The 102,463-nt window shown below is 39.2% G+C and overlaps 7 protein-coding genes across 9 annotated transcripts; 5 read left to right on the forward strand and 2 right to left on the reverse strand.

Annotated features, from left to right (window-relative positions):
* The first annotated feature begins 15 nt into the window (after window positions 1–15).
* Window positions 16–877, forward strand: pmchl (pro-melanin-concentrating hormone, like). The gene has a single exon (XM_044334148.1). The coding sequence runs from the start codon at window positions 206–208 to the stop codon at window positions 722–724; it is 519 nt and encodes a 172-aa protein (XP_044190083.1). The 5' UTR covers window positions 16–205; the 3' UTR covers window positions 725–877.
* Window positions 878–25,076: 24,199 nt separating this feature from the next.
* On the reverse strand, window positions 25,077–29,106 carry ccnb1 (cyclin B1). The gene is made up of 9 exons (XM_044334329.1): window positions 28,996–29,106; window positions 28,606–28,734; window positions 27,907–28,020; window positions 27,622–27,810; window positions 27,358–27,516; window positions 27,009–27,245; window positions 26,754–26,894; window positions 26,240–26,350; window positions 25,077–26,113 (listed from the first exon to the last, which is right to left on the reverse strand). Exons 1-9 carry the CDS (start codon window positions 29,014–29,016, stop codon window positions 26,009–26,011), a joined length of 1,206 nt encoding a protein of 401 aa, XP_044190264.1. The 5' UTR covers window positions 29,017–29,106; the 3' UTR covers window positions 25,077–26,008.
* A 2,564-nt stretch (window positions 29,107–31,670) lies between these two features.
* Window positions 31,671–38,272, forward strand: zfand5b (zinc finger, AN1-type domain 5b). The gene is made up of 6 exons (XM_044333889.1): window positions 31,671–31,906; window positions 35,366–35,550; window positions 35,695–35,839; window positions 35,978–36,081; window positions 36,580–36,708; window positions 37,441–38,272. Exons 2-6 carry the CDS (start codon window positions 35,394–35,396, stop codon window positions 37,587–37,589), a joined length of 684 nt encoding a protein of 227 aa, XP_044189824.1. The 5' UTR covers window positions 31,671–31,906; window positions 35,366–35,393; the 3' UTR covers window positions 37,590–38,272.
* Window positions 38,273–44,781: 6,509 nt separating this feature from the next.
* Window positions 44,782–57,708, forward strand: tmc2a (transmembrane channel-like 2a). The gene is made up of 20 exons (XM_044334577.1): window positions 44,782–44,818; window positions 45,524–45,562; window positions 45,674–46,127; window positions 47,179–47,334; window positions 47,504–47,594; window positions 47,691–47,772; window positions 47,866–47,972; window positions 48,155–48,253; window positions 49,000–49,142; window positions 49,281–49,428; window positions 49,616–49,804; window positions 50,717–50,896; window positions 51,113–51,271; window positions 51,629–51,757; window positions 53,341–53,408; window positions 54,342–54,581; window positions 54,668–54,793; window positions 55,101–55,179; window positions 55,860–55,980; window positions 56,172–57,708. Exons 1-20 carry the CDS (start codon window positions 44,782–44,784, stop codon window positions 56,390–56,392), a joined length of 2,868 nt encoding a protein of 955 aa, XP_044190512.1. The 3' UTR covers window positions 56,393–57,708.
* Window positions 57,709–58,204: 496 nt separating this feature from the next.
* Window positions 58,205–67,044, forward strand: LOC122967915 (annexin A1-like). 2 transcript variants are annotated; one of them, XM_044332716.1, is made up of 12 exons: window positions 58,205–58,647; window positions 58,741–58,852; window positions 59,232–59,337; window positions 60,733–60,827; window positions 61,423–61,536; window positions 62,643–62,733; window positions 63,016–63,152; window positions 63,663–63,756; window positions 64,473–64,568; window positions 65,460–65,518; window positions 66,261–66,383; window positions 66,528–67,044. In XM_044332716.1, exons 2-12 carry the CDS (start codon window positions 58,784–58,786, stop codon window positions 66,582–66,584), a joined length of 1,041 nt encoding a protein of 346 aa, XP_044188651.1. In that variant the 5' UTR covers window positions 58,205–58,647; window positions 58,741–58,783; the 3' UTR covers window positions 66,585–67,044. The 2 variants fall into 2 exon arrangements, with proteins under 2 accessions (XP_044188651.1, XP_044188650.1); XM_044332715.1 differs by having other exon boundaries at window positions 58,209–58,647; window positions 58,774–58,852.
* Window positions 67,045–69,329: 2,285 nt separating this feature from the next.
* On the forward strand, window positions 69,330–79,356 carry slc30a5 (solute carrier family 30 member 5). 2 transcript variants are annotated; one of them, XM_044334304.1, is made up of 17 exons: window positions 69,330–69,620; window positions 69,748–69,871; window positions 70,348–70,470; window positions 70,583–70,649; window positions 70,877–70,962; window positions 71,152–71,239; window positions 72,086–72,173; window positions 72,306–72,382; window positions 72,478–72,648; window positions 73,531–73,819; window positions 75,104–75,312; window positions 76,216–76,373; window positions 76,486–76,615; window positions 77,862–78,126; window positions 78,218–78,444; window positions 78,657–78,785; window positions 79,073–79,356. In XM_044334304.1, the coding sequence occupies exons 2-17, from the start codon at window positions 69,801–69,803 to the stop codon at window positions 79,241–79,243; spliced, it is 2,349 nt and encodes a 782-aa protein (XP_044190239.1). In that variant the 5' UTR covers window positions 69,330–69,620; window positions 69,748–69,800; the 3' UTR covers window positions 79,244–79,356. The 2 variants fall into 2 exon arrangements, with proteins under 2 accessions (XP_044190239.1, XP_044190238.1); XM_044334303.1 differs by having other exon boundaries at window positions 69,330–69,871.
* A 1,348-nt stretch (window positions 79,357–80,704) lies between these two features.
* On the reverse strand, window positions 80,705–96,373 carry LOC122968996 (MAM domain-containing protein 2-like). The gene is made up of 15 exons (XM_044334559.1): window positions 96,147–96,373; window positions 95,899–96,009; window positions 91,261–91,550; window positions 89,579–89,663; window positions 89,214–89,351; window positions 88,265–88,542; window positions 87,406–87,499; window positions 86,621–86,767; window positions 85,409–85,528; window positions 85,146–85,285; window positions 83,929–84,025; window positions 82,955–83,113; window positions 82,223–82,476; window positions 81,160–81,244; window positions 80,705–81,047 (listed from the first exon to the last, which is right to left on the reverse strand). The coding sequence occupies exons 1-15, from the start codon at window positions 96,175–96,177 to the stop codon at window positions 81,001–81,003; spliced, it is 2,076 nt and encodes a 691-aa protein (XP_044190494.1). The 5' UTR covers window positions 96,178–96,373; the 3' UTR covers window positions 80,705–81,000.
* Between the last annotated feature and the right edge of the window lie 6,090 nt (window positions 96,374–102,463).

Consider the following 102,463-nt stretch of genomic DNA (forward strand, 5'->3'; position numbering starts at 1 on the left):
AGAATTCCCACTGTTTCATCGACAAGGGTCTATTTCAGCCACCATGATCAAGATGATTTTAATTAACTTTCTGCCAAAACAACACACTTGAACTCTGCAAGAGTTCTACTCAACCGTCCTCTAATGCTTTTGGCTAATTTCCTGAACACAACAGGAGAAGCTATGATGAAAAACGATCCAACGTGGCCAATCCTGAGCATCCGAAATGGTATATAAGAGTGTGATACGATCTCAAAGTCAGAACAACGAAGCAAGAGCTCTGGAAAGAAATTCATCCACAAAGCCAACGCCTTACATCTCCTGGAAGATCTTCACCATGAGACAGTCACTCATGTCCGTCATCTTTGCTGCAGCACTCTTATTTGAGTGCTATGCACTGTCAGTGGCATTACCCATGGGCAAGACTGAAGACAGCTCCCTGGAGCAAGATACTTTCGCTTCGCTGCTGAGCGACGAGGGGACAGAAAACAGTCTCGCCGACACAGATCTGGCCGCTGCAAGCAAAACCAGAGGGCCGAGGGTAATAGTTGTTGCTGATCCGAGTTTGTGGAGGGACCTGCGGGTGCTGCACAACGGACCGTCCTTCTACAAGCGGAGAGCTGAAGACAACAGCCAGGTCATCGAGCACAAAGACGCCGGCCAGGACCTGAGCATCCCCATCCTGAGGAGGGACACCATGAGGTGCATGGTGGGACGAGTGTACCGGCCATGCTGGGAAGTCTAGGACAGTTTGCTCTGCTTGTCAAGGCGCCAAAACAGAGGTCCACCACCACGTCCTTTCCTGCCTCACGCTGAGCTGTAACATAATCCAAAAATCTGTGTATCTATATTTAAATTATTGCAGATCTGAGAATAAAAACCATGTTATTCTGCCTTATGTCTTGTGCATGTTTGGTATCTCTGCTGGTAGGTTTATTATTGAACTTTGGATAGAGTCAAATATTTATGTTAAGCTAAGCTAATCGCCTCCTGGCTCCAACTCCATACTTAACACACAGACTTCTTTTCATCTATTTCTCAGAGAGAAAGCAAACACACCAATTTCCTAAAAGATTTAACCCCCCAAAACAGACACTAGGATGGAGGATAGAAGCAAGAGGAAGAGTAGATGCAAAATTTCAAGTAAAATGGTGTGATCTGTTTTCTTCTCTTTAACATCATGAATTCATGAAGCTAGAGGGAAAATTTCAAAATACACACAAGCTGTGCTCATTCGAAATGTTTTCTAAGTGTGTTTCCTGCAGTAGCTCTTCACATAGGCGAGCTGTAATAGATGCAGTAATAGGCTGTAGTTTGGCTTCTTCTGGGGGTATCTGATTCAACAAAAACATCTGTGATGGGAGGAGTTGCCTTGATAACCCCTAGGATTGCAGCAGCTCCCCTTTGTTCTAAAATTACAGACAGATTTTCACATTAGAGTTTCGTGACATCAGATCCTGTATACTGGTAAATGACTGCTGATTTACGCGTGATGGTGGCTGCCTGCCTGCAGAACAGAGGCAAGCTCTGGGGAGAGTATTTCTGACCGTACAGAAGCTCATCTTCCATGAGAATTGAACTGTGCACTGTAATAATGCCAGATCATTAGGCAAAGTAATTTCCTAAGCTTTGCAGATGTGTCTTGCACATCTGTGTTCAAATAGAGGCAGGATTTAATAGGAAGTGGCCTTTCAATCAATGAGGATCTGAATCAAGCTTCTTGATGCTCAATAAACATCAATTACAGATGGTTTGTGGAGTTCAGGTCGGCTCATTAGAGCTGCTGTGACTCTTGCTTAGCCAAATTATGCTAATAATGAAGATCCAAAGACTCAAACACAGATCTTTTTCTGTGCATTTTATTTAGACATGAATAAGAAACTGTTCATGTTGTATTGTTAGCTATGCTTGTGGGATGGCTCTAGGAATTGGTAATGACGGTCTGTCGGTCCAGACTGAAACTATTGGATTGATTGCAATGACATTTTGTACTGACATTTGTAGTCCCCAGAGGATGAATCCTAATGATTTTGATAACACCCCAACTTTTCCTCTCTTGCCCACCAGCAGGTTCATATTTTTGGCTTTTTGTGAAATATCTGTTGAATGGATTGCCATGAAGTTTGGTACAGATATGACTGATAATCTAAATTTCCTCTAGCACCACCGTCAGATCAACATTTCAGTTTGTCCAATACTTTGGTTTATGACCAAATACCAGCTAATAACATTCCCATCAGCCTCAGCATGCCTGCATTACCAAGTGATGTGCGTTCAGCCCATGTTGGACACATTTATATTGGACTGTTGGACACTGGTCAAACCTGCGTCATTGCTTTTCACATAAGACACGTGTCCAGCCTGAGTATGCTCACTACATCATTACCATCATCGCTACCCAGCCGAGCATCGCACGTCAGTAACAACGTCAATAAAAAAGGATGTGGTTATTACTCTGAGGAATGAACATGGTGGGTACAGCTGACAATGTGGAGCTGCTCCAGGCAATCATCTATTTATCAGGATTTATTTTCTTTGTTCAACCACTTTATAAACCATTACTGCAACAAGTAATGCTCTACTATCAGCTTCAATTAAAGAAATGATTGATAAGTGTGGCATTTTTGTTGTGAAGGACAGTCAACTGACATGGGTTGACCCATCCAGACCATGGCTGCGTCAGTCTGAATGGGGTATTAGTCTTCTTACCTGTACCAAGAAGATTTGCCGACCTGTTTATTTGTTAGCATGCCATCTCAAAAAAGTGTGTCGTAATTTCAATGAAATTTGGTGATATCTTTTATCTTAACGTGCTTCCATTTGTGGTGTGACACCAAACTGGACCAACCATAGGATTTTGTGACAGAAGATTCATGAAATCAAAAGCTAAACCTCTGTTAAATCAATTTTCTGATCATGTTAAACTGTAAAGAAATTATTTTTTCTCAATACATCAAAAAGCGAAAAGGAGTAAAAACATTATGTCTGTAATACTGCGGTATGGTACAATATGTCTCTTTTCATCCTGTTTCTAGCTTTCTGTCATTATTTATGACATATGAGGTCCAGTTGTGGTCTTGACTAATATTGCTCAATTCGTTATTTCTCTGTGAGGTCTTTGGATACCAGAGATGACTAATTAACCCACAAGTTGCAGTAAGGCACAGTTGGAGCAGAATGATGATCTGGTTGTGTGAGAGTTTGCGTGTTTGCACTGTGAAATAATGTGTGCAGGCATGCATGTATGTGTGGTTCAGTTGTGACTTTTGAATACTTAGCACCTTTCTTGCCAGCAATGACTGGCAATCACTGTTTACAGTAAAAGCAAAAAAAACAAAAAAAATAAAAATAAAAAACATCTGCTATTTATTGTTGTGAGTCTGTCAAAGTGGCTCAGCCAGCAACTGCAGAACATTCTTCATAAAATACAGAGAGCAGTGAGTCAGCAGAAAGGAGGATGCGTTTCTGGGAATGTCTGCACCTTTTGGTATTTTGGAGTAAGCTTCTGGTTGGAAAAACAATTAGATTGAAATCATCGGCAAATATCCAGCATGTGAAAAATGGAATGCCTTCTGAGACAAAATGACTCATGGGCCACAGTTATGAAAACTGTGTTACTTTGGAACTATAATAGACTATTTAATGCCCTCTGTGACAACAAACATTTTTGCAAAGTAAATCCTTTAATTTTGATAAATAGCAAATGACAAATTTGAATGGCTTTCCCTAAAAGAGATGAACAGAATTTAGAAAACTCTTCAACTGTTTTTTTCATCTTGAGGACATTTTTAGCCATGTGAGTGGTGTGGTTCTGGGGATGACAGTGTTGGATGGTCGGTCCATCACTTTGGCCCAGCATATCTCCACAGCTATTTGATGGATGGTCATGAAATTTTGTACATTCATGGTCCCCAGAGGATGAATCTGAATGATTTTGGTGATGCACTGACTTGTCCTCTAGTGCCACCATGAAGTTGATGATTTTGGTTTTCAGTAAAATATCTCAACAACTATTGTATGGACTGCAATGAAATTTGGCTCAGACGTCCATGTTGCACACAGGATGAATTGTAAAAAACTTTGCGAGCCTCAGCTGTGCTCTGTAATTAGTGCTAATTTGCATGTTAGCAAATGTTAATATGCTGAGATACTAAACTAAAAAGAGATGGTGACCATAGTAAATCTTATACCTGATCAGCATGTTAACATTGTCATGAGCATGTAAGCATAGCTCTACCATACCAATCACCATTTATAGATATATTTCACTGTGACTGGATCAAAAACAAAAATTGGAACTTAACCTTAGTTAAGTTTTCTTTAGCGTGAGAACTACAGACTGACAGAGCCGCTAGCGTGGCTGTAGACTCATAGTCTTATTTTATTGTGGACAAATGGTTTTAACATGTGGACTTAACCAACTCTAATTCATCATAAAGGGTAATTAATGAGTCATAATGTCAGGAAGACTTACTTATGTAGTTTTAGTGGAATGCGGCATTATGCAAAATAAATGATTGCCAACAAATAGAAAACCCTACTGCAGTGTGTATTTTCCTGTTTGACATCCATGATTCAGAAATACTTTGCCATAAAATCCTTGACTTTGAATGCAAAAGCCTTGCCCTTTAAAATTATGACAAATTACAAGGAGAGCTATTTGGCATTTACATACCTCATAAGAGTATGCAATTCAGATAAACGTTTTATGGGAAGGTGTTTTGTTTTGCAGATAACTGTGGGGAGCAACATCTGGAAACTGTTAAACAAAAGGCTGTGCAACTTTTTTTAATCATCCGTTGGTTTTATGTGGTTTTTAATTTAACGTACCATGAATGTTATTGGTCTGACGAGTCTCTTAATACTTCCCTGAGATTGTTCTCAAGAGTTTTTTATATGACACAATAGCATACTTTATTCAGAATCAGATCCTGTGTTAATGTTGCGCCCCCCCCCCCCCAAACAATAGATAAGGACCACGTGACTGTACTTGTGCATGTTTCTATGGGTGAGTGAATACAATTCTGTTGTAAATAGCTTTTACAAACATGTATGAGTACCCAATGACAAGTGCAAATACATACACTTGTATTACATAATGGACACATCAGTTAACCATGATGCTAACTTAGCTAACACCATCAACTGGCTATTAGCCATTGAGCTGAAACGTGCAAAATATACAAGCAGGTCAGCTTTTAGCATCATTATCCTGTTTGCCAAAATGTTTTGTTGTTGCCAGCTCCATGTCCACAGTCCAAAACTGGCTCTACTTACTTGTATGCAAAATATTCCATCACAAAATACTTTTGTTATAGCAACTACAATTGCCAAGTCACAGCATTACCCATGCTACATATAGTCAGTGTGACCAGGAAACACTGGGCAGTGTTTTGACATCGGAGACCGTGGTCCATGTCCTGCATTTTGTATGTGGATATGTTTAGGTAACTGAAACAAATTTTTATCATGTTATGGTAGGTAAAGATTGTGGTTTTGGTTAAATAATGAAAAAGTGTCCTGTATCACTTCAAGTCATCATTTTGTGTTTTACGTTTGTAGATACTTTCAGCATTAACATTTTGCAACTTTACAGATTGATTTAAAACATTTCTTCATTATATTGATGAGGAAAAAACATAATTGGGCAGCATTCATTTTTTTCAAAACGTATTTGCTGTTGCAAGTTAGTAGTATACCTAATTTTTCAGTGTCAGTGTTACTTTAATGTAACTTGAAATTAAGCTCCTGCATGAAAACAATTGTTACATCTTTTCTCTTGGCTTCTGGTCTGAAAATGTCTCCTTAATAACAAGTGCAGTTAAACTGATAACAATGTGAGTATCTAAAGTTGACATTAATCCTCTACCTATTACATAACCACAGCAAAAGTCTTTATCAAGGCCATTAATTATTGGTGATTTCCCATTAAGTTTTGTAATACAATTCATAATAAACGCTTGGCCCATAACTGCAACAGTTAATCGAGGGATTAAAAGGCACTTTGTATCCTCTGCAGGGAGGCATCGTAAGGCTTGCTTGCCTTGCCTGCCTTGCCTGTCGTTTCTTCCGGAAGAATAGCACTATTAATAGCTGAGGAACAGCAGGAGAAAGGTTAGCTATCCATTGAAACTGTCTTGGACTTCATTATCAAAGGCTGGAAAGCACAGCCCTGCTGTCTGCTTCATGCTACACTCTACTCACTCTGCTTCCCCCCGGAATAATCACATTTAGTACAATAAGGATCTAAAGAAGCCTCTGGACAGATGAACTCAGTGAATGGGGAATTAATGAACATGATACGTCTTGAGTGAGGATTTGAAAGACAGAATTTGAATTATTGCAATTTTGGTGGACAATAAATGCACAGAAATCAGACTGCAGGGACTGCAGAAATATACTCAGAGTGTAGAATACATTTCTATATATGGCAGCTGTTAGACAAGGTACAGGGAAAGATAAACAGTATCGTGTGGATGTAGACTTTACATGTCATCAATGCATTAGGATTCAAATAATTGATTGTAATATGACATGTTATGAGATGTGAGACAGTTATGATTGAATTCAGGCACAGTTACAGTGAGGTAACATACATTCAGTATCACAAAGGACAAATGAGAGTGTAATCAATGTAAGATGGCACCAAAAACCATTTACACATAGTGTTGACTTGATGGAACCCAGAACATTTTCCACAGACACTGAATGGAGGATGTACATTGTCAACTGTCTCTCTGTCTGGTTTACACTGTTGTTCATCTTGCAAAGACTAGTCCAGATACCTAAACAAAAAACAGTGGTGTCTATAGGAACACAGGGTTGAGTTTGAAGCCAAATGGATCTGTATTATACACAAAATTATGATTACATATTTCCTTGACATATTATTTATTGACCTTTGTATCACTGTGACATCATTTTTCCATTGTCCTTTTGTATTTTTATATTTTGTTTTATTTTAGGTTTGTTTCTACTACAGAGAAAGTATTTTTTATTTATATATTTCAAGTTGTGTTTGCCTCTGTATCACTATTTTTGCACAAAGTCCCACAGAGTTTTATCTTGTGTTCACAAATGATTAGATTCATATCTTGCACTCACAAGTTAATAATACAGAATATATATATATATCATTTTGGATGTCAGCACCATCTTTTGCAGTTTGATCATTTCCTGCTGTGGCTCTCTGAGAGCAGAATTAGCGGTATTGTACCATCACAGAGGAGAGCAGGGATGGTTTTAACATGCTAATGTTTTGGACAGAGTGAAACTACTCAAGCTGTGGCAGCGCAGACCTGCAATTGTCTGGAATGGCTGAAACAGCTGACAAAGTGAAAGGAGGTGAACACATGAAGGCTAATTATAGCAGGAAAGGAGTCATCTGTGTATGGTTTCTCCACATTTTTGTTTGTTCAACAGTGCTCGTTTTGCACAGTTTACAACAAATGGGTTTCACCCTCAATGGGGTACCTTGGAAAAAAATGAACATCTGGAACCCATTTTTGGCAAAGTGATTATTCTGTCTGGGCTGTCAAGATAAAAATCAGAGCATTGTTTTACCAAATGGCAACTACAGCATTTTTTTTATTTTATTCCTGAGATATTATGTCTAGCTCAAATTGAAACTGAATAAAACTGAATGCCACATCTCATACTGGAACATGAAACATTTACTTCAGTTAAATATATAATCTTGATAACATACTGTATGTAAAGATGCATTATGCAAAGGGGAAAATCACACTGTGATATAACAAAAGTTATTGGTTGGATATTTTGGTATTTGCACTTCCAGTAAAAACAGAGAAACATGAGCATCCTGTTGTAATACAGGTGCTTACTTGAGTCGCTGCACCAGCGTCGGTAAAGCCACCAGTGCAAAAGCAGCTTCTCCTTTCCAAAACTGAACACTTCCTGTATGTGTCTCAGGGGGTCATGCCCTTTGAGTGACTTGAAGAACTTTAATGCAAAACATCTGTACTGTGGAGGTGCCCAGAATTGATCAACACAACAGGTAAGCACGGAAGAAATTTTGAGTTTGCTTTCAAAGCAAACAGCAACAGCTGCAAATAAACCCGGGAGCTAATTAGAAAATTGTGAGGCTCATTAAAAAATCATAAAAATATACCAAAACAAGAAAAGTAAGAATGCCTGTCTCTAATTTAAGCCCAGATGGAGGCCTGGCTGTCTCTGCAGTTTAGGTACATAACAGCCAACCTTAGAACAGCCAACTAGAAATTTCACTGTTTTAGCAAAGATATACTTTTACCCTCAAATGTATGGACTAATTAAGTATCCATGACAATGAGACACAACCACCTCTTTGAAATTCATTGTTGTATCAATCAACAAAAATGTTAAAACTTAAGAATTTCTTCAGATTTATGGAAATAACTGCGGACACTATCGTGCTTAAATTTTTTGTGTGATTAGGCAATTGGTGCCTCAAGGGTAAAATCTTGGCCCAACCTCAGTTACCCCTGATATACACAGCAGGTCACAGCGGAAAACTGTGGTCATCAAAGTATTTTCCTCTGCCACACTTTATTGATCCCTGAGGAGGAAGTTTCCACACTTCCTACCTCCATAGAGGGTGAGAGCACAGAGCGCAGGGGTCACTGGAGTGTGGGAGTCAGCCATTAGCCTGACGATTGGTGCACGTCTTCCAATCCGATCGCAGCCTATGGTTCCAGACCCCTGAACTGCTGCCCACATCTCCAATTTTGCAGCTTTTCAAAGAGTTTTGGTGTCACGCTCACTGAATGTTTTGTCCAGTTAGAGAAAGAAAGAAATAATCTAAACTAACTAAAGAAATTAATTAATCTTGCTGCATTTTATTTCCATAAGTTGGGGTATAATTTCCACTGGGGATGGGGGGAACATGCCCCCCCCCCCCCCCCCCCCCCCCCTTCAAAATCCTGTTTGTGTCCCCTCCCTTTCAAAACCTTTTTATTATTATTTTTTAACTGCAAACATCATGCTAAATACACTACTATTTGGCTAGTCATCAGGCTCTGGCTGAGGAAGTGAAATAAGCTGCTGATTGTAAGGCCCTGATATACTCCAAAAAATTAGCATGGATGAGTAGCGGACACGGACAGCCTGTCCACACGGTTCTACCGTACATTTTGGCATCTGTGGAGGCATGTTCCACACATGCGCACTTGAAAAATTGCTTACTGAATAAGAGTGAAACGTCAACAGCAAAAGTTAAATTTAATGTCTTTCTTTGGAGAAGGGATGAAAAGAAAGAAAGGAAATGTGAGTTGGTTGATTAGAAGGCTATTCAGTAATTTTGTCCAATCATATTTTCTAGACCTGTTGATGTTAGGCTAATGTTCACTGAGCCAACATTCTTGCTAGGTAACATTGTTACTATTACTAATGTTGGCTGGTGAGTGAAATAGTCACCATTTCCTGGATTTTGTATTGGTTACTGTAGTGCCTAAATGTATGTAGAAATGCAGGAAATGGGATTCAAACTGCAATTTTTTTCTGGGGGTGGACCCCCAGATCCCCCATTTTATTACCCACCCCCCATAAATACATAAATTCTAAGGTTTTGTATAGAAGAATTTGATTACATATAGTTCTTGTTCTTACTGACGTTAAATGCACATATTGTAGCTTGCTTTGGACAAAAATATACAGTAAGGTGAAAATTCTCTTTATTTAGCATTTATACCATCCCTATGAAAATTGTGAGGTCTTGAACATTCATTTTTATGGTAATTTTATAATAATAAACTTCTTCAGTGAATCCTGCACAAATTAGTACACATAGTAGATTAAGAAATACAAACAATTAACTGTATCTATGTTTCTGTCTTTCCTCATTTATCTCACCATTATGATTTTAACTAACTTTTTATACAGATGACATATATTCATACTATATAGATAATGTAAAAATTTGATTCATACCAAGTTTTATTTGGAATGTTTTATGATTGAAGAGATAATGGGCAGATACTGGCATTAATGCTTCACAAAGTTAGTGCCAGAAATCATTTCAACGGTATATTTGGTCAGATGGTGTCCATTTTATTTTAAAGTGAACATCTGCCCTACCATCTGTCTTAAGCCATAAACATAATGTTTAGTCTAGATTTATTGCATTAAGTGCAGTGACAATGACTGGCTCTATGTGAAAGAAACCTGATATTGAAATCTAATTTGGTCCATCTCAATTCTTTGTTCCCTAATACAATCAGTCTAATAGTTTGGTCAACCGGTTACATGGCATCTGGCGCCAAAGGGCTCTCAGATGTCCAGTGCTAATTGAATTCCTCTCAGTCAGTTTAAATAATCAGTGTAAAAGCTCAACATGTTTGAGACTGACTAGCTGTCACTCACCAGAGACCGAAGGTATCAGATAAAATCATCAAATGCAGCTCTGGTGGTTTAAGAAAATTACAGCTGGAGGAAGATATGTTTGAATGCTCAAATTTTCAGGAAACTATCCAGTTTTAAATGGACTCTACTTACATAGCACTTTTCTACCGAGGCAGGACAAAGTGCTTCACAATGCCTCTCATTCACACACACTAATGGCAGCTCCACCAGACAAGACACTGGTTGGCTTGACAATCAGGAGCAATTTGGGGTTCAGTGTAGAGGTGTTCAGTAGCCTACATATACGAATAAGACACAGAATTTTCCATCTGAACTGAATCACCATTACCACTGAACAAATCGGTAGCCTTTAGCAGTGGAGGGATTGAACATCATAGCTGTATGTCCACAATCTACAGAGCTGAAGAAGTCCAAGATGAACCTAAAATCCTTTTTAAAAAGACCAAAAAGTCTGTTGCTAGTTGCTAGTTTATGACCAAATATCTACAAAGCTAATGACATTCCCATTAGAGTCAGCTGTGCTTTGTATCTGGCGCTAATTAGCTAAACGTTAGCACGTTAACATGCTAAACTAATGGCATGTCTACACACGAGGCGTAGTGGGAGCAACTAGGGCTTATTTGCGTAAAACTGAGAAAAATAGACTTAAAGTGCAAAAATACTCCTCAGGTTGCATTTACCTGCCTATGACATGAGTGAAACGCAAGCCATTACGAGGCCTGTAGACAACTCTACTGATTGAAATAGAAATGCATCTGTTCCATCAGATGCACATGAGATGGATGACTGAAAAACGTGGCTGAAACACTTTCAAATTATGCCTACCAAACATCAGCATTGTCATTGTAGCCATGTTATGCTGACGTTAGCATTTAACTCTAAACATTGCTCTGCCTAAAGACACCCTCACAGAGCTGCTAGCATGGCAGTTCTTCTTTCAAGAAGAGTACCAGTTACTGTATGAAACATGATGAACGTTCTTCCTGATTTCTTGAATTGGAATCAAACAGTTGAGACACTGTAGTATTAGCTCATTCACTATGGCAGCCCAGGGACCCTGTTAGCATTCCTGGTTTATTTCACATTCACATTGTGCTGTGATTTTTTTCATTCTGAATCTAGTGCAGCATTCACATACAAATTTTACATTTGTGCTGGTTCCCAGGGACCGCAGGCCTCATTATTTGATGAAACCCCCCATAGTCAGAGGCCTTTGGGAACCAACCCTTTAATCCATCTGCTGGCAATATCCCACATATATCAGGGCAGTAACACATTAAGCATTAGCTTGTGCCAGTGATTTGAAGACCTCTCCAGGCCTCATGTAGCCCTTTGCCCAGAGGGTGAGAGACTGAATGAGTGACAGAGAGACAGAGAAAGAGAGAGAGAGAGAAAGAGAGATGACTCTTGGCAACTGGATTACTTTCTTCTCTCTTGACTTTGTTGCTGACTGTGTTGATTTTCCACTGTGTTTTAGTGTTTTTGCTACGATACTACTGACCTTCCCAGAAATGAGACAGAAGCAGACCAGCGGGAGAGCGGAAATACCTCACACTACGCTGAAAACACACATGGCTTATTTCACGCGCTTTTAAATTTTGATTAGCGGCAGGGTACTGCCTGCATTTTGACGTTATTGCCCAAGTTAAGTTGTTTCATTTTTTTCTTTCCTCTCTCAAGGGTTCTCTGAGTTCACAATGCCACAAATAAGAACTCAGTGGGAATACGTTTGAAGTCATGTGGTATATATGGAGATTGTTGTAAAGCAGTAACTTAACAGTAACTTCGATCGATACAAGTCATCAGCACAGGACAATAACATGCCTCTGATGACTCTATGTGCTGCTTGTGTACGACAGAGGATTGCTCAGTTGAGTGAATTCAATCAGGCTTTCCTCCATTTAACCATCTCACATCTCACACATTGGCGTTGACACTCAGAAGCCTGTCAGGTGGATAGACACATAAGGAATGGCTGCATTTTACCATGGTTCACTTCAATCTGAATTTCCATTAGATTCCACTGGCAGTCCTTCAGCATCAGCCTGATGAAAACTACCAGTTGTGAGGGGGACAGTGTATAATCTCTGCAGTCTTTGTTGGCAGTCCCTCTATCATCACATTTGTGCTTTTAAATCTTTCATGTAGACCTGAAGTCAGGACATAGTTCCAGCACGTAACTCCCTAAACCCACATTGAACATTGTAAATGCGTGCTGCATTGTAAATTTCTCAAATACCTTTAGGACAAAGTCAAGAGGTTGTGATATGTAGCAAAACAAGCTAGCGTTCCTACACATGCACAGTGGCATCTGCCGTACACGGAACTACGCTCCGTAGATTATAAAAAACATGATCGCTGTTATTAGTCTTTGGAACCGAAACTAACGTGTCCAAGACTTGTGGTGAAGGAACATGTAACCTAGTGCAGCAGTGTGGCTCACTGATGTGTTTTTAATAGTTTTTGGATAACAGCAGAGCCATACGACACAGAGGAATATGATGTGTCAGACTTTGGATACACAGATAATACCTGTAAGATGGATGAGTTCATTGTTGGTTTGCCTCTGCACATGAGATTTGTTGACAATAAGAAAATTATAGAAAATCATCAGTTTTATCCTTTAACATTGTACAGTATGTGTACGGATTGAGCAAACAAAATGCAGTGTTTTAATTAGTGAGCTTTAGATGTGTTAGTAGGTGTAGTTTTGTAATTTGGACAGGTACTGCTGCGTCTCATTATCAGAGTCATCTAATATGCGGGAGATTTCTTCTCTGTGCGATTACTCAATCTGAAATATATGACTACTCCATCTGTGAAAAGCTTGAGAATCAACATCCCTAATTAGTCACCCATCTGTACGTTGATATCCGTTTATGTCTCTCCATTTTTCAGTTTTCAGCAACTTCCATTCCCCCTCTGCAGTCATCAGTCATTATGAATCGTGGTTACATAAGCTGGTATTCACAGACACACACGCACACAGCATTCACAGTGTTCCCTCTTGACCACCAGGGTCTGCTGGTGAATTGACCTGCGGAGGCAGAGCACTCGTCTCCTCAGTCAGAATCTTCCGGCAGAGCTGTGGTCCTCCACAGCTGACTCCATCATTCAGTCCCAGGTGCCCTTGTCTGGCTCCGTGGGGCCGGGTGACATCATCGTCACCCCCCTCTCCCCTCTCCCCTCTTCCTCTGCTGCCTCTAATGGAGGCCCGGAGCTGGTGAAGGGGCCTTGTGAATAATTTAGGAGCTCTGGTGCACTTTATAACCTGGCCTGCAAGGCTAGCCGGGACATTCACCCTAAGTGCATTAGTATAATAGTCCGGGAGGAAACTAGCCTTTATTGACTAATATAATCAATAACTGTGCTTCTGTTCACCGTTGTGTCCCTGGAGGTTCCTGTGTGTGTGGGATGATGTACTAAACTATCAGCAAACACTCATGAGAATGACAAAAAAGTAACCTCACATTAATTACACTTTAAGGAAAATTGGTTTATTTCACATTCTTGATGAAATGATGAGCAGGTGTTTTCTGGAAAGAAACAGCTGTCGAATAATTGGAGTAATTTTATTCAGTCATTCATTTCTTGATGTAGTTCAGTGAAGAGCCATCTGTAACGATCAGAAACATAATTTCCCCACGGCAAGGCAAAGAAACTCCACAGACAACATGCATTATGTGCCTGAGGCTGCCAATTTTAACACGAAAAGAGCACTATAATCAAGTAAATTCGGTTCATTTTAGAGAGTGACGTTGATAAATAGTGTAATTATCTGAGGCTTCTTGAGTAAGATGAGCGTCCTCGAAATATTCATCCAGAGGAGGAGCTCACCTTCATGAGGTGAACGCCAAAGGAAAAAATGACTCCATTTTAATTTACTAAAGTGCTTACTCAGCACTGCACACAGAGAGCACAGTGTTGTTAGCACTGTTAGAAATAAACACAAAAATAATCATGTTTGCACTCACATACTTTTCTGATTTGGTGCCAGCCAGAGCCTGTTTGAAGCACAATCAACTATGCAGCCGCTTATGGTGAATAATATAGTGATACACATGAAATTAATATATTTTCATCCAGCAATTATCCTGAGAGGCAGTTCATTTTCCATATAACGCCATTAATATGTTATATGTTGCATAAGGTTTTAGTATATCCTTTTCTATAGTTCTCTGAATCATATATGTAATAGGCCTAATGATATACAGAATGTCATGTCTTTGCTTTTTGTTGTTTTTGGTTTTTCATTTACGTTTATTATTGTTGCTGTTATTGTTTGTTTCTGTTGTGTTATTTCTGTTAAAAAACTATGTGGCTGGTAAGGGCAGGCACCAATGGGGGTCCAAACAAACTTTTTTTTCATTCTTTATTATTTTTATTTTTCATCATGATGTTTTTAAAATTAGCCCAGTTATCATTACATTTTGACCTCTGAGATGTCCGGAGAGACTCAACTCAAAGTTTCCATCAACCACAATGGTGGTTACCACCAGCATGTAGACTCCAGATGATGTCCTATCTCCTGTCTTCATACTCTTAAAGAAGACGTAAAAAAATATTGTTATACATTTCCAACTGATCTCTCCTTATTTAATCTATAATAAAACATCTTAATTTTGGTTCACCTTATGCAAATTGAACAGGGACTTGTCATTACCAGCTACCATCTTTGTCTGGATGAGGAAAAGCAGTTGCAACTTGGGATATGAGTTAAAATTCTTTTTTATTATGGGGTGGACAGATAGCTGGGGATTTATCTCTCAGAAAAAACATGAGCTCTGTGACATAACTATAATGATAATACATGAGAGGCACAAACTGTACATCATTTAAAGATACCTTCCCTCATTATGTCATAAAGCCAATGACATTTTGTGAGTGATATACCAAATATATAGCAAACACCCCATAACAAAGTTCAGGGAGTGTCATGGTAGATAATTGTTGTGATGTGGGGATGGGTTTTAAAATCCTGAGTAGGTTCCAAAAATTGCTTGGGTCTGCAGCAGATTAAAAACAGCAGATTCAACACCTCTAGGTAAGATTTAATGAAAATATTTTTTTTAAAAAAGTGTGTGTAAGTTGGATAGTTTACAGTGTATATTTTGTCTGAACTGCTGTATTGGAATCACACAGCAAAATAATCCAAGAATGAGTGATTTGTATCATGTGCATATTTCTGAGTGCGCTCAGGCCAGATAGGTTTGCATAAGAAGCAGCAAAGGTGCCAGTGGGTCCAGTGGCGGACGGTCTCTGTCAATCTCCGTGTCAGATGCAGACAACAAAGAGGATGGCCAAGTGACCCCAGAGGTTGATTTACAATGTGTCAGCAGGAGCAGCAGTGTCCCTCCTCCCCTCCTCCCAACCCACTGAGGATTTATCACAGCTCAGAGGCCACATTTGCCAGGCAGCCTGACTCAACATACAGGTCAGATTACAACACACTGTAGATACCAGGAGACATCTCAAAGACCAGTTATGCTGAGTGTTACCTTGAAATTTAAGACAGAAATGGTGACTTTGCAACTTTATGTAGAAAAAATAAACATTTAACGACATTCATAAAAGTCATTTGTTTTGTTTTTGTGAATGCAAGATTATCAGTGTGTCGAACGATTGTGATTTTATGACATAAATGTAAAAGAAAAAGTCTAAAACAATAAAGGAAACCTTAAAAGCTGCAATAATGCATTACATGGCACATAAACCAGACTATAGCACTTGCCATCACATAAGAAATGAATAATGTGCCAACAAAACTCTAATCACAGCACCAAGCACACGATTCATTGGCAGTCTTGCTCTCATTATTACTGATCCCGTAAATCAAAACACAAACACTGGCACAGTTCCCTCCAAGTAAAACAGTGTGATTTTACCTCTGATAGTTACGATGTGTGGCAACATGAACTTAATGGCCCTTTGGTGGTTATCATGTTGCACAATGATGTTAGGTTAAAATACAGATAACAGTTTGACATCAGTACAAACTATTGGTACGTCAAGTGAGTATAATGTCATGTGAACATATAGATGTAATACGTGACTGCTGGTGGGGCAGTTAGTATGCTGCTTTTCTAGAGCCAGATCAGAAGAACTGAAAATCTTTCTTCTCGTTTTTCAAAAACAGGATAAAGACTTTTTTTATTCTTAAATTAGTCATTAAAGGAGATATCATGTAAATCTGTCAGTTTGCTCAGAACATTTGCAATAACATGTTTGTCTGTATTCACATGATGACAAATCTTTGTTTTCCTGCAGATAGTGTTTCTTTGCGGAGCTGCACTGCAGGGATAGTAACACAAAGAGAGAATATTGTGCTAAAAAGACAGTAACTTTGGAAGATATCCACTTCATTTGGCTAACTCAGACTGCTGAAGCCTCATATTAGCTTTGGCTGGACTCAAGAGTGCACCTTGCACATAAAGAGGTGTTACACCATCGCTTTCAGTGCTGTCATACCATGAAGGCAGTTCTTCATGGCCAGTAACTCCTTCATGGTACATGTGGGCATGTGAGTGTTGCTTTAAAACAGACTTGAGAAAATCTGAACCTATCCTCTAAAGAAATTTCTCAATATGAGCTCAATCTTTATATGCCTCTAAAATTAAATTCAGACAAATCTGAAACATTGAATCAACTAGGCCCTGAAGATCAAAGGCAGGTAAGACCTGCAACTAAGCTTGCCAACATTTTTAAAATGTAATAGATACCTTTTAAAAAATTAAATCAAATTTATTTGCTTGCTTGTTTTATTGTTTTTATTCTGTGTGATTTTACTTGCTTGCTTTTATTGTTGCTTTTTATGCTTTTGCCTGTGTACTTGTAAAGCATTTTGGGTTGCCTTTGGGTATGAAATGTGCTATATAAATAAATTTTCCTTGCCTTTCAAAAACTTTATAATTAAATGTATCATCCCACAAAAATAATCAGAAAATCATGATCATCATCATTTCATTTCAACACCATGTTCATGTTAACTGATTTCTGTCTGGGAGGGGGGTATCTTGTTTTGTTTTCGGGTGTGAGTCATTTCCAGTCGACATAACAGCTGTGGTAGCGGTTGCTATGAGCAGTAAATGTTTTTTCACAAAAATCTTGAGAAATATGTTCATTTTACTGGAAATCCACATCAAAAGCAAGATGTGGCTGTTCAATCCACGCTGACTCTATGTTCGCCTGTCACGGTCGTCAAAACCAGCTGTCCTTTCAGCAGCAGCTCCTGGGGAGCTGAGAAGACGGCGGCCGGCCACACTGTCTACACCAGGCTGATTTACTGGACAAAAAGTATGTTCCATGAGGAGTATACAGGAAGAAAACACACTTGTTTTAATTTCCACATTCATTGATTTAATAGTGGCATTGGGGGAACATGTCTATATTAAAATTGGCTAAACTTTTTTGATTGATTGTTCATTACAGATACCATTAACCAAAGATGGTGCACCATTCCTTCCTATGAAAGTTGCTCACTGAGTACACACATTAATATAATTTCCATGGATTTTGTCACACTTACGTATTTTGGGCCCATACAACATGTGCAATAAAGTCCTTCAACAGCTCTGCCGGTTGAAAGCATTCATGTTTGAGATTTATGCTGGCCGAGCTAGCTGACTTCCTGTTTGCTCACCGCACACATCAGTTGGATAAAATAATTTAATCATACATTTCTTCTTCTTCTAAGAAGGTAGAGCCTCCAGCTATCAGGCTCCTCTCCTGTGGAACTATCTTCCAGTTTCGGTGCGAGAGGCAGACTTCCTCTCTGCGTTTAAGAGTAGGCTTAAAACGTTCCTTTTTGATAAAGCTTATAGTTAGGGTTAGGTCAGGCTTGCCTTGGACCAGCACCTAGTTATGCTGCTATAGGCCTAGACTGCTGGGGGACTTCCCATGATGCACTGAGCTCCTCTCTCCTCCTTCCCATCTGATTCTGTACACATTCATGGTGCTATATAAATAAAACTGATTGACTTGACTTGACTTCCAATTTTGTGATTGGACAGAGTGGATTCTGATTATAAAATCAATAGTCATTTTGTGGGGATTGTAATGCTCAGAAAATTATTTAAATTCTATTATTCACTGTTTTACAGATGCTCCTTTTCCAATGATTGTGTATACTAAAAAGTGCTTTTTAGGCCAGTGTGCATCTCGTGATGCTTCCACAAGTTGCAAAAGCCAAAATTGCCTGACAGTCCAGGGCTCTTCCTGGGGGCTTGATGTAGCTAAGTAGCTATGTAAGAGGATGATGCCTCAATTCTTAATCCTGCGTTCAAAGCTCTGATTGATCGATTGTTTCTCCTATTTGAATTGCTGAACAAATCTGAGATGGGTCTGGAACCACGCTACAAAAAATACCTCATCCATCATAAGTGGGTTATTCTAATGCAGTATTTGGTACAGAAATACTCATCAACAAGGTAAAAATGCAACTGTTTGATCCCTGATTGAAATAGAAATTTGACCTCAGTACCTGGCTTGATTCCAACTTTGTGGTTGTTCCTTTTTAAATACCACTCAGAAACAAAATACTCCTGTGCACCTACAAGGCTACTGTTAAAACATTTGGACCAAATCAATAAATCCCCAAAACTTGTTTAATGAAGGCCAGTGGAAAAATCTCAGTTGGGGAAGTGAACAACCGACAGTCCTTGCTTCTCTGCAACCACACTGTACTCTGAACTGATCCAGTGGAGCTGTTCAGTGGCCAAAAATAACCCCTGAGAGCTGAAACAAGATAATAACTTCTTTTGTCTTCCCCAAAACAACATCTCTTGCCAAAGCATGCATGTAATAAAATGTGGGGTTTCTACAGTGGCTTTATTTTGTATGACTTGATTTAGTTTATATCTGCATGTATCTAGACTTTCGTCTGCAGTAAAAACTCTAAATGGTTATTGTACTGTAAAACTTTTTTTTCCTATGTGTTGAAAGTTACAATTTTATCTTGAAATTTTTTTCTTAACCAATATACTTATGCTTGATACATCATCCACACTGTGACAACATCTGCTGTGAAGTGGCATTAAGGTTGTTTTCTGTTTTAAAGGATAATTCTGGTTCAGTACTATCTTTGTACTATTTTCATAACTTTACCCATCCTGTCTATCTGCCCAGTCAAATTTTGTTGTGTCCATTACCATGTTCCCAGAGCTCAGCAATTAATTTGATGAGTACAGTGTAATTGTTACAGATAAAAATTATGCCCCCCCCCAAAAAAACCCCAGGTCCAATTAAACAGACAAGAATGAACAAAATGATCACAGAGGTTTTGTTCAGCACCCTCACAGCTTCAAAATTGATGATTACTTGCCAAAAATGGGTAAAAATAGTTTTAGACACTGAAAGCAGGTAGATTAAATTCAGTTTAATCAAATTTATTTATAATGGGTCATGTACAAATATTAAACATAAATGCTGCCATGAACAGTTCACATTTTTTTCAGTTCTTAAAGCTACAGCAGTTACATTTTTAGTTATATTTTTTCTAGTTGAAATATACTCCAAATCTTAATGTGGAGAGGTGTTGTCAAAGGCTTCTGTGACCTGCCTGGCAGCAGTACAGAGATATTACTGTCTCAGTTTTTTTTAACCAAAATTTAAACCTTCTAACCAATCAGAATAGGCAAAAGTCAGCGGTGGGAGCTCATGGCTGTCAATCAATGCGTGAACACACTTCTGGCGTCCACGAAGCTAGCATTAGCAGCTGGAAGACATCACTATGGCGAACTCACAGGCTAGCAAGCTCCTGAAACCTGCTATCAAAGAGTTCAGTTACTTCCCGTCCCCGGAGAGAAATCAAGGATGCAGATAAAGGGCTGGTTTTCTTTCGAGTCTCATGCACTAGTGCTAGCTTGATATCCAGAACTTTCATATTGGAAACAATAGTGGATAAGACAATCTCACCTCAAGGTCCATTTGCTAGTTGTTCTGGAGCTTTCAGTCATTTCACATAATCTTCACATCAGGAGATGGAGATTGCCCAGTAGTCATGGAATTGTAGGTGTTAAAGTTACTATTTTTTCTAAGAACTTTAAGGGCTTCTCATCCCTGCTGGCTTAAATCTGCTGATGAAGACACTATGATATGATTGAAAGCTCCAGAACAGCTACTAAATATTGAGGAGAGGACACATAAATCAATAAATGTATACTCTACTGTATACATGTAGCTTTCAGGTGCGTTATTTTTTTGAATTCACAATGTTTTACACTGATCTTTGTTCAGTGTGAAATCTGCTTTGACATCAGCTTTGAAACATAAGATTTCTGCTCTCCTTCTGGTACTCTAACAAATGTCTTTGGATAGAAAACACTCACATCCCCCTGTCTGCGACGATTCAACAAACATCTAAGCGTAACCTTGATCATGAGGAGAAGATGACTTCCTGCTCGCCATTCAAACCGTGCACGCAGAAGTTAAGGTGGTCTGGAGAAAATCCAACTCACACCTGGCTCAAACACTCCTCTGTTCAGGCCACAATGGGAGCCTTTCTTTCCTCCGTGTGACATTGAGCGTCAAAGGTCAGTAAAGTTCAGGAAGCACATGATTTTTTATTTGAAAATCTATAAATTGTGAAAATGAATGCCCCTGTGTTTATTTGTGCTTCACTCCACTCTCAAGCCCAGAGGCCTCATTCTGCTTGCCAGCTGCCAACCTATTAGCACCCCACAGAAACCCTAACAGTGCTGCCACGGGCCGGCTGTTTGTTTGACTTTGTCATTATTGAATTGAGACACGCAGACTTGGTGGACGGGAGGTGAGAATGGGCATTGACTCATTTTGAAGGGTGCACTTGTTAAATCTCTGGCCATCTTGGATGATGTTTAGACTGGGAAGGAGTTCCAAACTTTTGACTCTGGTCTTGGACGATCCGCTTGTGGGTGAGATCTGTATTGCTGAAATACTGAAAGGTCTGAAGCCAAGCTTTGCATTCTTTCTGGACCTCAGTGCTGACTCGCAAATTCATTTAATGGAGAGAGCTTGAATAAACATGGAAAAGGACAGAAGCATTTGAGCTTTAAGGACACTGAAATGTGCATGAATACATAAACGTCCTCAAACAATTTCCCCGGAGAGCTTGTAAGGCCATCTAGTCTGTGCAATTGTACATTGTTGTCATTTAAGTGGTCGGTTCACCAAACATATTTTAGCGCTCAATTTTAGTGGTATCTAGCCATGCAGATAGTTTTGGTTTTATTTGCATACATAGGTTTTGAGATATCTCTGATCATGCTGCTAGACCAATAACTCCATTAAAAATCTCTGAAACAATGTCCCAATTACTCTTAATAATCCACAAACCTCATTATTAACATTTTTTTCCTATGAAAACTGAATGAACACTGGAGGCAAATAACATCAGCTTCCTGTAAATGCTTTCATGGACTGGGAATGGAGTCATGAAGTCAGGAGTCAGCAGATGGCTGGAGAAAGATCAACGAGGCCAGGGAGCATCTTTGAGTTTCAGGTCATGACACCTGAGCCAGTTCCATTCACTGTAGAAGACTGTACACTAATGCGTGGACCTAAAATTAGAAAATTATTTTTCTTACACCTATGGACTGGTTCTCAGTGGGTCTGTGGATTTGTCAGGGAAACTGGGACATTGTTTCTGGATTGTTATACTGCTGTTACAAGAATACTATAGCGATGTATGTAGTGATGTAGTATTGCACATCCATAAAGTAGATTGCACTTGCAAAATTATGAAAAGACAAGTTTTTAATGCAGATTTTCTGTTAAAGATTTGAAGTCTCTAAACCCGACGTTGCTTGTCTTTGCAACCACAATAGGTCATTAATTGTTGCATCAAATGTTGCTGTCAACTTTTTAATGTTTTTTAATGTTCAAATTTAAATTTCTTTTATTTTCATATTTAAAAAAAAAAAAAAAAAACTTTTAAAATGTTTCTTCTTCAGTGTTTTGAATAAAATCCATTCACCCTTCAATGTACTGGCGTGGAGGCAGAAATCTCAGAGGCTGTTCTTTAACCTTGCTTCTAAAACCAAAACTATTTGCATGCCTAGATACCACAAGGTTTGAGTGATGAAATATATCTTTTGTAATTTAGGTGAACTGAGGCTTTAAGCATTTTCAGGATATTAGCAAACGTAGTGTTTAAGTGTTCACTTGCTGAATTATCTTGAATTGCATAGCCACTAGGCTTGATTTTCCATCATAATAAATGTCACACAACTGAAACTTTGTCAGAAAGGCCAAATAGTGTTCCAGGCAGCTGCAAGTGTATGGTTTGGAGCCCTGCACAGGAGGAATCTGTCTTGTAAACTGATATGGCTGCCCAGTCATGACCTCAGCCTCCAAGTATGAATTCTCAGTATGATCTGTGAGTTTAAAAGCCCAGCTTTCCAGGATAACCAAGACTAATTATCATGTGTCTCTGTGGAAAACAACAGAGGGTTCAGAGCTGGAGGGATAGATATAAGGGATGTGCTCTCAAGGTGTCAGCATTACTGTCTATATGTCATAATGTCAGGTAACAGATGCACAGCTTAGTCATGAAACAATAACAGATCAATATCGTATGATATAACTTCTGAAACACCCCGAGCATGATTTGGCTGCATCTTTATCTCGCAAGACAATGAAAGCACCTCTGATCTTTTTTTGTCAAATTTACTACTCATTTGTGACTGTATGAACTCTGTGTGTGAATCATAACAAACCCAGACTCCCTATGCGCCAAACAATGTTTTTCCCCTTTCAGTGTCAGATGATTTCTGGTCTCGGCCTATACTACAACAGATGTAGTCAAGCTGTTATCCAGCAGGCCTTTAGGAGTGATGGCCTTATGATCCTGATGATGTTTACAGTGACTAACGTCATGGAGATGGCAGGTGGTCTTGTACAGCAAAGCTCTCTGAGCGTCCCCCTGGGGTGGGAGGATGGATGGGGGTGGGGGGCTGGTTCCCCCAGGGTCTCAGCTGTGAATGGGTTAAAGTGATAATAGCTCCCACTCTGCTGTGTCCATTAGCTTTAAATACTTGTGGCTTGATATAATTGAAGCTGTGAGGAACCTTTGCATCCGGAGCTTACATGAGATTTACATACATCTCATAAGTATTAAAGACTATGATGCTGACAAGAATCAAAACAACCAACAGTGGAAGGGGTGGAGGATGGATTATACCACATCATCTCCTAATGTAGTACATCTTATGAAAATTAAATTGAGAAGAATGAAAAGCTCCTTCAACTCCAGTGTTACCATAAAGTGGTCTTGCTCATAGCTCTTTTTCACAGAAGACGTTTTAATTTGTCACAGTAGGAAAAGCACAAGTTTATAAAATGAAATTAATGATGGCTGAATTCCATTTAGTGGCCTCAGTTTCAGGGCCTTGGTATTGTCCCTGCTGGCTCACGGTCATTGTTTAAGGCACACTAGGATTTCAAATGGTGAAATTTTGCGGCAAATTCATTTAATGCCAATGGAATTGCTGCAATCAGTGGATTTGTTTGCAGGGATGAAGTAAATCTGCATGGAGGCCAATTTTTTAAAGCCATTTTGACAGTGCTGACCTTTGAGGGGGATGAAGAGCTGGAAAGTCCTAAATGGAGGAAGTTATTGTACCTTATTAGCTGCATTGCACCATTCACTTATTTAAAATCCTCAGTTGGAGTTGACAAGACTTTCCCACAAAAGAACAATGTTTTGCGGACAGTTATGAGTCCGGAGTCGATTACAAATAAGTCTTTTGACTGAACTGAAGTTATAGTCCCATTAGCCACCAAGCTAAGGAGCTTGCCAACTGTGCTCGTTAGCAGTTAGCTCACCAAATAACCCTGCAAATAATTACAACGTCACAATTCCGGACCCACCTATTTAATGTGGGCGAGTGAATATGTCACTTTGTGGTGTTGCTTTATGGGGATACCTAAATACAGAGCCATTGTTATTAGTAAATCTCATGTTGCTATGAAAAGGACTTATTGCTTTGCAACATTGCACACAACGCCCTATTACAAATCTTCTGTAACTATGTAATAAAGACCAAACATTTTTGGCATTTATGTACAGCAACTTCTTGGCTGACATACCAGTCTAGTTCTTCTCTACATTCAAAGCACATTACAGAGGTTATCTTCAGAAGGTCAGTATGAACAAGAGGAACATTTACAAGATAAACCCTGTATATTTGTGAGCACCTGAATATTGTTAAGGACACTTAAAAAAAAAAAAAGTGAATCTGTCTGTTTAGTGGAAGATTTAACAAATTCTTAACATTTAGGTTTGCAACACTTAGACAGTAAAATATGTAACGCACTACACTGACCGGTTTGAGAACATTTGGAGCCACCACTTCAGTCAAAACCATTAAAACTTACCTGACCTTGCTCAAGTTCAGACAAGTGACATTTTAAAAGCCTGGCAGTTTGAGCAAGGTTGCCTTTTCCATATGTACAATACAAAGACAAGCTTCATGTGTGAAGGGGGAACCAAAAGTTTTTTTTTTTTTTTTTAAGTCTGTACTGAACATCTATACTGTACCAGCCTGACTGAGCAGTTCAGTGTGATGCATTGTACTAAACATTAAGTATGTGTGATTAAGACTAGACTGTGGGAGTCCTCCCTCTGAAATGACTAACTGCTCACAGCGTCAATGCGTTTGCAGATGCCCAAACTGACACATTGTGCAGAGAACTGGAAGCCCAAGTAAACTTTAGTCTTATAGCAATCTCTAGTGGTGATCAAAAGTATGACAGGGAGCAAGTTTCTGGTCAAGACCATTTAATAAAGGCTTTAAGAATGTAAAAACCATTTAAAAGTATTGCTGTACATTTTACACATTCACTGCCACACACGCACATTAAGAAAACAATCCCATTTAAAAATGGCTAAAAGGCCCCATTGGACCTCACTGGACCCTTTACATGGCTGACCCACTTTTAAAGCATGCTACAAGTTTTAAATTTGCAACAGCTTAGCAGCAGTTAAGCTATTAAACAAATGTGAGACATGTTTGACTTACAATCCATAGCAACTTGTGTAGAATATTCAAATATTGTGTTCAATGATGCTCTAACCCAAAAAAGAAAAAAGTCAAACAATATGTAGTGCATCATATTGCAAACATCCCATGTGAAAAGAGTGCTTTGGGTTGCATTACAGTAGTCATTGGTATCCAAATGAACTTATGCAATAACTTGATAAGACTGAACTGCCATTCACCCCATGATAATGAACAGGCTGTGAGGTCTAAGGGATCAATTTTAGATTTAAAATCATAGGTTAAAGCTGCAATGATCAATCAATAACTAAATGCCAATTTTGATAGATTGAGTCATTTGAGTGTACAAATTCTGAATACCAGCTTCTCAAATGTGAATATTTGCTGGTGTCTTTAGTCTATGATAGTAACTGAATATCTACACAAGACACTTGAAGATGTCATCTTGGGCTCTTGGAAACAGTTATGTTACACCATTTTATAGACCAACTGATTAACATGAATAGTTGCAGCCTGACTATGGATAGCAAGAAATTTAGAAAGATGAACATGTAGCATGCTTTGAAGAGGGCCAGTAAGATACAAGATCTGTAAAAAACAAACCGCTGACTCATCCTCAGGATCAGCGCAATGATCGTCATGTTAAAAGTTAGTTCAACTGTACAAATCAGCACATTGTGCCAAACATGGTCATCTCACTGGGTGAGCTGCTTTGCAAGATCCCTCACCACTGAAGATTTGAGCTGTGAGATGGTGGCAATCCTCATCTGCTTTGAAGTGGAGTATTTGCCTTTGATAGCCTGTAAGAGAAGATATCACAAGTGTCAGTTGTGTGCCCATCTACAGATTCCCCATTTAACCAGTTAATTAGGTTGCTGTCTGGTTGGAGTTCAGAGAAATCACAGAAAGGTTTGTCAACAACTTACCATATGCTTTGTCTGCCCATCATTCACCTTCACAACATTCTTGGCAATGTGTGCCATCACAGGAATCAAACTCTCTGCTGTGTAGTCCATGTAGTGCTGCAATGTCACATCCTGAGGAGACATTTCAGAAACATGTCAAGAGTTTTTCCTACCATGATCTTAGAGCAGCTCAGATTTAGAGTCATCATTTTATTAATAACCCAAATTTAGGACCAACTAAAGGCCAACAGCTTATTGCACATCTACTGTATCGTGTGTGCTAAAGAAAATGCATGATGGAAATACCAGATCTGTTTGGGGCAGTTAGGAAGGGTCTTTTTGGTTAGTCCAAAGAGTGCTGACAAGAAAACCTAATGTGACTTTGTATCTTGTCAGAATTTACTTAATCCTTGACAAGAGGTTTGTTAATGCACTTAAGTGGCCTCAAAAACCCAGTGTCAAGCTATAATTGTTTGGAATAGAAGAAATCTTGGGCACTTTAACAAAAAAAAAAAAAACAAAAACAAAAACACACCCATTCTCCAGCATCCAAGATCTTCAGGGTAAGAGCTAGAGCAGCACTCGCCAACATGGAAGGTGGCAAATGAACCATCTCATAGTCGACCATGGTGAGCTCCAGGAGGTATTTTGCCAGGGTGTGCTGCTCTGCAGTCACCTGAGGGGGAGACAAGTTAGAAGTAGATGTTAGTGGGTGGTAAAAAAAAAAAAAAAAAAAAAAAAAACAAGTCATTGAATCTAGTTTAAACTGGACTTGGATGCTGCTTCAAACCTCGTAAATCTTTGAAGCCCTTCTGAGGAACTGGAGGGGGAGAGGGCGGCCCAGTTTGAACTTGAGCACCCGCAGGATTGTCATCTCCATGTCTCTGATCTGGGCAGTGGTATAGGCCTTGTCCGTCACATAGGCGAAGTCTGAGATCTCTGGTGGATACATCTCCTCGTATTTGGATGCAAGGAACATGGCGGTCACACCGACAAGCTGCAGCTGCTTCTTGGGGACTGGGTGATCCTGTTGGAAGTGCAAGCACATGCAGATTTTAGAAACTAGTGTGCAGCATGTCAAAGAGGGTCACGACTTTGCCATATCAGAAGCTGCAGCCATCCTTAAGCCAATTGCTCACCTGAAGAAAGCGGTCAATTATTCCCACAGTCATGTACATGGTCTCCTGCAGTAGACGGAACTTCAGGTTCACTTGCACTAGCCAGTCAATGAGAATGGCCCGCATGTTACCAGTCACCTCCTGACCCTGCAGATAAGTGGGTCTGACATTCTGCTCAACCTGAGGAGCACAAGAAACTCAGTTACAAGCTAATTTAAAAGAAAAAAAAAAAAAAAAAAAACAGTTTTAGTCAAAGAAATCTCATCTGAAAGTTATTTTGCTCACCTCAAGCTGTCGGAGATACTTGTAGATGTCCTTTACATATTCACTGCAGAGCATAGGGTTGTCATAGTCATCTGCATCCACATCCCTGATAGCTGTGTGAAGAATGACATCTGAAAATGCTTGACATAAGTCGGCAGGCTCGCAACCAGAAGTCTCCATTGGAGTGGGGGATGCTGGTTCAGGTGGAACCTGGAACAGTATAAATCCCAACAAGAGGTCAGACAAACAGCAGCGCCACACCCGGCAGTCATTTATATCTCAAATAGCTGCTGGCATATAACTCACCTGCACCTCTGGCTCAGGTTTAACTGGAACAACATTTTCTGGTTTTGGCTTTTCAACAACCTTTTCAACTTTGGTGGTGACTTTGGGCTTTTTAATAGCCTCTGTCTTGATGTTCTTTATTAAAAAAAAAGAAAAAAAAAAGATTAGTGAAGTCACAAGAGAGTCAAAGTGATCAGACAATAACCTGCAAGATTTCATAGTATAAGTTCAAATGTGGAGGATTTGCTGATTTCCCCCTATGAAAACAGAATAGTGAAATACTGTAAACTTCAACTATAAACAATTTAACATTTGAGACTAAATGGAGAATCAGTGGATGAATATATAACCAGAGTTGTTAGTTGCACCTCTACTTAACTGTGCTTTAGAGCACTTTCATTTTGTTAGTTAGCCATTACATTTAGGCCTTCACTGAGACCAGCTACTAACGTTAGTTATTTGGCAGATAAGACATGAAAATCCAACATACAATGCAAACTCTTTCAGGTCAGTGAACAAACAAGCCTGGGTGGGGTGGGGTGAGGTGAGGGGGACATTTTTAAGATCATGGGTATAGGATTTTGCATGCATATGGTCTTATAACGTTAATGAGTTTGCATTAAGCTTCTACAAACGGAATCGTAGATAACAGGCGTGATTTTTCACTTTCCATCGATGGAGTTTGGTGAGGTCGCGAGAGATTGTTATTAACATTTGTACCTTTTTTTGTGGTTCTTTGTTAATTGCGATGTTTCCGATTTCACCCAGCGCCGCTCGGGGCTTCATTGTAGGCCCAGTCACCGAGCAGGCCTTTCCACCGAGGTCATTCCTGGTAGAAGCCAAGCGGTTCTGCAAAAAAATAGACACAAATAAACAAACAAAAAGAGGCAGTCAAGTTATGTTGCATGTTATGTACACAATAGTTCAATCTGGGTCTTTAGTAGAATCATAGAATAGCTGCACGAGAACAGACCGACAGCGACGCACGAGAGCATATAACATTCAAAGTATTCATAAATAGACGTTTTAAAAGAAAACATTTTCCCTCAAGACGCTTTCTCTGGTTATAAGTAATTAGAGAATAAATAAAATAAAGCTTAAAGCACTTACTCTGGTTACTCGTAGAGCCATTTCGAAATGTGCGTTGCACCAACAAAGATTCAGTGACTAGTAATGGAGAACGATGCGGTGTAGTTTTAAGGTTCAGCGTCTCTGTTTAAATCCTCGCTCGCTACAAGCTGATTCGCTGAGCTCTGAAGTCGCAGAGCACCTGATTGGTCGAGCGCATCTGTTTCAAATGCGTTCTCCGGGCAACCAGTGGTCACATGACGTGAAGTTTTTTTTCTGTCCACTTCCTTTTCCTGTGACGTACTGCGTATTATTATTTATCACATTTTCTATAAAGTCTACTGTTCATGCTTTTTAATCGTTTTTTTTCTTGTAGACGACACGTTTACATGCTCAATGCTCAACATCTTCTGATAAAGCTTAGATTACAAGCAGCGCTGTCAGTAAACAGGGGTAATCTACTACCACTACTATTAATAATAATGCTTTTAATTTGTACCGCACCTTTTATTCACAGTGAAACTTAAAGTACTACAGCATTAAAAACAGAAACACATACATGCGTTCTTATTCTCTGTCTCAACTTTGTTTGAGAAAAATTACAGCAAAAATATGGAAGTCCTATCCCTGATTTGTTCACGCATACTGCACTGATTATTTTCTTGTCGTGTGTTTTAAATTGGCAAGCTCATACCCTCGTGTGAATTATAATGATATATCAACACAAAGCTATTGATAAAATACTGTATACATCATATGATGTGATGTGAGCATTTTTGAAAAACAACTAGAAAGGTCAGAAAAGGGCTTTGCATTCCTATTAATCAACTTCTTTATGCAGTCTGCTGCCTTATAGAATGTATAGCCTTTCCGTATACCCAGTGACTTTCTTTCTTCCCTTTTAGGTTTAGTTTTTTAGATTATGGATTTTTGACAATGGTTTTAATGCAAGTAATCTGCAATAAAAGATTTGATGATAATTAATAAACAATCTGTCAGTGGGAAATTGCTAGGAAATTGCAAGTAAAGGGGGCAAATAGGTAAAAGACACCCTCTCCTAACTACTAGGGTACCACAACAACACAACATAGTATTTTGCAGGTTAACTTAACTCTACAGGTCAGTTGTTGGTTGAAATTATTTGCTGGAGATGAAGAGGCACTGTTCAAATCATTGCCAAACCTTCCTGCCACGGCAGATCCACACTGACACACCTCTCACAGACATCATACAAACTTCTATCGCAAACTATATAAAATATTTCAGGTAATCATCAAAGGACACCTGTGATGCAGGCTATATTTTCCTCAACATATCTTCAAATTGCTCTACTAATTTTATTTTAGCATCAAGTATGCACTTGAAGCTGTATTTTCTGTCCAGGGATCAATACGTGGAACTCCTTACCCACAGAGCTCAAAAGGATCATGAATGGGATTTTAAACTCAGTTTGAAACTGGATCCATCATTTGTGAATGATCTGGTGCTTGGCATTGTTTTATGCTAATTTAGTTTGTGTTTCATGCATTGTTTGTATTTTGTGCTGTTTTCTATGTGTTTTTCTGACTGAGTTTTGTGTCTTATTTATATAAAGGTTCATATAGAGACTGAAATAGCCAAATATAAGCTACAAATGCTTGCTTGATTGATTGATTGAAATTCTTTACTGACAAATATATATATATATATATATATATATATATATATGGCATATATAAATAAATAAATATGAACAGCCTCAACCAGGAGGCATCCTGGTGAAATCATATCTTTGTACAGTATTTGTCAGAGGGATAAAACACAATAAAGCTCGTGAGCTCATTTCCATTGTGGTCCTTTGGGTGTAGGTATATGGCATTGGTCCATGCTACTTGTCCGTATGTAAATAAAACATTAAAAAAATTAGGGAAAAATTATGGAGCCTCCCTAGGGGTCATGTGGTAGGAAAATATTAATGTGTAAATCTGTGCCAATGGAAAGCCAAACTGAGGGAATGGATTGGTAAATCTTGTGCCTGGGCCCTGTGACTTTCCAAGAAGAGATGGTAATAACAGTCACTTCAAACAGCTGTGCCCCCTAACTCTTTGGATCTGTGCCTGGCCTATTCAGTAACCCATCCATGTATGGTCGTCCCATATTTTGAGGACTGCTAATTTCATTGAGCGATAGCATGGGAAGATACAGGTGGTAGAACGAGATTCAAGATTCAAGATTACTTTATTGTTATTTCTCAGTACTCACATACATTGAAATGAAATTCCATTTCTCCCAGACCAGAAACAGTGCACTTGTAGAATAAACGATTTAAAGAAACTTAACTACTAAAAATACAAGATTCCTAAAAATACATTAAGGTGGTAACAAACAAGAACAAACAGCATGGGTAGATGGAGTGAAGTAAGTACCACTCTTGGCTGAATAGTGAAGGTATAGGGATACTGGAGCTTACGAGGAGCACTGAAGGCACCATATCTTCTTCAACTTGCTTTACTGTTTTCACAGACAGCTGATTGCATGTATATTTGTTTTTAACTATGCAATGAAGCTATGGTCTGTGTACCTGGTAGAAGAAAGCAGGTTTAATGTTCTGTAATAATAGCCTGAAATATTTAGTGGCTGCACTCCAACACTTCTGCCTCCCAATCAGAGCATCACGATTTTCCGTGACGTCCGCCGGAAAAAGAGAGGACGCAAACGCATGCGCAAACGCCGCAAGTAAAACAAAACAGATGCCACCACAAATCAGCGACAGTAAGACGTCACCGATATCAGCCAGCAACACTACCAGGCAGAGAGAAGTCTACATCTAGGGAAGAAGACCGAAAAGAAAGGCATAGACGACGACTTACCTAGACGGCCCTAGTTAGTTAGCTCCAAGATAAACATAGATATTCCGTCAGTCCAAAAAAAAAAAAAGTTTCCACAAAGAACCAACGTTTATCTGACACAGACGGTAAGTTAACTTACAGCTAGCATGAGTGGTTGTTTTGGAGGTTTTCTGAAGTGAACACAAACATAAAGTCGTATTTAATCTTAGATAAAGTGATTAGCCTCGACGTAGCTAACTAAATGGAAAATTGGCTTTAATCAGATACCGAGGATTAAAGAAATGTTAACACGTGTCGACCTAAACTTTTTATCGCCTGCGAGTGATGTAACGTTACGTTAAATAAAATTCACAACAGCTTCTCAATCTAACAATGACTTAAATAGGTTTTACTCCATTTTCTTCGCCGTCCTATAACAAAAATAAAAACGTTCTCTCTTTAATTAGGCCGACGTTAATCTACTAGCATCTGAAGACTTGCTCAAGTTATCTTGTGAGCTTTTATTCAGATTTCTCGATGTGTCTTTTTAACCGTCCTGGTTCGTGCAATTATTTCATATGGTAATACTCTCAAAGACATTGTGTTATTATTTTGCTGTGAAGATACACAGTTCGTCTGTGCTGGGAACAAAAACAAAGAACAGTTTCCTTGTTAGCATATGCTAACATTAGCTAGATCACGAGAATCTGCTCACACGGTTTATTGTGGCTAAGTAACGTTAGCACACGAGCAAGTGGACCCAAACTATGTATATTGTATGGCTTTCTTTTAACTTGAAGTTTTATAACTCGATGCACATAGGTTGGTGTCCATGCTGCCCGGTGCCATGTAACCTGAAGTTAGCTCATTTAACAGAGAAGATGTTTAGCAGCAGCCATTAGCTTGCTAGCATGACTCAGTGGATTTGTGGAGAAGCGACACGGCTGTGGCCCGGTGTTTGTCAGGGACTGCAACCGACAATGACTGCTTAAAACAACCCCAACTTAGGATATCTGACTAGAAATTTATGTATGTTATTGAGCCTCGGGGCAATGCTTGACAACAACTTGGGGCCAGAGGCTGATTTTTGGCTTTTTTTTCTCGCTGATAAGCATACTCTGCTCTGTATGCGATCTACAGGTGTTGTGCTGATTTTTGTGCCCATATCAGAATCTGCCCCACTAGTCTAAACTATGTGTGGGGTTGGGCAGCCTCTGTCTTTATCACATGTTCTTCTCTTGGGTAAGAAAGCTGATTGTATCTTTGACAACTGAACAGCTTCTATACAAAATGTGGCATCATACCCACTCAGTTTGAAGGACTCCTTGGGTTTCCTTAGAAGCTAAATTTAACTCTTATTATTTAGTTCTGATGGCATTTGTTGGAAATTATATTGCAATTATATTTTTGTATTGTTCTTTTGGCTGGATTGATGTTTTAATTTAACCACAAGATGGTGTCATAATGTGTAAAGCAAACACAGGTGGCAATGCAGGTGACACAGATGATAGTTTGATTACCAAATGATGTGATTATCCTATAGGACGCCTTGTAATGTTTACAAATGTAAAAAAAAAAAAAAAAGTGGTTTTCAACCCAGTATTCCTGTTCCTCCTGATGAAGGCTTAAGTCAAAATGTTGGGCTTTGATTCAGCACAATGCTGTTTTAAATAAAGCAGAAATTGATGAAATGAACAAGTCTTGTGTGCGTTCTCCTCCTCCAACTAGGACTCTCGAGGTTACCTATAAATAGATGTGTTCCCAGTCTTACTGTATTGAGGTAGCACGCGTGTGTGTGTGAGCCTTTGAGATCACTGTGTCACATTGCACTCCTGTGACAGAGCAAAGCCATCATACACTAGTCCATGTGAGCACTGCAGTCTGCAGGCACACACACACACACACACACACACACGTGAAGGGAACAGATTGCAGTGATGACTGTGTTTATCAGAGTGAACCTCTGATGCATTTTACCGGAAACTTGAATTTTGTTTTTGTGAATACTACCCTCATGTTTCTCAAATGACTAAAACCAGTCTCTGGCCCCTCAAGTGGTATCCTCACAAGTTCCTTCTAAATACAGGTAATTAAGAGGATGATGCAAGTTCATGTCAACTTGAGTAACTTCCTGGAGAAGAGACGAGTCACATGCTGTGTTCTAATTTGGAAAAAGCACTAATTATATCAATACTGGCTAAACATCTTGGTTTGTAAACCTTCCCCTACAGGTCTAAGGTGTAGGGGAAGGTGTGCAGGAGCTTTTATAGTCTAAGATTAGTATAGTATCTTAGTACTCTGTGTAGTATAAGATTTAAAGTCCTCATACTGGTAACATGACATTACAGGTTTTTTTAAAGACCTTACTTTGAGGAATATAACAAAACAAAAGAAGTCAAAGTTTTCAAATGTTGTCTACACAACCATCAGCTGAAAAATTTTAGACTACTTTGCTTAAATAAAGTAATATTGTTGTTTGTTGACTTTGCGCAAATAAGAATACGATGTTCTGTTAATTACATTAAGTAGCTCAGCAGGTGAACAAGCCAAAGTCAGATGTGAGCGTGTGTTGATGCCTGTTAGGTTTAACAACAGCTCATAATCATTAACAATAATTTTGTTGAGTTGCACAAGAGGTGTGCGTGATTTAGTGAAGCAGAAAGACTCAGCAGCAAAGGTAAAATTACACTGTTCTGAACTGTGATTTACAGATTATTTGTTTCAATCTGCAAATACAGATAAAGTTAAACATGTAGAGATAGCAGAGGCTGATTCAGGCGTTAACACATTGATTTAATGTTAATTTTGTGAGTCACTTCATGATATGCTAAAATGAAACTCTGCTGTTGTCAGGTTTCTTTTGCTCTTTGTGAGGGAGGAAAGTCCACTCTGTAACATCCCTTTAGCTGATTGCATCACGTCAATTTCAAGAATTGCATTCTGCCAGACAAAGGGAAATTCTGGTATTTGTCAACCTGGACCCTATTTTCCCATCATTTTGGATCTAAGTGACTAATGGGGATAATAATTTTTGGAATTGGTCCAGTACTGAGCAAGAGCACTTCAGCCGGCAGCCGCAAAATGGATTGCAGTGTCATCCTTGGGGGCAATTGCGCCTGTCTTTGTACCTCCGCTGTTTGTTTTTGCCACTGACAGGCTCAGATTGTTATTAAAAGTGTCTGACAACAAAAGTAAACACAGGAACTAGCCCCCTGTAGCAGCATCATGGCTAACTGCAAAGGGATCTATATCCGGGGAAGCTTGCCGGCTAACTGAACCACCCACATATTCATCTGTGCACGCTGGTCTGTTTATACGTATGAGGCTGGTTTTCACAGAGGTTGGACTGTAAGGAAACTAAAACACTAAGTGCAGTGACGGATTATCCCGTGGACTAAGGAAACTAAAAAGCTGCCCCGGAAATAGATACTTATGCAGTTAGCCATAATGCTGCCACTGGAGGTTTCATTTACATTTTAGTAAGATGGTGAAAAGCTTTTTATTTATTCTGTAGGTCTATTTATCAATTTTTCAGGTCTGTTTTTGTTGTTTGTGTATTGGCCACACAGACCCTCAATGGCGTGTGTCTTTGTTTGTGTCTCCAGGTCAACTCACCAGGCGGCAGACATCGCTATGGCCCAGGAGACCAATCAGAGCCCAGTTCCTATGCTCTGTGCCACCGGCTGTGGTTTCTATGGCAACCCTAGGACTAATGGCATGTGCTCTGTGTGCCACAAGGAGCACCTGTCAAGACAGAACAATGGAGGAGTCAGTTCTCTGAGTGCTGTGGGTAAGACCTGCTGTGTCTGTCACAGGTTTTTTTTTTTTTTTTTGTTTCCACGTACACACAGGAAATAAATCCCAACCTCTGTCTGCAGCTGCACCTTTGTCCCCAGCATCTGACTCTGACATGTGGTGAAATTATCTCCCTCAGGCAGCAGCAGCGGCCCCACAGCTGAGGCTTCTGCCATCCAGAGGTTAGAGGCCACCTTGAACAATGCTGCAGCTGCTGCAGTCGCCGCAGCAGAGGTGGCAGCTGAGGCTGCTTCGGCTGAGGCTGCTGCCGCTGAAGCTCTCAGGTGAGGATCCACTCAGGTCGTGAGTACATTGTTGACAGTCATTAGCAGCTTCCAAGGGGAGCTGACATTTTTTAAAAACATTTTACACTTCTGTAATATTCTGATTCTGTAATATTCTAATTTTCTTCCTGTTTGCAGTGGGGTTTCAACAGCCATTGCCGTAACAAAACAGATGACTGAGATGAGTCTCTCCTGTGAGGAGAAAGGAGCATCAGGGAGCAAAGTAGAGCTCACAGAGCCAGGTGGGTGCTAAAAAACGGACCTGTTATTTATCACAGGATATATACTGAGCCAGTTTATTGGGATACAGTGTAAAACAGTCCACTACATAATAATAATGTGAATCTTGTGATGTTGGGCCTTTGTTTTCACTGTCAGATGTTTACAGTTGGGTGATATCATGCTTTGTACTGTAGGATTATCAAAATTTGGTTTCTACTGTGTTATCTTTTTCTTTAATATCTGGGGTTGTATTTGACCAATCAGGACAAAGTTGTCAATCAGTGAGTAAGACTGTTCATTGTATTAGTCAAAAACATTCCAATCCAGTTACTTCATGTATGAACTCCATAAAGTTTACTGTATCACAACAGATGAAGATAGAAGTTGGAATATAAAATTGCATATTTTCCCTAATTAAATACACAAGGGGGGTTTGTAGATAGAGAAATGGTTTATAAGGTGTTCCAGCACCTACTTTATTGAGATATGTGTTTTTTTTTTTTGGTCTGTGTCTGCAGTGGTGAATCAGCCCACAGTTTCGACCTCCCATCCCTCCACTGCTGGCAGTGAAGACTCCAAAGCCCCAGAGCCCCCCAAACCCAAGAAGAACCGTTGCTTTATGTGCCGCAAAAAGGTTGGCCTTACAGGTAAGAGACAACACGATCACTGATTTAATGTTAGTAGAAACAGGATCAAAGGGTTGTTCCTGTTCAAGCTGAAAACTGAAAGTTGTTTCAGTTAAAACTTGGCAGTATAGTTATTTACAAGGTCGAGTGTTTTTATGTAATCAAGTGTTAGGAGCGCTTTTTGCGCTTTTTGTCACACATCAAAGTCTACAGCAGAATGTGAAGAGTGGAATCCTTGCAATGGTTGATATTTTTAAAAAAAAGTCTGTCATCACACTCTTCTGCAGCAGATGTAAAAATGAAGCATGTTTCAAAGAGCCAAAACGGAGAAAGGCACAAAGATGAGTGTACATGCTGATTCATTCATTATTGATTTCAGGTTTAAAGGTTTTCAGGAAGTTGAGGTTCCTTTTTTTTGTGGGTTTTACAACATTTTCAAGAAAGTTCCTGCCAAAAAACACAGCAGAAAGCATCAGTTAAGTTTATGTCTTTAGTGTTTTACTTTGAAATACAGATATGTTTCTCTATTAGTTAGTCAGGCTATTTTACAGGGAGCAATGATTCACTAGATCTTATATTCTATTATATCCTCCAACATAAAAACTCTTTTTCCTGAAGAATTGTCTTCACACACACGGTGCAGTATTTAAGGGAGTCAACAGTGCATCAGGCCGTCTACACTTAGGAATGTTTTACCGTTGTTAGCACTTGTTATTGATTTGACTCGGTCTGTGCTCTGCTGTGGCATTTCAGGTTTTGACTGCCGCTGTGGAAATCTGTTCTGTGGACTTCACCGTTACTCCGACAAGCACAACTGTCCATACGACTACAAAGCGGAAGCTGCTGCCAAGATTCGCAAAGAGAACCCTGTGGTTGTCGCTGACAAGATCCAGAGAATATGAAGAGAACTCTACAGTTTGACTTTGAATACTGGGAGTGATCGGCTTATAAAAAAAAAAAAAAAAAAGGACTTGAGCCCAACCTTCTTCCTGAAGGACCTGTTTTCTTCTTGTTTGTTACACAGTCCGGACTTTTTTCCCAGTGCATGAAAGTTAACTTATATTTTCAGCTTTCATTCTTGTTTGTGTGAGTTTAACACTTTTGGAAGGTGGTATTGAACAAACAATGTGTGAATGGGAGGTTGGGGAGGGCATGAGTGCAGGGAGGGGGGGGGGGGGTCTATATTATTTGATGTGACGGAGGGAGATTTCTGAAGAAAAAGTCATCGTAGAAAAAGCTGTTGATGGTTACTCAGTCTGTTTTGTGATCACCTGAAGTTGCTTGAACTCTGCTTTGAAAGACCCCGGACTCTCTGGCCTGTTTGAACTCTCAGACTGTTACTGCTGTTGGCTGACGGCGCCATCTCAGCCGTGCTTGCTCTCTGCTGGCTTGAGTAGCAAAGTGGATATCTTGTCTTTTTTCTCTTTTTTTTTGGCCTCCACCTAACTCTGTGAGTTCAGAGTTAAAACCCTCCTGACTTTGCGTCCTAGAAAGTTTTTATCAACCTGAAATGCTTCTCTGTGCCACCGGAATCTCGTCCATTCTGGCCCGCCCACTACACACAGCTCCGACATCTTGCTGAAGAGAGACTTTGAAAAAGAGACTTTGTCGCTAGCCTTTTCTCGCTGGCTCATATTCTTTCCCTCCTGCTGTGTGTGTGTGTGTGTGTTTGTTTGTGTGTGTGTGTGTGTGTGTGTGTGTGTGTGTGTGTGTGTGGCACGAGAAACACAACGTAGTTTGACAGTTTACGTCTTTATCTTGGGCTGAATGCTGTGAGCCGCTCTGTTCTGGGATCTGGATTGCAGGCACGTCAACGTCTTGCTTTTTTAGGTCTTTGAAACCATCCACTGAGGTCACCTGACTGTTTCTCCGATTCTGTTAACATTTGTTTCCTTTTTGTTCATGAAAATCAGTGTGTATGCTGTGTGTTGTTGTATGACAAGTAGCCTAAACTTGTATTACTTTTTGCCTTTGGAAGGGTTTAGCCCCACTAATATTTTCATCTTTTACTTCACTATTGAATGTTTTCTTCTATTTTTAATGTGAGCTGACAAACGTTGGGAGTGTTGGACTGTTGCATACTGTGTATCGAAGACGTGTGTGTGTGTGTGTGTGTGTGTGTGTGTGTTTGTGGGGGTAGATGTGTTGATGGCTGGTGACTGAAAATCGTATGAGGTTAAGTGGTTGTGTGCAGCAGTGACTTAGTGAGACGTGTGGTCGTAGGTTAATTTCCATTTCGTTGATTTTTTTTTTTTTTTTTTTTCGGTCTGGCTGCTTAATCTGTGTGTTTTGTTTTTTTACCCTTTAGTTATGCAAGTTTGTACAAACATCTTTATTTATATACTGCAGTGCGCATAATCTTCCAATTATACAGAATAAATTGTATGATGTAAATAAATTATGTTCACAAATATAACATCAAGAATTCTGGACCCTTCATTTTAATATGCCACCGTCTGCCAGTTCAGACTAAAATGAAGATTAACATCATCCTGAATGTTGACCTCTTTTATAATATATACTACTTCATATACTGTAGTGGTGTTTTACAATATCTACTGTTAACTGGAAGAAGGTGATGAATTGTAAAGTGTGGAACAGCCAACCCTGAGGAAAAACTTAGTCAATCTGCTTTTATCTGGCAGTTTTGGAAGTTGTGGTTTTCCTGAATGTTCTAAAAGAGGAGAAATCTTACCCTGCACACTAAAACTGCAGATTTAAGCCATTAAAGGTAATCTGTGGAGTTTGACCTCCAGTAGCACTATGGAGCTTTTCTTTTTTTTTTTTTTTTTTGGATCCTGGTTTTGTTTGTCTCATGCAGGCACAATACAGGATTTAAAATACTTTTCAAAATTGGCTTTGCAAATGTTTTATGAAGAAGGAAACACTCACCACTTTTGTTAGACCTCAAGGATACACACAATGTGTTGTGGTGACTCATAATGCAAACATAACTTTTGTTTGTTTACGAGAAGAGTCCACTGGAGCGCCTTTAATGTTCAGTCATCAACCACTGTGGTTATACAAATCTACATCAAACAAAATTTACATAGGTGACAAATGATCATATTTTTTTTTTTTAAAAGACACGTCAAGTCAATTTTAAATACATATTTGTTTGATAGTGTGCTTGGATGATTTTTTTTACTTAAATCTTTTTTTATTGAATCTTTCTCCAAGAAGATTCAACAATACACAAAACATATCCCTTTAGTGTCCATATCCACCTCAACTCAATGTCCAATACCTTCTTATAAAACCCACGCTTCCATCTCACTGTCCGAATTCTGCAATATGAATATGTAAAATAGATAAAAATTCAGATAGTCAAATAAGAGGCGGCAGTTGTAGTCATGATATCAAGAAATCCAGGCTTATATAACAAGACTTTCACAACATGCAGTCTAAACCAACACAGTCACAAGCATACAGTATACCATAACGCAAATACACAACACACACTCATATGTCACATCATTAAACCACAGTTTCTAATGATGCATAAACCGAACTGTCGTCCTCCTTCACAGGTTCAGATGTTCAGCACAACATCCAGCTGACATTTCCAGGCTGCTGTCTGTCAGTTTATGTTGCACAGCGCTGTGCTTCCATGTGACTCGTGTCTCTGCTGTGGAAACAAGATCTGCTGCAGAGAGAGAGCGTGGCCTCGGGTCACGTTATGACACCCTGCCTCACCATGATGACTGTATGTTTAGATACACACACACACACGTGCGGAGTGTACTCTTTCACCGGCACGAGAAGCACATGGTGTTCCTCTGTCAGTCAGCCCCCTCCCACGAGAAATAGTAGAAATGCTTCCTCAAATAATCTTCTGACTACTAGCACAGAAGTAAACACCGACCACCCACAGCTTTCATCTTATCAGTGTTTACATGGAAAAAACTATCAACACATGAAGGTATAACACATAATTAATGGAACACACTTATAAAACCGGATGAAATTCAATTAATGAATTACGCAAAAGCAAGTATTTCATATTTGTTCTTCCCATAGTTAGTTAAATAATTTTATTCACCATCAACACTAAATCACTATGCAGATTTTTTTAAAATAATAATGAATAATAATATAAATGAAATCAAGCTGTTAAAAGTTAGTCACACTAAAGAAAAGAAAACTAGTAAACATGGTAGTACAGTTATACTTGAATGAAGTTGATCCTCGTGACAAGTGTCTACTTCAGATGTGTGCTGGTGGTATTTTATGACCCTTAAACTACGAAGTAGCAGCTGCTGCTGTCACTGTAGTGAAAACTGTTAAGTCTCCTACAGTGGAAATTCACCAAAAGTACCAGTGCTGCATTCTACAAAAATAAAGCTATTGAGTAAACTCACTATCCACCTCTTTGCATAATAACTACGACTGCACGCAGATTGTGTGAACCTCCATTTCCCTTTGCATGCAACCTCAGTCCTGTGTATACTGTAGATGTGTGTACAGTAAAACCCTGAAGGGGAACCGAGCAGCACACTTATTAGCAGAAAATGTATACACAAGAAAACAATGTTGATGAAGGCTTTAATTAGGGTTCAGATAAAGGTCAGTAAGATTTTGAGCTTGTGAAAGAATGTCCAGGAAACAGTTACCCTTTGTAAACTCTGCATGAGGAGTTCAAGTTTGTGAATGTGTAGAAACAATCTGTAGCTGAATAAAATTACAGTATTTCTATGCAGAGGCTCTGTGTCCTGAGGGAGAGCAGTTTTTTGGGCTGAATTCTTACTTCAGCATGCTAACATGCTCTGAATGACACAGCTAACATGCTAATGGTTAGCAGGTATACTGTTTATCAAATGTGACATATTACCTTTAGCCTGTTAGCATTCTAGCAACATTTGAATGCAGCTGATGTACAACTGAGGCTGATGGGAATGTCATCAGTGTTTGCTGGTATTTGGTGAAGAACAAATCTGTTTTTTGATGTAATGGTGGCAATAGATGAAAAGTTAAGGGACTACTTAAATGGTAATAATTCATCCAGAGGGCGACATGATTGTCTGCCACAAATTTCATAGCAACGCATCCAATAGTTGTTGAGATATTTCAGTCTGAACCAAAGTGGTGGACTGACTGACTGACTGAGTGTCACTGACATTCACAGAGTCAGAATCAGCCGCAGGGAGGTTACACAAAGAAAGACACAAATGCTCTTGTGAACATCTGACTATAAATGTTAAGTAGAAAACCATGGAATCCCTCCCTTTCACATTTAAAAGCTGTTTTCTACAACCACAAATCTTTTCTACACATTCACAAGTTTTCACAAACTTTCACAAACAATCTTATTAACTCTTATTTGATCCCATATATAATTTTCTGATCATTCAGTTTCACAGCTTTCACCTCTGCACTGCATATGATTGTCAGAAACATAAAGAAGAAATTTTAAATACATTTTAGCACAAATGAATATGACCTCCCAAAATCTGTAGAACAGCTCATTTATTCAGTGATGCACAGTTAGTTGGATGTTTTTGGTGGATCTTTTTTTTTTTTTTTTTTTTTGGTGAATAACCACTAGGTGGCATAACAAACATCCCATTTAACCTGTGTGACAGAACAAAAATCCAAACATGAATTTAAACTAAAACTTATTGTGCAGTTGGTGTAAAATTATTGAACTCTTGAAGAAAAACACAAAAATATAAATTAAGATCATTCAGCCTTAACATTGTAAATTGTTTGGTAACCATAAATAAATTAAACTCTGTATTATTATGCAACCAGCGCTGTTTGTACAATGCAATTATAGTGTAGAAGCAGTCATACATGTAAACAGATAGTATTTACATTATCTTATTAAAGTTTACAGTTTTTAATATTCACAGCTCTGGCTGTCAAAGGCAACACATGCAAAATTTTACCATGAAAAGTTTAAGTTGAATATCTTTTAATATTTCAGTCATTACATTAACACACGCAGGCATGCACACACGCATACCCACTTGTGTCATTCTGTCACAGATGTGCAGTAATATTACAGCAAGACCAGATCCATTAACTTTTAATTGCTCATGCATCTTTCATTGTGACTGTGCATGAAATATTGATTTAGAAAGATCTGACGGTTTTTTAGACATGCAGGTGTTTAGAAATTCGTGTCAAGACCACAAATGTGGTCAATATCGGCTGTTTTTGCAAGCTTTTGTAAACAGAACTGCTTTCTTGCAGCACTGCAAAAATAACACACCACCCATGGGCATTATGAACACAAAACATAGCTGATTAAACACCAAGTGATTTTGTTCATTTAATTATTTTCAGCCCACACAAAATGCTTTGAAATGTTTAGATGAATCATCATCATCACTGTGCAGTAATACTGTTTTGGGGCCTGGTCAGACCAAGTAAGCAGTTTTGGGAAAATTACTGCTTCTAGGCTACATAGTAGATTCATTACTAAGAAAAAATCTAAATGCACAGATCAATTATGGAATAATGGATGGACAGTACCTCTATTTATTTATGCTCATTACTGTTTATCTCTTTCTATTTCTTCATTATACCTTTCTTGTTATAATATATGGTGTGGTTTATGATTCATGACTCAGTACTGTTGTATAGACCTTCCTTTTCATTGATATGTATATAACCATACAAAACTGCCAACACAAACAGTTGGAGCAAAAGGAAAACATCCCACTAACAATCCATCAACATAGATGACCAACACATATATATTAATATATACAATGTGTATGTGAACAGGTTTGCTCATAGTGACGAGGAGTTGGTGGAGAGCAAAACAGAGCTAAAATAAGTGAATATTAGATATAACATTCATCAGACACGGCCAGAAACACGACTCAAAGTGCATAATAATGTTGCTCTGCTGGATGTGTGAATGCTGTGAACTGAAGCCCCCAAGTGGCCAAAAAACAGTCAATGCAGTTTTAAAAGAAAAAAGAAGAAATGAAGAAAGGACAGAAATAACTCCATACCCTCCCCCCACCAACCACTGTTTGTGGTATACATATTTATATACACATACTGTATATAGCCTCATATAAATTTGCTATTAAAGTATGTCATGAAAATTTCTTATGTTATGAAACCTTAAATAATGCCCATTTAAGTATTAGTTTGTTGTGTGTAGTGTCAGTTCATGCTCACCTACAGATTTACAGTAGTGTTGGAGGATCTAACTGTGTTAAAAATGTATTTGGCTCTCAAGCAATATCTGACCAGATGTCTCATCTTCACCATACACACCTGTACAAAGGTGATTCATGTGTCACCTGTGAGAGCTGATGACTGTGTAAAAAAATCATTTTGGAAAATTAGCTCTACTCTATTATTCAATGAAGTGTTTCTCTGCACAGTTTCCAGCTCTGCACACACAGGCAGCTGCTGTCAGTCTGCTGCAGGTCGGCTCATTTGAAACCTGCTGCAATTTGATCAAACGAAACAAAACAAAAAATACTGCAGCTACAAGGTCAGCTCAGGGTATTTAATGCTTGCCTAATGGGCCTTGCATGAAGAAACCTAAACCTTCATTAAATCTTAAAGCTGTCTAGTCTTCTTGTGTTAATGTGTGTATGTGTGTGTGTGTGTGTGTGGTCTCCAATAACAAGAGGAGTGAGAGTGTCTCCATCTCTTTGGATAATGGAGTCCTTTGGCCATTTATTAAAAGCAAAGCAGGACACAGTAGTTAAGTCTAGCTAAATAGAGCCACTCTGAACTTCTAAGAATCAATGTTGGCCTGATGTGAACTGCTGGTGTGACCCACACCTCTATATCAGCACTTCAATATAGTAATAATAATAATAATATAGTAATAATATAATAATAGTAATAAAATATATATGCCCCAGCTCCTGGAGAACAACAAAGCCCACATGCTTAATAAGCCGCAATGTATCATCTTTGGTTTCCAGAAATTACTGCACCCATCTGAGAACCACTCTTGAGAGTGGGTCACATGCAGCAGTCGTCATAGTGACGGCATTGTGAGATACCTGAGTTTGGTGCTGGCAGGGAGCCGAGACAGAGGAGAGCCAACCTGTTGGGGGGGAAGTCTGGGCAAACGCCGCAGAGGACAAAGAGGATAGAAACTTCTTATTTTTCATCATGCCGAGAAAAAGTGATGCAGCTTTAGTGGAAGAAGGTGAGTTGAAGGTTTAGATGACTGGAGGATTCATTTGCTGTGTCGCTGTTATAATGATGTACGTTGAGTAAGTTATACTTATGTATGAGGCAGCCTGGTTCTTTTAGAAGAAGAAAATGTTTTCCCAGATCAAACAAATTTGTAAGAATTATTTGTGTTGTGAAATGTACATTTCATTAACTTTGAATCTAAATCTGATTGTATGTGTGTTTTGTCATACAGCTTTATGACCACTTACGTACAGATGTCATAAAACATTATATGCTTCAATGACAGAGATGTGGACTCAAATCATGTGACTTTTGGTGACTTTTCCCACTATAGGAACTTAACGAAATATAACATAGTGTGTAGCCATTGTCACAGGTTCAGCCTTTGTTTCTACTAGTCTCCACACACGACGGGGACGAGTTCCTTGAACTAAATTTGGGTGCTGCTCAGGTGGTACTACAGTAAATGCAAGTTCCCGGTACTTTCATGGCTGTTCTGTGTCTGGTCAAGTTGAGATATCAGTGTGGACCAAATTGGTGGACTGACCTACTGACAGGCACACCAACATTGCCATCCCTAGAGCGATCCTTGTACTGAATTTGATCATTGTTAATTGTGCAGAATTATAGTGTTTGGCGTTACATGTGCTCAAGGTCTGTTGAGCTGGTTGAATATTTGATTGTTGATGTGTTGTTTTTGTTTGTTCTTCCACAGTTGGGATAGATGTAGATGCGGATATAAGCGACAGTGATGGTGAGAGGATGAAACAGCATTTCATGGAACTGATTAAAACAAAAATAATAGTCTAGAGTTGAATCCAATACTCTGAATCCCAAATGTGTGATTTATTTGCTCTTAATGTAGACGGCGCCACCCAGAGAAGAGGGAACAGGAGGCAGGCAGCTGGGAGAGGAGGTGCAAAGGGAAGAGGCCGTGGTAAAAAACCAGTCAGTGAGGATGAGGATGATGAAGATGAGGAGGAGGAGGAGGCTCCCAGGAAAGGCAGGAGAGCAAACAACAAGAAGCCGACCAAGAAACGTGGTGGTGATGATGATGAGGATGAGAGCGAGGATGAGGCCCCTAAGAGGAAGCGAGGAGGAGCGGCCAATAAGAAGAAGAAAGGAGGCAAAGCCCAGGACAGTGAGGAGGAGGACAGTGATGTGGGGAAAGGAAAGAAGGGAAAGAAGGGAGGAGGAAAGAAAGGAGGGAAAGAGGAGGAGGACAGTAAGGGTAAGAAGGGGGATGCCAAAGGAAAGGACAAGGGGAAAGACAAGGACAATGACAAAGACAAGAAGAAGAAGAAGAAAAAGGATGACAGGTAGAGCAAATGAAACTACACTGTAAGGAATCAGATACCTACCTAACCTACCCTTATTGTAACACTGCTTTTTAAATTAGGATCCAAATTACTTTAATTGACAACTTAATTGCCAATACACAATAATAACAAAATCTCACAAAAGTGTTAATTCTACTATTCTTAAATCCCTACTATTAGAAAAAAAGACATTTGTTTGTCTAAGAATGTGCTCAGTAAATTAAATAGCAATCTGCATATTGAAGTGAGCAAAGATTACATTTTGTTCTGAGAGGAAAACTAATGGAGTGTCCCAAAAGAAAAGGGTTCATTCTCTGTGGAGCATGAAAATGCTCAGTAAATAGCATGCTTATTTGCCCATTAGATTTTGATTTCGTCTTGCTGGATGGATCAGGGTGGTCGACCAAATCATTATGACTCATCCTCTAGAGAATATGAATATCCACCAAAAAATTAATGGAAATCTGGACAGAAGTCTTCAGCAGCTTGTATAAAAAAAATTGACATTTTTGGTCTGAGGATGGGTGCTATCAGAATAAATTTGGTACATGCACTTATGGTGCCCAGATGACGCATCCTCTAGCGCCACTATGAGGTTGATATTTGTGGTTTGAGTGAAATTCCTTAACAACTCAGACATTCATGCTCCCCTCAGTATGAACTGTAATAACTTTGATCTTTTATGATCCCCTGATTTTCCCTCACATTTAGCAAACTTTGCATGCTAACATGTTAAACTAACATGGTGAATGTGGTAAACATTATACTTGCTGAAAAGCAGCATTTTAGGTATTGTGAGTGTGCCTCACAGAGCTGCAAGCATAGTTGTTTGCTTTATCTGAATATTTTTAGAGAACTGAAGTGGTAAAATGACGAAGTAATTTACAAGAAAAAAAGCTTGGATAAATAGTTCTATCCTGTTAATCATCTTGCGGGCCCTCAAATGTAATGCATATTAAATTATATATCCATATCAAACAGATAAATCCCTTCTATTTGCTTCAACAAACTCCCTCCCTCCCTCCTTCTCCGTCTGCCTTTTCTCCTGCAGTTCATCTGATTCCAACTCGAACTCTGACGAGGAAGAGGAGTCCATGTCGGAAGGAGAGATGGCCCGGCTGATGGAGGAGGTGGAGGAGAAGAAGAAACTGATTGCTAATATCAGGAACAAGCCATGGAGGATGAAGCGGAGGCTTGTACACCTGAAGTAATCTCCTGTCATCTGTCTCGTTTTCCAGCTTGAGATGTAAAAAATAAATCATATGCAGTTCATTCAGTTCAGTTCGTAGGTGGAATATTTTGGGATCATTTCATCTACCTTCATCTACCTGTCAGAAGTGTTCAAAAGGTTCACATGTGACCTTGTCTCTTCACAGGGAAGCTCAAGAATTTGTGGATAAGTTTGAAGGAGCTTTGGGCAAAGGAAAAGGCAGAAAGTGGTACGCCTACAAAGTGATGATGACAAAGGTTAGGAACAAAATGCTTCCTTTCTATTTTACCCTCGGCTTCATGCTTGTGGGGGTGTTTTTTCAGTCTTTTTTGTTGTTGTTTTTTAAATCTCAGAAATGGATCAAGTTCCAGAGGGATTTTGAGAATTTCAGAACATCCTGTATCCCATGGGAGAGGAAGATCAAAGAGGTGGAAAGTAAGTTATGTTGACAGCACAGCTGAGTTTACCAGATGAACAGTGACTCCTAGTGGACAGATGCTGAATTTAAAATATTCTCAATGTCCTCAGGTCATTTTGGGTCATCTGTGGCATCTTACTTTATCTTCCTGCGCTGGATGTATGGCATGAACCTTGTCCTTTTTGGATTCACTTTTGGACTGGTGGTCATCCCTGAGGTGAAATGATGCTGGACAACATGCTTAATAATGATAATTAAAATCCATTCATGATGCATTAAAGTATGAAATAGTTACAGTATAAAATAGTTAAAATAAAAATAAACAAAAATCTAGATAAACAATAAATATGTACATGAAGTTTTATTCTTATGTTTTATTTAATTTCTTCTGTTTTGCAGGTTCTGATGGGTCTTCCTTATGGATCCATTCCCAGGAAGACTGTACCTCGAGGAGAACAGGACACTGCTCAGGACTACTCTGTCCTCATGGACTTCAACGTGAGTCTCACTTATACTATAGATGATGTTTTTGAAGCTTTTTTTATTAGTGTGTCATGCATATAAATGTCCCCAACACTGATGAGGCCCACAAGACACTACAATAATATAAACCAGATTCAGAACGCAGCACATACTTTTTCAAATGATACTACAAAGAGACCAAAAATAAAGAATACTAGTTCACATAACATTCACAAGCAGTTTTACACACCTTTATGTCTAAACAGACAAACAAAATTCACAGGTTACTAACAAAGCATATATAATAGTAACCCAATAGAGAAATCAAAGTAAAGACACACCAGAAAGTCATTCTTGCCTTCTTTTTGCTTTTGAGACAAATTAGCAAATGTAATCACATCAAATAAAATAAATAAATACATTTCATATATACAGTGCATCACCTGTATACGAGAATATTTAAGGGCTCCGTTGAGCCATTTCATGCAAAATTGACACTCTTAAATGATCATAGTTTGTACAAAACAGAAGAAAATGAGACTCAATTCTACTTTTTCCAACAACTTTTTCACACAATTCACACATTCTCTTTCCCTTCTGAATATTTTAGAATGCCAGATGTAATACATACCCTTCATTTTACTGTATATTCAACCTTTCCAAAGCATCTTGGCTAAATGACAGCACAGCTGTGTTTCCCAAACCAACACAGACACTAAAGGAAGATGAGTGAGGAAAAGAGCAATGAAAAAACCTAATGATGGCATGTCTTCTTTTCTCAGGGATACTGCAAATATTCAGTCCTGTTTTATGGATATTACAACGACCAGAGGACCATCGGCTTGCTGAAGTTTAGGCTGCCTCTGTCCTACCTTATGGTTGGGATCGGTACATTCGGCTACAGCCTGATGGTCGTGATCCGCACGTGAGTCTGCAGTATAATAGGATGTACAGTTGCCTTTTGGATGTTTACTGTTAAACAAGTTAAATCAAGTACAAAAAAACCTCTCAGCCAGGCTGTTTCAGCTACAGCTGAGCAATGTCAGCGATGTTTTTTCATCAGAATGGCCAAGAACGCTGATGTTGGCGGTGGAGACGGAGAGGAAGGAGAGTTCACCTTCGCCTGGAAGATGTTCACCAGCTGGGATTACCTCATAGGCAACTCAGAGACTGCAGACAACAAGTACGCCTCCATCACCACCAGCTTCAAGGTAACCATGGCAACCGGCCACACAGACTGTCAGATGAAACATTTGTCCAGTCAGTTCATATAGGTTTATATTTTAAAGAATGATATGTTGAAATTCATTTCTTTCTATATGCTATAATAGAATATTGAACGTTACACTTATAGTTATGCTTTTACTGTCAATCCTGTACATGTTTTGACAAGAACAGGAGTCAATTGTGGACGAGCAGGAGAACCAGAAAGATGAGAACATTCACCTGCGGAGGTTCCTCAGAGTCCTGGCTAATTTCATGATCACCTGCAGCCTCGGCGGCAGCGGATACCTCATCTACTTTGTGGTGAAGAGGTCTCAGGAGTTTGCCAACAGGGATGACCTCAGCTGGTACGAGAAGAACGAGGTAATGATGGTCAGATGGCTCCAACGAAATACTTGATTTTGGAAATACTTACAGATACTGTTCTTAATAAAGCTGACATTAGTATAGTTAATATCACTGCAACTCCTACTACTACTACTGCTGATATTACACCCAACAAAAGTAGAAAAGTCAAATAGAAATGAAAAAGTACTCACTTTTACAACAAAACAAGTGAGGTTTCTTACTATAACTACAATTACTAGTAATACTCTTGCTGCTAGTAGTACTGCTACTACTCCTGTTCACGGAACAATCTCAACCCAAGGTTCACTTACTTTCTTCTTCTGGGGCTTTCGAGCTCATCCCACAGTCTTCACAACAATGATGGAAAGTTTAAACATCTATAATTCAGTGGTGAGAGATGCTATATTTTCTTCAATTGTCCTGGCCCCTAATATGGCAAACAACCAGTACAATCATTTCATACAGGAGAAACTGTAAACAAAAAATAAACTGTGAAGGCCTACAAACAATCCTTACATGCAATAATGATAAAAACGATGCTCATGTTGTCACTAAATACTACTTCTAAAACTTTAAAAGAATATTTAAAAAGGTTTAAAAAAAACTATGATGAAACCAAAAAATGCTGTAAAATTGAACTTCCCAAAGATTTCAAAGAAGGCAGCGGGTCTGCACAAGTAGATCAAACAAGACAAATGCATTTGCAGCAACTTTTTACTCATGATGCAATGCTGTAACATTAATTTCTTTTAACAAAACAAACAGTATGGGAAAGAAAAATGCATCTGTATTAATAATATAACAGTGAGAAAGTATATAAAAATACTGAGATAAAAAGACACATATTGACAAATAAAAGTGTGTTGTCAGCTGTAATGAAGTAGCTACATGAGGATGTCAGTGGTGATTCTGACCTGTTTGGTCCAGTTGGAGATCATCATGTCTCTGCTGGGTCTGGTGTGTCCTCCTCTGTTTGAGACCATCGCTGAGCTGGAGGACTACCATCCTCGAATCGCCCTCAAGTGGCAGCTGGGACGCATCTTTGCCCTCTTTTTGGGAAACCTCTACACATTTCTTTTTGCCCTGTTTGATGAGGTCAACACCAAGGTATGGTAGCAGTGTTTGTGTGTGTGTGTCTGGACAGATTTCTGATGGTTCCACATTTGCTACAAATTTGCTCCAAAGGCCTTTTTAATTTCAGTAGAAGCGCTGGGAATGAATTTCCTAATTTCCTGAAAAATAGTGTCTATAATGAGCAGTTTGAAACATGCTGAATGGATTTATGTGTCACTGCTGATTCATCACCTTGTCTGTGCCTCTCAGCTGGAAGAAGAGGAGTCCATTAAAAATGCCTCCATCTGGACCATGAAGGAGTACTACGCCAACTACTCACGCCTTGTCAACGACACCGAGGCCACCCCGCCCCCCATGGACCCCGCTGATGTCATCAGAGGACCCTGCTGGGAGACTGCTGTTGGCATAGTAATGAACCCCCCCCCCCCCCAACTATTTACATCTGGAATATAAGAAACAACATACATTATTTTCTGCTACATCTCATCAGTTAACATCAGTGCTGTTGTTCTCTGCCAAAATTGGAAAATTACACAATTTCCTGCAGTAACTTAAACCATTAAACCAGTAAACCATCTGATTTTAGAATGAATAAAAGATGTTTTGACAGTGAAAACCACCACAGATGCCGAGAAATTCTCCAACTTCCTTTTAAAGAAATATAATAAGTATCAGATATGTGTTAAAATGAATCAATAACTTGACTCCGCAAGCAAGCTCTTCAGATTTTTCTTGACTCCTCACTTTGTGCTGTCTGTATTCCAGGAGTTTGTGAAGCTGACAGTGTCGGACATCCAGGTGACCTACCTGACCATCCTGATTGGTGACTTTGCCAGAGCCGTCATCGTCCGCTTCCTCAACTACTGTTGGTGCTGGGACCTGGAGGCTGGATTTGTAAGTCTGATGGCTGGAGCATTTTTGCTTCATAGTTAAATGAAACTGTTTACTTCAGGTGTAAATACAACGTAGTCCATAGTTCAGCAGATAGTGAAGCGTGCAGAACTCGGTCCATCATCACATCAACCCAATGTGAAAATTCCCATAATGCCACAAAACAGCACATCACCCCACTATTCATATCCCTCCTCTGGCTCCCAGTTGCTGCCTGCATCGAATTCAAAACCTTGATGCTCGCTTACAAAACAGCAACTAAAATGGCTCCCATCTATCTGAACTCCCTCATTCAGGTCTATGGTCCCTCCCACTCACTACGCTCTGCCAATGAAAGGTGCCTGGTACCACCACCACAACAGGGCCTTAAGTCTCTAGCCAGACTCTTCTCTTCTGTAGTTCCCCGGTGGTGGAACAAGCAACCAAACTCCATTCAATCTGCAGAGTCCCTCTCAATCTCTAAGAAAAAGCTAAAGACCCAGCTCTTTCACAAACACCTCCGCGCCTCATGGACTCATAAAATAAAATTAAAAAAAACAAACAAAAAGATGCTATTATCCACTTCTATGCACTCTATGCATTGCCTCTGTACACTGCCTTTTGGCACCTACGTCATATCAGACCTAAACACACTTGCGTGTTCTCTCCTGACTAGATCCTTGCTTGTGTTGTACTAACTCTCATGTGTATGTTGCTCTGGATAAAAGCATCTGCTAAATGGAAATGTAACATTGTAACATTGTACTGTAAGAATATCTCCTGTGAAAAAGGCCTACTGTGCAATTATTGTTTAATTTTTACAGTGTGGGCATGTGAATCACCTGGTTGACAGTATAATATGCAGGTGGAACACACGGTGAACCCAACTGTTTAATTTAGAAATTAGCACTGATTATCACACTAACATGCTTGGTCATTAGCACATTTAAATCACACAAACAACTTTTTCATTGTAACAGATGCAGCTGTGTTCACTCTGCTACAAGATGCCTGTGTAACTCATAGTGATAAATGAATCAGAGTAACACAAAAGACAGTTTTCACTTTTTGACTTGTTATATCAGTAAAACGCAGGTGTAATTAGTAACTTTAACAATGCTTCAGTCCCATCATGGATCCCTGTGAGACATTTCAGTGAGTGATCATCCACAATGTTAATACATTTTAGGTAAATACAATGCAGTTGTTATTAATGTTATTAGTACCACCTGCTGTTCTCCTGCTGCTCCTGCTATTACATGTCAAAATATCTGCTGTGAAAAAAGGGTGAACTTGTAAGATGACAGACCAAACTTTACTTATGAATCTAAGTATTGTTACGCCTTCATATGATTAACAGTTTGTACAGTTTTCTTCTTCATAACTTTTAAAACTACTACCAGCTTAACTGTGGATTAATTTGTTGTTGATGTGATGTCTTTATTATTTTTCTTGCAGATCTAAACCATTAATCAGTGCATCAAATCCAGTTCTCTGCCTACTGAACTGAGGACTTATTTAGCTGTTCTACTGAACAAGTTTACACTTTGGAATTTAATTTTTTTCAGTAAATAGTAAGTAATCATCATCTCTCTATTCACTTCTAGCCATCATATGGAGAGTTTGACATCAGTGGTAATGTTCTGGGATTGGTCTTTAATCAAGGGATGATCTGGTATGAACTTTGTTTTTATACAGACGCTACACACAATCAGTCACCAGTGTTTTCAGTAGTCCTGTGTGTGTGTGTGTGTGTGTGTGTGAGTTTTCATGCATGGATGTGTTGCTGCATATATCCCGTAACATTGAGAGGATAGATAATATCAATGATACTGCCATTATTCTGCATGTGTTATCAACAGCAATTTGAATACATCACTACTAGTTACATGTTGTGGTGGGTTACACCTAATTGTAATCTAAATGTAACATCACATTATTCTATGTCACTTGCATCCCCTTACTGTGTCACATTATGCCACAGTTTTTATTACATTATTATTGATGTATGTCAATGCTGGGCAAGCAATAGAACAGGACAGAAACCTTGAAAAACTGTGGATGAAGTTGTTCCGTGGGGCAAGCACCAGCAGTGTGTAGGCATCTTCTTCTTCTTCTTTTGGAAATGTCTTCTTCTGTCTTCTTCTCTCTACAAAATTCCAACTGACCTCTGGTGGGCGTGGCCTAACACATTTTAGTTGATAACTCAGTTAGTAATTTGAACACTGTCAGTAAAATACCCATGTTAATGTGCAACCTTCATACCAAGTTCTGTACTAGTAAATGTCTGGACAAATAGCAATGATGAAAATCACATGTGGTGGGTTTAGGCTGCAATATTTCAGCTCAAACACAGTTTGTGATTGCTGTGAAACTTAAATGTTTCATCAGAAAAACTATTTACAACATTCCTACTAAGAGTTACATCAAATAATTGATTTTAGGCTAAAATGTGTAGATATTAGACACATTTCCAGAGAAAAATAGTAGAAACTCGGTTCAAACATTTAAATACTTACTTTGTAATGGCATTATAATCAATCAAGCAGCATAAAATTTTACACAACATCTTGTCTCATGACATGATGCATGTTCTGGTGTGTTTCAGGATGGGGGCGTTTTATGCTCCTGGGCTGGTCGGCATCAACGTGCTCCGCCTCCTCAGCTCCATGTACTATCAGTGTTGGGCGGTGATGGCCACCAACGTCCCCCATGAGAGAGTCTTCAAAGCCTCCAAGTCCAACAACTTCTACATGGGTCTGCTCCTACTCATCCTCTTCCTCAGTCTGTTACCTGTCGTCTACACCATCATGACCCTGCCGCCCTCATTTGACTGCGGACCCTTCAGGTAACGACAAATAAACAATGAACGCAAGTGATATGAGTGGAATCAGAAATGAACATGTGACATGTTGATCCTGCTGATGTTTGCAGTGGGAAGGTGAAGATGTTTGATGTGATCATGGAGACGATCGACCTGGACCTGCCGGCCTTCATGGGGACGCTCTTCAGCTATGCAGCCAACCCAGGCCTCATCATACCAGCTGTTCTACTCATGGTGTGAGTGTAGAGGAGACACACTGGATCACACACACACACACACACACACACACACACACACACACACACACACACACACACACACACACACACTTAACTCTTTGAACATAAATGAACTCTTTGATTTAATTTGAATAAATCCTTTTTTTTGCACATTCATATTTACACATCTCTGGACACATGCAAGTGCACGGATACAAAAATGAATTGTTGTTTGTAGTGTGTGTGGAAAAAGGTTGCAATCTTTATATGTTGCTTTTGTGGTCACTGAAACACAACAAATCCACAAGTCATCTCTGCTTTACAGACTGGCCATCTACTACCTGAACTCGGTGTCTGAGGCCTACAAAAACTCCAACATGGAGCTGAAGAAGAAGATGCAGATGGTAAATACAGATAACAGTAATGCACTCCAGTGGTCCCCAACTTTTTTGACTTGTGACCCTCTGAAATGAAGCCATTTCTACTTGTAACCCCAAATCCCAGGTTATGGCTTTATAGAGCAAGCGTGATTGGTAAGCAAAGAGAGATTTTTCCCTCTCATTGAGGCAAAAGTATCCAGTATTTCACAAGAAAAAAAGGTGCACACATCCACCCACAAGAGAAATATGTTTTTCTCTCTTATCCTTTAATCATCTTGTGACTCCTTAGATTCATCTTGTAGATGTGCTACAGTGAGGAAATGACCCCTGCTGTTGTGAAATAATATTCTTTTTTGCCAAAATAAACCTGATAACAAAAAGAGAAGGGCAGATTTCTAATCTTATCATTTAAGTTTGCATCAGAGCCAACATTCACACCAACAGAGACAAAGATACACAACACAGTTTGTACAGTGGAAACTTGCATGTACAGACCTTCAGCAATTTTTCCCCTGAAATTAAACAGTCCAAATACTTCACTAAACTGTACTGTTTTGAGAACCTTACTGGATCTTTGTATAACATTTCTTTGACATTACTTTGTATTACGCCCCCTCCTTTGTCTCTTCTGAGTGTCTGAATGTTTATCTCTTCCCTTGTTCTGTATAAAATTCTGCTATCCTCCTCCATCTCTCTCTGCCCAGGCTCGGGACGAAGAGAAGAACAGGAGGAACAACACGGACAGCACCAACCAGGTCATGAAAGACCTGGAGGACCTGCTGCCGAATCGCTCCCTCATCCCCCCTGCTCCTCCACCGGAGCCTGGTCAGTAAACTCCTGCACAGTCGATCACTCTGTGTGTGTATCTATTTGTGTGTGTACATCCCTATAGCATAATGGAAAATACAATTCCTTCTGTATATTGAACACCGATATGTTATTGGTGTCAGTCAAAACTGACTTGAAACTAGAAATCTGGAGGTTCATCTGATTCATCATTTTGTTTCTCTGAACAGAAAAGGCACCAGAGAAGGATGCAAAGCCAACTAAGACGAAACCCGGGACAGCCGGTAAAGGCGTTAATTTGCAGAAAGATGTGGCTCTAGCATCACCCAACCCCAACGCTCGGGGGCCAGTGAGCCGGCCACCAGGGCCAAGAGGACCTGGACCAATGCCAGGTCCGGGTCCTGGTGCAGGACCGGGCCGAGGCCGTGGGAGAGGGCCTCCTCCAAGATAACAGTGTGAGAAAATCACAATTTTGCAGGCTGTGTTCATCCCTCAGATAATCTCTGTTAATTTCCCAACTGGAGACACAAACAGGCACTTGTGATTGTGGTATTTCAGTCACAAGGACCTTCATTAGGACTTCATATTTACTTACTGACATCAACATCAACTCAGGTTATTTTGGAAAATTATAACTCTATAAACTGTAACCTACTATACAGTTTTAAAACACAGTGCTGTAAAAACCTCAATTTTGTTGAGCTAGTTATCATCACAATTCACAAAGGAAGACAGGAAAACCAGGTTGTTGATGTGTGTTTCTGCCCATGTGGGTCTCTAATGGGACCAAGGTGTCCAACCTTTTGGGCAAATACAGGGCCAAAGTTGAACATCTTTTGGTTAGCACATGGTATATCAAGACACCACAGTCAGTGCTAAATCAGTGCTCAAGGTATTTTTAAACTGTAGGTAGCCATAGCAACAGTACTTCAGATAACATAAGAGACAACTTTATTTATCTCAAAATAAATTTTTGTGCCCCCAGATACTCGGTATATATTGAGCGTGAATTCTTGGAAACAGTAGTCTGACAAAACAACACTACTAAGTACCTGTTTCTGGAGCTTTCAACCACATCTTATGGTCTTTCTCATCACCCACAAACAACTGCTTGTTATCACGTGACCAAAGTTACATACTTAGGTCATGTGATGATTTTTTTGTTTTGGTCAAACTCAGTATACATTGTATATATAATATTTCTAGTAAAATAGAATAAAACAAACATAAAAGTGGAATAAAATAAAAAATAATAAAGGGTGGTGCTGGTACAAATGACAATGCAACACATGAATGAGAGGTTACTTTACTAGGTTACATATGACAGAGAGAGAAAGATAGAAATAGAAAGTCTGAATAGGAAAGTGCATGACCATTCAATGGGAAACTGGAAATGGATCAGCCTGTTACTAAACTGTGGGGGGCCTAACTGGAACATGTGAAAGCGATGAACAGTTTTTGTCACTGAACTTTGAAATCACTGACCAGGAAACATGATGACTTAACTGATTTTAGGTGTCCGGACACACTGTAAAGTAAATGGAAGAGGGTAGCTTGGATATCTTTAATTTAATGTCAGTATGTTAATAATGTAAATTAAGCATATTTTCATACTTTTACAATATGATATCGGTATCACATCCATATACAACTAAATCTGTTCATGTATTGTAGGAAATTACAGTGTGAGATCATGTCTGATGTGTCAGTTATTGATTTTCAACACATCTGTGCCTCTGGCCTTCTTTGTTTTCTCTTACATGTACACTGACTTTGTAATTATGGTATGATTCTGCCTTTGCAATAAAGTTTAAAATCTTTAAATAACATATTTTATTTTATTTAACATTTATTATTTCGTTTATAGCCTGTCATGGGTGTGGGTACAAGGTAGCAAGAAAGTCCAGGGCCATCTGATGGACAGGTGGAGAATGGCAAAACCAAGGGAAGAGAAAATGTGGGGCTGAATGCAGAGGGACAGAGGAAGAATGGGCAAAGGAAACCCAATAAACAGGGCTGCAGCAGGAATCATGACAATATTCTTTTATTCTTATTTTATATATCATATTTTAGTCTAGTTTATTTTATTTCTAGTTTTTTATTTTCTTGAAACCACTGAGGGCAGGGAGTAACTCAGAGGATGACCAAGTGAAAAAAAAATCAAAAAATAACAATTAAGAACCCAATAAGTGAGTTAGTCACATTTCTGCCTTTTCTTGGATTTCTTTTATGTGTCTCTGTGACTTTAACAGTCACAGCTCAAGAGAAAAATGTGGAACATCATGTTCAGTCACATAATTGTACAAAACAAACTGAGGTCAGCATTAATTTTGTTTACTTCAGCAGCTCCCTTAAATTATGAACTACAGCCACTATTATCTTAGTTGTCACTGTTTCCTGCAGGACTGCATGTTTGCATGAATAAAATGCTGTTTGATTAAAGGGTGAAGCACTTACAAATTTACAACACAAGTCTGAACAGAGGAGTCACCCAACCAGTCAGAGGTTGGAGCACCTCTGACTGTCACCTCACAGGTATGTTGTCTGTGAGAGGCGGCAAACAATTGGCTGATCTTCTGCAGGTGAAAAGAAACGTGCCTGAAAAGCATCTGCACAATGAGGGGAGTGGCTGCAGAGTGAGCTAAATACTGTGACTAACACTGCACATCCACAGACGGGGTGTGAAGACTGTCTCCAGTAGCACAGGTGAGGTTTTCAGATGTTAAAATATGAAGAAGAAGAAGAAATATATTAAAATCACCTTAAATTCTGTTTCTTTTTTCCTTCTTCACACTACAGCAATTGTTTTTGTTTCTGGTTTTAACTCTTCAGCCAAGTAAAGATGTCCATCTTCAAGAAATTCTTCAAAAATATCATCCATGACAGAGATCCTGATGATAACACTGCCACAGTGAGTATGAGATCCCTTGTAGGAGCGAACAGTCATGGGGAGATTACACCTGTTGTTGGCTAACTGCATTTTAATTTAATATCTGATGTAACTCCGGTTTCAGGTTTTTTCACCTCTAATGCTTGAAGCAAAATTTTAATGAGAAGCTAATTATCAGACGCTGACACTTTGGTTTTCAGTAAAACTGAAACTAGTAACTGACAGCTGTCTGTAGCTCTGTGAACTCTGGTGGCTCTGCTTGTTGTCACCTCATCCTCCTCTTCTATGTTGTTCCAGTCACCCTGCCCTGTGGTGAAACTGGAGTTAATTAAGAACTGTAGCTGTGAATTCCTGTTGGTTTGTGTTTGTAAAACACTTATATTTCTGCCTGTTCTTCCAGGTGAAGGGTAAGCCGAAACCTAAGTATTATGGAACAGTCACCCCGTACCCGAACTTCAATGCCAGCAGTGATGCTTCGGTTCTTCAGAGCGCCATTGAAAGTAAAGGTTTGTGTGCTCGCTGGTTATCTTGAAAAAAGAAACATACATTGTTAGGTTATTCTACAAATGTTTAACAAACGGTAAAAAACACTTAAGGTGCAGTGTGTAGAATTTACTGACATGTAGTGTAACAGATGTGGCAGAAATGGAATATAATATTCATAAGTATGTTTTAATTACTGTATAATCACCTTGAAAATAAGAATAGTTGTGTTTTTGTTAATTTAGAATGAGTCCTTTATTTCTACATAGGGTCCTCTCCTACGGAGCCTGCCTTGTTGCACCGTCATGTTTCTACAGTAGCCCAGAATGGACAAAAACACTGGCTCTAGAGAGGGCCTTTCACATTTTTTGCAGGTTTCACAGCCGCCATAGGTTCTCCTACATGCTTGGAAGGGGAGGGGTATTCAATTGGTTGCAATCTGCACCTTCACCACTATGCCACTAAATCCTACACACTGGCCCTTTAACATAGATAAAACACGATTTATGTTTACTTTTTGATGAAATGATGAAACGTAATTCAAAGCCATTACTCTACTGATCTCTTATTCTACGCATCTACTCAGTTCACTCAACTGCACAGATTTAGATGTGTTATGCTAGGAGTGACTAATGTAGCCTTAAGCTGTTGGCCTTGCACAGAGATAAGGAGCATGCCTCAGAGGTCACGGCCGGCTCACTTCTTGCGAACCACACTCCCAGATTTTTTTCATTGACTCAAAAGACATCACTAGAGACAATGTTTCCTGCTAAAGGAAGCTGCACAAAAGCTACAAGTAGTAGCATTGAAAAAAGCAGTGAAAAGTGAATGACGTTTGTTTGTGGCAGCAGTTTCTTTGACTTGGGACGCCATATGTTTGTTGACAAGTCCACCAGCTCCACCTAGCTAATTTACATATTGAGATCACAATGCAAGCATATTAGTAGCCAGTGGGTACAGTGCTGTGCAGTGAGTAAACCTCACTCCCCCGACACCTTCAGAGACATGCTGGCGACAGATGCTGGCGCCTGTGGGTTTTAGCCTCCTTGCTAGCACGCCTGCCTCCCATGTCTGAAGTCACTGGTCGAGTCCAGTGCGGGACTGTGCTTGTCTACACAACTCAGGCTACACTGGTACCATGACTCACACTGGGAGAGGGGTTTAGGGGGGTGAGTGGTATCCAGAACACATGTTAATACCAGATGTAAATGGGGCCTATGCAACTCCCTCTAAAAGACTTTTTGCAACGTAAGTACTCCCCAGCCCCTGTAAACATACTTTGTTGTGTAAAATCATTGGAGTTCCCCTTTAATGTATTTGGGATTTTTTTTAAAAAGACAAAATCTCCACAAAACTCAACCTTTCTGACTTAGTGGCTGTGCTCTAGTACTTAAGTAAGTACAACTTGTTCCTTACAGGAGTGGACGAGGATGTGATCATTTCAGTCTTGGTGAAGAGAAACAACGAGCAGAGACAGAAGATAAGAGTAGTTTATGAAGCATCAACTGGGAAGGTGAGTAATTCATTTCTCAAGAATGGTCAAATAATAATAAATCAGCGACAGACCGAACACATCCAAAAAAAAAAAGTTAAAGCTTGGAAAAATATTGAAACATTAAATGTCCAGCAGCCCTCTGACTTCACTATGTAAAGTGTTGTGTGCTTTGACAGTTTGACATGTTACAGAAACAGGTCATTCAATCCTTATCCATTGCATTAGAATAAAAACTGTTATTACAATTCTTACTGTCTCTTAGTAACTCACTGGATTTACTGTGGATAAGTTGTTTACTTGTTTACAAGTTCTTTTACAACATTATTTTGCTCATTTCCACTTACAGTAGACCATGGAACTTTTGAAAGGAGACATAAAAATCCTTTTACAGATTAAAAGATGAATTCATAAATAATAAATCACACCCTTCCTCAGTTCAATACACTCAGGGATTTTGCTACATGGTTTGTTATAACCAGTAGCTTATGATAGTAGGCTAATGTTAGCTAACTTTAAGTAGATAGATTTTCTGCAGGCTTAGTCCTGTTTGAAACGATTACATTGAACAGTAACACCCTCATGCCTTTCTGTGGCTACTCCTTGTGTGTTGCAGAAGCTGGATGAAGATCTGAAGGGAGCTCTCAGGTCAGATTTAGAGGATGTCTCTCTGGCTCTGCTCATGACACCTGCTCAGTTTGATGCCTTCCAGCTCAGGAAAGCCACAAAGGTAAATATCAGTGGTTTATATCCTAAATATCAGAGGAAATTATTTCCAGATGTCACTGTCTATGTTACTTTTCATTTCACTGGTTTGTCCTGCCAGTGGGGAATCCCTCTCTGATTTGGCATATCCTGGGTTTTATAGAGTTTCTTGAGCTTTTGTTTGGAGTTTTTTCCTGCTGTGTCTTTGTATGTATCTTTATTCAAGAACGAAGCTCTTTTTCAGGAGCAAAAAAATCTACTGTACTGTTGCTTCGGAGAATGAGTCCAAGCAAAAAAGTTAACTTCCACACACTGTCAGCACAAAATGTATTAAAGAAACTTTTGTGCTGACATTGTGCAGGAGTTCACCATCTCTTTTACAGCAGCGGTTAAACACATTTATACCCGGAAGCTGCTTTTTATTCCAGCCACAGTTTGATATGGTGACTGAGCAGCTGCACTGCAGCATTTAGTGGTTGAGTGCCTGGCTCAAGGGCACTTTAGTGGTGGTAATACTTTACTTTTCTGCCAAGATTTATCCTTCCACTGGTGGGATTGGAGCAGCTACCTTTCAGTGACAAGCCTGCTTCTCCCTAAAGGATAAGACTGGCTATATTTTATTAATTAGTCTGTGTATCCAAAGCCTGATATATCTTATTCCTCTGTGCCATACAGCTCCAAAGCAATTAAAAACACATCAAATTACACAGCCTTTACATCTTCAGTGGGAACAAATAAGCATGGGAAGTCAGAAAATATTGGGAGACGGACTAATGCATTGTTGGTTTTAGTCTTTTCACAAGATTTCTTGGCAGTAAGAAAAATATGGAATAACACTAGCCTTATCCTGAAGGTCCTTTATTTAGTGTATATACTGAAAGTGAAACTCCATGTAAAACACTTTAAGCCTGTGAAAATATTAATATATAGAAGCTTTGGTGACATACATTGTCAAAAATAACTCATCGGCTCTATTTGTAGCTTTTCAGGGGCATTTTTGTGTACTGTTATTATTTCTGTTGATGTCAGTTTCATTAATTGTATTTGTTTAACTCAATAATTCAGTTTAAAGGGTCTTATAAGGACTACCCTTGAATCACTGTTTTACATTTTGTCACTCTGTGCCAACAGGGACTGGGCACAGATGAAGATGTCCTGGTGGAGATTCTGGCAACAAGATCAAACCAAGAGATCTGTGAGATCAAGAGGGTCTTCAAAAAAGGTCTGTCCTGATTTAGCACAGTTACTGGTCTACGTGCTGGGCTCTGAGTTTTCACATGTTATGTAACATGTTAGGTAGCTGACATTCCTCAGTGTCTCCAGTGCACACAGCAGTAGAGCAACACTGAATTCCTAGACAGTTGCAACATTGTAATCACCCTGTCAAGAGGATTGTAAGCCTCTAAACAAGGGCTATAACCACTGTGGTCATAGTTTGTTCCTTTATAATATTACAATTTGCAAAGTTTATTATCTTTGTGCTGAACTGCTCTTTCTCTCTCAGAGTACAAAGAAGAGCTGGAGGATGTTATTGTGAGCGAGACCAGCGGTGACTTCACCGAGGCCCTTCTGGCCATGCTGAAAGCAAACAAAAATGAGAGCACGGAACTTGACATGGCTCTGGCCCAAAGGGATGCAGAGGTAAAATAAGGAAAATCTGCTTTTAAGGGATGGCATCACTCCATGATTTTCTTACTGTCAACAAAAGACTAAACCAAAAATACTTTCTGACTTCCTTATACTGCATGTGGCACCCACTTGTTTCTACTAAAAAAAAAAACAGCTCAGAGATATATAGTTTCATTTAAAAAAAAAAAAAAAGGTCATTACTTTCCTAACACAGCTGGGCACTGTAGTTTTTAGCAACCTTTACTCAAACTTGAGTAACAAGAGCATTTGTTGGGGACTATTTTCAGTTGTGGATAAATACACATTATGCAGTTTTTGGGCAACAATGGAGCTCTGTGATACAGAATAAGATATATCAGGCTTTTGATACACAGATAATACTTGTTAGAAGATCAATTCATTGTTGTTTTTGGTCTTTTCATGAGATTTGTTGACAACAAGAAAAATATAGAATATCACCAGACTTATGTAAAAGTTTTGAAGAGAACAGTAATGGAGTGTCACTGTTTTTTTTACCGGCAGACTCTATTTGAATCAGGTGAGAATACCGCAGGAACCAACGTTTCTGCCTTCATCGACATCCTGACCTCACGCGGCGGGCCACAGCTCTCTAAGAGTGAGTGATTGCAATGTGTGAATACTTTAGCTGTTAGATTTGTCTATCAGCGGCTAGAACAGCCACAACCTTCATTTTAAAGTGAAGACACACACACTGACACACACACACACCTGTAAAACAGGTGGAACCACACTCATCTAGGTAACAGGTGAAACACACCTAGCAGTGTAGGAAGAATAGAGAGCAAAACTGACCTGATTATTTTTTGAATAATTATTCATCATACTCATCATCAGAAATTGGGTCCATTGTTTGCTTATATAAAGGAAAACCAGCTGTACCCTGGATTAGGTCATTTCTTTGAATTTATGTATCTGTTTTTAGCAATGGTGATCCATTTACTTTTTCATTTCTTTCAGCCACATACTTTACATGTTTTCAAGTTGAATATAGCAAAAATAACAAAACATTAGCTTGGATTTTTTGCACAAAACTTGCATAAATATCTAAATGTCTAAAAACAAGCCCCAGTTTATGGATTAGTATGTTTGGTCCCCATGTTGTCTGTTAAAAGCTGCTGTTACACATTAACTGTTATTCTTTTGTAGTTTAGCTGAATGTTTACTCGGCCACTTATTCTGGAAGAAGATTGTTTTTGAAATTCCAGGAAAAGGGTATATGCAGTGATGTTTTACTTGGCAAAAAACACATTTCTGTCAAACGCAGTAGCCAATAAACAGCTGTTTACCTGTGTGTCTGTTTACCTGCTATAGCATTCGAGTACTACGCCTCCGTCAGTGACATCACATTACCTAAAGCCCTGGAAATGGAGCTGAAGGGAGACATTGAAGACTGTCTCATTGACATTGGTGAGGAAGATGTGATCATTTCTTTCTTTGATATGATTTGGTATAATTTTCCATAAAACATAGTTTTCTATTTCGGACTTGAGCAGGGGACTTCTCAACAGTTTACTCAGTTTAGATAAAGTAGAAGAAATGTGGAAAGAATGAACAGCCTACTGAAGATTTTGCTATTCTTAGAGCTATACCAGCGGTAGAGCCAAAAAGTTAAAGGTTTGTTTTGAGAAAACATCTTGAGATCAAAAGGGTTGATTTTCTGGGGAGCAAGAATATTCTCAGTAAATGTCAGTGCAATTTGACTGATATTTCCTGTGCTGAAGTAAAAATGTTGGCATCATGCTGATGAGAGGAAAGTCAGAGGTTGTCATGCTTAAGAACTGCTGCTAGCAGGTCAAAAGTGTTTAAAAAAAACGAGTTTAACTCTCCAAAACTAATATTCCTGTGAATTCTGTGCAGCAGCATGTGTTATCCAGTAAGAAGATAGTGGGAGAACAGTTTCCATAAAGAACCAGAATAAACAAAGAGGCTGCAAAAAACCTTAAATGCACAAATCAAAAACATTATTTCCAGCTGGACAAATGAAGCACAAATGAAACAGCAGATCTTAACACTGGATAGACTCAATGATATACAGAGACCCCAGAAAGTTGTCTCAGACTTTTGGACCCTACTGTATATATGGCAGCAGACTCTGAATAGTTCACTCTTGGCATGTGGCACAAGGGCATCATGACCTCACACACTGTGAGATCAGTCTAAGACTTTGCATGGACTATTTCAGCCTGAGAATAGAACTCTACTAGATGAATGATAACACAGAGGAAAGAAAGTGACATACAGTAGCAGCACCTGCATGCTGCATTTTATTTTCACTTTTTGTGTCTTTTTGATGTGTAGTGAAAAGTGCCTGGAACATGCCGGCTTTCTTTGCTGAGAAACTCCATCTGGCAATGAAGGTGTGTATAATTATCTCTCTCCTTCTCTCTCTCACCTTATATAAGAGTGTATATATGTATATGTGTGTGTGTGTGTGTGTGTGTGTCACCTAAACTGTTTTTACTGCTTATAACCTTGACAAAAATGCACAATATGAACCTTAAAGGGATAGTTTGCCATTTTTCCTGCCAACTCACAGTGACACAAAGTTCTTGTATGTCTTTTCATATGGTTCTGCAAGCGGACTGAGATAGAACTTAAAACTTAAACAGTTTCAAATTTTTCTTACATGTAGACTTGGTCCAACCTTATAGAGTTGCCCCTCAACCAGAAAGAATCTTTGTATTTTTGTTCTATGTCTTTCTTTCAAATGCCTTCTTGGGAATTTAGTGGCAATAGTACATATTAATTGAAACATCTGCCACAATATGCTGCATTCACATCCTAATAATATGATGTCACTGATCAGAAATTATCTCATAAATGAGATAATTATCTCATAAATGATATTCTGCACCTGCAGCTGACTCTCAAATGTCAGATTTTGAAGATCTGACCACCACAAATATTCATAATCTCTGGAAAACACTGCTTAACTGCAGTGATTGGTTATACAGCTGACTGTACACAGATGTAGTACTGTATATCATTCAAATGTTGGATGAGACCACAGTGTGTAGTAAAACCTGCAGAGTGAGGTGATGTGCATGCACTAATGCTTTCTACCAGTTCAGTGACTGAGGCTCTGCTCCATCCTCACAGGGCTATGGCACATGCGAGGCGACGCTGATCAGGGTGCTGGTGAGCCGCTCTGAGGTTGACCTGAAGAAGATTCTGGATCAATACAGAGCCATGTATAACACAAGTGTACAGGAGCAGATACTGGTAAAATAACATAAGTATTCAAATGTTCCCGAATGGCTACTTTTATGTTCTGTTTTTCACTTACAGAGACATTAAGTAAAGAAAGAAATTACATTACAGTTTCAGAATATTTCAGCTGACCACATCTTTGCCTCTGTTTCACAGGAGGAGACTAAGGGTCATTATCAGCAAGTCCTGCTTGGACTGTGTGGACCGCACTGAAATTCTGTCATAACCACTTCACTGGAAACGGAGGCCAGCTTGTCCACCAGATGCCACTTAAATCTCACATCAAATAATAGTAGAATTTAACATGACAAATCTGTCTAACTGAGCTGATGCTCTAATAAAGCTGTTGAGAAAAGGAGGAGGAGTAAAATATATTTCTGCTGGCTTTAAGTAAGCAGTAAGTAAGTAAGTAAGTAAACTTTATTTATAAAGCACCTTTCAAAACCAGAGTTACAAGGTGCTGTACAATTTAAAGCCAATATCTTAGCAAAATGCTTATCCTGATATGTTTTTATATAACGTTTGTGAAATCTCAGTGGAGTCTTCTTTCTTTCCTTTGTCTTTAATAAAAATCTTTAGGTCTGTTGTATAGATTCCACATATATAAGATCAGAGTCATAAGGTTGCCTCCATTGCAAATTCTAACAAAAAAACAATTAAAGTCCCTCTCCATTCAAAAATGTGTTTTGCTTATTTTTTTACTTCACTTGGATGTCTGACCTGCAGAATCGTGTATGTGCAGAGTTTGACATCAGAAGATTGTTTTCACATTCATCTGCTGAAAGGGAAAGTTTCTTTGTGCTTACCTTAAAACCTGAGTTTAAGGTGTTTACGTACAAGCATGATTTGGTGAAATCACAACTAGTTTGGAAGCCAATCAATATTAGTTTTGCTTGTATTTAGTCATAAACCAAAGTATTGGATGGATTTAAATGTTGACCTGATGATGGCACTAGATGAAACTTTGGATCACCAAAGTTATTACAATTGATCCTGAATGGGATATGAACGTGTTTACCAAATTTTTATGGATAATATATGGATAAGAAATACTCCCATCAGGCTATGTGACAAACTATAGCCCAATATTTTACATATTATAGTATTAACAGAGCCTTTCCAACCTGTTCAGCTGGGGCGTGGTGGACTCACCTGTACTCACTTTGTCAGAAAAGGGGATCCTTGGAGCATATCCTCAGCTGCTGTCCAAAGACCTTGGGAGAGGGGCGGTATCGTTGGTGGGCAGTAGCAGACACCATCTGCATCAGCTATAGTAAGCGGCAGCACCCAATAGAGTGCACTGCCTTTGTCCAAGCAGGGGAGAAGCCCCAGACCCAGCCAAAGGCCCAGGGTGGTCTGCGAGCAACAGCAAGAGACTGGCAGTTCCTGGTCGACCTAGAGAGACAACTGAGGTTCACGGGCACCATCACAGCTACCGCACTCAGGCCAGACATGGTCCTGATGTCCATGGCAACCGAGCAAGTGGTTCTGCTAGGGCAAACTGTCCACTGAGAAGAACTGATGGAGGAGGAGCAAGAAAGGAAGAGAGCCAGGTATGCAGATCTGGTGGCTGAGTGTTAGAGGAAAGGGTGGAAAGCCTGCTCTGAGCCAGTTGAAGTGTACTGTATAAACATGGCAGTGCCGCATAGTGGGCTCTGTGGAAGAGGACCATGGATGTATAATAAGAGCTGGATAGGGTGCCGCTGCTCAGCCTTGCAGCCAGTTTTTCTCAGTGGCCACTCACGGTATTGTTGCGAAAAATCCCCCTGCGGCCCAAAAAGCATTTTCCTCATAGACCACCACTGTAAAAGAGACGTCTGTAAAACTGTTGACAGGACACCTCGAACTGCAAACAATGTCAATGATGACTCTTGCTAATATGGACTTTTGATCCATGGAGGTTTTATGTTTGTAAAATTTTCCTTGAGTCGAGAAAAGACACTACTGCGTATATTCAGTAGGCCGCACAACGCGGAAGTAAACCCAGAAGCTAGAAACTTTTTTTGGCGTATGCGCCAGCTGAGCAACACCTATAGGACTGAATGGGTGCCATTTTTAGTCTGGTATCCAGCTCTTATAATACATCCATGAAGAGGACCCTCTCCTATTTAGATATAAAGGGCTCATTCTAAGGTAACAAAAACACAACAATTCTTATTTTCAGGAGATTATACACTAATGAAAACATACTTGTGAATATTATATTCCATTTCTGCCAAGTCCATTCTGCTAGATGACACTAAAATCTACACACTGCACCTTTAATTTGTTACATATTAGTACTCTCAGAAAAAAAACTGACATTTAGATTTCTAGTTACTACTTTCTTTAGTTTGATGTTTCTAATTTTGCTTTTTTTTAAAAAAAAAAAATTCTCCAGTAAACTGATTTAATTTTACTGTAGGCTAAATAACAACAACATACCCCATAAATCTGAGTTACAGAAACACTATCAAAGCTTGTAGTTGTTGAATGCTAACCAAATATTTGGTCTTACGTTTTTATTAAAATGCCAGGGTGTTCAAATTATACTGTGCAATACAGTGTTAGATACTGTGGAAGTCTGTTTCCACCAGGAAAACTTTGAAAGTGATGAAAATAAAAATACTCAAATTATGACATACCAAGTTAACTATGAAATGGTAGGTCGAAATGTTAGTAGCAAAAGTAAATGATTAATAATTTGAGATACAGACAAATAATTTGAGAGATAGAAGACATCAGACAATAGTTTGAATTTTCAAAAATATGAGATAAGTAAGTCAAAATTATGAAACAAACTTTAACCTAGAGGTGGCCAGTTTTCTAGAACTATAGCTTTCTGGTCATAAAATTGTAATGATAATGTAAAGCACACTAAAAACTAAATTTAAATGTACTTCTTATAGTTTTATAGTTTCTTTCCACCACAGTCGTCTTCATGCTCGGCGCAGAACTCGGAACTGCGCAAGCGCAGCATTCACGAATACACATGACGTGTAATGTTTTACCGTGTCCGGAAGTGCCGTGGCTTTTTGACCAGCTTGGACGTTTCATCCTTTAATTGCGGACTTAAGCTGTTATTGTGGATCACTCAGCCTAAACAATGCTATTTATCTTCCTCTAACTAAGCTATCACATGGATTTGCCTGTCGTACACTATACACAGAGCACGTGTCGCGGCTAGAAACTTTGGGTAAAATCTGACTAACGTTAGCATGCCAGATAGCTAGCAGCTAATAGGCTAAGAAAGCTGCCAGCTGACTGAAGGTTTGGGCTTGTTTACAGTTTATTTTACAGACTAGTGAAGTTATAACAGGAGAATGAATGAGAGCCTGAACAAACCTGTTCCTGTTCTTCACCGGTAAACGGACTGAGCTTTAACTGAACTGTTTAGGTAACAGTGATGTTGAGGATACTGGGGACATAAATACTGTGACTGGAGTGAAAATGGAGGAGAAATACAGCAGCAACGTACTCTCTGGGGGTAAACTGGGCATGGTGGAGGTGCCCAATTCCAGGTATGTCTCTGTCAGTTTAGCCAACGTTAGTTGAATTAGTTAAGTCCATAAAACCAACCTGAGCTAAGCTAGTGCTGCAGCTAACTGTTATCTTCAGTACTGATTCATCTATCAACTAGTTTTTCTATTAACTGTGTATAAAATGTCCAAAAAAAAATGTTGTTTGAAAATATTCATCATAATTACACAAAAGTCCAAGTTGACATCTTTAAATTGCTTCTCTGTCTGTCTGACCAACTCTCCAACACCTAAAGATATTACATTTAAAATGATATAAAACAGAGAAAAGTATTTAATGATTAATGGATTATCAAAATTGATGACAATTAATTTTTTGTCAGTTGACTATTCACCACTTACTTAGTTTTATAGTGCAAATAATGTGCAATATACCTTTTTGTATGTCAGTATCAGTGGAGGATAGTGATGGTTATCTTTGGTATTAATGTATGTTTCTTTGTCCTTTTCCTCTGCAGGTTAACCAGGTACATAGTTTTACTGGTTGTCTCAAAGGTCCTCAAGGCGCTTGGGATCTTTGAATCATACGATATCCTAAAAGTTGTTCACATTGTCCAGTTCATCTTCATACTAAAATTTGGGTAAGTGCTCCTAAGCTTATTACTTGCTGATGTTTCATTTTCTGAATTTTTCTTACTTTGTATTTGGGGGTTTTTGGACGATGACATCATGGTGATCCTTCTTCTTTCTCAGGAGTGCTGTTATCCTGCTTTTCTTTCAAAAGCCGTTCTCCTCTGGCAAAGTCATCTCAAAAAGACAGGTTTGATGGATTTCTTTCTCTTCAGTATGTGCGTGATCTAGCTCCTGTTTGATTAGATCCACATGTGAATTCAGATCTGTTGTCTGTAATGTTTTAAGACATTTTAAAGTTGACCTAAGGAAGATCTTTTTTTCATGAAATACAGTGTATTAATGCCCCTGTAAAGCCATGATGTCAACCTGTCTTTATGATTAACCTTTTTCTTTTCATATCTGTTTTCTTTGTAGTGGATAAAGTTATTAAAGCACGCTGTTTTCAGCTGTGTCATATACCTCTTGGGATTCTTTGGTCTAACTCTCTGTGGACCTCTAAGGTAAAATGTCTTGATGTCACCATTAATGTGTGTTAGTGTGGTTTTCATAGCAGTTAAAGGCAACAATACATCAGTTTGCATGTAAACATGTTTACATGGTTTTAACTGTGTGCTTGTGTTAGCGTGTGTGCTCATGTAGACCTTCTTGTGTCCAGGATTTGATTAAAAGTTGGTTCGTGTCTTTTACAGGACGTTATTGCTTTTTGAGCACAGTGATGTGGTGGTCATTGCTCTCCTCGGTGTCCTGTTTACCAGCTCAGGAGGAGGTCCATCCAAGGTAGGAGGCCACAAATTCACACAACTGGTCTGAAATAAGAAACTTTTATCTTGAAAAATATGTCCCATATATTTTACTTTACGTTTTTGATTAACTATGATTTCATTTGGGTTTTTTTTTTTTTTTACATAGTGTCACCCAAAAAACACAGATTTATAAATGAATAATCTTCAGACTTTGTTGTGACAGGGTTAGCATTAGATTTTTGACCAGAGTACACCCTGTCACTGTTTTCATGCAGAGGAAAGAAACCAGTCACCTCAGCAGTTTTTAGAAGAGAAGTTCCAGTTTCATACAATTTTTATTATTTTGTCCATCATTCCTATCAGTAATAATAACATTTTGCTCATCAAGTTAATTGATGAGATCTGCTGAACACTGTCATATCGCTTAAAAAAGGTCTGACTGGTCAAGAAACACCAGCAGTCAGACAATCTGTCAGGAGGAAAAAGAACCCAGATTTGCCAGATTTATTGGAGAGAAAACAAAGGCAAACATTACATTTTTTTCCCCCAAACTGTCCGTTGTAAACATCCATATTACTGACCTTCTCGATGTGCTCACATTGAGTTTCACCTCCAAATGAAGTGCTCTAGATAATCTGGCTTAACATTTAGCTTGTTTACAATGTGTCTCATCGTCTGACTGCTTATGTTTTTGCCCTGTATGACTAGTGATGTTGCTGTGTTCCCATTTCTCAGGAATTACTTAGAGTTGTTTAGTATTTTTGACTCTGTTTGAAATGAAACAACTGTGTTGGACTGTGTATATTGGCTCAAATGAATAACACTGCGGTAGAAGTTTTGTTAAATGCATTCCTGTTTGTTTGTCCGTGACTTTGCGCAGACCAGAGGTGCTGCTTTCTTCATCATCGCTGTGATCTGCCTCCTCCTCTTTGACAACGACGATCTCATGGCAAAGATGGCCGAGCACCGTATCCTTTGCTCTTTATGAAGGACATCAGTTACAGCTGTTTTTAACAGCTCATTAACCTGACGTGTTTGTGTTGTTCATTGTCATGTTTCTCTGTTTGCATTGTGTTTGACTTGACTCGTCTCCTAACCAGCTGAGGGACATCATGACAGCGCGCTCACTCATTTCCTCTACACTGCCATTGCATTTTTAGGAGTTGCAGATCACAAAGTAAGCAAAGTCCATGTCCGTGTTGAATGTTATGTTTAGTGCTGCCTGCTTTCCAACTAAATGTCATGCCTCTGTATCCTTGTTCTTCTTGTCAGGGTGGTGTTGTGCTGCTTGTGGTCTCCCTGTGTCTGAAGGTGGGCTTCCACACGGCCTCCAGGAAACTATCAGTTGAAATTGGTGGCGCCAAACGCCTCTATGCCCTGGATAACCTGGTTTCTTCTATGGTGCTGCTGCCCTGGGTCATAGTGCTCTCAACCACCACAGAAGTGAGTGCACATACATCTTTACATGCATGAAATGGACAGAGCTAAGAACGGTGATGCTAATCACTGTACTGTCCAGATTGCCACAAAGTCTGTTGTCAATGTTTATGACCTCCAGAGGATCATTCCTAATGGTTTTAGTCACATCTTGATCTTTCCTGTAAGGCCACGTCCTGATTAAATTAAGTCTGTAACACAATGAAAACACACTAGTGACTAGATTTCTTTAACCTTTGCTGTGGATATTCATTGTCACCAGAGGATGAATTCTTATGATTTTTGTGACCTTTGTTTAGTGCCACTTTCCTCTTATGCAAAAGAAATATCAAAACAACACATTGAGGCTGGCCATCGTATTTATGCTCTCCAGTGAATTAACCTTTTCCAATTGAGATGTTCAGTGAGCTTCTGATAAGATGATAAGCCCTTTTCATTTGACTTTTTGTGAAGTTTTTTGAGTAAAATATTTGTTGAGGTTGTCAGGAGTCTTCATTTCACCTCTATGATCATTCATGAGGTCATAGTTTGTGGGGTTTGTCTTTCTAGATTTCTTCATATATTTTAATCTGGTCCTGTAAATTTGTTTACTCCTTTATTCAAATATAATAAGCTTTATTAAACATTACATTTACATGGATTTTACATACAGTACCAGTCCAAAGTTTGGACGCACCTTCCCATTCACTTAAATGAGAGTGTGTCCAGACTGGTACTGTGTAACCACATAAACAAAATGCGTATATATGTATCTTGTTTATCTGTAAATTAATTGAAACTGTCTGTTTATGTTCAAGTGATTTCAGATTTATTTTTGTCTTCATTCTCATCCAGATCATGTATTTGCTCGTTTCACTGACTGTTTTTTTCTCTCTGTCTCAACCCCAGAGTAAAGTAGAATCATGGTCGTCCCTCATCCTACCTTTCGGGATGATCATCTTCTCTGTGATGATCCTGGAGTTTTACGTAGAAGCCGTCTGCAGCGCAAAGATGGAGACGCCGAGGTGCGCCCGCTACGGCGCTATCGCTCTCTTCCTCAGCGCCCTGCTGCTAGCTAACTTCTGGACTCATCCGCTTACCGATCAGCTGCGCTCCATGAGCAAACCGCCCCAGCAGGTCAGCACGGAGCATGTGCTCTCTGGAGGAGTGTTAGTCAGCGCCGTCTTCTTCATCATGTGTAAGTAACCGAGGTGGGAGTCAGCAGGAGTTGGAATTATAATCATCATGTAGTCCTCTTTATTTAAAACCTACCTCAGTTATTCCCACTTCTTTGGAGCAAGAAAGCAGTGTAAAAGCATTGCCTTTTATGGCATACATAAGTGAGCATGGGTGCGTCATACCTGTCAACACTGGGCTTTTAAAATAAAGGAGATTTTCTGGGACCCCACCTGACGGTAATTTTTACATTATGAAAAGGGTTTCCTCTCTCGGCTCCAGAGATCTAATCACCAGGTCCCTGTACTGCCTGGTGTACTGGCTTGTGTCCCGCCTATTCCCTGAAGGCACAGTTGCTGAGGTCATTCTTTTAACAGAAAACACAAGGTTAATAAAGTTGTTGTGTAATGTTAGTACCTTCATTAAAAATCTGTAAGCCCTTTTGTAGCAGGTTTCAATCTTGTGCTTTGACTTTTGTTAGTGGGGATGCCCTGTAGTTTACATTAGGATAACAGATTGTGCCTTTAAAAATATTTACCAGAACAGTAATTCATCTAGCTACAGCTGTAAGCTCCTCACCAGTTTTCCTGCTTCGGATTTGTTCATGTCTCTCCATCACCTGACATGACCTGACTGTTTCTCTTTCCTCCTTATTTTTTTTTTCTTTGAATCTTGAATCAGTTGTTTCTTCTTTACTTTCTCCTTGTTTTTCTTTCACCATCATTACATCCTGCAATTCTTCCTCACTTCTTTCTCCTGTCTCCTGATTCCTTCTCTCACTCTGGAAATGTAAAAAGTCTACCTTTTAAAAAATCTGACAGAGCATGAAGCAGAACTTGAACTTGTGTGGTGTTAATTACAGCAATTGTGGACAAAAAAACACAGAGTCAGAACTATCAAGCTACATTAAAGCTGGATTGCAGGACTTTTGTCTCCAACTTCTGGCACTTCACACACACTTTATATTTAGCAGTGAATATACAATGCAAGAACAGGAGAGTGAGGATGAGGTCATCAAATAAACACAAACACACAGATACAGTTCACTACACAGGGATTTAGGTGTAATAGCCCTTTTGAAACAAAGAATAAATAAGATAAAATGGTCAAAAGAGCTTTATGTATTTGCTAATGTACAAAACAATAAAATTTGTGCATCTTTAATGCAACGACAGCAAAGCTCTTGCGCTTAATGTTAAGATTCATCAGTGTTAGACACTTAAAGACCTAAATTTTGCAGCAACATTTCATACATCAACCTTAATTTGTCTTCACTTTCTCTGCTCTCTTATCTCTCTCTGTGCAGCATCCAGTATTCTCTCGTCTCCGTCAAAGAAAGGTCAGAAGGGCACGTTGGTGGGTTACTCACCTGAAGGGACTCCTCTTTATAACTTCATGGGCGACGCCCTGCAGCACACATCGCAGTCCCTCCCACGGTTCATCAAAGACTCACTGAAACAGATCCTGGAGGAGTACGACTCCAGACAGATCTTCTACTTCCTGTGTCTCAACCTGGTATGTACTGTACATCGTCAGGAAGAGAAAACTCACCACTGGTCGTCTGGTTGAAGGGTGTAGATATCATCTGGGAGACAGTTTAATGAAACACTGAAAAATGCATCTATTTTTCCTCGTGTAGGGAGATTTATGGATCAAAATTTCTCATTTCTCATCAAAATAAGAACCACATAAATGAAACACAAAATAACAAACAACAGCACATATTATTAGAGATAGTGTATTAAGAGTACACAGAAAAATTACACTAACAGCAAAGTCATGACAAAAGCAGCACTTTTGGAAAATGTATAAGTTTATAATAATAATCCAAAAATACATATTTGATTCCAATTATTTATCCTAAAGGAATAAATGCTTTTGCTCTCCTACAACATCTTATCAGTGACAGTTGTGAGGGGAAAGTATATTTCCATCTCAAAGAAAGTTTGCAGTCAGAGCCGTAGCTAGCACTGAGCTCATGAACTCTTTATTGTTTCTGGCATTTAAGAAGATTTACAGACCTGAAGAGGACTAAAATTACACATAAATAGCACTCAGTGAACTTTTTAGTTGATTCAATTTAAACTTTAAATTAAATTTCATTGTTTATGACAAAAAAATATGAAAACGTTTTTGTAAAACGAACCCTTCTAGGAGTGTGGAGATGGCTTTGATACAGCGTTTAGATCCTTATTGGGAGATTAAATTTATTAAACCTTCATCAGAAAAACAAAAGTCTTTTATTCAAAGAAGGTTGAGGGTTCTGTAATCTTTCTCCTGCTCAAATTTCTTCAAGATTCAAGATGTAAATTAAATTCTTTTCTTTCAGCTTTGGGACTGGTGTCTAGAATTGGGATTGACTTCACACTCTTGTGTCATTTTGAGTTTCTGTAAGATTTGTTTCTCTGCACGTTCCAGGCTTTCACCTTCGTGGAGCTGTTTTATGGTGTTTGGACCAACAGCTTGGGATTGATCTCTGACGGCTTCCACATGCTGTTTGACTGCTCTGCTTTAGTCCTTGGCCTGTTTGCTGCCCTCATGACCCGCTGGAAAGCTACCAGGATCTTCTCATACGGGTAAAGCTGATCAAGAACATATGAAACGTCTTTTGTAGGAGATATTGGTATGATTTAAAGTATTTCATATTCAGCTGGATGATTAAAAATGGAATCTTTTGTTATTTTGCAGATATGGACGTGTTGAAATACTTTCCGGATTCATCAACGGTCTGTTCCTGATGGTCATCGCTTTCTTTGTCTTTATGGAGTCAGTCACCCGGTTGTTGGATCCTCCTAATATAAACACAGACATGCTGACTGTGAGTAAACTATTGCTTCAGATTAACATAAAGGCTTGTGACTGAATGCATGTTTGCACCATGTTAGCATCATTTTTAGTAACAGTTATTTGGTATGTCCTGGTTATGTTTTTGCCTTCAACCTTGAGTCATTTAATGTCGTGTATCTGCTGACAGAGTCCTGCCCAGATGTTTATATTTTCCATATAAAACAGCTGCACACTTCAAGTATTATTTAATTGTATTATTATTAGTTTTAAGTAATAGTTTTAATATAAAAGCTCTGTATTGATAAAAAAAAAAACTTCATCCCTTGTACTTAATGGCTTTCATTTGTTTTTAACAAAATAACAAAGTAAACAAACTCACAGTGGCACTACACCAATTTTTATAATGAGTTATGTGCCTCTGGATTAGCTCTGTCCAGTTTGAGAAAACAACCATAGTAATGTCGTCAGGGTTATCTCAGTTTAGAGACAAATGTTTAACAGACAGCCTGCATTGCAAACTGGGGGTGTGGAGTTAAAGAGACAGGGGGCATTTAGCAGGCAGAGAGGGATCTCATGAAAAGACACTATCTAGTTACATCATGGAAACTGTAGGATCCAGTTTAGGAACTGTAAGTCAGGTTATCTTGGCCTTTGCTACAATGATTTCTATCATTCTTTTTAATCTCTCTCTCATAAATCCCCCAACTTTATGGATGAGCTGTACTTAATCACTAGAGCAGCCCATTAAGAAGCCCACTCCCTCAATGTTCCCCAGTCCACATGGGCTTACAAGACAATACTTAGATTATATACAGAGCCAAGATAAAGCAAAAAGGAAAGCAGGAAAACACAGGACACACTGTTGGACACTATGTGTCAAAACATCCAACACACTGGGATGTCAAGCAAATATTTTTAAGGAAAAGCTAAACTGGAAGATGAGGATGAAACAGTCAGCCAAATCACATCCTTTTAATGGCTTAAATTACATTTCTACTTAAAAGTTGTGCCTTAACTGGTTATGTTGCAGCTGTTTGTTCCTTAAACTTGGCAAAATACAAGTATTGTAGACATTGTGTAGCTTCTACTTTATTACCCACTCTACAGTCACATACCTCACCGGCTGCCTTAACCTGTGAGTAACGTCTGTTTACAGCTGTTTAGTTTGTAGTAAAAGATTTTAGTTGTATACTTACCATGAGGGATTAATTGTCTTTCATCACATCACTAGACATCAGTCAGTCTGATCTCTGCGTCCCGTTTGTTGTCCCCTGCAGCCGGTGTCTGTCGGAGGCTTACTGGTCAACCTGGTGGGTATCTGCGCTTTCAGTCACGCTCACTCCCACGGTGGCAAAAGCTGCTCGTCACACGACCACGGTCACTCGCACCACGGCCACTCCCACAGCGAGCACAGCCACGGAGGTCACGGCCACTCTCACGGAGGGCACGGTCACGGAGGGCACGGTCACGGCGGACACGGCCACGGCGGACACGGCCACTCTCACGGATCTGGGGGCGGAGGCATGAATGCTAACATGAGAGGTGAGCGTATGAGTCCGTGCACAGATAAAAAGAAGGTTGTGGAAAGGAAGTTGTTGCCAGATATCATCCTCATGTTTTTCTTTTCTCCTAGGTGTTTACCTTCATGTCCTGGCTGATACGATGGGCAGCGTTGGCGTGATCATCTCCACCATCCTCATCCGTCAGTTCGGCTGGTTGATCGCCGACCCAATCTGCTCGCTCTTCATCGCCACGCTCATTTTCCTCAGCGTCATCCCTCTGCTTAAGGACGCCTGCGAGGTCCTTCTTCTCCGAACTCCTCCAGAGAATGAGAAAGACCTGAACAGTGCGCTTGAAAAGGTGAGGAGTCACATATGATGATGATGATGATGATGATGAGGAGACAGTTACTGCAGATTTTTTTAACAGATGGTGGTTCTACTGTCCATCAGGAAACTCATGCAGCATGTTCTTGAGAATTGTCATTTTCGTTGGCGGCAATAAAAATTGTATCAACCCAACAGCAGATATTTAAAAAATAATTTTCTGGATGTTGATTTTTGTCATTTCAGATTGAGAAGATTGAAGGAGTTTTGTCGTACAGAGATCCTCATTTCTGGAGACATTCAGCCAGTGTGATCGCAGGGACCATCCACCTCCAGATCATGTCAGACGTGGTGGAGCAGAGGATCATACAGCAGGTCCGTAGAGTCAAGATTCATACTGATGTTTCACTGCAGACTCCATATCTGAGCGCTTAACTTCATACCAACAGTATAATCCATGATCTGTGTTTGATATTTGAGAATAATTGATATTCATGGTCCCCAGAGGATGAATACTCGGGCAGATTGCTATGAAATTTAGAGTGATTGAATATTAAATATTTCATTTATCCACACTCTGTAAAACTTTTAGTCAGGTTTGACCGTGCTACAGTGAGAACAGACCGGCACTTCTAATTGGTTGTAATTCCCCTCATTCGTAGGTGACGGCCATCTTGAAAGACGCGGGGGTGAATAATCTGTCGGTCCAGGTGGAGAAGGAGGCGTACTTCCAGCATATGTCTGGACTCAGCACCGGATTTCATGAAGTTCTAGCAATGACGCAGCAGATGGAGTCCATGAAATATCTGAAAGACGGGACGTGTATCATGTAACGTCCATCTGTGGGACCAAATGAAACTTTATTAATTCAAACACTTGGTTGCTTTTTCATTGAAATGTACAGTATATGTATTTGGTTTAAATAAATCTGAATATATTGGTTTTACATTTGCCTCAGCTGTGTTTTTGTTTTGTGAACTGTGCTGACATTTCCCTGCTCGAAGCATCTGGTATTTAACTGACTTTATTATTTGTATATCTGTTACTGCAGCAACTCCTTCACTGCAACAATATTTGTTACTAGCAAGAAAGTATTTGTGGTTGCTGCAATATTTAAAAAAAGTCTCGCCACACAGAGAAAGACAGCTATAAATCATACGGGACATGTGGATAAATGTTTATGGGCTAATGGCTCATTCATTAACTATTACTATACAAAAAGTGATATTAGTTTATACAATATCAGAAACATTTAAGATTTCATCTATGACAGAGTGAGTTACATTTTTACAGAGATTATTGTGTTTATGTGAAGGAGACGTACTGGTGCGAATGCCAAACATCTGAACAGAAGCAGATTTTTGTTTTCCTTTTGTCATTCTCAGACTGTCATGTGTCTTAGGTAGTAGCATTTATGTCAGCCAGTAGAAAAGCCTGTGATATGTCTGAGATTTTTGAGAGACAACATTTCTATTACATAGTTTGTTCGCCAGAGAACACCGACAAGTACAATTGTCAGCTTTAAAATGTCGTACTCTGTTTAAAGCTTTAATAATCCAAAAATGTTTGTGTTTATGGCAAAAAAAACATATCAGACGTTATGTTATCAGATCTTTTTACATTCAAATATCAATATCGGCCTCCAAAATCAGCGGGGCTTTGCTTGACACCATCAGAAACAGTTAGCCTTCTCCTCATCAAATGTCAGGGTCTCCATAAATTGCTTCACTGAGCGATCTTTAAGTCATATTTCAGGTTGATATCTATTCTGTGTCTCACTGATTGCATAGTTTCAGGAGAATGTGCATGTGTACTTTGTCAAGCACAACCTCAACCAGCAGGGATGCTAGTCATCACCTCCAGATACAATAACTGCTGTTTACTGTTGAGTTATTAACAATTAACAATCATTTTATTTCTGTCCTAACAGTTAAACCACAATGTGATTTTTTTTTATTTCAGTTCACCTTGTTGGATACATGTTGAGTGTTTCCTGCAAGAACATTTTTGTATTACTACGTAGTACAGTACACTATATGGCCAAAAATATGTGAACTCCTTGTCCACATACTGTACTTTTGTGTACTTTTGTGTACTTCTTCATGCTGTGTTCGGTTGTCCATTTATTTTTGGCCACATAGTGTAAGTGGACCTTGCTGAATATACAGTATGATGACCTTTGTGATGACATGAGTGTTGTGGCAAATTTGTATTCCCACTAAGTGACAGCAAAATCAAGTATTTCCAGTATCCAATTTAGTATTTAACAATGAAAAAAAAATACAGGAATCAAGTTGAATAATCTTCTCGCTTTATTTGAGCAATGAGCATTAATCTAATGCATATAAATGTAAAGAAAAAACACAGTGTAACACACTCTCTGTTGCTACAGTGTAGAGAGAAATGCTGACTATGACGCCACTGATATGTGTTGCTCCATGAAAACAGACCTACATGAAAAAGTTTCCTTTAACCCACATTCCTACATGTTCAGAATGTAGGAGTCAGGAGTCGGCAAAGACTTTGAGTCGTCTGAAATGTGCAAATAAACAGGTTTCATGCATCCTATACAGCTGTTTCTTCTTCTCTTCTACTCAATCTCATTGGAGGTTCCCACCGTGGCCCTGATCTCTGCTTCTGCAGCGGAAATAAAGAAATCATCCAAATTATTTCCTTTGCATTTTATTTCTTTGGAGGACATTTCATCTTTAGCAGCGTGTTCAACAAATATCTTTAACAGGTTGTTTACCTGGGCAAGGTCCACTCTCCAAAATAATGTCATCAATGGCGATGTCACTCCTTACTGATGAACCCCTGGTCGCCTCAAACACAATCTGGAACAGCAAGACAAACAATAATAATAATTTAGATCTTTTTCATTGGAGGCTGATAGAAAAGGACATTTGTGGGAACAAAATCTTACATATTTCCTCCCAACTTAATGATTAATTTCTGCACCTTATTAACCTACTTCCTCTTTATACTTGCAGTTGTGTCAACCACCAATAAATAATTTTAAGCCTCTACAACCTCCAAGTGGTGAGTGCAGGACTCCACAATGGCCTAAAAACCTCCCCAGTTAGCTCATGTGCTGTAATGAATAGATGTCAGAATAATCTGTATAAGAATGATGATAGAGAAAGGTCAAGGGTCAAGGGATATTTACCACTGTGAGGTTAGGAAACATGTTTATGAGAAGACTGAAAAGTTGACCAAATAGTGGTGGTAGAAGGGAATTCATAAGGTCCCAGAAATCACTGGGTTTCTCCTGTTGATCAGAGCTAACATTATCTTTTCAGCTGCACAGTTGTTGACTCAGCTTTGAAAATAAGTGGTCAAAAGCCAAAAAGGTTGAGAAATATTAGCACAGAAACAATTAGTTGATTATTCAATAAGTCATAAAATGATTTTACAACAGCTTTCATAATCAATTGAATGATTTATCAGGCAATAATGTTTAAAACACTCTGGTTCTAACTTTTCAAAAGAATTCACTGCTTTTCTTTGTTTTATAACATCATAAATTGAATGGTGTGTTTTGGGCAGGCAAAACAAACAATCTGAAGATGTCACCCTGGTCTCTGGAAACTTGTGGTAGATATTTTTCTTAATTTTCTGACTTAGCCCACAAATAAAGAATAAGTAGTAAATAGTAAATAAATTATCCATAAATAAATTCATAAATGTATAAAACAAAAGTTGCTATTTCCAAAAGGGCAAAAGTCCAGTCACCATCACTATCCTTCTATCAAACAGACTTAAAATAGCCTCTAATAAAAAAGCAGTTTGAACAGATTTTGCTTCTCTCTTGCCTGGTGCTGCCTGTCACTCTGGTACTCTACTGTGGCCCTCAGCCAGGCAATGCTCTGCTCGCCGCTCCGTTGCCACAGCAACACATCCTCTCCGTTGTTGTTGAGGTGAACGCTGAGCTGGCCCGTGCCCGAGCCGTACATGTGGTAGTAGAAGCGCAGACACTGAGGCCCCCTGGAGCCCCTCAGAGGGCGGGACAGCAGGCGAACGCTCTGACCGGGCAGCATGGGCGACGCCTCCATGTGCAGGTAGTATCCTGTCAATCAAAAGCCAACAGGTCTGTTTATAGCTGTGGAAATTCAACATTCAGACAGAGAGAGTGACATCCATCTTCTCAGCTAACTCTCATCAAGAAAACAAATAAGCGTATTTACCAAAATGTCAAACTTAGATTAATTAGTCTCAAGGTTTCCAAATATCTTATTACTTAATATACATTTTAAACAGGGTAGTTCTTTAACCCTAATTTCTTCTTTAAATGTTACTGTGAAGTATCTTCAAAGCTTTCCACATTGTATAAAATAAAATAATAATAAAGCTTCTATCAAGCTATTAAGCTTCTATGCCAGGATTGAATATCTGTACTGTGCTTGATTTTTATACATTTTAAATTAAAAAGAAACAACATTTGTATGATGACTTTTTGAGCATGGCTGTGTATTATTGTGAGTGTTGAGCACTATGGTTTCATGTTCTGGCAGCAGAAGGAGAGATAAAGTGGAGTGGACCCTCACCAAGTCCCGTGGTGTGGTCCCCTCTGGGCCCGGTGTACGAGGTCGGAGTGGGTCCCCTCCTCCACTCCCAGTCGGCAGCATCGTTCTGCTTGTCCTGAATGTAACCACACATGCCTCCTTCAAAGTCACAGTGTCCCGGGAGAGATGACGTCAACAGTCCTGCAACAGGAAAGTTGTTCAAAGCTGAAACATAACTATCAAAAGACAGGAAGTTGATGTGTTTTTTTAAGGACTTTTTGGCCTCGGTTAGACAGTTACTGGCAAAGAGGCCAACAGGAAACAAGGGGAGAGACAGATGGGTGTGATGTGCAACAAAAGCTGCTTGCCAGACCTGCTGATCTGTGGCATACGCAGTAAACATTGGGCTACCAGGTTGCTCTAGAAAGTTGATTTGCTTTTTGGCTGCATCTCTCTAGACTGAGTCTATATTTAACCATAACCTGACCTTTAAAGCCAAAAATTAAATGTGCATTTTCTCACTTACGGCAAGAATCACCTGAAACTCTGATGTTTTAGTCACTCTGCTTGTAGGCCGATTTTCACCTTATGATCACTGTAACATAAAAGCTGTAACCAGAACTAAAATGATAACTGATAACTGGAACATTAATTGTTTGAATCCCTGGAATGATTGGAAACATCTGACTGGGTTTATTTAAGATGAGTTCAATTCACCGACAAAAGGATTGCACTGCAGCATCCATCTATTCTGCACAACATGGCGATCAAAAAATTGCCTTTGTGTTTTTTGCCTCTCCAAATCAAATCTCCAAATTAAATCCAATCTTTAACAAATTTGTTACATGCTATATTTACAAGAGATGGTTTAGATGGAGTTTTTAAAAACAAAAATCCATACTGTTTCCGTGTTATTGATGCCAAATTCTGCCAAAAAACCAGCTTCTGCCCTGGTTCAGTACATGTACATTCTGTATGTAATTTTTGAAAATTGCAGATAATTTAGCAGTTGTTACCTGCTGCCAACTCACAGTCTCCGAGGCTCACAATGATGTCATCCAGAGCCACGGAGCCGCAGTCCCAGAAGCTCCTGCAGGTGCTGACGAAAACAACCTAAACAGCAGAGGTAAACAGTGAGCAGAAGCGTCCTCATCTGCATCACTTTCCCAGAGGAATTTGTACATTTTTACAACCATTAATCATTGACAGATGAGTCCCGAAGAGAACCAAAACCACAGACACATTGTTGTGACCGTTGTGCAGTTCACTCTGTTCTCAAATGTTTATATGAGACTCAAGTCCCAAACTTAAATCTCTCATGAGGAAGATAAGAAAAATCATCAATCAAATGCTCAGTGTTTTAAAGCATGTAAAAGTGAGGAAGAAAAGGCTATTGTGGGGAATGCCTTTGAGCATTTCCACATCTGGTTGGTTGTCAACATGCAGAACACATGATGACGAAACTGTGTCCTCTAACAGCAGCTGCTTAGTAATAAACAAAATAAATCACGGATCAGAACTGTAAAGGCTCAAACATCAAAGCAGTTGCTAGACTACAAATAATTATAATTTTCTTATTATGTCCATAATTCTTTCTGTTGTGCATTCCTTTCCTTTTTTGTTCCCGTCTTATTTTCTTCATCTATCCCTTTATTTATTTAATTTCATGATTTGCTTGTTTTCTTCCTTACATAGTTTCTCAGATATTATACGTTTCCTTTAACTTCCTTTATTAAATTTACTTCTGCCCTTTCTTCATTAGTTTTTTGTCTCCTTTTGTTTCTTCATCCAATCTTTACCATCTTTCTTCCATCTGTTCTTCCTTCATTCTTTTGTTCATTTGTCTGTTGCTAATTTGTTTGTTCCTCACTTCCTTTTTAATTAATTCCTTACTTGCTTAATGTCTTCTCTCCATCTTTGCTTCTCTAATTTTTTTGTCTGTGCTTCCCTTTGTAATTAGTTTATTTGTTCCTTGGATCCTTCCTTCCATCCTTGCTCCTTCTCCTCTTCCTTTCTTTCCTTTCCTCACTCCCTCCTTCCCTGTATTATGTGATTTGATCTCTCCTTCCTTCCTTCACTCAAGGAATGATCCTTCTTTCCTTCCTTTACTCATTTTTCCCCCATCCTTTCTTCCTTCTTTCCTCCCTTTTTATTTATCCCCTTATTATCTATTCACACATGTTGTGAGCATCCATTCTTCCTAAAGAGATATTCCCACTTCCTCTTCTCTGACCTTGGCAGGCTGTGATGTCTGGAAGGTCATGTCCGTTGCAACCCAGATTCCTCTGGACTTCTCCCCCAGAGTCCAGATCTTCTCCTGGCCGCTGCTCTGCTGCAGATAAACAGCGAGAGCCTGGTCTGTCTGGTTGAAACCTGCAGTTGCCAGAGTTATTTTGGGCGGTGAGTCAGTTAAATAAATCACAGGATTCACACATAGAGTCAATAACCAACTCATACTGTATCCATCAATCTGGAGAGTTTTTGAGTGCCACTCACCCCTCAGTGAGAAGTAAAATCTCAGGCAGAACTTCATGTTGCCAGGCAGAGTTGGACCAATCACACGGCTAACGTAGCCGGAGCTTGGGCCCAGCTGGGAGTGAGCCAACAGGAAAGATCCTGGAAGGAGAAGATAGCCTTTATTTTCTTGCAAAATACTCTCTTCCTGAGAATCTGCTGGCCATGAATGTTCCCAGCACCACTAACACCTGGTATTTATCTGGATTTCCATCGTTTCAACAGTTTTTCGGCATCCAAAAGTTACATCCTACCAACATATTTAACATCCAGGGCTACTGACTGGGGTCCCTGGGGACCCCAAGAATAAACTACTGTAAGAAACACCCATGATAGCAAAATGTTAACTTATTTCTTCTCAAAATATTATTAGTTATGTAATTAATACCATCTGAAAAAACTGATCATTAATAATTTAGGAAAGTTACAGTTAATTTGTATATTGTGTAAAACAAAAATATATTGCAGCTTTTATCCCCAGTACAATCTTTACACAAAGCCTCCAGAATGACTGACAGTGTCCTCTTTTCACATCGCAACAGTTATGAATTTGTTTTTCACTGTGTGAGAAAATGGATGAGTGGTGTGAAAGCATGTGAAAAGTGAGTCTCACAGTCAATATATATACAGTGTATATATACATGTATACAGTTGTTGTGGCTAACAGGTTAGCATAAACTGCCAATTTACACAGCATACACAGCAACATTATTATCCCATTTGAGTCATGTGTATGTCCACCTGAGGACTGTCAATCCCATATTCACTCTTCTTTTAGCTTTGTTTTGTTCTCCACCAACTCCTGAGAAAAATATCAGCCTCTTTAGCTGCTAGATGTTTCATTTTTTTCACCAGAAAATGGCTAACTTTGTCTGTCAACTGTTTGGTGCTGTGCAGGTAGTGTACAGCAGGTTTATCAGAGCTTGTTTGCTGAAAACAGCTGCTACTGAAAACCAGGTTGATGAGATCACTGAGACTGAACCAAACAGTAAATGTGCTGTAAAACCAAAACAATGAGCTAAAAGGGGCTAAAAAAAACTGTAAAGCTGCAGAATTGTGAAATAAATCTCCATGATTTTGGCAATACAAGTGCCCCCTCAGTCATTTGAGTCTATGTTTTCATCAGATATTTATATAAATGTGGGTTTAAATGTTATAAATGTTCTGAAATCTATCATCAGTTGCTTTTTCTACCTGCTCCTGTTGTGTGGTCTCCGTTCCTAAATATGTTGGGCTTTACAGACACTCTTCTCCACAACGACCCCATCACTTGGTCCTGGGTGTATTGGCAGAAACCTGACTCAAAGTCGCAGCTAGCGATGGAGGGGTCAAAGGTCGGCTCTGTGGGACACATGTATGGACAACAGGATTTGTGGCTTTTGTTAGAGTGAATTTCATATTTTAATGACATGATAATTATATTGTGGAAGGTTTATACTTTAGTCTACAGAAAGATATCTCAAATCTCCAACTATGAGCAAGAATCACATGACATTTGTTACGGATATTCATTGTCCTCAGAAGATTTATCCTGAATTTAGTGACCCCCTGACTTTTCTTCTAGTGCCACCATAAGGGCAAAAATTTCATCTCCAACTCTACAGAGGAAATATGAAAATCTAAATGCCACATTGTATGAAATTTAAGAAGCACATTCATGCATAGGGATGAAACCTTTTAGTTGACCCCATGGTCCATTCTCCAGTGCCACCCCCAGGACAAACTTGACATTTTTATCCCCACTAAATGTAAACCTCCAAGGTTTCATCTGTCCAAGGTTTCATTGTTATTGCAGCTTCTATAGACTGCTAATGGAAATTTAGGCTTATAGTACTTTTAAAATCCCAAAATGCTCATATTTTGGAGGTTTAAGATTTCCACCCACACAGTATTATATCACAAATATATCACAGTTTTAATGGTGACATTAAAACGGACCTGTGTAGAATAAATAATGAGCGACGCTGGTTGCAGCTTACCAGTATCTGTGCTGCAGAACTCTGAAGAAAAGGAAATGTCATCGACTGCAACACGTCCGCCTCTTGGGCTGTTAAAGGCCACTTCAAAAACCACCTGGAGGGGCAGACAGACACTCATAAACAAAACTGCATGCCATCATGCACACACAGACGCACACCCTCACACAAAAGTGAAATTTATGTAAAACATCTGTGCAATATTGAGGCACTTGAACTTTAAGTATTTCCACTATACTCATTTTATTCATTTGGCATTGGCATACCTAGGTAGGTTAAAGCCAAGAACAATGAACTACTTTGACATTTTTCAGACAGAATGAGGAGCACAAGAAGGGAAATGGAAGCACAAGAAGCTAAATTCTAACTCTCAATGGAAGAATACACACCTCACTTTAGAAGAGGTATTCAGAACCTCTTTCTCTATTAGCGTCGATGTTCTGTACCTATGTGATAAACTCTGAAGAAAGAACACTATAATGGTAATTCTGCTGATGCATGCAAAAAGCCATAACATGTAAAAGGCTCAAATCTGAGGCTCTCTTTTTTGATGACTACATAGATTTTCATTAATTATACTGTATATAATGGATAAACACACCTATGTAACTCATGCATATTGCGACTCCTCTCAGCTCTAAAAGTTTTTATTAACTTTTAAAAATGGAAGAAATAAGCAAAACTTAATCTAGACCACTAGAACCTTCTCATAGGCTATCTAGTAGACCTGTGATACTGCCAACAATCCTTAAAAGGAAAAAAAACAGTGATTTCCACTGCAGTATGTGCTAATATCACCTATTTGATTTTAGTGTTGATGCCATCACATACCCCTAAGCTGACATTATATTTTCATACTGACCTGTACAGAGTACGGTGCCTTCAGGTCCACCTGCACAGGTATCCACTCTCCAAGCGTCCCGCTCCAGTCGCTCTGGATCTCTGGTCCAGCCCTCCACAGCTCCTGGTACTGACCCAGTCGGTCCCGGGTGAAAACAGAGAACAGGTTGCCTCTCTCCTCGCTGCGTTGGTACTGAAAACTCAGGCAGCCGGACATCGGCACCGTCGTCAGGGGAGACACCAGTTTGGCCACTTCTTTGAAAGTCTTGGCGTAGATTGAGTCCACATACATGAAGTGACCTGAGAGGGAGTTCAAATGTATATCAGATTTTGGAATATAAATATGAAAAATTGCAAAGCATGGGAACAATTGTTAAAATGTTCGATTTCAGATGGATTTATAATTGATGAGACTTTATGTGGAAATTCATGATCCCTAAAGGATGAAGCTTGATGGTTTTGGTGATCCCCTGACTTTCTACCTGACGCTATCATCAGGTCAAAATTTGCTGCAGCAGGTGTAATGTTTACCATGTTCAAGATCTACTGCTAATTAGCACTAAACACAAAATACAGGTCGAATTGATGGGGATTAGTTTCGTATTTGGTCATTAATTACAATTCATACTGAGAGGAACATGAATATTTCACATTTCACTCAAAACCATCATCAGGGAAACAATGAACGTTTTTGCAAAACATTGTGGCAATCCATGTAGAGATGTAGAGATATTTCACTGGATAATGGAAAACTTCGGTGGCACCAGAGGAAAAGTGAGAAGATCCAGTAGGAGTCATCCTGTGGGGATCATGAATGTATGCACAAAATTTCATGGGAATCCATCTAATACTTCTTTATATATTTCAGTCTGGACCAAAGTGGTGGATTGAACGACAAGCTATCCCTAGAGCCATGCCGCCAGCATGTCTAAAACCCCGTTGTAACTAATACTTCAGGAAATCTCACTCACCCGTCCTGTTGTTGTATGTGTGGTCAATTGGCATGTTGTTGTGAAGGAGCTGGACCCCGCCTCCTCCCACATACCAGTTTACATTTGCATTCCACTGGTTACTGTATCCACACAGGTGAGACTCCTCAAAATCACACTCTAGATACAGAAAACGAGATATCAGCAACAGACTTGCCATCATGGGTTTGGGTGTACAAGGCTTTCATGCTGATGTAACTTAATAATGTGCCAAATACATGTGTGTCTGTGCGTGAGATTAACAAACAGATCCCAGCTAGTCTGCATCCAGACATGCATATGTTAATCATATTTCTCTTTTTGTTTTTAGAAAGATGTGTGAGTGATGAATGTGTGATGTCACCGACCCAGGCAGTATCCGGGGCTGATGTGGATCTCAAATATGGCCACGCTGCTCCCAGCAGTCTGTCCAGGTTTACCTTCAATGACAACCTAATCAAAAACATATGTTCAGTAATATCTTCAAAGTGATATGGAATGACACAGGAATTACATCACAGAAGGTGAAGGAACGCATGGAGGGTCAGAAAGAGTGCACGCATGAAACACACACAAATCTACTTTACTTTCAAAGCTCTGGTGAGCAGCAGGTTTGCTGTAAAGAGACACGCAGGAAGACAGAGGAGAAGAAACACACTTTTTAAAACATTAAGTCAGAGCTTTTACATATTTGTGTGTGTGTGGATATAGGTTCAAGCATGATCTCAGAAGTAATTTGTACTTATTTTGATGAATAAATGTCATGTTTTCATCATTATGTGCGTTAAAAAAATTGTGGATGAGGGCTGAACAATACTCTTATCAAATCAAACAGCTTTTCCTTTAGTGATATTTCATTGATTTTACTTTACGTTAAACATTGTCCCTTGCTGTGTTATGTCCAGCAACATGTTTAAACTAAAATTACATCATGTTAGGAAGTAAAGACGTCATTTCATCAGCTAGGTTAATTGATTTTTTTGCCTCTAGGGGGCTGAAAAACTGAAACCATACAGTAAATGTATGGTGAAACCAATACTATGATGTAAGAGTACAAAAAAAATCACCACAGAGTTGTGGGTTTATCACTAAAAATGCCATCATTCACATTTAATTTTTTTGTTTAATTAATCAGGATTCCATGTATAAAAAACAGATACTTTGATGCTTTCTGTAGTAGCAGATTTAGCTTAGATCACCTTAAAGGTTGGAAACAGAAACAGCTAGCCCGGCTGTCTTTAAAGGGAAAATCTACCAACATCTTTAAAGCTCACCGATTAACAAATTGAATCTGGTTTGTTTAATCCATACACCAACAGAAATGTAAAAATGTTTTAGAGGGAGTTAAATGGTGTAACTATTTTTTGTTAGCTATAGCCCTTTAGAGAGAACTATGCTAGCTGTTTCCCTCTGTCGCCAGTCTCTATGCTAAGCTAAGCTAACTACCTCCACACTTAAGAGGTGAGATTGGTAGTGTTATCTTCTCATAAACTCTTAGAAAGAAAGCAAATAAACATATTTCTCAAAATGTTGTACTACTCCTTAAAAAAATAACCAAAACAAGAGCATAACCATGTTCATTTTAGTGATGGTGGCTTTGAGAGTAAATAGCAGGACATTTTAGAAGTCAATGTGAAGTTTAAACCTCTGACACATTCATTTTTTTTCCATTCAAGTCTGGAGTGAAAGCTGTTTATGCACTGGGAGGCCCACACATACAGAGCAGGCCTGGCTAACCATCATGTAGGTCACAACCTTGTCAGAGTCAGCTCTACCTCTGCATATAATGTAAACATGTGCTGTAATATTTCCACACAATGTTTAGATAATGTGCTTGGGTGTATATGTTTCTCCGCACACTTCGTATTAGCCTCAATATGGGCCTGCATGTGTAATGTTGACCTACTTCTGTCCTGTCAACAAAAGCATGAAACGTTTTCTGTACAATCTCCAGGGACCACTTGTGGAGGTTTAGACTTTGGCCTTGTTTTTTTAATTTCAAGCTGGTCTCCTTGGTAAATAAATATAGGACACTATTACTTTGTTTTACCCTGTAAGGCTCAGTATTGTTCTGCAGGTCCATGCTTGAGATGACCCAGCTGTCGGAGGGCTCTTGGCTGCTCCACAGTGGCCTATCAAAGCTCTTTCCCTCTGTACGCTGCAAAACCTCCAGGCTGCCTGACCCGGTGATCTGGTAGACGAGCCTCAGGCAGCTCCACTCGCCCTGCTCCAGAGCTGGACTCAGTAGGACTCCAGTGGTTTCTCTCTGCATTTCGGTGTCTGCACCTATCTCATCATCCTGATCATTGCTCATGACTGCATCCACTGCAACATAACGGCCTGAAACAGAGAGGTGTGTGGGATTTAGAAAAATGTAAAACTGTAATTTTAGGGATGACATTTTGTTCTACAGGGGAGAAGATATTGTGAATACCACATGGACAAGGACTTAAAGGAATTTATGCATGTTTTAGCTCACTTCCTAACAAATACTTTGTATTATTGCCAACTATTTTGCATTTTGCACATACCATTTTGGATGTTGAATACTTTTATCTAGCTTTCAGGCTGCCACTGATTAATTTGCGATGGAATGAAAGTGTACTTGCAGAAACTTGAAACTTGCCTTATACAGCTTTTACCTCCCACTGCCAATGAGCAGCATTTGTAAACTTTAAGAGATCAAGTGGTCAGCAACTTATTTATGAGCTTTAAAAGAAGGCACTGGCTACGGAACCGGTGCAATAATTTACCAACTATTGACACAGAACAGGATTCTGTGCCAGTAGTCCACAGGTTGTTGGTCCAGACTGGTTTTCCATGCAAGTAGTTTGTTCTATTGGTATTGAATGGGTTTCCATAATTTATTGCTGGATCGCTTGTAGACCACTAACTGGACATTTTTTACCATCACGTCAGGCATTTTAGTGCTGTTAAATGGAACATTTTTACTGCATTTTACTGTTTTACCCCAAACCATGTTTTTCCCTAGCCCTAGCCAAGTGGATTTTGTGCCTAAACCTAACCGTTTTAACCCAAACCATGGGAAGGATTATCATATCACCTGCAAGCAAAAACATTCCTCCATTTTGAAACAATTTGAATTTGATCACATTATCTTGAGTTATAAATACCAATGCCCATGCGTAAAAATTCCAAACCAACAATAAACAGACTATTGACACAGAGGAACCCATACCAACCAATAGCTACTTCCTTAAAAGAAAAGTGAAGTACCTAGCTGTGGGTGCAAAAAAAAAACAAAAACCAATTGCAAAACCATTGCATCAACATAACAGAAGCCACAAGTTAAGACTGATCAGCACCTGAATATATATACAGCTAACTGGAATGCAGGCCTAATATGATCCCCCTTTGTAGCAGTGATTGCAATGGTAATGTTCACTTTCCTGAAGTAATTATAGTATTTACATTATCTTGTTTATCAAGACTATGGTGAAGACCCACTGAATGCAAAGCAATACACATATGAAGTGAAGCAAAGTTTGCCCTTATTACTTTTCTATGGTATGCAAGTGAATCGCCCCACAAAGCCATATCACAAAGCTTTGTATGGTAAATGTCTGTGGATTATTATTGTAGTTTCTGGGAGGTCTCTTTTGTACTGTATGTCCCCTGCCCCCAATGGTACAGATACAAATAAAAACACAGTGCAGCTTGGCACAAATAAGTCAAGTGAATTCCCGGAGAAAGAAAGAAATTAGCTAAATCAGGGGATCTGACATTTTACATCAGGATTCATATCTAAAGTCAAGATTCTGACTTGGAGCAACATAAAATCCACCTCAGCTCCCACCATAACAGCAACTCTAAGCTTCTTTTCTGCTTCGGGGCCTTTGAGCTCTCCTTACTGGTCTGTCATTTATTATTTGTCCCAGTGGAATGCCCTGCTGCCCCAGGGCTCCTATATCCTGACAGACACACATATATTCACTCACACACACACACACACACACACACACACACACAAACACACACACGCACACACATGCACTAGGGCTGAGCTCGTTTCACCTTCAATTCAGTAAGTTCAAGATGTTTTTCTTCCTGTGTTGCCAGTAAATTGCAATTGTTTGCCATGACACACTCAAACTGACCTTTTTTCTTGGTTTAATCAGTGCCAGCGGTGTTTTTAAATCCAGAACACATTAAAAAAAATCCTTTACAAATATACAGTACCAGTCAAAGGTTTGTGCACACAGTTTCTCATTCAAGTGAATGGGAAGGAGTGTCCAAACTTTTGACTGGTACTGTATTTGACATGATTTAATTTCTGTTCGAGCTTCAATGCTGCATAGAGCACAGCGAGGGAGAGGAGGACTGAGAGAGGAGAATAAATGAGTAAGCACTGAACACATCATTAACGCACCAACTACATCCTACCCTAACAAGCCAGCGGCAATAGTTACAAGGATGGAAACAGGAAAAAGAAAAAGCAGTTGACGTATTCTAAAGGAGAGACCGACAGCGAGACAGGCTGCAACAACAGAGCAATTTCAGACAAGTACAACCAAGGATCCTGGTGGAAAAATAAGAAGTTTCCAGTGCCTGTTGGACCCCGTTGGCTGCAGATACAGTGGCTTTGTGGTTACTGGAGCAACAGGACACACTCCTCCAATCAAATTGGTATAAATTAGTGATGCTTATAATTAGGTTTAATGTTGAGAACGGCTGTGTTGTTAGTTCTTGAAGGAAAACTGTGATGTTAATGGTTTAGAAGTGTAGTGGTCCTCCTGTGTTTAAATGTCGGGGGGGGGGGGGGGGGGGGGGGGGGGATGTGTTTTTATACAGAAATGTGGTGTATGTAGTACCTCCAAGGGAGCTCTGGTTACTGTTCATGTCTTAATAATGCTGACACCATCAGCGCTATAATAGTAATTTAGTTATTCCCAACTTGAAGGTTGGGACTCCTCCAATGACTAAATATGAGAGGTTTGTGGGATAATTAATAGGACAGGAAAGTATGAAAAATTAAATTTCTGCTACACAAATTTGAATTTTTCTTTGTTTCCCTTTTCTTGAAATACTGAATTGTTTCATTTCATTGGACCTGACAAATTTAAGTCAGTTAAGGGGTCAAAACACTCATGACTGAGGTGCTGCAGGTGGACAAGATTGGAAACCACTGAGGTGATCCATTAGTTCATACAATCAAATTTACTTGATACTCAATTGAGTGATTTTCTGTTTGCATGAGCATTTACAACATTATCTCTTTTAAATACTATTGCTAATTGAATACTGCTGATGCGTTAATTGCTATTGTTCAGACAAAATAATGAATTTGAGACATCACTGTTGGCTCTGGTAACTTGTGATTGATGTTTGACATTTTATTAACCTATAGATTGATTGATTTGGAAAACAATTAATAAATTAATTTATTATGAAAATTATTGTTGCAGTTACACCTGAAGTACCAATCATGTGACATTAGATCATTAAAGAAGAAGACAGGGAATGTGTATTCATAGTAGGCTATATCCACTCCTTTATCCTCCTCCTTCCTTTAGTTAACACTATGCCAATGAGTTTCAGTGCTTTCAAAACTTTCCATTCACTGCTGGAGATCCTGAAATGCATTTGAAAGCTCAGAAAAACCTTGACTTGATTATTACGTCTAATAAACTGGTCCTCGGTATAATGAAATTCAATGTATAACATCAGGTATAAGGTTAAAGATAATAGTAGTCCTCTAGTATTACATTAGAGATGTTTAAATTTATCTAGTGACGAATGAAGTTGGACTGATTGTGGCTCGGTGTTGGTGTGCTCTGGTATGTTCTAGTATTTAGAGGACCAAATGTACTCTGGCTCTGGTCCATATATGGCTGGCTAGGATTTAAGAGTGTGGATGTGGGCCATTTATGCCGAAAACCAAGTCTAGTTAGCAGAACTTGGGTCAGTTATGGACCAGTGTTTGCACCTTTGATTGTATGAGTACTTGAACTGATTCTGGTATATAATTCATCATGAATCTGGTCTCCTAGATAGTGGTCTATCTTTTTGGAGAAAGACAGTTAAATTTGGTTTTGTGTGACTGAGATCTAGTTAAAGATCTGGGCCTCACGGCCCCAGTTGATGTCACAGTTTACGTGACAGGATCCTATAGTGCAACAAGAGACATCTGTCTTGAGTGGTATCTGCAGCCAGACACTTTTCAATATATTGTGCAACTTTGATCTCCACAAAAGATTCTACATATGTATTAAATCTGAGCACAGATACAGCAGATGAGAGAAGTTAGTAATGTTAAGTCATTTCTACAACAGGGTAATCACGGTATTACATCATGTACAAGTGATTTAATCTCCATACATCTGTTGACTTTGATCACTTTAAGTAAATAGAGAGTGATATTACTTTGATATGGGTGTGTTTAGTACTCATTTGCATTAGCTACAGTACCAACCCAGCGAGAATACCTAAATGTGTTATTTCACTGACTCCAGATGTTCTGAGATGCTGGAATCAATGCAGACCAGATGGGCTTCTTCTCACCAGTGTGCCTCAGTGTTATGGACTAAACCAGCACCAAAACAATTGCAAGATCCCAGCTGAAATCTGGCACTGCTAAGAAAAGTCTATACTTAGTAAACGCCTTTGAACAAAAAATATTTTAAAAATCAGAAGATGCAGTGTGGCATCTATTAAAGTCTCCCAGTACCATCTCTGTGCAGGGTCCAGCTTGTAAAGTCTGCATCTGACGTGTATCCGCAGGTGTTGGACTCAAAGTTGCAAGAGCCTGGCAACAGCTGGCTGTGGGCTTGGATGATGGCTTTGAGCAAAGAAAGAGAAAAACAGAGAAGAGAAAAAGTAGAGCAAGGGAATGGTAACTATGAATCATAGGAACTAGCATTAACAGAAACATGTCCCCATGCTCCAGAACTGGCACAGTCATTAAAACGTACTCACCAGCAAAAGTCAAGAGGTAGAATGGAAGCATTGCCGCTTTCTGTGGAAATAGGTTGACCCTCAGAGGAAATAAGAAATGCAAAAGTAGGCTTGCATCCACTGTCGTAAAAAAAATACAAGAAGTTGCAACCAAAGTCAGTTTTGAAGACTTCTCTTGTGTGTGTCGTCTGAGTGTCTCTCCAGCTCACAGACTGGCAGCACACTGCAGACTCGCCGATGGGGAAAGTCTGTGTCTGGATAACAGAGCAGGGGTGAGGGGGTGGGTGGGGGCATGGGGGGAGGAGGAGAAAGAGAGAGGGAGAGGTTGGAGAGAAGGGAGGAGGAGAAAGAAGGTGAGCAATGAGCTTGTGGGAGGACAGTAAGGGATCAGAGGAAAGAGGGAATGGTAGGGTGAGAGAATGAAGAAGAGGAGGGATGGATGGTGTTGAGAAAGAAGAAAGGAGGTGTGGGAGAGGAAGGACACAGAGATAAGAGAGAGTTGGTGAGGAAGGGAGGGAAGAAAGGAGATGTGGCAGGAGTGGGGACATTTGTAGTAGTGTCGACAATGCCACCTAGGGGAATTTCACCCCAAGGAAATTCTTGGGAAGTTTAACCACTTTGGGACGAAAGAAAAAATATCAAACAGGCAAAACAATTGACTGGAGACATGATTCCAAAAAAACTATTTTATTAACAATATTCCCCCCTGCCCTTTTTTTTTTTTTACAATGACAAACTTTAAAATACAAATTAGCACTGCAAAAAGTTAGCTGCATGTCAGATATTGCACAATATCCTATAGGCCCATTAGCTCACTACTGAAAGCAGCAGAAAAAGACTAGCTGAAGGGGAAGGGTCCTGATGCTCACCACATGTGAACACCGCACACCATCCAAATGACACCCCGAGTGCTGTACAGTAAGGGATCAGTGAAGGGACCATTATTTATGTTTACAGTTTCTTGACAAGGAATAACATAAACTTCTTTTCAACAGCAAACTTAACTTAGCCACAAGCACAAGACTGGCCTCATTAGTGGTTTGTTCAAACACTCACAATGACCTACAATACATGGTGTGACCTCTTGTGGACGGGTAACTGCCTTCTCACAAAGACAAAAGTATGATGTTATATGGTCCCACAGCCTCTTAGGGAAGAGGTCGGGGTTGATGGAGGGGTCTGACTTTAACACTGTTTGTGTCCTGTCTCCTGCCAATAGTAAACGTTGGTTTCTTTTAGCCATCATCACAGTCTTTTCCATACTGGCTATTTGAAGATCCCTTCATAATGCACATTAAATGTAAGTGATGGGGGGCAAAATCCACATCCCTTGTTCTGTGCAAAAAAGTATTTAAAAGTTTATTTGAAGCTAATATGAAGCTTCAGCCATCCATATTATTCAGATCAAGCAGATATATTTCAAGGTTAGTCTTTTAAATGCCAAATTGCCTCTTTTTGTTTCAATCTTTCCACTGCAGCTGAACAGGAAAACGCTGTCTGTTGAGACACAAAGATGGAATTTTTTTACTAAAAAGACTAACTGTGGAAGATATCCACTTGATATGAATAACTCAGATGGCTGAAGCCTCGTTTTATTTCCAGATAAATGTTTAAATAAATTTTTGCTCAGCAAACTTGAAGAACCTTGCAGAGGACTTAAAAATTGTGAACCTATCCTTTAAAGGCCTTGCACACCTACACAGGTGTTTTGAGTTATCTCAAATGTGTTATCTTAAATGTTATTATCTTCGCCAGGCATAACCCTGGAGGGGATCATGCGTTTGGTCGTGTGTGTGCGTGTCTGTGTGTATATCTGTCTGCAGCTAAACTGGACCCAATCGTTTATCTGATTTGACCTCTGTCCAGGTTAAAGGTGGGTGGAGACATACTGGAAATTACATGATATTGCCTAACTCAACGTACCAATACATTGCTAAGGGTGTAAAGCTGTAGTCAGACCAAAATCTGCCTGATGAAATGTACTTGTGTGGTGTGGCCAAGAGGAGGGAGGTCAGAATATAGTGTGGGTGGAGTTGTAAAAATAAACTGCAGGAGCTAGCATGGCTAGCGTGCTAACAGCAGTGCATAAAGTTAAATTAGTGGATTTTACAGCATTTAATCAAACACACCCAATCCTCTGGAACTGTCCTTACACTCACTACAGTCAACCAGCATCTCTCCTTCTCTTCTTCTGGTCTTACTTCACCTGCAGTTACAAAACAAATAAACAATATTTCCTGAACGAGAGGTCAATCCCTCTCTCAAACTGGCTGGAGACACTGGAGAGCCCAGCGATTTTGTGAGTCAAAAGTTCAACCAGATTGAACTCTGCGCAAAGCGAATGTGTCTGGCCCCGTTCCACGTAGACATGAATGTGAAGCGAATTTCGGTCTAACTGCACCATAAATTGTCCCACCTTAACAGCTGCAGTGCTGGAGCTGTCAATCAAACACAGACTATACACACTCACACAGTCCAGAGAAGAGGTCTAATCAGCCAACATAAGTGGAAACACCTGTGTAGGTGTACAAAGGGAACCTCTTCCCAGAAGAGTGGAGGATAGCAGGAGATTAATGCACATGGGTTTTGGAATGACATGTTTAACAATCACATTTAATGTTTGGGTGCACACATACATTTGGCCATATGGTGTAAATCATCAACATATTTTGTGTTAGGTAAACCTTTCATGAAAATGGACCTTTAAGATCTAGTCTGGAGGTGGTATGATGGTGCTTTGTTTAAGGAGAGGCCTGAAAAAACAAATGATTTAAACTGTGCTCAAACCTGCAGAGAGTAAAAACATTTTGAAACCGTGTAAAATATTGGTCCTGGCTTCAGCCTTGAGCAGCATGCAGGTATTGTGTATTTGTTAATATGAACATTAAAGTCCCCCTCACAGAAATGTGTTTTTCTTCTTGTTCCCTCAGTTAGATGTTTGAGCTTCACTGTGCAGAATGATGTATGTTCAGTGTTTGTTTTCACATTTATCTGCTGAATAAGGGAAGTTTCTCAGTGCTCACCTTAAATCTGAGTTTAAGGGGCGTACCTACAAGAATTTGTGACATCACAACTACTTTGGATCCGATTGAGTCAGTAAAAACTTATACGTGTGATGTGGAATCTTAAAGCCTCTTCTTTATGTCTGCAGGAGTTCAACTTTTGAAATGAAACATATTGCATATTCATAGATTCTGTATTTTTCAGTGGGGATTTCGGGGGGGGGGGGGCAGAGGATGTTTGCATGTCCTCAAGTCTGGAGGGGATCTTTCAGCAATTCTGCCTTAATCCTACATGTGCACATAGCAAAAGATAGATATTCTCATGCAGTTTCCACCAGTTTTTTTTTTTAATTTAAATGCAAATAAACCATGTGAGAATTTGAATGTTATCACGACAGAGACAAGATCCTTAAATAACACATATTTCCAAAAATGTGACTCCATATTCGGAATAAACTATTACATGTGTGGTATAAGAGGACTGTTTCACTCACTGTCTCCATCCTGAGTGAAAAACATTCTGATGAGCCATTGAGAAAACAAAAATGGACTTCTAGACACCTTCACTTCAGTGTCACTTCAGGAGAAAAGAATGTAGCATGCTGGATATGGGACAATAGACTTTGCTGTAATTTCTTTTTGAAAGAGCACTCTCATCCACATTTGTGATCCATCTGTCAGACCTGCTCTCTCTGTCTCTTTCTCTCTCTCTGTCTCTCTCTGCAGTTGTTTTGTACACAGTCTCTATCGCCTCTCCTTTGGTTATCATCATTTTAAGGAGGTGCTATGAGCACCCTCAGACCAGATGAGGAGATGAGTTCTCCCCTGATTATGTCCAGAAGGCCTGATGGCAGCCATCAGTGTTCTTTCTCTACTAAACACTAGAGATCTGAGTCATCTTCAGCTAAATATAGAGAGAAAATTCATTAAATCATTAAATAATCATTTCAAGTGTAAATGCCAGCAATACACATTGTTGGGTCAAGTACAGTGAAGAGATAAAAGACTGGAACTTGGCTTCTTGCCTGTAAGGGATTGCATTCGCAAACCATCACTCATCTGCTTGATTTCCTGGTTGTCTGTGTCTATGTTAGCAACAAGACAGAACTTCAATAAATAACTGAAGGCTGCCAGAACGTATCATTGAGTTGCTATTTGCATGATGATACAGTAATGGCATGTTCTCATTAGTATGTGACTCATTGCCAGAGGGCTCAATAGGTTATATCCCCTCAGGCTCTCCACCCTTCCTTATGGGAACATCCCAGACCACCACTTAAGCCCAAAATCTCAAAACAAGCAACACAGAATAACTATTATTATAGGATTTTTCTATATTAAAAACATCTGATCTTTACATAAATCCTGATTTTAATTGTTAAATACTGGATCTGCTCTGCTCTCAGGGGTCAGAGTGGCCTTTAAGTGGTTTAATTCATCATCATATTTTCAACAGAGATTTCTATGTGAAGGGAAAAATGGACAGAAATCTTTTTTTGCAGAGCAAACTTGTCTCAGATATTGTGGTTTTACTCCATCTGCTGGGAGTATTAGTTGCAATTTATAACAATGATCACTTACAAGTCATGTGGACTCAAGTATTCAATAAATAAATAAGAGTCTATATAATAAATCATATGAAAATCCAATACAAATGTAATATAACTATGAAATTGTGGAATAATATAATAAGATTTAAAAACTCAGCTCAATAATTCATCCTGCTTCTTTTCATTATAATAAAGTTGATTGCAGATCATTTTTTATTGAATTACAGGAGTTTTTATTTCACAATGCTTTATATAATACTTTTATTTAATAATGCCTCTTTCTAAGTCTTTGTATATCAATCAAGATAAACATGGCAGACTTATGTGATTGGCTGTTCTCTCATTCAGACAAAAGCCACAGCCAATCACATAACAGGCTCTGCCTAGTAATACTATTTTGTTCAATCAAGTTAGTATTATCAAGTTAATACACAGAAAAACATTTTGTAAATGACTAAATCTGTACATTTTTGGATCACATGAAAGGTTTTAGAAACACTTTGATCCTTTCCCATTTATTATTTATTATGTTCATGTGTACTGTATATATATTATATTTGGATGAGGAAAAAAGGCCGACGAAAGACAAATCATACACTTACACAAGACATTTGTACAAGAGGCTTATACAGTCATCAATTGTCTAGGCCATTTGTGAATTTTTAACTAGTGCAGTAATCAATATATCGATAATTTATCAATTATTTTAGATATTATATTTGCTTTATCAAGCATCACAATATAATTACAACCTTTCATGTATTTTTAAACAAGACTAAGAGTCTACAACCATACTCATTACACGGAGTAATGGTATAATGTTCACCATGTTTCCATCTTAAATTAGCGTGCTTGCATGCTAGCATTTGCTAATTGGCACTAAACACAAAGTACAGCTGAGGCTGATGGGAATATCATTAATTTTGTATTATTTTATCTATGTATTAAGTCATAAATCAAAATTGACAAATTGAAATTTTGACCTGCTGGTGGCACTAGATGAAAGTAGTCAGTAGGCTTTATCCTCTGGGGATCATGAATGTACAAAATTTAATGGAAATCTTTCTGATAGTTGTTGAGATATTGCAGTCTGGAATATTGGATCAATTAAAATAGACAAATAGACTGTCATTGATATCCATAGAACCATGCTGCTAACACAGCCAAAAAATTACAGATATTTTACCATACATTAATGTCTGTTAGGTAATTATTTACAAACACTAGAATTTGGTTATTTGTTTTCAAAGGTTAAATGTCGCTACTGTAATTATTTATTTGTCATTTACAAATGATTTTTTAATGATTAGCCCTATTATTACAAGAGTTATCTAAAATTATACTTATTAACCTTTAATCAATATACATGGATGATTTGTGAATGATAGCCTATAATTAATTGATGATTATGAAAGTTAATTAATTGATAAATTGTAAAAATCTGTGGTGGCCTAAAGGTTATATATAATGCCCCTCTCTCATTACTTCCACAGAGGTGCCCTTGGGCAAGGCCCTTAACCCCCAAACTGCTTCAGTGGAGCCTCTCAGTGGTCAAACCATAATATGGTTGTAATATTGGCAGCTTCCAGGTGTGAATGTGTGTAACTGTGAGTGTGTGAACAAGTGTTCTTAAAAACAGAGCACCAGTCTCAGTTAAATGTCTATGGATAAATAAAGGCTAATTAATGATGGAAAAGTGTTCCCTGAATATTAACTCCATTCTGCTGCCAATCCCTTCCCATCCAGCTGAGGAGGACCACTTGCAGAGGGGCTGAAAACACAGGCC

This window comes from Thunnus albacares, chromosome 18 (genome assembly GCF_914725855.1).
Source record: "Thunnus albacares chromosome 18, fThuAlb1.1, whole genome shotgun sequence".
NCBI lineage: Eukaryota > Metazoa > Chordata > Actinopteri > Scombriformes > Scombridae > Thunnus > Thunnus albacares.

Excerpts from the sequence above, each read along its gene's own strand:
- tmc2a (XM_044334577.1), top strand. The coding sequence starts at position 44,782 with ATGCCGAGAAAAAGTGATGCAGCTTTAGTGGAAGAAG. Across the intron at positions 44,819-45,523 it reads TGCAGCTTTAGTGGAAGAAG|TTGGGATAGATGTAGATGCG; the intron begins GTGAGTTGAAGG and ends GTTCTTCCACAG. Across the intron at positions 48,254-48,999 it reads CTGTCCTCATGGACTTCAAC|GGATACTGCAAATATTCAGT; the intron begins GTGAGTCTCACT and ends TTCTTTTCTCAG.
- pmchl (XM_044334148.1), top strand. The coding sequence starts at position 206 with ATGGTATATAAGAGTGTGATACGATCTCAAAGTCAGAACAACGAAGCA.
- ccnb1 (XM_044334329.1), bottom strand. The coding sequence starts at position 29,016 with ATGGCTCTACGAGTAACCAGA. Across the intron at positions 28,021-28,605 it reads ACAAAGAACCACAAAAAAAG|AACATCAAGACAGAGGCTAT; the intron begins GTACAAATGTTA and ends TTTTTAATAAAG. Across the intron at positions 26,895-27,008 it reads GGGCTTCAAAGATTTACGAG|GTGACTGCAGAGCAGCACAC; the intron begins GTTTGAAGCAGC and ends TCTCCCCCTCAG.
- LOC122967915 (XM_044332716.1), top strand. The coding sequence starts at position 58,784 with ATGTCCATCTTCAAGAAATTCTTCAAAAATATCATCCATGACAGAGAT. Across the intron at positions 61,537-62,642 it reads AGCTCAGGAAAGCCACAAAG|GGACTGGGCACAGATGAAGA; the intron begins GTAAATATCAGT and ends CTGTGCCAACAG. Across the intron at positions 63,757-64,472 it reads CGGGCCACAGCTCTCTAAGA|CATTCGAGTACTACGCCTCC; the intron begins GTGAGTGATTGC and ends TACCTGCTATAG.
- zfand5b (XM_044333889.1), top strand. The coding sequence starts at position 35,394 with ATGGCCCAGGAGACCAATCAGAGCCCAGTTCCTATGCTCTGTGCCACC. Across the intron at positions 35,840-35,977 it reads GCTGCCGCTGAAGCTCTCAG|TGGGGTTTCAACAGCCATTG; the intron begins GTGAGGATCCAC and ends TCCTGTTTGCAG. Across the intron at positions 36,709-37,440 it reads CAAAAAGGTTGGCCTTACAG|GTTTTGACTGCCGCTGTGGA; the intron begins GTAAGAGACAAC and ends GTGGCATTTCAG.
- LOC122968996 (XM_044334559.1), bottom strand. The coding sequence starts at position 96,177 with ATGCTTCCATTCTACCTCTTGACTTTTGCTG. Across the intron at positions 87,500-88,264 it reads AGGCACCGTACTCTGTACAG|GTGGTTTTTGAAGTGGCCTT; the intron begins GTCAGTATGAAA and ends CTGCCCCTCCAG. Across the intron at positions 81,048-81,159 it reads GGAGAGTGGACCTTGCCCAG|AAGCAGAGATCAGGGCCACG; the intron begins GTAAACAACCTG and ends TTTCCGCTGCAG.
- slc30a5 (XM_044334303.1), top strand. The coding sequence starts at position 69,801 with ATGGAGGAGAAATACAGCAGCAACGTACTCTCTGGGGGTAAACTGGGC. Across the intron at positions 72,383-72,477 it reads TAGGAGTTGCAGATCACAAA|GGTGGTGTTGTGCTGCTTGT; the intron begins GTAAGCAAAGTC and ends TCTTCTTGTCAG. Across the intron at positions 76,374-76,485 it reads ACCAGGATCTTCTCATACGG|ATATGGACGTGTTGAAATAC; the intron begins GTAAAGCTGATC and ends GTTATTTTGCAG.